General features: G+C 39.3%; 2 protein-coding genes across 2 annotated transcripts; one reads left to right on the forward strand and one right to left on the reverse strand.

Moving 5' to 3' along the window:
* The first annotated feature begins 580 nt into the window (after window positions 1-580).
* LOC139728648 (uncharacterized) lies at window positions 581-30,352 on the forward strand. The gene is made up of 13 exons (XM_071639589.1): window positions 581-675; window positions 2,171-2,272; window positions 3,331-3,607; window positions 10,778-11,238; window positions 13,709-13,833; window positions 14,954-15,238; window positions 15,666-16,915; window positions 18,632-18,687; window positions 19,873-19,966; window positions 20,577-20,801; window positions 21,399-21,604; window positions 28,363-28,641; window positions 30,335-30,352. The coding sequence occupies exons 1-13, from the start codon at window positions 586-588 to the stop codon at window positions 30,350-30,352; spliced, it is 3,468 nt and encodes a 1,155-aa protein (XP_071495690.1). The 5' UTR covers window positions 581-585.
* An 11,138-nt stretch (window positions 30,353-41,490) lies between these two features.
* Window positions 41,491-121,481, reverse strand: LOC139728372 (dual specificity calcium/calmodulin-dependent 3',5'-cyclic nucleotide phosphodiesterase 1A-like). The gene is made up of 14 exons (XM_071639318.1): window positions 121,418-121,481; window positions 120,266-120,542; window positions 106,038-106,220; window positions 103,367-103,433; window positions 69,543-69,659; window positions 60,677-60,817; window positions 57,882-57,982; window positions 53,143-53,268; window positions 48,808-48,909; window positions 47,245-47,365; window positions 45,519-45,600; window positions 44,505-44,713; window positions 42,929-43,061; window positions 41,491-42,034 (listed from the first exon to the last, which is right to left on the reverse strand). Exons 1-14 carry the CDS (start codon window positions 121,428-121,430, stop codon window positions 41,787-41,789), a joined length of 1,920 nt encoding a protein of 639 aa, XP_071495419.1. The 5' UTR covers window positions 121,431-121,481; the 3' UTR covers window positions 41,491-41,786.
* Window positions 121,482-144,179: the final 22,698 nt, after the last annotated feature.

Raw genomic sequence — 144,179 nt, forward strand, 5'->3', positions numbered from 1 at the left:
CTTTTCATATGGGCCTCACTCACAAGCCTTACTTCGTAGGGCCTTAAAACCACTCATATTAATGTTTAGGCCTGACTCACGCCAATTTTTGTATTTTTTATATAAGGCCTAAATCATGACATAATGTAGGGCCTAATATGTTTGGTCTTGAATACTAATAGTGAAGTTGAAGTTGAATAATTGTTATGGGGGCCTAAGTATTTACGCGGTGATCGGCTTTTATTTTGAATTATGGAAAACAATTGCACTGTTATCTATAAACTAATTATGTTTGCTGGAAATGTGACCTGGCCTGAACTTGAAATGAACTGAACCTAGCAGAAAAAAGAGAAGAGGGTCTTGAAAATGACAACTAGTGTCCAGGGTGTGCACTTCGGTGGACTCCGTACATTCCGTATCACTTCCTGCTCAGAACGCGCGCACCTTTCAGATATTTAATACAGAAAACAGTCGACACACTGCCAGTGCCAGCCGGGAATTTCTGATCCTGTCGCTGTACATGATGCATGCATTACGGTGGGTCTACTCGCAGCTCGTTGGACATCACATAGGATCTTTTGAGAACTTGCGAATTCTGTACCCGAAATGGCGGACAGACGACGTCGGAGAAGACTCAGACTGGATGACAGTGAGACTGTTGAGGGAGCAGACAATGAGTCAAATAGTTCTGGTGATGTAAGTATAAACAGCAGTGTATCTCCATGGTCCCTCAAACTATATATTTCGCGTGATTAAGTAGAGCGAAATTAATTAATATCGTCGGTCGAAGGACCAGCCCAACGCAACGTTCGCATTCACGGATTCAGTGTGCAGGGACTAGGGAGTACGCCATGCATACTGTGCGTGGTACGTATATCCACTCAATTGCAGATCGTGGAGCAGTCTTTTTGGTTGTAACGAGCTAGTAACGAGCCTGTAACGAGTATTTAACGATAACGCATTCATAGAGAACGAACATAGCGTCTTCCATGTCCTGGCATGCTTCTTGACTAGTACACCTACATGTAGCTGTAGTTAACAGTCTTCTTCTTCTTGATTTACTGTCCAACACCCCTTCAGACAGAGTTCAGTAGGGGCCAACGGGACAGGGGGTGCTCTGGTGTTTATTGCGCGGAGAGAGACATGTGGGATCTAACGACCACTCGCGATAGTTCCTAGTGTGTAACGTTAGACCATAGAAACCCTAGTTGCTTTGCTCCTGGATGTACTGTAGGATTGCTGCTTTGAAGGAGTCTTTGTTAATGATGTCGGTAACTGTCAATGGGAGTGTGTTCCAGTCTGTGATCGTTCTTGGGATGAACGAGTATTTATAGCAGTTTTTGTTTGTGGCGATTGGGATGAAACTTGTAACGTTAACAGTTAACTGCTAGATGATTATTTCCGGAGAACCCTTCGGACCGGACGCAGGGGTTTTTGAACAGGGATGGATACGCGACCCGCAAGCACTTCACGGAATGTGGTAATGCGACCTACTCTGCGTCGATGTTTCAGCAGTTCGCAGCCCAGCTCACGCTTCATGTTTGCTACACTACTGTGCCTAGAGTAGTTACGTCTAACTAACAAATCGCGCTGCTCTGTTCTGCACAGCTTCCAGCCTGTCTATCATACTCTGACACTGCTGAGTGTGGGGGTCCCAGACTGTTGAACAGTAATATAATAATGGTCTTACTTGGGTCTAATACCGTAATATACGTCAAATTTTTTATTCTGTTGTTACAGTCATGAAGGTTTCGCCTTAGAAATCCTACAATTCTGTTTGCTTTAGCACATGTTCTGTCGACGTGCGCATTCCAAGACAAATCTGATGATATATCAACCCCCAAGTATCTATGACACTTTGTCTCTGTTAATGTGCTGTTGTTTAGTGAATACTGGTATTTGCATGTATGATGTGCAAGACATGACTTTTCTGAGCATTGAAATCCATCTCCGTTGTCAAGACATCCATTCTTAATCCTGCTAGGCTAGGTAGAGTGAAAGACTCGTCAGGTCTAGGGCCTACATGTACATGTGCTGTAGATCTATGACATGTGAATAATGGGTAGATTCTGTTTATGTAATGATAGACTCTCTATCAGAGCAAAACCATCTTTCGTTGTGTACATTCTCATGTAAGATTGTACTATAGGAGTTCACTTTGACAATTATCCGATGTTTTTCCTCCCTGTAGGAGAGTGACACCATCCTAGACAAAGATGAGGAGTCTGACTATGAGAGTGCTGAAGAGGGAGGACAAAATGCTGCTGAAGTCAATACTGCGCAAAATACAGAGGTAATGAGTGCATAGTACAGAGCTGCTAAAATCCCTGATTCTGAAGGAGGGCCCCTGTAAGCTTGAAGGATGTTGTAGTTTAAACTATGATCTCTTTCTCTGTGTCCTGACGTATGCAAGGTGTTGGATTATTTGCTCCATTTGGGATGCATGTAAGACATAATAGTATCGTCTTGATTGCTCCATGGAACCTTTCAGATTTTGATGAAGTGTGTAAACATAGAGTGCTTAACCCCCATCCCCAAAACAATACAACAGCAACAACAACAACAGCAGCAGCAGCAACAACAACATCAAAAACAAAAACAATGAGTAAATAGATGTGCAAAGAGTGTCACAAGTTTACTGTACGTATGTCTTCATAAACATAATTGTGTTCTCCCTACAAATTTCCTGTTCAAATTCTTGTAGACTTTTTTGAAGAGCTCGCTTTTAGCATCACTTGGATATAGTTCATGTAACATGGTCCACCATAGCCTGGCCAGTGTGGACATGGTGTATTAAAACTAAAAGAAGATTCAAGAATGGTTATTACTTTCGCTGTCAATGTCACCAATCTTCTGTTAGGGAGAGAGCTGTAAAAGTTCCATCTCAGGGCTTGAGGAGAGTAGAGGCAAACACATGGTGACGATAATGATGACAACGACAGTCATAATGAGGATGTTCATGATGATGGTGATTGATGATGATAATGTTGATGATACTTGTGATGATGATGATGATGATGATGAAAAGTGTCAAATGAGATGGACCCAACCCAAATTTGTTTGCAAGCTTTCACAACCTTTGCAAAATGTCACATTCGTGACTTTCCGTTTATGAACACAAGAGAAATCGGATGCAGTCATTGGCAGTGCCCCAGATATAATGCTGTGGTCGTTGTTTTGTACAATGTGGTCATCGAAAGAGCAGCATCCACAGATTGATTGTGAAAAAAAATAACTAAAAGCAGTAGTACATTTGCAAGTTTGAATTGTACCCATGCTGATGAGGTTAATGGACGAATGGCGATTGCATCTGTGAGCTCATCTATCTGATGTTCCTTTTGTTGACAGCAGGACTTACCAAGCACTTCTAATGGAGCCAACGATACTGGCCAAGGGGGTGGATCGGCTGAACAAGAATCAACATCTCCACCTGTTTTGTCTTCCACCTTAAATGCGCCTGCCACTGAGGCGTCAGCTGACGCCACTGCGGTAGAGGCAGACTCTTCCCAGCCCATGGCAGAGGAGGAGGTCGATGACCCGAAGAGATCGGAATCAGAAGTCAGAGAGGTCTGTGAGAATGAGGAAGTGCCTGCACCGACACCAGCAAGCACCATTCCTGATTCCCCAGGTAATGTAAAAATGAAGTACTATATACGCTGTTATTTTTGCGAGGGTTCGATTTTCGCGAACCACTGTTGGATTGTGAATTCAACAACATGCAAAAATGTGGCCATGTCCTAAAGTAATAGTGCACTTGTTTTATAGGCACGGTGTCAATTTGCAAAAACAACATCTCGAGAAAGTGTCTGTGACCTCATTCGAGAAAATATCTGTGTGTGAAAATAACAGCTTTAATATACAATAGCAGCCACACTATTACTTAATGTTGTGAATGCTGGACTTCTACTGAATGTTCCATGGATGCGAGTGGTTTTGAAATGGGCCCAGAATGTACATTTTAAAGTTTGGGTCACAGTTGGGAACTGACAAAGTGATTCTTTCTTTTTAAAATCTCCCTCCATTTTATTTCATTCTATTATAACCCTTAATGGCGTCTTCAGGCTGTGTAAAGGGATTAGGGTTAGGGAAGGGGCCCCTTATGTTGGAAAAATGGACTTCTGTGTATTACCAGGCTTGATATTCTGCTATATCACCAACACAATGGTGTGTGGAACTAAAAAGATCCTTTTATCTACACACCTTTAGTGACTATTTTCATTTGATTAACCTTTGGTTTTTCGAGGACAAATCTCCCAGTCAGTCAATATTTGACTGATAAAATTATGAAAAGCATTCAAGTGTCCATTTAAGTGAGTGACCCATGACCATTCCCAAAGCAAAATGGTGACATCAGACCTTTATCTTTCACTCAATTTAAGCATAATTGTATGCTTGTGTGTGATAATTTCAGTTATCTCAGTGTGTCATCTGGTCAGTGATACATCTGTGGAATGTGAAACACAGAGTGTGGAGACTTGAATTCATTCACAGCCCCTGATATCAAAAGAGAGTATACTTAGTGATAATACAGTGTATGTGAACTATTTTGTGAATGTTGATATTGCTTTTATTATTTTGTGAGTAGAGCACAGAGAGACCCCACTTTCAGAAAGGTTGGGAGAGCCAATAGATTTTTTTTTTTTTAAATTATGTTCCGGACATCATTTAACTTTCAGACCATTACAAAGACACACAGACATATTATCCATGAATGCCTCATATCATGTGGAAATGATTGGGTCAAAAGGCAAACTGATACAATGTCCCTCATAAAGCAAATTTAGAATGATATTTCATACTGTAAGTGATGTTGTTAATATTACCAGGAATGTGTGAAGATGGCTAGATTAATTACTAGTATGCCTGAAATATTCAATGAATGATCTCTTATTTATTTCCTAGACCCTTTTGCAGCGGAGCAAGAATTTTACATGTTGATACTAACTTAAATTCTAAATACCCAATGTCATGTGTTGTTGCACTTGAGAAAAATGTAGAAGACATCCAAGAGAGGATTGGTGCTTTGGATTCCCTCCTAATGTTTACTTTAAGTATTTATTGGTTGATATACACTGGCAATTATCAGCCTATTCTGACCACACACACAAAAAAAATTCCTTGTAATCACCTTTATGAATCATAATTGCAATTGTGTTTCAAGTTACCGACTTTTCAGATGATCAAATGTAAAAAACAGCCCCCTCAGACCACAGAAAAATCTTTGGTGTAATCATGTGTAGGAATCACGTTTGTAATCTTGGTTTGAGTTTTAGAGGTAGGAGTTTCCTAACCTGTCAATCAACTTCGCAAAGCGTGCGTTAGCTAGTGCAGTGTAGGCAGATGGCATTATATTTTGCGCTGTCTGTGGGCGAGAGTAAATGTAGGGTTGTATTAGGCTCCACCTCAATCACGATGTTGCCCAAGGTTAAGCCTTTCAGATGGGAAATGTGCTCCATGTATTGAACAAATAAAGATTTAAAAACACCTCCAGACCTCAATTTGCAAAATGGAATTCTAGAATCATGATTGCAATGATTTTCTTTCAGAAGCAAGAAATACTGTATATGGTCAGTTTTACGGTAAAGGGTGTAACTTTCAATTTTTAGCCTTTTGACCCACCCTGAACACATAGATTTACAGATCTCAAAGATTTTTTCCCATGTGAGTCACCTTATGAGTAGCCACCTTGGGTAGCATAATCAGGTCCAGGTATTGATGCGTTTTGTTTTGACAGTCACATATGTACCTAAAAATGACTATTTTGTTGCATTGAAATTTATATAACATTTTTGAAATGTTAATAATTTTCTACAGCAACTGCAGAGATCTGATTTTTTATGTTAAATGCATAGTTGTATGGTCAATTGAAATGACCAAATTAGTTTGGTTTGTATCTGGCCCTTTGTTTTAGAATACTATGACTTCAAATTTGAGGTTTCGGAGGCTTCATTTTCCGTTAACAATTGTTTACAAACTTTGATGGACAGTAATGATCAGTGGATGTGTTTTGGTTACTTTCTTTTATGCTGAAAATAGTAAGGTACAGCTAAACTTTAGACTTACATCAAAGTTTACTTGATTCTAGGGCTATTTGAAATTTTGTGATAATTTTATTCCATCAAGTGAAATTTCCGTTAGCAGTTTTGAAGCCTCCGAAACAAAGTGTTTAGTCAAATAATATGAATATAGATAAGAGAAGCGACCTAATCTATATGTCAAAATGTAGGATATGGGGCCCTAACCTAACAGACCAAAAATAGTTAAGATCCGCCAAACTCTCTGAAAACAGGAGACAATACAAATTTTCCGTTAACACGTGAAGCCTCCGAGACACATTGAAGCCTCCGAAACAGCAAAAACATCTAATTTGACATTTCTGATAAATTCTTTGAGTGTCTGCCCCAAGTTATGCCATGAAATCATCAACAGACATGGACAGACAACAAAAATAATAAAAACATTATGATACTGCAATAATTTTTTGAACTAATACACTTTATAGAGAAAAAGTGGTTTCGGAGGCTTCAAAAGGATGTTAACACTGCATTTTTGTGATTTTCTCTGGACAAAATCAAATTAGATTTGTTGTTCACCCACCCAATGATCGCTTATGACATATATACAGATATTTAATCACATTCAGTTTTCTGGCGGCTTTGTTTAATCACCAATATAGATTTACTATACGATTTACCTATTTTTCTTAAACAGTGCAGACGTGTCACATATAACTCACCTTTTATTCAGCAATAAAATATTGGCTGATGAGGATGTTGCCCCACAAATATGTTTAAACAGTGTATATCAACCAAAAAAGACACAATTTACCCATCACTTTCTACATAACATACATGATTTTCATAAAAACATACGGCATACGAAATTAATTTTCCAGATGTTTCGGAGGCTTCATTTTATGTTAACAGCATGTAAATGGAATGTTTTGATTACAATTTTGTAATTCTAAGTCTATCAAATAACTGTTTGGACTGAATGAGACTTAATGATTCCTCAAGCAAGGTGTAGATAGTTGTTTAAATGTATGAAAAGCATTTATTTTGTAGGTTTCCTTTTGAAACAATGGAACAGGCTAGATATTGTGAGTAATGAAAGTGACTTCCAGCTTGCGTGCATGCCCACATCATGCAACAGTAGTGTAACAAAGCAAGTAGTTGTGGATAAATCAATGTTCTTAAGTTGGATAACTCATTTTTACTCTTGAGAGAAGTTTAAGTGTTGTGACCAATATTTGTATCACTCTTTTGACTGGTTAGACTTTGTTAATGAAGACCAAACAATTACTTGGTTATTTAGTGTTAAATACACTTTTTTTTAAAAGAACTGAACACTATTCCTGTCCTGAAGATTCAAGGACTTTAATAGATGGTTATTCAAGAGGGAAGCATGTCCCACTTAACTAAGAAATATATTACTTTTGAATTTAAGGTTGTATCTTTTATGCATGATCAAGAGCAAATGGCGGAATATACTTTTTGGATTTTTACACTTTAGACTCACTATCATCTGAGTGTAATACATGTACATTGTAGTTTCGAAACACAATCTTTTACATTTATGTCCATTTATAACCCATTGACAAATCCATTCCATTGTTACTCACATGGCATTTGTTTTTGCCATACTAAAATCTTGACTTTTTCAGCTTTCCATTTCTTAACAAGTTCTTTGGCTTTCATTTCCAATACTTATTTGGAGGAAAGTAATTAATCAATAAATTTGTGATTATCATTTCTGTGGTATGACTTGGATCACAGGGTACTGTTTTGGAATTTTGACATTTGATTACTTCATTCAGACAAGTTTTCATGTCAGTCTGTATGTCAGATTTGATGCATGCTAGGTGCAACACAATCTTGATACTATACCCTATTTTCCACACTTTATTATGCTGGCAGTGACCACTTGACCATTTTTGATTAAACAAAATGTAACTTGTGTTACGAAACATCTCTTCGCAAACATGTGTGAGACTCTATGACATGTTTGCGGATGTAGTTCTCAGTGCAGTAAATGGACAGTAATGGCTGGGATAGGATTGTTTATTAATGACATATATATAGACCTCTACTTAGCCTGTTGCCATGGAGTACATGTATATGTAGCTTACATGGGTGGGTGACTGGAGAAGTTATGTTCATGAAGAACAATATTGAAAATGATTGAAATCTTTATAATCTGTTTAGTCCTGGCTTTTCTGGAAAAAGTTACAAGCCCCTAACTATTTTTAAATTCAAAGGGTTAAAACTGTAGTCTGTGGGTTTATATACTATTTAAAACAAACTTGTGGGTTTCTAACAAACTTAGATATTTAAACACATTTGCTGCTTTTTAATTTTTTGCTAAAAAGGTTGTCATTTTTAGAAACAGTAAAAGTTCTGTTAGCAATTCCTCAATGCCTACCTTCAAAAACAGGCCTCCTAGCTGTCACAGGAGTCACACAAACTGGAATTTTATAAAATAACTATAAAAAAGAAGCCTATGAAGAATTGAAAAAAAAAATTAAATGATATGAAACAGGGGTGACTTGTATACCACAGAAAGAAAAGTAAAGTAAGAAAAGAAAGTAAAATTCTAACTATCATTTATAGGGAACTATACATTTGGTGAATTTTTTTTTTTTAATTCAAATTCATACACTGTCATGGGTAGGGTATGTACATTTACATCTTTTCAACAGGCGATTCAAAAAGATGAATGGGATCGTGACCATTTCAATTTCTATTGAGCTCCATGATAATATCACCAATATATTGATTATTCCAACTCCATTTTGATGATGACAGTTTGATGATGACCCTTACATGGAATGGCTGATCAGTGTTTAAGATTGCTGTTCAATGACCATGATCACTGCATTTGATAGCTATAGTAGGGGATATCAGGCATGGTCCATATGCAAAAGAATGTTTATAAGCCTTTTTTCCCCCTTTCTATATTTTACAATGCTATGTTGTAATCTAACCGTCATGCCATCACATAGTCTATTTTCTATCCCTTTCTCATCAACAGTTGAAATTGATTTCACATGTATATAATAAAACAATTATGATGGGTGGTTTATGTCAATATACATCCCACAAACTGCACTTATCAAGCAAGCAAACATAATCTTTGCATTAAGTCTATAGCTACAGTTCTAACTCATTGAAAGTAATTCTTACTGCATTATGATGAAAAGTTTGACAAATGCATACAGCTGTACATGTGTGTAGCCTAATCATGTTCTGCATTGCCAAAGTCATGGATATGCAAATACAGTGTATGTATACAACTGAGCATAAAGATTTAAATATTTTCTTTGTCTCTTAACATATATGTTGGAAAGTCTTTTTTCTGCATACAAATAAATACTATTTTACGTGTTACAACATTGTTAGTTATTTGGAAACAATCAGCTGCATTAACGTACTTCATATCACCTTAAAATGGACCATTTTTGCATGTTAATAGTCATGATGAAGCCTCCGAAACATGCATTGCTGCTAACTTTAAGCCGCAAAAAAAAAAAAGATGTTCCTAATCAGTGTACTTTTATTGCTACTGTTGCAGTTTCCTTTAGAATCATATTGCCTCATGTAATGTCATAAATTCGAACTGAGCATTGCTCAAAGTGTACACAGTTTGTTATTCACTTTTGTGGAGGCCAATTTCCTTATAATAAGTACAATTTGTATGAAGGGTAAACATTATGCACTGCCATAAAATGTTTATCTGTATACTGTTATTCACATTTTATTGATGCCCTGTTGTTATTCTCACATGTAGTGATAGTTGCTTACTGTAGTTTTATTATTTTACGTGAATACAGCACTAGAAGTTTGTGTTAGCAGTTTTGAAGCCTCCGAAACACACTAGTTTGTTAACTGAAGCCTCCGAAACTCACAAGTCTGAAAATTTCAACTTTGTCAAAAATAATCCAATTTCTTTGGGATTTGGGTTGATAAATGTTTGTTACCAAGAGATAATTTATGGCTATGTTTAGAGTGGCTCTTGCTTCTAGAACATTCTTTTAATTTAAAAATAGTTTGTCAAGTACCATTTTTACCTTGGAATTTGAAGTTCACATCCAAATAATTGCAAGAGCGAATATCTGTTGGGGGAAAAGTGTTTTGATATTTCAAATATATGTTCACAGCAAATGAAAAGTTGCATTACATCCACCATTTATCTTCATTTGGTTGCTGTGGGTGACCAAAACATTCTTGTTGTTTTTACCTAAATTTATCTAAAATTCCATAATAGTCACTTCATTTTTCATATTTAGCCTAAGAATTAAGCTCTGGAATGACAAAATATTGAAAATATAGACATTCCTATATAAAATAAAGGCAAAGATAGAAATGGAAACACAACTTTAATTTTTGACCCTTGCCACATGAAAGTTACACCCTTTACTGTGAAACTGACCATATGCCATATATTTTTAGCGAGTCTAAATTTGTGTGAATCAGGACTTCCCAACGATTTTGCCAGTGGTTGAATTTGCGAACGTGCAGTACTGTACTGAACAGAGAAATGTATAGCATGTACGTGTCCATCACATTCATATCATGATCAGAGTCATTATTTTCATGTGTCTTTAATTTTGCGAATAGCACCTGACTCGCGAAATTTGCGGAGATAAAAACCTTGTGAATTATTTGACGTATAGTATCTCGATTACAATGGTGATTCTTCTCATACAGATTATAATCATGATTACAAGAGAGATTGTTCTACCTGTTTAAAGGGAGACACGTGTTATTTACATCAATTTTTTAATATGTACTTTACACAGCAGAAGCGCAGGCTGAGACTGCAGTGTCTTCGACTGCTAATGGAGATGAGGTGGCTGACAAGATTGCGGAGAGTGATGATCGCCCAGAGGTGGATGTGGCAGATCAGAGAGAAGATGCTCAGGCGCCTGCTGCTGAAGAAGACCAAGAGACGGCAGTGCAGGAGGAGGTAGTGGAGGAGGATAGAATGAACAAAGAAGGGGAGGAAGGAGAAGTCTTGGTAGAAAAGGAGGAGCAGGAGGAGCAGGACTATGAAGAAGAGGTGCAGGTGGAGGAGGAGGAGTTGGAGGAAGAGATGGAAGATGAAAATGTTAAGGATGGTGAAGAGGATGTCCCAGAAGATGGCCCAGAGGATGGCCAAGAGGATGGCCGAGAGGATGGCCGAGAGGATGTCAATGGGGAGGAGAAGGAGGAAGAGGAGGATGGAGTACCAGATGAGGAGAGGCGCAGTGGGGATGGAGAGGTAAGTCATGACATGGTGATGGTGGCGAAAAAACAGAGGTGAGAAGCAGTCTTGAAGTAGACCAGGAAAGCTCTTTGTGTGGAGATGTGGAGATGAGATGATCAGTGAATATAATAGCCGCACTCACACTGGCAAAACTTCTTGAAGTTTAAGGTCTTATTTAGTTTAAGTTCTCAAAGTTTGGCCAGTCTGAACACAAACTTCCTGAAAACTTCTTGCGAAACCTTCTGCAAAACTTCATGCTAAAAATAGGGAAATTTTCTGAATCCTGCCATTCTTCACGAAAGTTTGTACAGTTTCAATGCTCGCAACTGAAACTTTGCAAAGTTTGTCATGTGACCAGTCCACTTTCTGTTTGCAGTGCCTCTGCAGAGGTGTATCCAGGATTTTTTCTGGGGGGGTCGTGATCACAATTTTTGGACCTTTACCTTTGCGAGGGAGCGGAGCGACCGAGCGGGGGGAGGATGTGGGAGGGGGGTGTCCCCCTCCCACGGTAGGGAGTTTTTGAATTTTATATCTTAAAATGGGGCCTTTTGGTGCATACAAAAGTGACTTTTTCGGCATACCGTACTTAGAAAAACCCATTTATGTTAAAATTGGTGATAAACCTGTGTTGGTCACTTACAAGTTTGTGTATCGGTAAGTTCAAAACTGTAAAATTTATTTTAAAAAAAGTTGCCGACTAGCTACACCTTCCCAGAGTACAATTTGCTGGAACACCACCTGGTCATTTTTTCCTGTTGTATATACATTGTAGGGTAAAAAGCCCTCAAAAAACAAAAATGTCTTTTACAAAAGGTGGACGTTTTGAAAATTGGGGGGGGGGGGGGGTCGTACGACCCTCCCGACCCCCCCCCCCCCCCCCCCCCCTGCATACACCCATGCTCTGAAGCTGTCAGAAGGTGTGCACTTTCTTCTTTGTTGCACATGCACAATAGTGACCCAAATTTAAGAACTTATCAAGAACTGAAACTTCGAGAAGTTCGGTGGCCAGTGTGTTCCGACAAGCAAACTTCACAATGTGTTCTTAAAGCTTTGCCAATGTTATTTAGAAATCATGAACCAAATTTCACACTAATTTGTTTGACTAGGACAGCAAAATAGTGCGTGACTAAAATTCCCAAAATTGTTGGGGAATTCCAACCAAGAATAGGGACCTTGTGCAGTTGAATAAGAAAAAAAGGTTAACAAATTATATGATTTTTTTTTTGTGTCCTCTCACAGAGCATTTCATTTATTTATTTATTTTTTATTTTTTGGCAGTTACATCTGATACACAACCTTTTTGTAGTTAACAATGCAACAGTCCCACATAGGAGCCAATGTAATATGGTAGTCATTTGGAGCATTTGGATATATTTCAGGCATCTTTGCCAATTGACTGACAAACTGCAATTAGATTCGAGTACAGTGCTGTACAGTCAGTAAACTAATAGTAAACACATCACCCAAACTGCATGAAAAAAATATGCTCATGTCAATATATGAGGTTTGCAGAGTACAATGTTTAAATAGTTCATCTCTACAGTGCCACATTTCATATGTGTGCTGTACCAGCTACAGTTCTTTCAGGATTGCACTCAAATATACTTTGGAGGTGCGTCATGGAAGAATCTAGGTACCTTTCAGTTGTGGTGACAGCGCCTTCACTGTTACAAATGTTATAGGTATTACTAAAAAACAAGAGGTTGATTTGATGTAATCCAGTAGAAGACAGCAGTAGGTTTTGGGGTGCTGCCCTCTTGATCTGTCCTATTTACAGGGTCAAAGGATACCCTGACCAGATTACAATTTGCAATGCAGTGTTAATCTTGGATGTTATTATTCAGTGGATTTTATTCAAATGTTGTTTGACATTGCAAGATTGATCAGCTAGGCTTCCATAATTTTGGTGATGCTGCCCCCTTTGTTCCTGCTGTTATAGTCTGCCAAATCACACTTCTTGTTTGAGTTCTACTGACCACATTCCCTGCTGGATATCATTGATAACTTGCTCTTGAGGTGTACTATGAGAAAATCTAGCTGCCCATCATTTTTGGTGACAGCCCTGCAGTGGTCTAACTCTCGGATCTCTGTTGAGTAATGTCCCAAGTCTTCCACTATGCTGATACAATGTTACCATATTAGGAGAATATTCATGTTGGTGGGGGGGGGGGGGGGTACATTTGTGTGGAACATGTCTTGTTATTATTTATTGTTGTTATCATCGATAAGTTCTGTAGCCTTGCTTGAGGGTGCAGACATATCAGATGTCTACAGGATCTGCTCTTGCTCTGACAGTGACCAGTCTTGTGATGACAAAGGTTGTAGGGTCACATTCAACCATCCTGAAACCAAGAAGGAGATTCTTTAAGCCGTTGAGGACGAATCCCAAGTATACTCGGGCAGGTGTCTATGGGAAATGTGTGTTGTAGCAAAATCAGTCCGTCTACAATGGGTTAAGTTTGATTTTTCATTCTGATGCCTGCAGGAAGCCCCTCAAGACCTGGATGACGATGAAGACAGAAAGAAGCCCCAGTTTGTCCCCAGGAAAGGACCTTTCTACATGCACGACAGCAGGATGTCTGATGATGAGGGAGAAAAAGAAGAGAAAAAGTGAGTATATATTGCGGGATGCTGAAAAATAAATTACTAGAGAAACTGATGTACAGTACTCTAATCACTTCTGTATTGTGTTAGGATAGATGATTTCAGTCAGAGAACAAATAAGAAAAGTCACATGCATTATGTGGTGTGTGCATGTGATCTGTTTTGGGTATTAAATCCAGATTTAATCTCAAGCTTTGGAAAGTGAAATTCTATTCAGAACTGATCTGGCCACTTCATCCATCTGAAATCAAGGATGTTCTCTGCCAAAGGAATATCACTGTTTTAGAAGTTTATCTTGCTTCGATTGTCACAGTGATTTGTGTACATTAAACTCTTTTGTACACTTGTTGGCATAAAGAGAAATCGGGTCTGCTTGTTCAAACCTTGCACAGTTGGCCAGTGAGTCAAAATTAGATAGAGCTCTCTGTGGGAAGTGGTTCTATTCGGGAAGTCGCATGACTGTATTACACTGAATTGTATGATGAATATCAGGCTTAATTGGAGAGTGGCAAAGGTTGGAGCCAAATGTTGTATCAACATTTAGCTAAACACTAGGAACTAAGCAGTTAAAACATTCATGGAATCAGTAGCAATCTTAACATTTTTCCCAGATAACTGAAACATGCATGATTATTAAATGTGTTTTTGTCACATCTGTCATAATAATTATGATAATGCATCAATGTATGATAATTTAGTTCATGGGGAATGGTAAACTTATCAGCATTATAAAGTAACTTTAGGTGTATCTTTGGAAATGAGCAGGCCTTTACCACTACCGAAACTGTGACATTGGTGCATTCATCAAAATATTTGCTCATAGCACCTAAGTCTTAGATATGTGCAAAACATTTCATTTAATTTGGAAGTAAACACTCTTTCAAAATATATTCCAAAGAGAAATATTGGTAAAAGAATTCTCTAGATTGTCATTGATCTACAGGATATGAAGAGTTTGTAAAGCCATAGTCACCCAGTACCCTTTTTGGCACTTTTTGACTTTGCCCTGTTCCACCACGGATTAGTGAGAGAGCAGAATAATGCTGACTTTGCCATGCCTGTGGAAGTGGCATCAATTTTCCTGTACCAAAAACTAATGGCGTCCTTATCCCTGCTTCTTCCGCAGACCTCATGAAAAGAAAAAGCTGTGGAACAATGAGGACAGGTGGCGGCACGATCGCTACGTTGAGGAGGACCAGGCGCCCAAGTCACGGCAGGAGATCCATGACATCTACGGCTTTGACATCAGGAGGGGGCTTGAGGAGGATGTACCATTGCCTAGGAGGGGGCTGGGCAGGGGGCGTGGCAGAGGAAGGGGGAGGGGCAGAGGGCGGGGCCGTGGAAGAGGTTACCGGAGGAGAGAGGAGGAGGAAGTTGAGAGAGAGGGCTTTGAGGAATCAAGACCTAGAAGGTTTGAAAACACTTTTTGATCATTTTTTCGATCTTATCACGCCTGTTTTTGTATTTCACACAGCAAAAGCAATAAGCATTCAAGCTGTTTTTTGTAACTGCCTGAAATCTCTCAAATTCTGTTGATCTGTTCTTAGTATTCAATAGGAAGCTTCATTAAAGGTGGATTCCATGATTCTTTTTATATGAATTCCACCTTGTTGCAAAATTGTAATTCAACAAAAACACCTTTATTGAGATGCCTGTTGGATGCTTAATTATGTAATTGACAAATTATATTAGTAGAACTCTCACAATTTCAATTTGTTAATTTCTGACTGATATCTAGCATCACATCCTGCATGCAAAACGACATCTCTCTGGTAAAATTAATGTTTTCTTTGAAGAGAAAACACTAATGCTAGTATTTGAACATTTTCCTCCCACAGACCAGTCTACAGCAGGAGGCAGGAGGCACCACCAAGGCAAGACTTTCGGGAGGAACAGGAGGAGGAGGAGTGGCCATCATTAGAAGAGACACAGAATCGACATGTGCCCAAGCGTGCAGTTCGGATGCAAGCACCGGCAAATTCCTGGGCAGATCAGCTTGAGCAGCAAGAGAGGAAAGAGAGGCCCATCCAGCAGGGAGGGCAGCAGGCCAGGGACGGCCCACATTTGCAGGAGAGATTCAATGATGCCCGGGAAGACGAGAACCAGAGGCCCAGGAGCAGAGGTAGGGGAGGAAGGCAAGGGTATCAGCAGGGCAGACACAGTCAGCGACGAGAGAACGACCGTTCAGATCCGCAGGAAGATCTGAACGATTACGAAAGGAAGTGGGGCTTCAAGGGCAGGGTTGATCAGCGACGTGGCGAGAGGATCGACGCGGGTGGTGCAAGCAGTGGAAAGACTGCCGAGGAGAGAGCGAACGATGCCTATCTGGAACGGCAGAACCGTAGGAATGAACGCAATCAGGGCAGTGTCCAAAGAACAGCTTTCAATCGGGATGACTATGAGCGTACTGGTCCACGAAACCCAGACGAGGCTAGTACTCGTCAGAGCCAGTCAAGACGCAATCAGCAACATGGTAACCGCGGCGATGGCCAGCGTTACAGGGACAATTACAATGTCTCCCAAGATAGGGATGCGAACAGAGAGCACAAGAGGCAGTGGGTGAATAGAAGTTATAACAAACCAGAAGTGGGTTCAGGAGACTATGCACAACAAGATAGAAGTTGGGTTGACAAACGCGATTCCCAGAAAGGCTATCAGAGAACTACCCCTACCAACCAAGGTAGGCAAGACTCAAACTCACAAAGAACAATGCGGCAGTCTCCTGCGCCCGCCGAGTGGCCGCCATCCCACAGTGATGGGGTCGGTGACGCTCCAGCGCAAAACAGCAGGGAGCCGGCGGGCAACAGAGACCATGACGAGCAGCAGCCCAGGCGCCAGCGGGAGAGCAAGGCGTACTCCCGGGATCGTCGGCAGCGGGCGGGACGGCAGGAGGCGCGGGAGGGCCAAGAGGAAAACACCCACACCCAGGAGGTGGACGAGAAGGAGATGGAGGGTCTGAAGGAGCTGGTGAGGGAGCTCAAGGCTAACATCAAGGAGGGGGAGAACGCCTCCAGTTGGGCTCACTCCGACTACGACGTCCAGTCCAAGATCGAGATGAGGCCTGTCATTGAACCTGTTGGCGTGGAAGGTAGGGAAAACTTTGTTTCTTGTCCTCAAAGTGATTAACATACAACAACAATGCCTTTTCAATCTTTAAGATTGTCTTTGAAATTTGTAATGGCTAATTTAAAAAAAAAATGTGAATTGTGTTGATTTTGTGCTGTTCAATGATGCTGAATAATTTTTGAGACACTCGCAATGCACAAGAGTTTTGAAAATTGTGCTGTCATTTTTCAGAGCTTTGAACAAAGATCACCATGTAATAGTAATCTGTCTCTGAAGTGATTTGGCCCCATTGAGATGGCGGAAAAGTCTCTTTTGTAATCATAATCTATCATCTCTATATCAGGAATCATGATCGTAGTGGAGATAATTCTTGCATTTGAGAGCAAATTGTAATTATCATGATTCTAGAACCTTGAAAGTGCAATTAGCAAATCGAGTTCTGAAGGTTTTATTGCATCTTGATTTGTTTGATTTGTGGAGCCTCCTGTCTGTAAGGCTTTTTAAACCTCCAAAACGTGGTTGAGGAGACCTCTGCTCAAAGACTGCAGAATGTAATGTAACCTGCCTGCCCTGCACTGGCTAGTGCACATTTTGCGAGTTTGATTTTATACAGGTCAGGAAGCTTGTAACTCCAAAACTCAAATCAAGATTCCAATCATGATTAATGAACATGATTACAAGAGATATTTTCTTGTCTGAAAGAGCTTCACTTTTAATATTTAAGGGCTGTAACTCAGAACATGATTGCAGTTATGATTCATAGTGATAATTACAAGAGAGATTTTCTTTCATCTGACAGTTACCTTATTCCAAACACTACAACTGTGTTTTGGAAAAAAGTATGGTAATCTGGCCACTCAAAGATCTTCATGTTTCTCAAAGCGGTCAAACAAGCATTCTCAAATGTGAATTGTCGTGAATTCAAAGGTCTCTTTAGCTAGTGGAGAGGGGGTAGGGGATGGGAACATACAATAACTACCAATACCTGATCAAAGCCTGACCTTTGTGTGTGAACAGCCATGAGGTATAGTTTTGAATTAGCTCTGTGGACAATCTGTAGTCTGATTGGATTTAATCACGTTTGAAGCAGGAACGCATCTTTCAGAGAGTATGCCGGAGCATTCATTAAATTAATGCTGTAAGCACTTCATGGTGCTTTATAAAGGGGAAAACATATTAACCCGTTTGAGACTAGTCCTGAGTATACTCAGGCAGGTATCGATGGGAGATGCGTGTTAAAGCAAAATCAAATCGACCTCAATGGGTTAATGAGCTGTTTGTGACTTCTGACATTTTCTTGTTGTATTGAGTACATTCTCATTTTATCACACATGAAAACACAGTATATAAAAGGAATGGGCATGCAAAGTTATCTTGTTACATCAGGTATCTCGCTATATCTGACCTTGCTGTAACAAAGTTTCATGTACACACAAAGCATCCAAGTGTCTTCTCTCCCTTGTACTGTCACACTTTCCCCGTCATGTTCAATTTTGCATCCCATCATAGAAATCATTGTGGTTTGTGGTTCAAGTATGTTTATATAAATATTGTATGTAGGCAGTTTGAAACATGCTGTAACATTTACACATACAGCATTGTGCTGTATTGTCTAAGCTTCATAGGAAAGCTCTACACTGTGTTTCTGTTTTTGTGTTGACTGTGGTGTATTTCATGATAACCCATGATTTTGAGGGATAAATGTCAATTAACCCTTTGCTTGGGATCTTTCCTTTAGTCCCAGTCCAAGGACCTGAAGGTGATCATAGGCAGGAAAGATATGACAGGAGAGAGGTAAGATATCAAATTTGATGCCGAGGATTCAATGCATTTTGATGTACAATGTATTTCGTGGGATTACATCAGTTGTATTTTTTGTATTGTCCATTTCCATTACCGTGAGAATGGAGTAAATTTTATAAGTGGGAAACTTGTGGGGACGGATACAGTGAATGGCTGACTGTCATTATAATGGATAACATTGTGTGCATCTCAGTGCATATGAATTTAGCACATCTGAATACTTATGTGAATTTGTGTTGAAGATACCTAAAAATAACAAGATATTCCACCCACTTACCCCCAAACAAATATTAGGCTACAGCCCCATATTTAGCAGGCAAGTGCTCATTCACTTTACTTGCCCTGAATCAAGTTCTGGTTATCATGGGAAAGTGGGTCAGAAGCACCCTGTGGAAGTCTCAGGACCATTCGATTTTCTTTTTTTCTCTTTTTAGATACAGTAATCTGTGTTACTGTATCCAAAGAATTTGTGTTGGTTGAATGTTACAGGCCTTAACAAAATGAAGAGAAAATGTTGTCCATTGGGGTACAGTAAAATCTAGACCACCCCCAATAGGAAATATTACATTTTAGGCCTGTGGTAGCCCTTTCCCACCCTCAGGAGAATTGTTTTATATCAACAAACCCAAACTGGAAAGGTTGAGACAACTCCTGATTTTTTACACCTGTACAGCTTTAATACAGTCATCTTGATTGACGTTCTGCGTGCGGCATTACTTTCCTATCCAGTGATATGTGTGAGAAATCTGTGAACATTTGTCTCATTTGCAGAGAAATGGTTAAAGGTCCGGTTTACCTTTGGGAACAGTGATTTAAACAAGTTCAAGATATCACATTTGTTGTATATCTGTAGGTCTGTTGTATCACAAAACATCCTACCATATAGAATATTTGCACTAAAGCCTAAAACATAAAGGAGATATCAGTATTTTGCTCATCAAACCATAACTGTAGACGGTTTAGTCTGGCAACATTTTTATTATAACTATTGTTCGCATTTTGTCTATTTAACAATATTTAACATTGATTGTACGGATTCAAATTTCTACAGTGGTTGTTTCTATCCCAAACTCACATTTTGGAACTATTTTAAAGCACTATTGCTAGGTTTTTGTTTCATCTGCAAATAGTAAATTATGCCTTTAATTGATCGTGGTTCTCCTATTTCTGTGACAGCGGGGAAGGCCAAAGAGGTACTCCTCCCAGAGGCAGAGGGGTGCCCCAGAAGGTCCTCACACCAATCTTCAGAACCAGAGCCAGCCACCGAGAGGTAAGGACAAGGGAGCCTGCCCCTGGCCTCCTCTTGGGACCTTATTGCACTAGGACCTGTGCCTTGATGCCCAAATCTTTTTTATCGTTGATGACAGTCAAACAAGCATTTTCGGGCAAGCACTAGTGGATTAAGAGTGTCTACACCTGTATATCGTGTGCTTGTTTTACTTTGCTTTTAAAAAGAAGAAAGAAAAATCCAGTGGGCCGTTCTCATGATCTGTAGATTGTGTGACAGAGTTTACAATGATAAAGAGGAGTACTGAAGAATTGATGTTTTTGTATATTGACATAATGCATGTATACAACGAAAGTGATATTTGATTGCAAGTGGAATGTTGAATACACGTAGTGCACAGGCCGTAAATCAGCCCTACATTTCTGGTGTGAATTGATTCTAAATGTTTGTTTGTTTATCTTTCATTTGTTGATTTTTTAAGGCAAAATATTTGTTGTTGAGCTCTCACTGCTATGTTTGTGAACTGACCTCTGCTGTGTGAGAAGAAGAGAAGAAGAAGGCATGTATGCAAGCAACTGGATGATGAACAAACTAAAGAAGAGAAATAGATGTGTTGACTATGAGCTCCGTGACCCTTAATGTATGTTTTCAGGACATGGATACCAGCCAAGCCAAGGGCAGGGGGACTACACCTCCCAAACTCCACCCCTCCAACCACCAATGACTTCGCCCCCTCACCACGTGCACCACCCCACGCCAGTGAGGGGAGGGGAGGCCCACGGGATGGCCGGCAGCCCTGAGGCCCAGCAGAGGATGGCACCGCCGCCCCACCCTCCACCGTCACAGGATGTCATCATCCAACATGAAGTACACCCTGGTTAGTGCATCATCATTCATTGGAGTCTTGAGAAAAGACTATGTCCATTTAGTCTATACAATGGCAAAATGGAATTTGCTCGAACTCACTGTCCTATTTCTCTTAGTGTTTTGCTTTATATTCACACAAACTAATTTTCAGGGTGGAATTTCCCTTTTAAGTGTGAGAAATTTCAATATCTTGAAGACATTAGATTAATTTCAGTCCTTGTAAATGTGAATTGGAACTTGTTCAAAGAGCCACCTAAATTGATTCTCTCTCTCGCTCTCTTTCTCTATCTATCTATCTATCCATCTATCTATCTATCTATCCATCTATCTATCTATCTATCTATCTGTCTAGTATCTGTCTGTCTATCTACAATGTATATCTATCTATGTCTATCTATCTATCTACATGTATGTCTATCTATCAAGCTTTCTATCTAAATCTATCTATCTATCTATCTATCTACACTGTATCTATCTATATCTATCTATCTATATATCTATCTATCTATCTCTATCTATCTATCTATCTATCTATCTATCTATCTATTTTTGTATATATAATTGTATTTTATATTCATTTATATATTTTTGTATCCTTCCTTGATAGGTATGCGGCCACCAGCACCAGGACACCTACCAAGTGCTGCATTCTTCCACACCCCCAACCATCCTCCCCCTCAGATGATCCAGCCCCCTCCCCCTAACCAGCTCCCACCCCCTCAGTTCATGGGCGGACCGGTCATGTTTGTAGGGCCCCACTACCCCATGGTGGGCTCCCAGGTACCCATGCAGCACTATGCAGTTCCACCTCCGGTAAGCGACACCAAGTTTCATTTCGTTTCTGGCAAATTTTAGGTTTCACATTCCTTTCCTTTTGTCTTGCACATCCTGACATCTTAACATGTTGATTGACAAGTCTCTAAACTGATGTCATATGAACTTTGTGCTTGGAGGTCATGTCACAATGAAACTATGCACCTCCTAGAGAGGTTATTTTACTTGGTGTCACTCTGACATAACTTACATAATTAGTTTGTTTTTACAGCTATTATAAATTATGTGAGAGCACATGTATGCCACTGGCAGAATTTGTAAAAGGTGTAAATTTCAGTTGCTTGCGTTATTTACACTGTATGTTTGTGAATATGCAATGTATCTTATTTTGGATACCATTTGTTACTTAAGATACAATTTTTATGCATCATATGTTTATTCTCATGGTTGACCATGATTTACTGTATCATTTCCTCTTTAAAAAAAAAAGAAGAAGCTTATAATGTTTAGAGAGCATTTTTGCCCCCCCCCCCCAAAAAAAAAAAAAAAAAACAACAACAACAAAAAAACCCCCAAAAAACAACCCACAAAAAACCCAACAACAACAACTCAAGACAAAACAAAACCAACAACAACAGATAAAATGAAATGATGTTGATGTTAATCTAGAAGTGAAAGTATTTTCTGTTGTAAGATATAGATATAGTAGCAACAGGTATAATAATAAACTTGTTTTGAGATACAGTATATACCAAAAGAAACTTTGCGTTAAATTTACGTGTAACGCAAGCGCCGATCGGTACTGCGTTAATCTTTCTGCGTTACAAAATTAACGATCACCGTGCGTGAATGATCGTTACAGATCGTTACTGTGCGTGAATGATCGTTACTGTGCGTTACAGATCGTTACTGTGCGTTAATTTTTAGATCTTGCGTTAGCGGACTTGTCATGTGGACTGGGAAGAAATCTCGGAAATTGCGAGACTCGGAGATGCCTGTCGTTCTTTATATTTACTACGGACAATTTCCTGCCGGCGGAGGGCATTAAAATAGCGATACAAATACCGAAGAGATTTTGTAGTTGAGCAGAACTCCCCTGGCAATGTCGTATTGTCATGGTTGTCAAATTTGTACTCATGGGGCGCAGTCAATGGAATCGGGCAAGCAAAAATTTCGAAGCCACCTTTTTCCCCAGAGCCAACATTTTCCATCGAACATTGAACCCATGAAATCACGCATACGCAAGCCTAAAACTAACGCCGACTGTCTAACGTTAGCGATGTCACGATTTTTAACTGTCAGACACTTACCGTACTCATTCAGGAAGGTGCAAAAGTCCATTTATATTCCAATACACAACGTGTGTCTCGCTGAATAACTGGTGGTAGTGTGTGGTGACAAAGCCGAGTATTTCGGCCAGTAAAAGTAGCGGGCAGCAGAAGAAAATGTCCGCCACTTTCTGCTCGCATTATTACACTGCCAGCAGGTGAGTCAAGTGGTGACTTGATAGGCACGCTTCACATGAAAGTTTACCCAGAAACATGAAAAATCCCACGATGCCAAGGTGCCAGAGTGGGGAATGGGGAGGGGTGGAGAGAGAGAGAGACCAATCAACAGAAGAAACCGCGCGTACTGGCGCATTCTCGGAGGTCATGAACAGTCTGGGGTCTTGGAGATGAACAGAGAAGGAATGTTTAATTAAAGATAGCTCAAGTCGAAGACCCAGGATTACAAACGTTGATTCTTTTTTTTTCCTCCTTCATTTAACATGCCTTCACGTTTAGAAATGGTTGCACTCCTTAAAAAAACTCTCCTGCGATCTTTGTTAACTTAATGTAGCCGTTTAAAACGTCAAACTTACCATGAAAGTGTTACTAGGGGTAATACAATAGTTAATACTATACCTATTGCTTTATTCATATCTGTAAAAGAAACACAAATTTGACTACCAATGACAATAAAAAATACTTCTATTTGTTTTGTGCGGAGATTTTTTGTCTTTGTCCTGACTAGTTCATATGAAATGTCTTATGTTTTTACGGCAGCATCAACAGCCTAAAATAAATTACTGAGAGATTTACAAATTATGAAATTTTTGGCAACCATCCATTTGAACTTCAGGCATGAAAAGCTCCAGATATTCAGCAAAAACAACTCAACAGATCAGAGACAAAGTTCCTTCAAATTTTGAGAAGTAGCATGCAGATTTGCTGGGCGTGGTAAGGTCCATGCTTTGAGATCGTCACAATCGTGTTGTCACCAGGGAGGTGGAGTGTCTCTCTTCTACCTCCATGTTGTCACGGAGTAGTATCGGGAAGTTGTCACAAACTCCAGGATCACCCCTCCCTGCCAACTCCATGTTGCTCCCAGGGAGGCGGGAAGAGTCTCTTCCCACCTCTCTTCCCACCTCTCTCCCACCTCCCCAACGTGCATCGTGAATGCGTGGCGTTTCTTGTCACCGTCCGTACCCGAGGCTGCTTTGTATTTGTCTTGGAATATTGATTCATTTCTTGTCATGACATGAGTGTAGTAATCGTTTTGCATGGCTATGTAAAAAATTGTGATACAACGTGTACTCAACTCGTCTTTGTGATTTTTTTTCTTTCAGTCCAAAAGGAAGACAAAATAGTATCATGACGTTTGCAATTGTTCGAAAGGTCTGCTTTTGATAACTCACAGACTATCAAATCACCCTTGTTTTTTCCCGCTCCCAGGCCCTCCAATTGAGCAATCCACACGCGCGCGCAAATTCCTTTGCCATGTGGTTTTGCCAGCCAGCTGTCGGAATGTGCTTTGAAGTTACATTTCAGCCTGGCCTGGCTGGCATGAATGGGTGTCGAGTTTCAATCAATACCTACTGTTTTATTCTTGTATTTGAACATGTCGTTTCACCTGACAACACACGGAGATCGGGAAGGTGTAGGGCTGGGAAGAGGTTTTTGTTGTGTGTTGCAACCTAATCCGGGCAATTAACTCCAGAGGGCAATTACCCCCCCCCCCCCCCCTCCCCGCTAAATACTGGTTAATGGTAAGGTTAGAGTAAAGATTAGGGTTAGGTTTAGGGTGAGGAGTATGGGTTATGGTTAGGATTAGGGCCAGGGGAAGGGTCCGGGGTAATTGCCCAGGAAGAAAAGAGGGACACGCTTTTGTTCTTGGTCAAATCGATTTTCCTGGGTGATGCTGTGGAGCTAGAAAGGAACAAAAAAAAAAAAAAAAAAAAGCAATTATGACGTCTGGCGTACTTCCGGGACGTCTTATTTTTCTTCCACTCTGAAATTTCCTATTGTTTGGCGTTATCAATGTCGTTAATTGTTATATAGTTTAAATACCCTCTTTCGCATTATAAACTTAAAGTCCATAGAACATTCATACGCATTAAGATCACACTCGAAAAGCTATACTGGTGTATAGTTTGAACACAGCAAAATGAAATAACGAATATCCCGCAGATTTACCAAAATTATGCGTCATGTGGGTCCATTCATTTTCTTTTCTTTTTTTTTTTTCATTTGTCTTCTTGTCGATGTGGGGGTATAGATTCAGGATATACTTTTCCTTTTCCCCTTTCGGCCCGGTGCGATTATTCCTGGTGCTGACATTCTTTCTGCTCGTCTTCCGATTATACTGTTGTTGTAAATAAATGCGCATGGAGCCCCAGCTGTATCGCAAAAAAAAAAAAATAAATAAAAATAAAAAATAAAGAAGTCTATCTAAAGTTGACCTTCAAGTACATGTACTTAAGTAAAATCTGAATCAATTAGCCATGGTACGGGTTTGCGGTTTCAATCCCCTCGAAGCCCGATATTTGCCTTTCAGCAAGACACTTTATCCACAAAAGGCCAGGGCTCCACACTAACTTTTATTTCGGTGGCCCGATCTAAAATGATTGATTTTTATTTTTTGGTGGCCCGAAAAGAAAAACAAACAAGCAAAACTATCGGTCCTACTAAACATAGAAAAATAAATATCAAGTATTACTGTAGTGATACAGGTAACGACGTCTAAAATAAGGAGAAAATTTAATCATCTTATACCGTTATTCTGAGTTCTAAGATTTCGCAAATAGGCTTATAGATTATTATAAAAGTTGATGCCTATTAAATTGGTCAAAATTTACGTTTGAAATGAGAAAGTGGGAGCATTTGCAGACATTGTAAACATCTGACATTTGTTTTAGCATCGTAAAGAGCCACGTTATTTATTTCTGGTGGAAATTCAAGCAATCATTCAACATTTACAAGTATTTTAACACTTTCCGGAGCCGAATGTTACCGTTAATCATTTTCAAATGTAAAACTAGGCAACCGACATTCATTCTATCATCTTACGGACCTGAATATCATCCTTATTCATTTCCGAACGTGAAAGCAAACATCCGCTCTTTATCTTATCATCTAACTGAGCCGATTGATACTGTTTATAATTTCCAAATGTACAAGCAACAATCTGTTACTTATTTTAGCATCGTACGGAGCAGAATATTACCGTTATTCATCTCCAACTTCAAAAGCAAACACCCGACATTTACTTTATGATCGAAGGAGCCGAATGTTACTGCTGTCCACTTCTGAAAGTGAAATGAATCATCTGACATATTTCAGCATCGTACGGAGCCGAATGTTATACTGTTTTTCACATTCAAACGTCATCCGACATTAAATTTACCATCAAACGCAACTGAATGTTATTGTTATTCATTTCGAAATGTTAAATTTATAGCAAATGTCTGATATTTATTTTAGCATCTTAATTATGGAGCAGAATGTTACTGCTTGTCACTTCCGAACGTTCAAGCAATCATCTGACATTTATTTTGGCATCTTCCGAAGCCGAATGTTATTGAGCACTATTTACTTTCGAACGTAAAAGCGAACATTCGGCATTTCATCGTCGTACGGAGCTGAATATCATTGTTATTCATTTCCGAACGTCAAAGGGATCATTCGACATATATTTTAGTATCTTCCGGAGCTGAATGTTATTGTCATTTACTTTTGAACGTAAAAGCGAACATCCAGCAATTATTTCATCATCATACTGAGTTGAATACTATTGTTATTCATTTCCGAACGCCAAAGCAAACATTCAACATTTATTTTAGCATCTTCCGGAGCTGATTGTTATTGCTATTTACTTTCGAACATAAAAGTAAACATCAGACATTTATTTATCGTCGGACGGAGTTGAATACTATTGTTATTCATTTCCAAACGTCAAAGCAAACATTAACTTCACCATCAAACGCAGTTAAATATTACTGTTATTCATTTCGAAATTTAAAAGCAAACATCCGACAGTTATTTAGCATCGTATGGAGCAAAATATTACTGTTATTCACTTCCGAACGTAAAAACAATCATCTGACATTTATTTCAGCATCTTCTGGAGCCGAATGTTATTGCTATTCACTTTCGAAAGTAAAAGCAAACATCCAACATTTATCTCGTCGTTGTACGAAGTTGATTATTATTGTTATTCATTTCCGAACGACAAAGGGATAATTCGACATTTACTTTAGCATCTTCCAGAGCTAAATATTTTTATTATTTACTTTCGAACGTAAAAGTAAACTTCCGGCATTTATTCTATCATCGTATACGGAGTTGAAATTCATTATCATTTATATCCGACCGTCAAAGCAAACATTCGACATTTATTTCAGCATCTTCCGGAGCCGTATTTTATCCCTATTCATTTCCGAACGCAAAATCAAATATCTGACATTTATTTCAGCACCGTACGGAGCTGAATCTTACCATTATTCATTTCCAAAAGTATGAGCAAACATCCGACATTTATTTTTGTATAATACGGAGTCGAATATTACCGTTATTCATTTCCAAAATTAAGAGCAAACATCTGACATTTATTCTAGCAGCTTACGGAGCCGATAGTTACCGCTGTTCATTTTCAAAACTGAAGGCAAACATCCGGCTTTTTTTGGTGGCCCGGCGTGCGTTTTTGGTGACGCCGGTCGCAAATAAACCATTCGCGAAATCGTGATTCGATTCGCGAAAAGACTCCGCGAAATCGCTACACTCGGCAGGGGCTACGTCGTCCTTTCACCAGGTCTCGTTACAAAACCAAAATCTCGTGTGAGTTCTTGCGTTACCTATCGTTAATTTTAACGAAACATCGTTAATTTGCGTGAGGGATCGTTACTCATCGTTACTCATCGTTACTCATCGTTACTACAATCGTTAATTTTCCCGATCGTTACTTTGCGTTACTAACGATTCAGGTGAAACCGCTTGCGTTAATGAAACGTTAATGTTGATTAACGCAAAGTTTCTTTTGGTATATACTGTACCAATAACCATACACATGTATCTTGATTGGGGCTAATAGCGGACAAAGTTATAACTTGAAAGTGCATCAAGGGGTTTTGTGTCAGCATATCAGAAGTTATCCATTGAATTGATGCTATGACATTTTCAAATTCTCAAATAATTATTGTGAGGTATATGTACGTAGAGTCAGTTATGAAATACAGTCGTGTGAATGAATGAAGGGATTCAATAAAATTAATAGTAGTCTGTAAATAAGATATTTTACTGAAGCTATGCTGCAGAATGTTAAACACTGAAGATTGTATTAGCTGATAAACTGTAGATAACTAGATTGATGGAAGCTTCATATCTATCTACACAGAAGCCAAGTGATAGGAATGTGTGTCACAGATATAATTCTTAGGTGTATGATTATACCACGAACGTGTGGCTGTTATTTTCTGACCTCTGTTATTTCCCTGAAATTATTCCTTCCTAAAATAGCAATCTGTTCCTCCCCCTCGTCAGCACGGTGCGTCACGCCCCCCTCCCCAGCAGGGTCCACCACACCCACAGCCGTCGGGCCAGCCGCCCCCGCAACAACCACCACCATCCCACCAGCCGCCTCCACCCCAACGGCAGCAGGCCCCGCCCGACGACGGCAACATGCAAGGCAATCGGCATCCCGGATCTCAGGAGGTGGGAGGTATCACCTACTACTCGCCAGAGCTGCAACAGAACATCAAACGGCAACTTCCTCTAAAGAGGCAGGCAAACCCTCTACCTATAGAACCGCCTCCTCCAGAGGTAAGCCACAGAGATTAAAACTCTTTCTGTGTCCAGACATTACACCTGGCTCATGTTGTCAAGCCTGTTCATCTCCCCATTAGTGAGCCATCCATGCTTGACCCAGCTGTACAGTTAGCAAGCACAATCAGGTGAAGCAATGTGCCTTAGTTCAACAGGAAGGCCATGGTGACATAGGAGGGATTAAAGGGATTAGTTAATCTCTAATGGTTGGTAATAAGTTTCCAGATGTGTGCTAATCAGCAAATGGAGCACTCTAAGAGTGTGTGCCAATCAGCGAACAAAAGACAGGAGGGGTTGATATAAATACACCTTTGTGATTAACGCTCCCACCCCGACTGATTTGACGGTCAATTATACTGATACGATGGTCAAGAAATTCAATGTATGATGCTAGAAATAACGATTAGAGAGAGGAATATCAAGAATAAGAAACTAAGGATAGTTTCAATGGCTTGTGACTTCAAAGCTTACTAGGAGCAATATGGTAACCAGTACCATGGAAGTGCATCTCCTTGAAATAAAAGCCCCATAATTTTGTACCATTTCTTGTATATCCCTGACTTTCTGCCCATTCTGCTTATACTTCATTTCTCCTGTGTGGCCTATACCTGTTCTGTGCATGTGAGAAAAAAAATACAGTAAACCTTGTGCAAGTCGACATTCAAACGACCAGAGAAAATCTGGCAACTTATGCAAAAGAAAAATTTAGGACTCTGTAACTGGGCCAACTTACACTATTAATGGACTGAATGTGATACTGACTTATGCGAGGTATACTGTGTGTGGTCCTCGAGGATAACTTACACTTCAAACCGACTCCCAACCATCATCTTGTATTCTTCATCTAACAAACACTGCGTGGAGCTTTCTTGTCACTATTGCCTTGCTATGTGACTTTGCATTCTTCTCATCACTGAACAATGAAAATGGTAACATACCTTTAAGGCAAATAATGAGAGATTCTGAGTCTCAGTGATTCAGTGATGTTTATAGGCTAAAGGGAAATTTGGATGTACTGAATGCAAGACGATGTTTGTCACTGAATAAAAGGATGAGGATCTGAGAAGATTTACCAATTATACTGAAATGATTAGTATTGGATTGTGTAAATGTCACCATAAAGAGATATCACTTGTGAATGTGTATTTGCATTGAAGTGTAGGAAGAGATCATCTGGATGGCAAAGGACTCATCATACTAACAATGAAGGCTGCATGAATGTTCTCCATGAAGTTTTGAATACTTACCCTGCTAAAAAAACAAAACCCAACAAAAAACAATAATCTCTTAACATTCTATTTGTAAGTTCACTTAGTTCCTGCATTTCATGTAGTCAGTCCTGTATGATGTAGTTCACAATACGCTGTTTGTATTTCAAATACTCGAGTAAGATCACCAAAAGTTTCACAAGGGGATGGCTACAGTATCATATAAATGTTCATCAGAAACAAAGTGCTCCAAGCAAAAAACAAAACAATGCAAAACAATGCAAAACAGAACAAAACAAAGCAAAACATGCTATTATATAAGTTTTGTGTGTCTGTATTAACCTCTAATTAAATTGTTTTCAGCTTTATTTTAACTGTGACTAATCTCTCTATTCACATTTCATTTTCTCTTTCTTTCCTTCTTGCACTTTATTCCTTTCTATTTTTTCCACTTCCATCTTTTTATCCCCCATTTCTCACAGACATGCAGGAAATCCTGATCATTGTCAGAGAGGAGGTTAAAGTTATTGTTATAAGTTACATCATAGATAAAATAAATATCTTTATTTTAATGATAAAATGTGCTAAATTATTGTTTCATATTAACCACAATGTAAAGAAACGTTACAATAAACCTTAATTGTCCTGACAAGCATCTGAAATGTTCAAGTTCTAAAAACCTTTTCATAGTCAGTTGACATCATTTTTGATATTTCTTGAAAGTTTTATTGTGATAAGTTTTGACAAATTATTATCTAATTCATTGTTTCATGAATAGGTTGAAACAAAACTTATTCAGCTTTCTATGAGTACCATGCTGTCACTAAAGCAATAAATATGTTATGAGTGTACATGAGAAACATGTATGTGAAATTGTAAGTCTTTCTATAACTTAGCATTGAATAGATAATTGAGTGCTGAAAGTATTTGATTAAAAAAAATGCGTGTATCGGTGTCACAAAGCATGAACGTAGGATGCGACGTAATGTGCATGTATTGACTGGGTGATGTGATTCCTTGAAATTTAGTTCTTTGACCTTGTTCTCGGCTTCGAAGAGCGACAGTAATTGATCGTGCCCGGTTTTGTGTCATGTCCTGGTGCTTTGCAAATCTGGAAGTGCAGGGCTGCCCAGTCTCCCATATTCTTTAGGAGGCTGCCAGAAAATCTGAATTTCTTTTTACAGTCTGACCTCTTTTATCTGGCCATGTGGGGACCATCTGGATAGGAGATTTGGCTTGATATGGATGAAACAATGTTTACTTACAATGTACATGTAGCTGCAGGCCCAGTGGTGGCTAGATAGGTAGCGTACACCACAACTGTGTCGTAACCCAAGCTGGCCTACTTAAAATTATAGTCCGTTTTTATTTTTTTAATTCCTAATGTGTTTCTGCTCTGGAAAATTGTTAGGTTAATCGCATGAGTTTAGAAGGAGTTCGAATTGACTTTGAAATCTCTTTTTATGTTGTTGTTTTTTGTCTTCACTGTGTGAACACATTGGAATAATAGAGAAGTCCAGATAAGATATGGCCGGATACTCGAGGTTAGACTGTATGACCTGCTAGAGAAAATGATGGCTTCCCAGCCTCCAAAATTTGTGAATTATTCTCACGTAGTGAGCTGCATGTACCACACAAATATTCTTTGGAACCTCCCTGACTTTTATCTGTGAACAAAGGAAGCCTTTGGGTGTGTTCAAGCGCGCTGCTTATGTGGAATGAACCATACCGAACCTGTGCCAGAGGAGCACTCGAATACTCCTAGAGTGTACCGTACGGAACTGAACTGAGCCAAAAGTGAACCACTTCCCGATGTGCTCCAAAAGTGGACTAAAAGCGTACCAGAAGTTCGCATGTGAAGAATGCGTGTATCATACACATATACATCATAATGCAAAGAGATCATTCCTTTGTTCGGGACATCTGTAAGCAGTTTAAGCGTTGCTAAAAAATGTGTGACCTCCTCTAAAAATAACTCATGAGGAAGGCTTTCTCCACAGAGCACTCAAACTTTCCAAATCTGCCACAGTACGGTTCGGTACTCTTTGAATCGGTTTGCTTTTGTTCGCTTTTAAGCATTTGAACACACCCTTATTTATCTTCGATGCAAACGCATAAATTGATTGAAAATAATTTTATATGTTACCTACAAGGATATTTTCTTAAAAGTTTCTTTTTGTTTTTATGTAGACATCCCTGTTATGGTAAATGAGTACAGTATACCTTTTATATCGAATGGAGGTGAAAAGTTTCTGTCCATGTACCCTCTTGTGTGTTCTTGTAGAAATAGAATTTCATACATACCTATGGACATATGAGCAGAAATGCTAGGCTTAGGAGTGATATGTAGTCCATCAAATTAGATATTATATTTCAAACTAGGTTATTGTGTAGCATCTTGAAAACTTATCTCTCATTTCGAGTTACATTGGTTGCAAACTATTGTCAATTGAAGGAAAGAATGATAGTTAAAATTTACCGAAAATGGCTACTAGTAAGGAATTTCTTTTTTGGGGGGAGGGGGTCAAATATAGTGTTCACAGAGGGCAGTAACTACATGTATGACAAGATGTAGAAAATGCATCATTCGTTTTGTGCTCAAAAAACTTTGTTTCAGTTCCTTACAGTTTGACTTTCTTCTAATTCATTTGTTTTGAGGCTCCACCTCTGTATGTTGTTTTAAGGACATTTTTTCATCCTGGTTTCAGAGAAAATTTCAATCGCATGGAGAGTTGAAAAACAAATTTTGTAAAGAAAACATTTACAATTGTAGAGAAGAGTTGTTGACAAACTGTCAAAAATTGATTGCTGTCCTCTTGCGATCTGTATATTTTGAAAAAAAAAGTAACTTATTCATGGTCTGATTTTGATCAAATTTTCACTGATTCCTTTAGATTTACAGTTTTTACTGTGCATTAAGAGTAACTTGACTTTAAGATCTTGGTTTTCTCTCAGAAAATGAGCAGCATTGCATTACCCTTTGTTTGCACCACATAAGAAAGAACCCTTCTGTATGTCTTCTTTTGCACATGCATGAAAAATTTATACACTACTCTCCCTCCCCCCCCCCCCCTTGTGAAAAAAAAAGTTTCAATTTGTCCCAAATATCAGTGTTCCATCCTGACATTAGTGCAATACATTGCATGCACTATGAACAGGAAACACCAAATACAGTGTACGTACTTTGATAGGCTCGGAATGTACTCATTCAATTTGTATCAACGAGTGTAAAACACTCCCTATAAGTTTTGTTAAATGCACAGTTATTTAAATATGAGTATGTACATTGTATGTACCTAATGGCATAAGCACTCAAATATGGCATGTAAAGAGTTCATGTGGTGTAAAGCTCCTTTACTGGCAAGAGATTAAGCAAGGAAAATGAATTTTAAAAAAAGAACAAGGAAAGAGCTGTTTGCAAATCCCGTCGAGTCTTTTTTGTTTCCAGTTTATTGCCAGAAGGCTACAGTTAGCATCACAATAAAGGATTTGGCAAGAGAAAAAAACTGTGTTGTACTGTTTGTTTGTTTGTTTTTCTTTGTTCTGTCTTTACAAATATGTATTGCTTGGGATCGACAGTGAAGATGTTTGTAGCAGTAATCATTGTTTCACCAACTGTCTGTGTTTGTTTTGAAGGAAACCAAAACTCAAATATACCCAGATGTGGATAGAGTGAAAGCAGTAACATTGGTAGAACACATCAATGAAAGTTTAAGGACAAATGGACAATCAATTCAAAAGTTAGACATTTTTTTTACAGTTTCGATACCGTCATCGCTTGATAAGAAGACCTCTACAGTTCATGATGCCATGATGGAAAACACTATAAAGGAAATATATTAAAAAGGAGAATTCCACAAACTTAATTTTCCATGAAAGGTACACATTCTACCGACTTGTAACTGACGTATTAAGGGTAATATCATTCAACCTGCTTTCTTAAAGAGGTCAGTCAAGAGCTCTTAGTATCTCTAGAAAAGTGAAATATGTTGAATTTTCTTTATATTTATTTGTATTGTTGTCCAAATTGACGTCATGAACTGAAGTAGTCTCCTTATCCAGCAGTGACGGAACCTAATCCTAACTTTTCAATTTTTATCAAATTTTCACTGATGTGTGCAGCTGCTTTCAGTCAGTCTGCATTATATTTGGGTTTTGGTTTCCTTTGAGTAAGGAAGTTGTGTTGCAATGTTACTATTTCCTTGAGATCGTGGAGCCACATTCTTACATTGAACTTGAATGGTGTAATATCATTTAAAGGGGCATTCCGGACGATTTTCATAATTTCACATCATGTAGTACATAAATCAACAGCTCCATGTATAGATTTGTGGAATTTATTGTGGTCCTTGAGCAGAGAAACCGATAAATTGAAAATCTTAAACAAATTACACTGAACAGTGTTGATGACATCAGAGCCTCATCTATTTCATAAATGAAGCAGTGTAATTCCATTACAATCCCGCTTGTTAAACAAGTTCACCTGTGAAAAATCTATGCATGCCTTCTTCTTTTGTTCTGCTTCCTTGAGCCCCAACTCATGCATTCTTATGGTGAGGCTGCTATGTCATCATCCTTCTTCATTGCAATTTGTTATAGATTTTGGAAACATTCTCATTCCTCATCCCAATCACTAAAAAATCTGAAACTCTGTACTCAGTTTAACTAATTTATAGTTGTTCAAATGTAAAAGTCTGAAAATCATCCGGAGGTCCAGTAGTAAGTTATTAAGATGTACATTTCACACACACACACACGCAAACACACAAACACACACACACACACACACACACACACACACACACACACACACACGAATACATAATATCTGTTGTACATACTTGAGAGAAGAAGAAAAAAATCAAGACTTTTGAGTGTGATTTGTTTTTTCAGTCAAGATGGGATTTGACTGTAGGACTTCATACATGTAGCCAGATGTAGCTGGTTTTTCCCTCAGTCAGAAGCAGCCAAATGTGAATACACTGTAATGATGACGACACAAGACTCGCCTTTTCTTCATAACACATTTTATTGGGTTCAATTCAACACCCTCCGCCGTCTCAACGTAGGCGTACATGACACTTTCAAATGGTCTATAATACAGTCGTATGTACACGTAAATATTAGGTAATTATACACAAGTTGGTGGCTATGATATCAAGATTATTTCAAGAACATAATGGTATGCATATGATTTGCATGAATCATGCAAATATTGGTTAACATCACACAACATAAGGAATCGTGTATAGAAGGTCGTGTGGAAGCACAATTACTGTTTACAATACGAAGGAACATGGTTTTTCCCCATGTCCGTATATACTGTATCTACACACAACATAAACATTGAAAAGGTTCAACAACAACAACAACGAGTGAAGAAGTCATTGTCCAATCAGGGACTCAAATTCAAGTTTATCATCATCAAAAGCTTTGACTTGCCTAGAAATCGTAAAGCAGTGTGAATGGCGTGCATTTTGAAGAGGCCTTCCGCCCACAACTTCCCCGTCTTTCGACATGCCTACCCCCCCCCCCCCCCCCCCCCCCCCCAGCCTGGCGCCCACCTCCAATGAAAGTAGCACAGATTTTAGATTGTGATGTGTAAGTTTCGTACATGACGACAGGACCTACTGTTGGGATTTTCATACAACACCATTAACATTCTCTGTAGGAGAAAGAGAAAAAATGTTTGAATTTTCATTTGGTTGAAAAATTTGTTGTAAAGGCAGGTGTTATATTCCCATCATGGTGAGTTGCCAACGTTGCTCTTAGGTGAAAAGTGCTGCAAAAAAATCATCATCTTATCACGAAAATTAACTCCTCTAATTTGACTGCCAATCTTATTCTGGAGAAAGATTAGATGAATCTGGTTAAATTCAATGAATCTTCACAAAATCACACAGGAATTGACAAATAGAAATGCCAATATCTGCGCGAAATGAAATTTCACGTTAGGATTACGCATTTATGTGTCCGTCTCCTTTTTCTAATCTTTTAGTTATTCGCTTCACTAACATTACGACTTCTCAACCGTTTCTGAAGGCCTATACGAAGTTGAAGTGGGTAGGTACACAAGTCATTGTGTACGGAAACCCGATAGGTCAGGTAAAAAGTAAATGGGAACTTGAGAATTACGTAGGCAACGGATTAACTGCAACATACTCGATTTTGCCATCTATCACAATACCCATCGTTTCAATTACACTGTTTTGCTTTTGCAAATAAATGCGCTATTAGCATTCTATGTCTCAGCAAGGCAATTGATGTGTCGGATGAAACATTGGTGTATTTCGCCCTGCAACGCGCAATGCTTATCGACTACGGGGATGAATCCCACTTTTTTTTCCTGATCAATGTCCAATCCCGTTTGTCTATTCAAAGCAATCCCACAACTACAATATGCATTATCATGACCTTCATTTCAGTGGTACCACTTACTTGCAAACGGATAAGAATTCTCTTAAAGCCCCCCCCCCCCCCCCGGCAAAACAAAACAAAAGAAAAAAATCCGCAGCAGCTCTTACTCACAGCATCGGTACTGCACGTGACATAGCACATATGAAAAATACTATGTGTTTTTTCCTTGGAAATGAGTAACTTATCAAATCAGACACCAGGTGGATATACAGAGGGAGATGTAAATAAAAATGACACCATGCGGCACTTTAGTTTTTTGAAATAGGCAGAGTAACAGAACCAAACCAGTCCTTCGGACAACTTCTTACCTTTTTCCCCTTACAAAAATATGGGTGTATAATTATATGGAACGTTCTGTGATGCCGATATTTCATCTTCATCATCTAGCACCAGATTTATCATTTACGAGAACATTTCGTGATCTTTATGGTCACGTTATATAGTGAGTTGAAATAAAGTGTGTATTAGTAAGATATTAATGATCCTGTGTAAATGTTTCTTTTCTTTCACAACGTCACTATATGAAAATATGGATATGCTGTATTTTGGTACAATCGGGCTGTTTCTGAATTTCTGGATAACAAACTCTATTCAGTCACTGAAGCACATCTAATATAGTGTTTCTGTTTTTTAATAAGGACGGAATTTTAGCGATCTCTGAAAGTGCGAAAGGAGTTGTGGTTTCGAATGATCCCAAAATACCAAAATCTACAAGAAATGTGGGTGCACAAATTGTAGACGTTGTTTAGACACAGACATCCCAATTTAAAAGCAAAATGTGTATCAGCTTATAGCTAATTTTTATCTCCTGTCATGTGTGGGAAATGAAATCTCATGTACACAGAGCAGATGCAGCTTGCATTCGACAACTTGTCCGCCGATTATGAACAGATGTTATGCTTCCTCACGAATCGAAGTTTTAAGAAACCGTATAATAGTCCCATATATAGACTACTTAGTAGCTTGTCCACAGACACGAATTGGTACACGACTATGTAGGCCCTAGTAGAAATAAGAGTATGATTACATATCTTGAGCAAGGTTGGATGGGTACAGCTCTTTATAACTGCACCCATTGGAGTGCATTGATTACATGAGAATAAACTGATCAGGTAAATCAATGAATTGCTTAAATGCAGTCAACCCCCATTATGAGATCTGCGAAAACAACCTTGACATAATGATTTTGATATCACAAATCGTAATACGCTGTCATGAAGAAATATTGTCTCACAATTCAAATGTAGAAGTATGCACGTTTTACGGATACTACTTTTAATGGTGGTGGTGGTGGTGGTGTATGTGTATGTGTATGTGTGTGTGTGTGGGGGGGGGGGGGGGGGGGGGGGGGGTATACGATAAATTTCAAATGGGCGACAGAGACATATATTTCGTGTTTGAACGGTGTGTGTAGGGGTGTGAACCTGTGAATAGCCAGGAGCGTTGAATGCCCGGGCCGAGTCCTTTCAACGATCCTTTCAACAGTCCTTTCAAGAGGGGGTGGATCGAAGCACACGTCGAATCGGACACATAAATAGGGGCGTTGAACACTCGTACGCACTACCGTTTAATCTGCTCCTCCCCTCGCCTACCCCCCCCCCTCTCCCCCCCCCCCCCCCCTCTATATGGCATATGATTTATGTGAGAAAACTTTACCTGGGATACTGCGTACACTAGGCTCTGGGAAAGAGAACAAACACGAACTCCGAGGACATTATTGATGATGTATGTCCTGCGTACTGTATCATGACACAGGCGTTCTTTTCTGTGTCTTATGTATGCACATGTATCCATTTCTTTTAGCTCGTGATGTCACTTTTCCCACTTATTTAGTGTCATGAATTTCAAAAGACGCCTGCTTGCCGTATGAAGGGAATTGTTTCCTATCTCGACATGATTTACGCTGAGCACATAATCAGGTGCACAGTGTACACCGTGTAATGCTGCGTAACACAAAATAAAAAATAAAAAAGAACAGTAAAAATGATATCAATAGAACTATTTTGCTTTGCAAATGACTGGAAACAAATTACTTGGATCAGACCAATCCTTTGGTCGATATTCCGTGGTCGAGACGCTTTACACGTCCAGAAACTAGTATAAGTTTCTGTATGCACTAGATAGAGACCGTCGATTACATGGAACAAAAAACTGCACCTCATACAAGTTCGAAACGAAGAAAATCGAAATGACGCAAGCCATACTTCAGCCTGTTAGGGGTTGTAGAAGACGTGATACTTATACAGAGCGAAAACAACTAAAAATCTTAAAGAAAAATAATTATAATATTTTCACGAACGATTAATCAAGACATGACGTAAAGCTTAGAAATATTGATAGTAGTCGGCACTCTCTGTAATCCAAAATGAGTAATCACATTTTAGAGAATCTGTTAGTCCTTTTTGATGAGATGAAATTCGAATCGCGTTCTATTTATCTCTCGGCTAAGATGAGTGCTCGAAAGGACTACGCGTGAATTGCAAGTTGCATTGCATAGAAATGTCAAGATAGAACCAGAAATCTTTTTGAGCCACGGTGTGTATAATGGGTTTACGATTTTTTCGTGATGGTATAACCTGACAAAATGATACGCAGTTTCAAATATGAGTGGAATTATGTGAAAGGTCTGTTTATTACCATCAAATGTTTTTCTTCCAGAAGAACAGGCAGGTTCAATCTGTCAAAAACCCTTTGGTGAAAACACGTTATACATATAATTGTAGAGGACGCATTGTAAGTATCCTGTTGCTGTAACGTGATGGCCCAGTGCACTATCGGTTCATTCCTTGTTTGTTAATCAGTATTATACAATTTGGTTCAAATAAGTTCTTGATTCAGCCTTATCGATCGTGATAACTTACTAGTATTCGTCGTAGAAAGGAATTATGAGCTGCCTTACATCTCATCTTAAATTTTCCCTTTGTAAGCGCAAACTACATCTTAGTGAAATATACAAGATACAGGTAGATGTAGATTGCGCATACGCATATAGCAGCAGCGAAAAAAAAGACAACGCGTCTACTTTCAGCCAATCATAAAGAACCACATTACATCATGAACTGAGGAGATTTTAACATTGACAGGGTTTAAAATGAAAGGACGTAAAAACGAAGTTGAACGCAACGTGGAGACAATTAAAAAAAAAGTACGAAAACGAAGGAAAGTCAAAGACATTAAAAATAGCGACAAGATTCAAGAATTATGATATCATCAAAGAACACGGGCAACCCTATTGATGTGTTACACTGGGGTATTTTTGGTGTATCTCGACGTTACACTCGACAGTACCATTCGACTGGTCTTTTTCTGTTCGTCTGAAATTCAATCATGCAACGTACATACACACATGAATGAGCTATCTTAAACGTCTTAAACGTACATTTTTCTGAATACATCACTTTCTTTTGTTAAAATCTAGAGTAACAGAGTCTGTAGGTGAACCTGGAATGAGACACGAGTAAAAATACATCGAATTTATTCAAACTACTGAATCATAAAATCGGTTCAAAAGTCAGGAAAATTCGAAAGTTTCATCTTGACAAACAACAGGCATGTCGTGAAATGTACACTCCAAATTATAAAAAACAAACAACTAAACCCAAACCCTTCATAATTCCAAGAAACTACAAGATCTATTCAGACGCACTCTATTTGCACCGCGAACTACCGTTGATTTGCGGAGACTAAGTGAAATTCTGCCCCCTATTAAAAATCGCAGGCTAGATAATTATTTTTTTTTGCCCAGTCATTACTATTCAGTCAGGTGGGTACCCACAACACACATGAAAGCCGTGCCCAGCTACTCATTGTACACACACCATTTTCGTAATGTGTTATTTCTGTCCCTAACTACAAGCACTCCTTGTTGTACCAACTCTACCTCATTCTACATATACACCCGCTTTCGTTAGCCACGGGAACCTTTGTGTACAAACCTGATCACACAGTAGACACACATCTGAGAAACATTGTCATATTTTTAGAAAACACCCCGCCCTCAACAAAATATTGCAAATTAAAACCCCAATCTGATCACGCTATCAAAATACTGCAAAATAAATATGATAAAACCATCTAAATAAAATCAAAACTAATCTAATGAGGTACAGCATTGGATTTGCACCTGCTACAAACCGCAGACGGCTACCGTCTTACTAGAGCTGCCTTTCTACTTCTTCACTAAAGTAAAATCTTGTACCATCTTGAAGCTTCCGTGTTGCAACAAGTCATAGAATTCATAAATATATAGCGTGCTCTCTTTTATTATTTAAAGACACATTCTGTCTGTCACATCGCTTCGACCGATCTACGAAATGTAAATGCATAATTCTGTAATTTTCAACATTATACACACCGCTTTGGTATTCTAAGTGTAAAGCCAGTTCGAAAGTGGAGCAAGAAAAAAAAAGTTATGGAGGGATAGAGGAGAGCTCAGAGAGAATCAGTTTTCTAGATGCTATCAGGTGGAAAAACGAAAGGTTTAACAACAAAGCGAATATATACTGCTCCCGGGAAAGTGACACTCCTTTGTGATGTGAAAAAAACACCTAGAAGTATTGTGAAGCGGGAAATAGCTGTTTAAGTCGCAGAATATAACCTGCAGCAATCGAACAGAGAAAAAGAAAGTAGTCGTAAAAAGGGTAAAATGCACACACGGTTAAAAATATGAAGAAAATAATGATTCATTTTCCTCGCACGTCTCTACACTCGAGGAAATGACTGTCTAAATTTTGTACTGCCTGGACTTTTTTTCTCGGTAATCTGAGTACAAAAAATGGAGGTTACGATCGTTGTCTTATTTACACGGTAATTATGTACATTGACTTTGTCTAGTTTGACGGTACACATCACTTCTCGGTAGCGGCGTAGAGGGCGCTCTTATACCTTCGCTTCGGCAGGCCGCTAGGCGTATCTGGACAGTCACGTGGGCCGGTAGACTGTGTTTTTGCTAGCAGAAAAAATGAGTTCTGGCAGTGCATGTAATCTCAAAACCAGTCCTCTTATCATGATGCGTGGTGTGGTGCAGACTTCATCAAACCGGAGCTGAGGTTGCCAATCTTTGTGTTTATGTATAATCAGTTACGACATGACCGATGCACAGTCTTGGCATTTTGAAGACGGCATCCATTGGCCGATAGCTGAATTGCAACAAAAAAGGGGAAAAATATTGCACCGTGCATCTTGAAAGCAGGAACGGATTTCTATGCACGGAGTTCCGACTGGCAGGTGTTGAGAAGTGATGTGTTGTGGGTGGAGAGTCGAGATGAACGGTGCAAGCTCAGTCTGAAGGATACAAAAAGGCATGCAGTGACGTAGGTTTAGAGGCTAACGCTACATCCACGACTCTTATCATTCGTGGAGAACGAGAGGAGATCAGATCGTACGTAATCATTATTCTTGCATCGCTGGATAATACAGAGAAGCGGCCACTCAATTCGTATCATCTACAGACCGTGGTAGACGACGCGTTATCATCTTTATGTTGATATTCATGAGCTTTGCTAACAGCGCCCTCTCTCATCTCTCTCCCGACCCTTGTCGGCCGGGCGTTTGCGCGGGCGTCGGCAACCCGGAAGCATTTGCCTGCCCCTGGGCGCTTGACCCCTGACCTCCCGCCTCGACGCCGTTAGCGTTGGTGGTGTCGCCCCTGCTCTCGGTGGTGGTGGCCGGTGCATCACTGGCGCCACCTGTATGGAAGACCGCTTTGTTTGTCGCCTCGCTGGAGTCCTCCTCCAGATCCAAGACCTTTGCCCCCTCTTTGACCTCTGTATGAACCAAAGGAGAGAAGGTCAAAGGTGACAGAAACTATATACAATGTATGCATTTCTGAAAACGGGACTCACGACATGGTGTTGAGGCACATGTAACTCAGCTGCATTAGTTCATTAATCATCTCTTCTTCTTTTTTTTCCTTTCTTTTTTTGTTGTTGAACAATTTGAACAACTATTACAACCCAACACTCCTTACGAACATTCTGAAAGCTTATTTCATTACAAGTCAGTGCACACAATATAAAGTGTTATGAACATGAAGAGCATTTACTTTTGCGCTGGACAATAGAATGTGAGGCGAAATGATTAATTGGCGAAATTGGACTTACTAGGAAAATTCTTTATAAAGACGAGACGACGAATAAAATCTAGACTTGAATTTTTCTCTTGTTGAAAGCAATGACCGATTAAAACGATATCGTATTACTAGTAAGTTGCTCAAGTCTTGACAACACTAGTTAAGTTGAAAATAATTAATTGATACGCATTTGTATGCATGTATGTAATACTATGTATATCAAGTTATGACGTCTGTTTTTAGTATGTATACTTTGATGAAGCATACATAGCTATGATAGAAAACGTTGGAGTATGGTTTAGCTAGAATTTTGTTTTGTTTTATAATCTGTTTGAATGAACAAGATGCTCGGGTGGTATACAGTTGTGAATATTATGCCTTTAGATTTAGAAACAATCTATCTCAACTTCGCATCTGGCCCAGTGCGTTCGTCCTTGTACAATGGAGCTCACACACAAGCAAAATCCAGCAATGCTTGGGTATTAGAAATACATGACAATGTCAAGTTCTTCTAGTAGAGCATGCAGTGCTCACACAAGATAGGTTACCCTGGTCAAATATTATTACATAATATCGTTGTCATGGTTACCTTGTTGCCCTAGCTCCTTCCACTTTGCCTTATTTTTGTGAAGGTGCTCCTGCCAGCTTCGAAGACAGCGAACAGGGATAGAGTTGCGGCGGCCCAGACTCACTCGGCCCGGGCTGGCCGGTCGGTCACGATCCTGTGGGAAGGGGAATAGAGGAGCGGGTGTCGACATTGATATTCTCATAGAATTTTTGTCTTGAGATCGAGTGGTTTTTTTTTTTCTTGGTTATAAACATTGAGAAAATTCACGCATATTACATGGACCGGTACATGGATCAATCCTTTTCCCTAGAGAACCGACCGTTAAATCCTTAATTCGGAGAGCAAATTGGGAGCGCAGTGGGCCCTGTTTTATGAAGAGTTAAAATTGATTATAAAGTTGATTTCAACTGTAAGTCAATGGCAGCCTGTGTGGTAAGGAGGTTTAAAATCGATTTTACCTTTTGATAAAACAGGGCCCAGGCCTATTACCATCCAACAACATGACGCGAGACTATAATTAACGTACGATGAATTTCCACTGAAAAAAAGGTAATATACCAAAGTAAATCAGTTGTGTCCATACTATATAGCCTCGTTTATAGGAAGGGTTTGCTTCTTAAAGGTCCTGTTTGCCTTTGGGAGAAGTGATTTAAAAACTTTTCTAGATATCACATGTTTGATGCATATGTGTAGGTCTGTTGTATCACAAAAAAATCCTACCATATACAATTTTCGCAATAAAGCCGAAAATATGAGGAGATATCAATATTTTTTCTCAATAAACAATAACTGTAGACGGTTTAGTATGGAAACATTCTTATTATAACTATTGTTCACATTTTGTATATTTAACAATACTTAACATCAATTATACGGATTCATGATTTTTAAAGTGGTTGTCTCTATCCCTAACTCACATTTTAAAACTATTTGGAAGCACTAATGCTTGGTTTTTGTTTCATCTGCAAATGGTAAATATGCCTTTATGAGAGACACCTTCACCACTCTCTATTTGTGAACTGTGATGGGACTCGAACAACCTTAACCATCTCCGCTTGTAGCTTCTCATTTTCTTCTGAAAAGAAGTGATAAATGCCCCCCCCCCCTTTAATCGGAGAAGAATAAAGAAGTCATTTGTCAAGACTCTGAAATCGCATTACAGGAATGTCATCTTCTTTTTAAGACTCGCCCAAGAATTGATGTGTATGCATTAGTTTCACAGAAAATACATCACTCAATTTAAACTGATGTTTCATTGTATTCGTGCAAAACATACCAATGAATCCCAAAACACGTTATCCATTTGCATGGGCAAGTTACACTGAAAACCATATCAAGACCATCAATTTTCATTTTAAATCAGAAATTTTATGTATTGTAGCAATCATTTTGCTTAAATTCTCACTAATATCTGATGCCCTAATTTTTTTTTTAACGTTAACTAGGATACCTGTAGAGTAGATATCAGCTATAATGTCTTCTGTTCAGCGTTCCTTCCATTTAAAAAGTGGAGTATAAACACCTGACATCACTTGTATACAAATTGTGTAGCCCCACCCATTTTTGTCCACCCTGCCAACTTCACACTACTTCTTACATTCATGCTATTATTGTTGGCCGGAGCCGGGACGCTGGCGGATCGCGGCGCGGAGCACGGGCGGGCCATCGGGATGGAGTTCCGCTTGTTCCGCACCACGCTGTCTGCCGAGGGCGAATTAGAGGCGGACTGCAGCTCTTCTCTTAGTATCCGATCTATCATATCTCCGCATACCAGCATACTTGGATCCACAATGAAGTCGATGAATCCTGTTTAAAAAAGATCATGTATTTCATACATATTCATACATTGTCTTCCAAACTTCCTTACTTATTCTTACAGTTTGCTTCTTTTTAATTACTGCAAGCCTAAGTGGAAGATAAGGTAAGAGTTAAGTACTCTAAATTACTGACTTCTTCTGAGAGTTTGTATTGCAAGGTAAAATAATGGTTTTGTCATGATACAATGTTACCCTGAAATGCTACAGAAATAATCATGTGTGTGAAATAATTCATTTGATTATCTAAACTGTAAAGCACAACAATCATTTATTTTTGGTGCCAATTTACTGATTTGGGAATGATGATGATGATGATGATGATGATGATGATAATAATAATAATAATAATAATAATAATAATAATAATAATAATAATAATAATGACAATAATAACAATAATAATAGTATGCATTCATATTGTGCTAAATCCACTCTGTAGAGTGCTTAAAGCGCATTCATACTATTATTACCCCGGTGTCTGGATGCATTATTTCCTGCCAGCACAGACAGTGCTCACTCTCCACTCCCTGGGAAGCATTCCAGCCAGTCGCTGCCATTTTACAGGCGCGCACATGCTGATAAGCTGAACATTCTCATCCTACCGGGTACCCATTTATACTCCTGGGTGGAGAGCAGCAATGTGGACAAAGTGCCTTGCTGAAGGGCAAACGTGTCGGGCTTTCATGGGGCTCGAACCCACGAACCTGAATCACGCTCATGTGATTCAGAGACGTGCGCTCTTATCCACTCGGCCACGACACCTCCACATCTCTTCAAACTGTAACATTCCTTACCAATCTGCGACTCTGCTAGCAGCGTGGAATTTCTGTCGCACAAAGGCGAGATCGGTAAGCCCATTTCTCGTTCTCTGTCGCCCTGAATGTCGGGAACAAAGGACACACGTTCAAAAGGAGGTCAATGGGAATCGATGGAAATCAAAAACCTATTTCTGAGACACACTGCCCTCATCGTGTCGACAGGTATACCTCCGCCAATGAGGTTATATTTTTGTCGACGTTTGTTTGTTTGTTTGTTCTTAATTCTAAAGTTGAACAATTCGCAGTAACCGCTTCTACAAGAGATCAAAACCGTCACTGGCTGTCGGGCGAAATCTCGATAGGCCTGTCTAGCAATCGAGAGGTTGTAGGTTTGAGTCCCACTCGAGTACGTATGCACATGATTTTTTTTTTTTTTTCATGGCTATTACTCAAAATACTGAAAATCGGTGTTTATTCACGTCGATAAAGAGCAAATTGTCAATCAGTTGCCATGAAAAAAAATTTTTTATCAATCTGGGCCCTGTTTCATAAATCTGCTCGTAATGTCACGTATGACTTTACGAACGACTAGAATATGAAGTGCCAATATGTGCGCCCATTTTTTCTCTCCTTACGTTTTAATAAAGTACGACTGTACGTCAATATTTCATCTACATTGGGACAAAAAAAAAATACACTTTCAACTAAAAACGTGTGTTAACATGTAAGAATAATCATTATCATCTGCAGATTTCAACTTTAGCTATTGAAATTAACAATGATTAGGAAACCCACTTGGCTTGCCATAATTAAGTCGTTCGTAAAGTCGTGCGTAACTTTACGAACAGCTTTACGAAACAGGGCCCAGGATATATCACACAGGATCAGTTTGAAGTGAACCTATGGAGTACTTCGATATTTCATCACGTTTCACGGGATGATTAGTCGAAAATAAAAGGGTAACCTCATAGTTAATGTGACGTCACACAAAATTTGAACGAAATCGAGTAATTCACTCGAGCTGGTGGGGCTCTAGATTTGGTTAAGATGTAAATATCACATATCGTCGACAACGAGATCAACAACATTGCATTATTGCAACTGATTGACAAATTACCCTACATCTCGACGTAAATACGCATAGATTATTCGGGCTTATTTACGTCGATGTAGGGCAATTTGTCAATCGCAATAAAAAAAAAAAAAAAAACACTCGACGCAAAAATTCCGTATAATTTCAATATTGCATTAGTTGCATGGCATCTAGGAGAAATGGCATGCTCTGGCGGAGGGCTGTGCTCTCCGAGCGCTTCCTAGTTTTTGTTTCATAAAAAACGAAATATTCATTTTGCACCAAACAACTTACATCAACCATTTTCATGCTAGAAACAAACAAACAAAAACATAATGTCTTATCACCCCCATCCTCCCCCCCCCAAAGGCATCACTAAAATAAAGAAAAAGAAATCTGAATTGTTAGGAAACAAGTTGCTTTATCAGGGTACCACACAAATTCAAGCCATTCTTTTAATTCATCTACATCCATCAATTCTTCTATATATTATCATTATACAGAAATTGTACGCATAAGTAACGCACGATTCTATGGAAAAGTATTTACAGGTCAGGTATGGGTTGGAGCCCAGGTACCTCTTATACCACAAAAAGATTGCGCTCTAGCGATATAATACTCCTTCCTTATACATGCATAATTCATTAATTTATTCATTAATTTATTCATTAGTTATTAATTTATTCTCACCTGTCTAAAGAACTCGCGTATAAGTAGAGTGGTCCACTTATAGTGGAATCGCCATTCTTTGCTTGGGTGACTGATGTCCGCACAGTGTAGGGCTAGTGCCATCACTTTGGGCTTGTCCAGTCTGAGGAGTAAAGATCAGTATTAATGGTATACAGTTTCGGTTGAGATGGGGCTTGAGCTTTCCAACCTCTTTTGATGATGATTTTGGAGATAATGAGAAACTTCTAATGAAATATGAAAGAACAAATAATTCTAAGAGGAATTCAAAAATCATTTGATGAAAATTGGTTTTGAAATGGCTGAGGTAGATATCCAAAACAAAGCAATCCTCTATTTGTTTATTTATGTATTTATTTATTCATTCATTAATGCATTCATTCATTCATTCATTCATTCATTCATTCATTCATTCAATCATTCATTCATTCATTCATTTTTCATTACCCAGATAAAACATGAAAATGCATAAAAATGGAAAACATAAGATATCCAGTACAATAATAACTAGAAATAACAGTTGCCACGCTCCGAAGGTATATCCCCGTTCAACTATGGGTGGTGAAGATTATTATCATGGTTATTATCATGATTATTATCACTGTCGTAACGAGAGTATGAGAACGATAGTAATGACAATAGAATATAACAAAGATAAAAATGATAATTATAATAAAAATGATAATAATACTAACGAACAATATTATAACAAAAATAATGATAATAGGACAAACGACAACAATTATTATTTGTGGAAAATGATCCACGGCTTATTGATTATGAGAAAATGATGGCACTTTTACAACTTGATATCAATCATTATCCTAATTATTATAATAATTATTATAGTAATAACAAAACATTAATGATTCCAAACAACAATTACAAGAACAACATTATATCTATCTCTAAAATAGTAGAGAGGGCAATAGTAGAAATTATGCCCTCTTGTGGGATACAGTGTTTTTGTTGGGTGTTTTCGGTTTCTTGATTTCTGGGATATCATGAGACAACACAAATTTAACTATTATCGTTTTCATAGTCCATGTCTGTCAGAAGGCATCAAAGAAAAACGGCCGTAAGGGAAGGCAACCGGAAATATAGAACAGACTCTTCGGACGCTATTTGTGAAAATTTAGAAGACGGCAAATCGAGTTGACCTGAAGGTTTTATGAACATATCCCTGAATGACAGTGTCACCAGGGCCCTGTTTCATAAAGCTGTTCGTAAAGTTACGCACGACTTTACGAACGACTGGAATATGGCAAGCCAAGTGGGTTTCATAATTATTGTTAATTTCAATACCTAAAGTTTAAGTTTGTAAATGATAATAACTATTCTTATATGTTAACACACGTTTTTAGTTGAAAGTGTATTTTTTGCCCCAATGTTGATGAAATATTGACATACAGTCATACTTTGTTAAAACGTAAGGAAAAATGGCACACATTTTGTCACTTAATATTCCAGTCGTTCGTAAAGTCATGCGTAACTTTACGAACAGCTTTATGAAACAGGGCACAGAAACTGCCATTTTTCTTCCATCCTTCCCTTGGATATACTTACGCTTCCGTGACGGAGATCATGGACTTCATCTGTTTGATTTGTTGGAAATGGAACGACATGTCCGTAGCCAGCACCATGTCTATTACCATGTTCCGCAGGTCCCTGTGGATGAGGAGGGAGAAGACCAAAAGAAAACATTGGTTTGAAATGACTATTGTGGAGAACGTACATCTTTGTAGAAATTGAGTTAAAGAGATTGGTCGCAAAAGGAGTTAACTACATTTTTGCTAATTTCAGATATTTTCAAATAAAGCTGCTAAAAACAAAGAAAATAATAAGAAAACATGGGATATTTCTAATCGTAACATAAGGATTATTTTTCTTTTAATTGTGTAACATGTGTGATGTCATTGGAAAAGTAACTTTTTGCTTTATCTGATGATAGGTTTACTGTTTAGAAGCGACACTAGATCCGTTTCGCGGTCAAACTCTTAATTTACATGCAGGGTCAAGTTTGGGAAATCATCTGGGGAAAAAGAAAGACGTCCTCGCGGTACATCAATAGGGAGCTTTAGATTTTGACGCGCGGACGTTTGAGCCGACGCTTGCGCTGGACGTTCTCCTCTTCCTGCGTCGTGTGGAAAAGTAGCTTTACCCTGCGTTCAGACGATCCCCCGCTGCGAGGGGAATGTCCCGTTTGCCAGGACATCCCCCGGCAATCCCATCGTGTGGACGCTCGGTGGGACATTCCCCTGTCCCCCGGCAAGCTTGTCGAGCCCGGCAACAGACCCGGCGTTCAGACGATCCCCCTCTTCGCGGGGAGCGCGTAGAGAAATTGTATCTTTTTTACGATCGACCGTCCACACGTGTCTTGATATCCCCCGGTGAACGGGGGACAAATCACTGCTAGGCACCGTATGCGCGTACAAAATTGCATTTTGAGCATGCGCACTTAGGAGAAAAACAGCTGCATGAGCTGCGCGCTCTGTCCCCCACCAGATTAACCCTGCGTTCAGACGATCCCCCGCTGCGAGGGGAATGTCCCGTTTGCCAGGACATCCCCCGGCAATCCCATCGTGTGGACGCTCGGTGGGACATTCCCCTGTCCCCCGGCAAGCTTGTCGAGCCCGGCAACAAATTCTGGTGGGGGACAGTGCGCGCAGCTCATGCAGCTGTTTTTCTCCTAAGTGCGCATGCTCAAAATGCCATTTTGTACGCGCATACGGTGCCTAGCAGTGATTTGTCCCCCGTTCACCGGGGGATATCAAGACACGTGTGGACGGTCGATCGTAAAAACGATACAATCTCTCTACGCGCTCCCCGCGAAGAGGGGGATCGTCTGAACGCCGGGTTTGTTGCCGGGCTCGACAAGCTTGCCGGGGGACAGGGGAATGTCCCACCGAGCGTCCACACGATGGGATTGCCGGGGGATGTCCTGGCAAACGGGACATTCCCCTCGCAGCGGGGGATCGTCTGAACGCAGGGAATTATAATCTGGTGGGGGACAGAGCGCGCAGCTCATGCAGCTGTTTTTCTCCTAAGTGCGCATGCTCAAAATGCAATTTTGTACGCGCATACGGTGCCTAGCAGTGATTTGTCCCCCGTTCACCGGGGGATATCAAGACACGTGTGGACGGTCGATCGTAAAAACGATACAATCTCTCTACGCGCTCCCCGCGAAGAGGGGGATCGTCTGAACGCCGGGTTAGATTACGCTGGGACGCAACGTATAAAAAATAAAATCGCGCCCCCATATGATCAGTGCATGAAGAAGCTCTCTGCGTCGCAAACTGTGCGGACGTGAAAATAGCCCAGTACGCGTAGTAAACAACTCAGGCGACGCAAGCTAAAAATAGATTGACTTTACGCGCGCTACTGCGCAAGCTCAGAACATGTTTTTTTCCTTTGAACGTCCGCGCGTCTAAAATCTAAAGCTCCCTAATGTAAATCCACACGCGATCAATAGGCCCTATTATGCACATATATCGTGAGAAAGGGATCTGAAGGTCTTCGTGTATAATGATGACCTACCAAGCAGGTTAAGGAAGCGCTGATTAACAATGATAATCTCTAAAGGGTTTTTTTTTTTTTTTTGCTGTTGTTGTTGTTGATTTTTTGTTAAAGGCAAAACACTTGCCCCAGACAGGACGGTTATGTGTTATAAATGCGAGAAAGGTGCGAAAAATAATTAATTATAACCTACACAAGCCTTCGTGCTTAAAATTTACCCAATATACCAAAAGACATGCGAAGTGGGAAAAAAATCGTCTTTTTTTTTCCCCTCTCATGCAGTCTGAGCATCAATAAACAACGATGCTATCCTAATGCCGTTGGCTATCGTCACAGTGAGATAATGTGTTTGAAATCGAAAGGGATGACTTCTGACTACTAACTGGAAACGAGTTACGTCGACAGACATAGTCAGGTAAAGCGTATTACGCATCACTCAATCCTTTCATAACATCAGCCATCGCATCGACAAGTTTATCTAGCGCACACGAGCGTATAGCTGGACGCCGCGAACTCTGGGGCAACATACCTAGGCTCAGTCTCGTAGTTTACATCGTTCTGCTTTTTATGTCACCACATGTTGCCTCACTGAATCGTGACGAGCCCGACATGCCAGATCGGAGATATGATCGTCGTTCGCACCCCATTACCGCCGTGGCAGCAGGCGAGAAACCGAGGTGCGGAAAGTTGTTTATTCTACGGCTGATTAGTAGGGTAGGCGATGTGCATCGTCTGCTCGGAAGTATGATGCGGGACGAACTTAAGTGCATTTGGCGCGCACGCCGCAACACCAATGAGCGATTCTTACACACATCATACTCCATTTGAGCAGCATGGCGTGAAATTGCGTGTGCAGCGTTATACTTTTGGACAAAAGTTTTCGCTGTGTTTGATCACTGAGATGTCACGTACTTTAGATGACATGGGAATGATGTGCTAGCGGAAATGCGTGAATGCGTGACACATTGAGAAGCTTGAATGTGTGTCTTGTCATGTGTTAATCTGGCAAGAATTAACAGCTCAGCGGAACAAGTATTCGAGATGAATTGGGTAACACCTGAATCGTGGTCGGCGCTTGTCAGAAGCGCCAATTGGTTCGCAGAGTACTTTCCTGGAGTTATCTGAGTTAATCTTGCGAATGGAACAGTGATTAACGCGGGCCATTCCCGCAAGAAAGAATATTTCTCATTAAAAAAAGTGAAGAAAATGAAAAACAACAATAACCACAACAGATTATTAACATTAATCGCCTTTCAGCACACACATGTGCCCCCTTTCGTCTTTCGACGGTGACTCAAAGCTGAACCGTGTCGCCATCGTCAGTTGTGCCTACTTTCACTTGCAACATGGTGACAAGAATGAACGTGTCCTGTCTTGAGTTGACGGTATAAATGAATGAACAGTACAAAAATGAAAGAAGGGACACGTGCAGAACGGGTGACTCTGAATTTGTTTGAGATTGTCACGGCCGCCCGCTAATTTGCCCGCGGAAGGTGTCCGAGCCCGTACCGTCTTGATATAATAAGGTGTGGCAAGAATGAAGGAAATGGGGTATGGGACTCAAAGCATAATGGAACATGGAGTATTTGGCTGCTTTGTGAAATGAAGGGAACTTGGAGAAATTTTGATGCGACAGGTTGAGGAAATACCTTGTGCTTAGATGAAGTAAACCGTGTTGGGGGGGGGGGGGAATAAACTCTGAGGGAAGTAATCTGAAAATAGGTAACTGGGTGAGGCATTAAGTAAAATGATAGGTGGGGGCGCTGTGGCATAGTGGATAAGACTCGACTCCCAATCGGAGGACCCGAGTTCGATTCCCATCCAGTGCTCACGTCCTTGGACAAGACGTTTTTATCCACAATGTCCCTCTCGACACAGGTGTATAAATGGGTACCTGGCAACGCTGATGGGGTAATAATAATGGCAGGACCCTCTGGTAGAGCAGTTGTGTGGCAACACGAAAGAGGCTACCCCGGATGAATAAGACCTTATTATCATTGTTATTATTATCCGCCTGTAAAGATTGACGTCTCGTTGCCGAGGGTTGGGATGGATCTGATTCAGAAAGAGACGAATAGCATGTAAAACAAACTCACTTTTATTTATTTTTGGCGGGCTGGCGAGAATATGCACTGATAACAGAGGCAAATTCGGCCTAAGAACGTGGCAGAGATTCCATCAAAATAGGACCGACAATAAGAAAGTGATGGAATCTTAAATGCTCACGTGTCAGTTTCACAAAGTAGTTATACTCGCCACAACCACACATGCGAGCATGCCATGGAGATGCTCACGACAGTACCGCACAACTGTTAGGAAATATGAAAAAGACAAATAATGCAACTTGAACATGATGTGGGATATTATAAGGGTCAACAGACTTACGTGTACTCCTCTCTTGACAGGTTGGCGAGAATGTTCCGCTCGTCGTCACGCATGAGTCTGAAGGAGCTGCTTATGTGGTGATTCTCCAGCACGGCTCGGTCGTTGTAAAACATCGCCATGTCTGACCTGGGGTGACAAGAGAGGGCGCTGTTATTATCAAACGATCATTACATATTTATATCTATATATATAATATATTATATATGTATTTATTCAGTCATTCATTTTTATTAGAAGTGATGGGAAAAGCTTTTAACACAGCGCATTATTCCATGTACTGCGAAAGCAATAACATTCAAAGACACAGGTAAACGTTCGTGGCGAACCAAACTTGTAGGACCTCTGCCACATAAAATGAGTGGAGCGAAATCGTTATGATTCTAATGCCCAGTTCGCTGACTTTGGTTAAGTTTGCTCTCGCTTTACACTTAGTAAAGTTACATTGCTTCATCAAAGTCCCAATCACAAAATACGTTTCTTCCCCTGCTGTCGTCTTGAGACTTCTTATATCTTTTTTTTTTTCCCGGAGAAGCTGTCGTGGCTCAGTAGACGTGGCAACGAACAAAGTACCGTTATGGAGGGCATTTCGTCATTAATTCCAAGCCCTTCGGAGGAGACCTCACAGCCGTCGATCCATGGTTCCTCGTTCGAATGAATCCTTGCTGCCTTAGCGGCCAACCAAAACAAACAAGTCATGATGCAAGTCATACTCTATGTGTTCAAGTTTCACATTCTTACTTTCCTCAGAATAAAGCAAAATATACGCACCTTTCTACTGTTTTCTTTTTTTTTTCATTCCAACATGAGCAAATAGCATGTTTTCGTGTTTTTTGTGTGTTCTTTCAAGTGTGGTCGGGACATTTGTGTTTGGAATGTCTACAAAAGAACGAGGATGAAAAAGAATCCACGAACAGGACGTAAATTGGCATCTTGCACACTACGGACTGGAGGGGGCGTGCTTTATGCACCGCGAAATCCAATGCCATCCAAATCTCGGTGGATTGTTGTCTGATCTTAGAAAATAAATCCTCGTGGATTGGAATGCGGAACGCTTCCAAGTGCTCGTTAAAACACGGCGTGGCTTTACAAGGCATTTCATGGCTAAATCCCCATTCCGTATGGTGTAGGAATGCATCATTACGCGTCCCTTACAAGGCCAAACCAGGATGAAAACAAGAAATACCTGTAAATTTATTCCATGGAGTTTTGTTTCTATGAAACACTGTCTTAGTTTTCTTGCCAGTAGGCCTAGTAAGTTGGCCATCTCGTTATTTCCTCAATTCGTCCCATTCTCCTTCTTCTTTCACCTTTTTCTCCTCTCCAATTATCATTCCACACGACATTAAATGCTGGATTAGATCTTACAAACATCATAGAGTAGGGCCTATACATGACCATGCAGCAGCTGCAGCATGTGAAATACGAAACAAACCGACAGTAAGATGATACGCGCGAATTGCTACACCCCGACCATGCTTCGACCAGGGAGGGAAGCCCGAAAAGACTGTGAAATTAATTAGAATCCATTCATTACTGATTAGTAAAGCAAGTAATCTCATTTGAGCTAAAGAAGATGAAAGTGCTGGAAAATAAAACTATACCCTTGTTTGTATCAGAATTTCAACTTGTCTCAGAAAGAGAGAGATCGAAGTCGCACTCAACCTTTCATAATAATTTGAAGGAAAAGTTTCAACGCGGCTCCTTCAGTGCTATCGCAATATTTCTAACAGCTAAAACAGCTCACTACACACCAAGTAGTGATATAATGAGTACTACATTAAATCAAACTAGGAGCAAATACTGTTTAATTGCATCGAAATCGACTTGTGTATTTGCATTTAGTTGTGTCGGTCCCGTCCTCTGAATTTTGAACAATATACCGTGACATTTATGTTCAATGACTTGTGTAAAGCAGATTTTGGATTAAGTGACAATGTCATTATTGTACCACGGTACCGATTATGTATTTTCATCAATAAATAGTTACCTTTGACCTTTTGTTGTATTATGTGTCTAGTTAATCAATTCTGTCACGAGGAACCGCAGCGTAATGAGAAATGTAGCTTTACAGTGAATGTTCAGTGCTCTGAGTTGGTATCAAAAGATATTCCTGTGGCTTCATGCGACCTTTTTCTTCCCTTCTCGCTATAATGCAGCGAGTAGTGATCACGTGACCACGCAGACAAGATGGAATGATAACGCGCTAAAACCCACAGCGTCTGGTCGTCTGCTATTCGTGACCGACGAGATAGTGAACTAATCAAGGGGGTGATCGATACCAACTGCGTGCTCTCCCGAACCTGGCAGAACTCTCGATTTCTCCATATCGCACTGATTTCAGAATAAACGGAATCCTTCCGGCTAGCACCATGCAAAGATGCACAAGTTGCACTCGACCACGTAGAATACGCTTCAATATTTACACAGTCAATTAGAAGTGAACAGAGTTCGAGAGGCTGGTTCGGTTAAGTGTGGGTACTACGGCCTTTTCACATCGACTCATTCAGTGTGCACGCAATGTGTACTCTTCTTAAAAATGGCAACATTTCTTTCTTTTTTTTTAAATGTACCATCATGTACGGGAAGAAAAAATAAATGTAAGGAAAGTGCGCGCGCATTGTACGTGCGTCGTTAATAGACTGGATTCCTCGTTCGGTGCCTAATCAGGGTAGGGTTACCGGTCCCCTGCGTCATATCGACCTAAGATATGAAAACAGCGACGCTGCCTGACAGATTGCCGCATATCGGAACGAGAGAAGCGAGGATTAAAGGTCGCTGGTGTTTTGGATTAAAGGCCTACATGGTGTTTCGTATTGGGCAGAGCAGAAGCTTCATTAGAGGGATAAACGATGCTGTAGCTATAGCAGTTTTACTACCAAAAGAAGAAAAGTAAGAGGATGATAATGGAGGATGGGGAACAAGGTTTGGGAAGGCAATGGGGGACTGATACAAGAAAAGAGATTGGAAAGTTAAAGTTGAAGATGATAACGACGATGATAAAAATGAGAACAGAAGAACAGGAAGCAAAGTAGGCTACATACAGAAGAATATAAAGGACGAGCAGAAAAGCCGATGAGGAAAAAAATAGGCTGAGTAGATTTAAAAATTTGAAGGAAGGATGAGAACAGTGAGCAGAAGAAAAAAAATGAGATGGAAAAAGAGAAATGCAGAACGACGGATAAAAAAAGTGGTAAACTTAAAACGGGTCCAATTGTATCACTTTAGACAGAGAGGGTGATTTCACCATAAATGCCCCGCAAAGTGTCATAAAAGGTAAAAAACACTGATCGATCACTACCTGATTATTACATCTATACCATGTGATTTGCATCACTGTTAGAGTTGACATGGTCAGCCAGTCCAAATATGACATGTCTTTTCTTATCTTTATATTATAAACCTACCAGAAATTTTACTTAAGCGAAGCGACGATTAGGTTGGAAGTAAACCATATATATGTACACGACAGCTTTTTGCGCGAATGAAGCAGGCAGCATGATAATCAAGATTGAATCAAATCAAAGTTAAATTAAAGTCCCTTCCCCGCCATTTTGACCTATAGCCACTTCAGCTTCGTGCGTTCGCATCGCTGCGACGCTCGACAGATAACGACCCATTCACTGGAGACACTCCCACCCTTCGCTGTCGAGAGATTTTCTTTTTACATGTCATGTTGTTAATCTTTTTCCCCCCCTCTGACAAGACAATGAAAGAGCAAAGAACGAAGGGAAGGCGGACAGGAATGAAGTGCGCCCCCTTGCGTGTATAGCGTGCAAGGCAATTTAAAGGAGCGCCTCAGTGGCTCGACCACAGAACTCTACTTCTGTGGGCTCGACCGGAGAAAAACACTCGAAGGATAGTATCCCCCATTGACCCAGCGGTCAACCGAAATGACACGTCTCAAGTCCGCTAAAGATGGCAGCCTTCGCTCTTTCGCCGGGCCAACCTTCGAAGGAGTTTCAAAGGAACAAAACTTTGAAAAGATGTGGCATGCAGGGGTAGAAAAGGTTTTGCTGCATCTCTGTTTAAACTGATTTTGTTTTCAAGCAGGGGCGTGAAATATAAATAAATAAATCAATATACATATAATATATGTATATATATATATATATATATATATTACAATATATATGTATATACATATGTATACATTGTGTATATAAACACACACACACTCATATATATGTATAATATATATATATGAAATAACATAAATATACATATATATATATATACATATATATATATATATATATATATATATATTGATTTACTATTTTTCCATTGTGACAAAAAATATATATCATTTTGTGATACTATATTCATTTTCGCAGTCTTTTCAGCTTTGTTGTGCAAAATCACTGCTTCGACGCTCTGCCAATGACATGGAATCTTCCGTCGAGACAAATCTGATGCCGTTTTGCTGAAATCTAAGGCATTCAATCTATTTCATACTTAAAACTATTCAAACATCGCGTCTTTGACTTCAATCAGAAAAAGAATCTGCTCTCCTGGAAAGTGTAACGCTGAGCAAACGGGTTTGGAGTTTGGATTTGAATCATTTTGTGTCGTTTTTGGCTTGTTTCTGGTCAATGACGTTATTCTCGTCTGGCGCGAAAAAAAAAAAAATCACATGACCTGCAAGACGAGACAATCAATAGCGCATTAAATCAAGCGTGCACAATGTGTCCTTATCGCTTACCCGACCTCCAGTCATGCAGGTCACGTGGTTGGCTTACCTTGTATTGACGTGAAACGCGTTCGTTGTACCCGTGTGTTCAAAGTCGTGAATTATTGCTGCGAGTAGTGATGCGAGAATTTCGAGGTCGGTCAGCCAGTGCTGTGATGACGGCAAGTCAGGAGAGAAACAGAGAGAGAGAGAGAGGATTTGAGCAAGTGTGGGAGACAGAAAAAAAATATTTTAACACTGGATGAACTCAAACACACACAATTAGACCGGCATTGGGTAACTTGCCCCCCCCCCCCCCCCCCCCCGCACACACACACACACATACACACAAATTCTGCCGACGACCCGGGCGTCACAAAACGTCACCATACCAAATAAGGCACATGCCAAAAAAAGATGATTGTCATTGTCTTGATTGTCATTTGCGTAAGTGCAAAGTAGAGGTCAAATCAATGAGAATGTTTATGTATTTGCTATTGACCTCAAAACGAAAAGAATCCTTAGGCAATTGAGGTTCTTTAATGTTAAGTTATGTGTTTCACAGAACGTACAGGTGAAATTGATTCATCAGTAATGTTTCACAAAAGCAAACTCAATTACAAGAAATGGAAAGTATCTTAGTAGGAACAAACTTAGTGAAATACTCTTACAGGTTCTCTGAAAGAAAATTAAATACCACATTGTTAAAAAAAAATTACCACGCCCCTGACCACCTTTTAAGCCGACACTGACGTATCTTTCAAAAGGCAAAGAACTACTACGCCCCTTTCTCTTGTCATGCTAAATATCTTTTTATCTTGACTGTAGTATATACGATCAAGACGACATACAGACAGCCTTAAAAAGTGACGTCACGAAATCAGTATTAACCCCACTGTCAGATGCGACAAACATAAATGACTGAAGCAAATGATAAAGCCGTGCACATCCTAGGAGAGACAAATCTGACATTGACGTGCATTTCACACTGTCGACGAAAAAGAGAGGGAAATCAAATCCTACTGCATGGGATAAAGATTGAAATGCACATATTTAGAAGTTATATGCAACACGCTCAATAAAACGTTGCGCGAAAGAAGCGCTGTCATTAATTATTTTCTGTTCTCTGTCTCATCCCTCTCTCTCTATACCTCTCTTTCTCTCTGTCTATTTCTCTCTCTCTCTTCTTTATCTCTCTCTATCTATCTCTTCGTTCTGTTTCGATAACACACGAGGCGCCCGTGGCAAACCGACGGCTCCAGCTCTATCACACAGAGAATCATGCTACTGCCACCTCTATATTCTACCCGACTCCGATTACACGTATTTACGCATGCGTTGCTAGGTAATCCAAGTAGTGGTTGCCATGGAAACTCGCGCCGAAACAATTCTCTCCAAGTGTAATCAATGTAGTAATTGATTGAGGATGAGAATTTTATCGCTCTTCTTTCCGTTTTTCCCCCTCTCCCTAACTCATTTTTTTTTCGTCATTCTTTAGTTCATCTACTTTAATTCACAACGATAGGCAGTAGCTGCATGCCACCGGCAATTCATCAATTCGCTTTAGTCAATATGGACACGTTTCATGGAGGCTATGAACGCCATCACAAACTTACATACTGTTCATCTAATGCGGAGCGGGCGATTCACTGGAACCCACCCATGCAAAAGCTATCTTCTAGCGAGATTCATTCTATTTGTGGCGTTTCATGGGCGTTGAATTTGCTGGTTAACCAGTAGTACCCACAGTCAGTCTGTCTGTTATTAATGCATCGCATGCTTTTCAAAGATTAATGCCACCACTACTGTGTCTGATTAGTGGTTTCGAACGTTAATAAGTTATGGACACTGCAAAGTTGTGGAAATTTGAATGATATCCACCGATTGAAATTATGTTTGCTCCAATAAATCAAAATGATTATAAACATTAATATATATATACATATCTGCATATCTATCTATCTATCTATCTATACATAAAATTCTCTCTCTCTCTCTCTCTCTCTCTCTATATATATATATATATATATATATATATATACACACACACACATATATACAAGTATACAAACAAACAAACAGCAGTAAGACACACTTTATAAGCATGCGGCATACTCAAAGGTAATGCAATCTAGGACTCAGATACCATTGTAGTCTCTAGCTCAGTCTATCTTAGGTTTGAAATCTTTTCGATTATTATATCCCGGGAGAAACTATTTTACCCACAATGTTCCTCTTGTCTTAGAAGTTTAAATGTGTCCCTGCTGGAAGTGCTGGGGCCAGTACTAATGGCAAGGGTCTCTCAGAGAGCCGTGCTCGCACTGCTTAATGTTGCCGCGCGTAAATTAGACTATTACTTTGAGACAATGGTATTGAAAGTTACACTCATTATCATCGGTAATGCTGCACTTGTTGTTGTTGTTGCTGTTCTTTTTCTTCTTCTTTTTCTTCTTCTTATGATAATAAATATTATTATTTTATATCATCATTACTGCTTTATCATAACTATAATCATCATTTATGTTATGTTTCATTGATTATTGTTATATGTTATCCTACTTGCATATATTATCGCTTAATTGTTATCATTATCAATACAGTGTATAACTATAATTATTAGAATCATTCTGTTATAGTAACGAATATATTCATTGTCATTACTATGATTATCATAAGTATTCTCTTAATCAATATCTTTACGATTATTGCTGTTCCTGTTGTTGCCAATAATATTGCTCTGTTATTGTAGTTTCATTGTCATCACTATGATTATCATCAATATTTTTTAATTAATATCATTACGATTATTGTTGTTCCTGTTATTGCTGACAACAATATTGTTCTGTTATCAAAGCTTCAACTTACAACTAATCCCATGCGGGCCAGCATGTGATGGACCGTCTGAGTGACGTCAGCTGCGTGGAGCAGGTTGTGGTAAGGGTTGCCGTACTTGCTGTAGCCGAGCTCCATTGCATCCAGGAAAGCACTGAGAACTGAATTTGGAATCTGGTGAAGATGAGGCAAAGACAGAAAGAGATAGAGAACAAAGTTTTAGTTATTGACATACAAAAAGAATATATAAATATTGATATAAATATTAATATAAATATTGATATAAAAATAAATATAAATGTCAATGTAAATATATACATATATGTATATATATATATATATATATATATACATACATACATATAAATCATTTGTTTTTTATATACATTTAGATAGGAATTAGCTACTTGTTTAGTATGTATCCATGTGTATGAAGGCTTGTAAATTATGCACAAGATAATTAATAAGCGTGTGTTTTTCTAAGCTAAGCAGTTTTACGATATGATTATGTTTTGAGGCTATTTTTGTTATATTCATGCGTGATTTGTACTTGAAAGTTTGTAAATTCATTCATTCATTCATTCATGCATCCATTTATTTATTTATTTATTCATTTATTTATTTATTTATTTATTTATTTATTTATTTATTTATTCATTCATTCATTCATTCATCCATTCATTCATTCATTCATTCATTCATTCATTCGTTCATTCATACATACATTCACTCACTCATTCATTCATCTATTTGAGGCAGAATTATGAAGATTTGTATACGAAGAAAATTGGATGTCAAGAGGCGCCGGATTGCATTGCTTGTCACTGAAGGAGCAAGTACTTAGTCAAAATGGCGGGAAACCAAATACAGCTGCATCTTTGATGTATCACGACATTTCTAGACATTTTCCCTCGTGCAAGCTATTTGGTGTCTATTGAGGAAGTGGGTGAAGCAGAATCAAAAAGACATAATTTGGTTATAATGAGAAATAAACAAAAGTCTAAATTAGTATTGCCAACAATTTAGTCTGAGATGCTTTGAATTTTAAATCTGAAAACTATTATGCTATCGATACACTATTAATATCTGATCGATTTGTGCTGTTGGAGAAATTTTGACTTTTGCTGAAGCGGCAGCCGGTGAGTATAAACTTCGAATTTATGCCAGGCGATATAGCTCAAGCGAGTTAAACGTCACAACATTTAGCGTTGCTCTGTTAAGATGTACTTGACATTCCAAAGCTTGCGTCATTTCTAATCTGATCGGTAGAATACTGTAGACATGGTGTATGAGGGAAAGTATGGCAAACTAACAGCCATTTTCATAATATGGGCTCGCGTCACTTGTTCACGTCATTCATTTTCTACTTTGGCGCGAGAGATGGCGCCGAAGTACATGCCAAGCACGTTCCATGTTACAGTTGTCATACCTAGCACTCCGTCGTAAAGGGTAACGTACATCGCACGTGCTACTTTCGTATAAATCCAGAGCGCAGGAGAGTACTTATGATTTGTCCCATGGGGTATCTAAGTGTCTACGTCTGTGTGGTGTGTATTTGCGTGTGTGACGGTGTGTGTGTTTGCGTGTGTGATTGTGTCCGTGTATATTCGTGTGTATGTGTTAGGTTTAAAGGCGCATTTGCGGCCTTGTTTTGCCACTAAATAGACCGTTATCCCGAAGGTTCGTTTATCCAAAAAAATGAAATAGGGTTCATTATTCCAAAGGTTTGTTTTTCCGAAGGTTCGTTACTTCGACATGTTCGAAGGTTCGTCAATCCGAAAATGAAAGAAAAAGGTTCTTTATACAGAAGGTTCATCAACCCGAAAATGAAATAAAGTTCGTAATTCCGAAGGCTCGATACTACGCATCTTCTCTTCATTTTCTGATCAATGAACCTTCGGAATAACGAACAGCACCCGGTTTGCCGTCGGTAGGACACAAGGAGGGTTCATTAAGGAGCGGGCCCTGAAAGAAGTGTCATGAAGTGTCATGAGTAAACGAACAGGGAAATAAAGAAACAATTGAATACTAGAGAAATAGACGTATATAAATCATCATTTGGAAATCATCATTTTGAAATAAACAAAATAAAAGAAAAATGTAATGAAATCATCGATTACGTTCGCTACAGACAATACTTTTGTTCTGATGGTCTCTCCCTTATTCATCAACATCATAAAATCACCAGTGATCACACTAATCAACAATAACAATAATAGTTCGTAGTTTGATATTGCTTAACGTGATACAGAGAATTGCCAAATGGCTCACAGACCTGTTGGTCGGGACGTTTTTCTGCAATGTCTCATTACACTTTCAGCGAAGAAACGACTTCTTCATCTGACCCTCAAGCTGCGGCTAAACGTAAAAAATTACTCGTGTCAACCCGTATTAGGAGAGGAGGTGCCGTAAGCAGGTGTCGCGTTCTACTGGATTCACTTCCACGAGAAGGTTTCAGATTCGGGTCCCACCGCAGCACTTGCGTCATTCAGCAAGACAAATATTTTCAGCGCTCCTTTTTGCGAAGCTGTCTATAAAGGTTCCCAGTAGGAAGTGATCGCTTATGAGTTACAATACGTTATTCCCTAGTTCCTTTATTCCGAAAACGAACACGGGTTGTTATTCCAAAGGTTCGTTAATCCGAATTTTAGATACGATTCCTTACTCCAAAGATTCGGTCATAACGAAGATTCCTTAGCTCGAAAATGAAAATAAACAAACAAACAAACAAACGTTTGTTAATCGGAAAACGAAATAAGGTTCGTAATTCCGAGAGTTCGTTAGTACGCATGATCGTTTCATTATGGGATCAACGAACCTTTGAAATAACGAACATCATCCCCGCTTATGTGGTTGAATTTGATTGTTCATTATTTTGTTTGTATGAGCTGCATGTGAGTACAGTGAACAGCAGCCAGGCTGTAGGGAAGGGACAGACTAGATCGTGCGGGGCTATCTAGAAACACGTATTTTTTCTACTGTCACCAAGTTATTCGCAATACCTCTGATAACGGCTCCAGAACGCCAACCTGATGGTAATGTTTATAGGTACCTCAGAGGAGTAGCGATCAAGAAGTATTACTTGGACGCACTTCATGTCCAAAATAACTGTCTCTGCGCAGCAGATTTTAGATTCGTTCCCTCAAAGTGGAGGAAGCATTTAATTTGTGCAATTTGTCGTACAATTGGCTTAACTCGAATCCAGTGGACAGCAGTGTGTGGAGTAAAATTACGGTTATTCGTTACTTTATATTGGCAGAGCCTGACTTGGTCCACGATGCCCAGTAATGTTCACAAATGTCTGAAGAAAAAGGACATGCAGCGACTGTATCACACCAGGGCCGAGTAACACGGCATGACAGATACAATATTACCGGAGACTACATTCTCGTCATTGTAAGTTCGATGTATTGAGTGACCCACATTTCTACAAGCTTGTCTTTTGCATGGGTCTCTCTTTTCCAATAACGCAATTATTTTGAACAATTAGTTCCGTAAGTTTATGCACATTTTATTATACATTGTTGTAATACATTGCATGTTTTGTTTCTTTGAATATGTCTCATTAAATAAAATTGTGTTATTGAAAATAAACTATCATTTGAATTGCGTTTGAATTGACTTGAATTTACTCAGTACGCTTTCTCGCGTTTATCTTATCAGGGAGGTGTATGAAGAGAAGGAGTGGAATCTCTTCGCAATTTGCACAAATTTACGCGTAGGTTCTATGGAATGACAATTGAATGCTTAGCATTCCACTGGCTTTGATGATCCATGCTCCAAGTCGCTCTTTCGTAGATTTTGACATGGACAAGATGATGGAGACCAAAGAAGCGGTTCTTGATTTTAACAATTTTAAGCTGTATATCAGAGGAATTGTTGAAATCCTGTATGGAACTTTCTGGTAATATGTTCCGGAATGAATCCTATCTTTTTTTTTTATTAGAGATCCTCTTATTATCTTTACCCTATAGGACTGACAAAAGGAATGCCAATATGTTATAACAAGTTAACATTTAACCATCTTGCGCACATTTGTGCAGAATTTTGTTCGCCAAGTTAAGTACCTGAATGTGAAATCTCTCTGAGTATGTGATTGGCTAATGCGTGTTTCTGCGTTCACTTTCTCGGTTAGATCATTACTATTTTTCAACGATTTTTGTTCAAGTGTCACGTTCTCTGCACACTAAACGATTGCTGCCGATAATGTTGAAAGGTACAGCGAACTGCTGCTCGCTCGGTTTTTTTTTTTTGTGATTGAGGAATGATGCATACTTAAACGGAAATGCTGTCTTTTGTCAAATCAATTTATAGAGCGCGTAACTTCTCGGCCGCACGGAGCATGGGTACAAAGAAGGGACTCTTGTTTTTTTGTCCTTCTCTAACACTTCCCTGATATCATACACGTATAATACACACAAGAGCTATTTTAGCAGACAACAAACGGGATATGCGTCCAAATAAGACAAAAAAAGTTACATTTGGACTGTTTGTCAGACTGTATCAGCAAAGTCATACCATCAGCCTGGCTATAAAGAAACATCGCAAATACAGTCTACCACAGTAATGTCGTAAATGTTTCGTGATCTAAAGTAGATAGCAAACGCTCTGAAGCCGCATAGCCTTACGTCGAGGCTTCGCTATCATTTTGTCAGAATCTTGCAACATGGCGACTACAATGCTTGCAAAATACCTCGTCGAAAAAAGAATTCGTGACCTCTTTGACTCCGGTCCTACTTTTTTAACCAGGAAACCCATAGCATCCCACGAAATTGGTTCTATGGTACCACACGAACTATTCACTGTAATGTCAGCAACGTAAAGAGGTTGACACGTATGAGACCAAGGGTCCGTTTCATGAGGTCATCACATAAATGTCCTTACATAAATCTCATAATATTCAAAGTCGCTCGTAGCTATGAGAGATTTTCAAATCCATTTCATGATGTCTCTCATAAGTGTGTCTTAGGAACGAAAAGTCTCTCCTAAGGTTTTCATGAAACGGATCCCGAGTAGTCTACTGAAGACGTAGCGACGGATCCCAGCCTCAGAATTCAAACCCCCGACGGCTCAAATCTTTAGAAGTAGGACAAACACGAGGATGGAAAACCACGTGTAGAGTTGCGCGGGGCAGGCAAGATTCAAGCCGGGAGAAGATGAAATCCGAGCCGGTACTTAACGGCCAAGTAGTCGCTATCGCACCTGGTGGACTGTTGGGGGGAAATATCAAATCAAAGCCGACGATCTTCCACTCGATCTCTCGGTGTGGGTCGAGGGAAAATTTGTGTCTATTGGATTTGGATTCGCTTACATTCAGGGAGAGAGCAAGGAGAAAGGAAGAGAAAAAAAAACTGTTTGAGAGGAAAGTCAGTTAACTAACAAGACAGAGAGCTGGCAAATACTAGACCATAGGTGGTGGCGGTGATGGCAGTGGGAGGGGTGGAAGAAACTCAAAGGAAGGAAGCAAACAACAGCTAGTCCTCTTTCATAAACCTCTTCTCGCAATGGCTTATTGAGCAATCCCTTGAACCCTACCCCCTCCCCCCCCCCCCCCCCCTCCTCCGGTTGCAAATCCTCCAGATCTTCCTCTGCCCTTTCTAGCGAAGATTATTCGTGACGGAAAGAAAAGGTTTGGTTCTCATCGAATCACCTTAATCACGGACTTTTTTTGCCGTTATGATTAAAACCTAATCACATTAAATTTTCCCTCGTTAAAAAAGAGAAGAAAAATTGCAACATTGCAGTACTTTCCTTAACGAAAACCACAACCATGATTTAACAATGAAACAGACTGTAATAACAGCATCAGAGAAGAATACAACAGTTCATGCATCTACGGCGCAATCTGCACGCCTCACGACTGTACATATTCCATTGTACAATTAGAGCGGGAATTCATATTCTAATCATGTATTTCCAGTCTTGCCGCATGCAAAACCCACTTTGGCCTTTTCAAGAATGTGAGTCGTTTTACAAATGATGAATGACGCTGCTCTACGCCCCAGTTGTAATAATCTTCTCTCACGCTGACTTTCGAGACCTGCTCGACTGAAACTGTGGCGAACAGCAAGAATCGGAACTTGAACTTAAAATCACGTCAAAAACCATAGTTGACATAACAAATTTCTGCAAAGCGTAAGACGGGTGTATCAATGAACGAGCAAGGAGAAATCAACAGGAAATGAATCGATCGAACGGGCCGAACTTCAAGCGATACTCGCTCGACAACAAGATGCGATGTCTGTCAGAGTCGCGGCATAGCTTTGTGTAGCCACAAGGGTAATGCTTTCAAACCTAATTACCGATCGATTCGTGATACAAAAAGCTGTCATCTACATCTGGCATCGATCTAAAAGGCACTGCATAAACAAGACCACTCTCATGTTTCTCCCACAAACAGACCGTGCCCGGTCAAGATTTCAACATGTCCCCGGATCTCTCATATGGGCTTTCTGCCGGTAGGGACCGCTGGATGACGGAATAAGAAAGAAAAAAAGATAGAGAGTGGGGTCTATATTTTACGACATCTCATATTTGGACGGTTTGCGGGGCCATATTTGATCAGCCGTCTGTTACTGAAGATGGGATTGACAACTTGAGCGCTCAAAAGGGCATGGCCGAATGAGCGGGAAGCGGAAAGGAGGATGGGGGGGGGGGTGATGTAAGGCTTGTGGATGTGATATCACATCTCGAGATGAGATGTTCTGTAATTCGGAGGAGCTGGTGTGAGTGATGTGGGATTGGAGCAAGACAGGTGACAGGGTGATGGGGATCGGTAGAAGGAAACTAAGTGATTACAGAAAGTTCCTGATGGAAGAAACATAGATGGAAAATAGAATCAAAGCAAACGGATTTGATAACATAAAATAAAAATGACCGCGAGTAGATCGCCAGCAATTCGACTCTTTCAAATGTCATAAAATTTGGAATCTCCACAATGTTTGGGTATAATAATCACGCAGGTCATAGCGTTATAAAATCGTGTATTTTACAATAATTTCATTCTACATGTGGGATTGCAGTTGACGAAACAACACAAAGGGAAGTGCAGTCCTATCCTACAGATAAGGAGTGCATGATGCCATTGACAGACAAGTCACAGATAAACGGGAAGAAAAATAAATCTCAGTCTCTCTTTAAAAACGCGAGATTTGGTAAGGAAGAGAGTGAGACAGCACTCATAGCAGACGACAGTGAAAAGAATACAAAAAGTGGCACAGATTAACAGCGAAGTTTCAACAATGATGATTGCTACGCCCTCTTGCGAGCATGTCACATAAATGCCAGACTCTTTGGAATAAATTTCCGCATTTACGCAGTGACAGAAGCGGGGTATAAATAATGGAAGGGGTAAACAGACGGGCTTGTTATTTCCTTCCTACCAAAATTGTTGACGCCATTCGAGTTTGAGAAGCTCGTATATCTTCAACGTACCTCATGCACCCCCTCCCAATCTTTCCATGACTCTTAGACATATCCACAATTAGGGGCCCGCCATCGTAGAGGCGTGTGATGAAGTCGATGTCAGTGCGCACACATTAAAGGAGACGTACAGACGGATTTGTTCGGCGGACCACCGAAGGAGGGCGGTAATTTTATCAATATTTGTACATATGGGCAAAGTACATTGTCGCGAGCAAATCAAATACCGGGCTGCCAAACCCAAAGCCGCAGATGACCAACTTGTGATGACCAATCGAGTAGCCACATCATCCTTTTCGTCGTCCTATTTCTACCGAGCTGTTAGATGTCCAGATTAGGGATGTTTTTTGTTTTTTTTTAATGGAAAGGTCATCCTTCAACAATTGTTCAACATCGCTTTTGCCTTGTATCAACTTAGGGAGCAATATAACTTAGAGTCTCTAGATGTCTGCTAAATAGCGGGCTTTTCTAAAAGACAACGTATCTCATTTTTGGCTTTGTAAGTTTCTATTTGATATTGGTGTTGGTTTTCAGTGCTTGTAAGGAAGTTATGAAGTCTTGGGAGTCGAAACGTCAGTAAGAGCATGAAACTAGCGCGCCAATGACGAACCAAACCTTAACTCATAACACTTGGAATTAAACCTACAACTCCTCGTACCAAATAAAATGGCATTCATTCATTGCTTTTCTAATTCATCTTTTTCATCACTACGAATCATCTTGGACTACTAAAGAAGCCAGATCAAAGCAAGCTGTATAAGAACCTTCCAGAAATAACATTGCAGGTGTTTCACCGGCAGCAAGTCGATGTAACCGTTCTGTATCATGTTTGGAGCGTTCTGTGTGCCTTCAGGAATACCTATAGTCAACCTCCTTAATCCGGAAGTCTCTCCTAAAACCGGGTTGATCAACACAGATGCGTTTTAAGCCACACCGCGCTCGAATCAGAGATCTCGGTCTCGGAGAATCAATTCAACGATTTGTATCTACTTTCGTGGATGCCTTTGGCCTGACTACCGGGCGGTGAATCGACCATTGTACACCTGATTCTTCTCTTCCTCTTCCAGGTGAGATTCATTACAAAAGTTATCATAGCTACTCCTGAATGAGCCAAACCTCTGTTATGCGAAAAAGAACTTAAAAAGAAGAAGAACATTCGGAATCTTTCATGAATGTGAAGCAACATGAGTAATGTTTTCACTTTTTCTCATACCTTTGTGCCACTGACACTGAGACATAAGGAGACACAGTCGCAAACAAGTATTACAAACTGTACGAGCTTCCAAGCGTTACTATAAAAAAGATGTCCGAGCTAAGTATATTCCTTCAAACCGTAACACCACTGTTTTGACAGTGACTTTTTCCTCCATAAGAATTACTATGAAAGTGATGCCTCCACATGTTAGAAGAAGCCGTTGAATCTTCCTCTCCCGTCATAAAGCAATTTTGCCTGCACTTTGATGTAATAAACACTTACCTTGAATTTAGTGGGGAGGTCGTACCGCGATAACACCTCGGTTGCTAGGCATTTTAGGGCGTGGCCGTCACTCTCAGTATCCAAGGAGAAGATGTCGAATGACCAATCATCAATATGCTGTAGGAGCGAGAGAGAGAGAGAGAGAGAGAGAGAGAGAGGGTAAACTTTAAGATCAGTGGTAGCAAAATTGTCAGACACTACCCAGATTATGTGCAAACATTTTTAACAAATCAAAGAGACAGAAACATGACACTGAAATGTTACTTGATTACATTTATACAAGTGGCCATGGCCGTGTTGCATACAAATAAGCAATCATTGATTATGCAATCAGATATTATGTCAGAAAATCAAACAACAGTCATGTATCAGTCAACTTGTATGTATCTTGGCCCAGTATTGATTCCTGAACTAGCATACAATAAGTAGAAAGCAGAATGGCATGTATCATCGTCGCATCTGCATTTCAGGTTGAAAAAAAAAAGACAGGAGAATCCTGAGGGGACCTATTAGTGAAGATGTTAGGACACAGGTGGTCATCGAGGCAGACCTTTTAAACAATTCACAGGTATCTTTTAAGAATTGATGTTGATGGAAACCTTTACTGCTGGGTTTAGCTTCTCATATCTACCAGCCCCGCACTCGCACGCAACAAGGTGTCGCTGGACAGTAAGGTTGCTGACCACTGCTTTATACGCGACGTCAAGGCACCGTCACACTTAATTTGCGTTTTTCCTTTTACCCTTGGTTCCAAGATGTTGGCCCTCTCCCCCCCCCCCCCCCCCCATCGCGCCAGCGGCCCCCAGCATCCACCGGCTCTTTTACTATATTCCAAAATGTTGATATGAGTATTTTTCTGTGTAGAGCTGATCAATACTGAAGTGCAAAAAAAAAAAAAGATACTTCATGCTCAAATCGACTTTGATGTCAATAAGGAGTAAAAAAAATTAAAAAGGTCGAAGTTTCTTAAACATCCGACACAAATCAGAGTTCTGTTTGTCCAGACCAAAAACGAAATGTATTATGAAATGAAGATCACGCGCTTAACATTGCTTATAGTTCGGTAAATTAGCAACTACAACCCCTTCCCCCATCATTGCTGGGTTATGGAAAACCGACATTTACTGGATTTAAACTATGCAACTAAGTCTTTTCATGTCATGAAAATAATCAAGGTTTGTGCCCATATCCAGGTTAATGGGAGAAGTGCGAATTAATGACGTCATCAGCTCATCTAATTTGCATATTTGATTGCCACCAATGTCAGTATTTTCATACAAAAATGTGGTATTTTTGTTTAGGTTCAATTTTTAGATGAAACTCCCGTCATATTTACTTTGATTCTGTTTATTAATGTCAAATTGAATATGAAGCGGGATGTACTTTAAACAAAATTTATCCTACCAGCTGGTTCCACAGTGTAGGATCTACTTATTTTACTTTTCGTATCTGTACTAGATCCATCCAGTATACGATTTCTCACGGAGGCTTCTCGAAAGATCTGGATGATAAGTCTCCTCCATCTCACAGCTGATCGATGGTTCTATTGCGCTGTCTAGACGAGTCATTATTATCTTTCTGAAACCACAAAGATCAACGTCTTCTCGAGATCTTAAGTAGGACATGAAACGATGGGTAAAGGGGAACGCGGCTATACCGCACCACGTCTAACACGAAGTTTGGCTTTGCTCATATCGTGTGAACTGTACTCGCCTTACGTTTTGATATGAGTGTACAGTATGAATCTTCTTATCTATCTCGCTCTGTGCATTGTTCTTCAGTGGACATAATTGCACCTCTTCTCATGTAATACTCATAAACTAATGGATTTCATAATCTCTATCAGTCTATCGCTATCCATAGTTCTTTTATATAGCATGCAGGTTTGTGTTCGTGTGTTCAACATTATGCAGTTACATACATGTATATATATATATATATATATATATATATATATATATATATATATATATATATTATATACTTATATATTAAAGTGCACGTCCATACTACGTTCGAATAATACTATGATTCCTTAAATCTACAGCAAAGTAAGATCAATGCAGTAGTAGAGATCTCACCAAATAAGCCACTCCCAAAAGGAGAAAGTTATGTGTTTTTAAGTTTTCCCATCATGCTCTCTCAAAATCAGTGAAATTAGTTTTCAACGACAAATTCACAGTGGTAGAGATCTTGATAGTATCACTTCACAAGTCTAATTGAATTATGTACAAAAATCATCGCCGAGGGTCCTTTGGCAGAAAGTCTATAAGAATTAGACATCGGAATATTCTTTGCATTTTTTCTTTTCTTGGTAGTCTTACAATAACCTAGCAACACCGACTTTTCGCGAAAAAAAAGGTTGCAAATCATCGACGAAAAGCAACAACACGATTTTATTGATATTTTGTGCACAAACTCTCCACTTTTATATCTGATAACACATTTAACATTGTTTTCGTCTAATTTTACTCTATGTACTAAAGTTAACTTGAACTTGGTACAGAATTTGCCTTTAATGCTTCGTTAAAGGCACACAACTACCTGTGACCCGGGAGTTCCCACCTTAAACATGTCATAGCTTGCTGAGATGACCCGTCTCTCTATCTGTTCTGTAATAGCCCGTAAAATATTCAGAACGTGGTCTATGCAAGAATTATGAAGTCTTGCTCGCGCGAGGCGTGGCGGGATAATGTTGGCTCATGCATTTATTATCGCTGTCAAGCGGCCGAAATTTCGCCAAGCCCACTCGACCATTGCGAGTTCGGACAGCAGCGTACTGCCGCAGACCTGTTTTAACTCTTGTCTTCTGTTCGTAGCTTGCGGCTAAGCATGCTCTGTGGATTTGGTACTGGTTTTCCATTGCAGGGTGTTCCTTTTTTAGATTTTATTTTCATCTTATGATAAATGTAATTCCTGACAAGAAGAAAACTCTCTTGAGGCTTGCCCGACATAGCGATCGCTAATGCATGAAAAACCAAGATTTCCGCTATCAAATATCGAAAATATGTCGTTACGGTAAAAGCACGCGTTTAAATCTTAACATCACTAGTAAATTGGACTTTTTGCCACGGTTCCCAACTACAATAGTACAAAGCCCGTGCTATGTTGTGAAAGATGTATGTGTGATATCACACGGAGAATTCAAACGTAGCTCCGAAATGCCGGAATTCTAAATCCAGTCAATTTACTGCATCTGCTCTACTCTTTGTTTTCTACATAACTATTGTATATCTTGATTTGAAAGTATAACATTTGCAAGCATAACTCATGCAGGCTCATTTCAGATTACTCGCATTCGCCATGTTAGCTGGCGTTGGATACGTAAACACTGACAGAGCGCAAATCGCCGTTGAATTGGAAAACGGGGAAAGAAGTCTCTAAGCAAAGACTATCATTCCTCTCCGGCCGAAGATGCGCTCAACGCACCAGGTGCAATAGAAGATGGAGCGTTGAATATTACATTTATCTACGGAAAGCCATTTGTGTCGCAGCGGCTCACAAATTCGCCCTGCCGAGGTATATAGCGGCGCGACCTGGTACGAGTGATGAAGTACCTGTCGTGGCGTTTGTAGCCATCCGGTGCCGTAGGTCGCGGCGGCTCATTTAGCAAGCGATGCTTGCAGGGCTGACACCGCATGATACATGAGAGGCTGTGGTAGCTCTACAGACAGCGGCGGTCGTAATACCCTCAGCACGCCATACTTGATCCTAACGTCTACTGCGTCTTCCCAGCACATACTACCCTATCTGCGTGGGCGAACGCCAGAACTGATCAGATAACATATATCTACCTGATGTTGATATTCTTACCCCCTTTTTCACCCGCCGAAAGACCCATTTACTTACATACATAAATTGTGTGCACACCTTTCCAACTACAAGGTTGTTTGCGACAGATTGTCTATGGCATGGTAAACGTAGCAAAAATTCATAACATCTGAATTCTGAGTATTGACATTTATCTGAAAGCAACAGCTTGACTGAAAAACTCTTTGTCATACAGATCCATGGAAATAACATATCCATAAACTTGAACACATTGGTAAACCGGCACACAGGCAGTTTTGACAGTCACTGTGAAAACGATTAAAAACTGTATAAGCAACGTCTAAATTTTGAGAAGTGGCACCGTTTACTGACAATGAAAATGATGACAATAGGTACACGGTACTTAATATCATTTACATCTTATTGTGATGAAACAAGCACCATCCTCATTTTGTGTGTTCTTACTCAGTGGATTACAATGTATTTGAAACCAAAGTACAATTTAACGTTAAAGGGAAATTCCATGCTGATATTAGTATTTGTATGAAAGCAGAAAAGTCGTAAAAATACATTAAAAAGTTATGAAATGCTAAAGTTTAGAGAAGAAGACAAACTGGCAAATCTGTGATGTAGGTGTCTATCATCTCTCCACTTAGTTTGTACACAGAAATTCACCAAGTTTAAGTTTTTTTCCTGTAAAAATGTTTTCTCAGAAGTGTTCTTCGTATGTAGTAAGAGTCATGACGTGTACTTGCTTGTTCTCTTCAGCGGATAAAAACGTTCTTTCTTTACTAAAATATTTGAGAAAAAAAAAAGAAAATTAATGGAAAAAATGTAGAAAAAAATACGGGTGCTCCAAACCTGCATTGCGGAGATCTGCCAATTCGTCGTACTCTCTGACATAATTATATACAATATTCTTAATTTTTCATGAGATTGTGTCCAATTTTCCCCAAATTTTTATGAATTTACTCGTCTGATTTTTCCTTGTTCATACAAAGCTACATTAAATCAGAATAGAATTTCCCTTCCGGCAACATTGAAAATACATAGACACGATCAAATTGACATTATCAGCTGGAAAAACGACCAAAGTGCCTTACGCCCCCTTCGCACTCACATTCCCCAGAGCCGCTTTCATGAATATTCATGACCATGCATCAAATGCCGCGCGACTTTCACTTGACCATTCGTCATTTACGTCACAATGGTCTCCGCCACCAAAGGTGCCCTCCATAATAACATGTAAATGAGGGTCCTCTGCATGACAGCTGCAAAGGTGCTATCCCTCATTTGCATATCTCACTTGAAAGTTTAAAACAAGAAATCAATAAATTCTGTAGCTAGCACATTTTAAAGACTGCTTGAAAGCATGGTACTACATTCGAGCCATCGTCTTAATGTGACATTTTCGCCAGAATCAGACGTTTCGGCAGGACTGAGGAAAAGATAGGTATCAAGTGGACACAAACTTGTCATCATTTTTGTTGCCCTTATTCATGTTATTACTGCACTGTTGGATCGAAGATCATAGCTTTCGCTCTCCTTTTTTCCATTCTTTCCTGCATTCCCCACATATACTGTTGTTTGGGATTCAATTAAGGTATGTTTTGTGTGTATTTTAGTGTTAGATTTCACCACTGAATAACATTCATAGTATCCAAGCAACCAAGAAAACTTTGTATCATGTGACAACGTGACAGTTACAACGAAAAAATTGGACACAAAAAACAACAGACACAAGCACAATGCCTTTAGGTTTGCAGCCATCCTTTGAGCAGGTATCTGACTTAGTCCACTTTACTTTATGTATTAATAGATATTTTAAATCATGAAATCTATATTACATTAAACATCATATACTATATCGATATCAATCTGCAAGCATTGTTTTGTTGTTGCTTTGGCCTGCTAGCTTTCGGGCAGCGTTTCTAGCACTTAGGAACAAATTTTGATGTTGGGTGTACATCAAAATGCATTTTAGATTAAAAGTACCTCTTTTTGTTTTCTCTCAAATTCAGAACTTCTCTATTATGAGACCAATACAACAATGATTATTGATAACACCATTTTACTTGAATTCACTCCGTGCATTGAGTGAGAACATATTTGAGAAGATTGACATTCCTGTTTCGCTCTCAAATTGGCATTTTTTAAAGACTTATTTCTTAATCAGCGCAGATATTGTTATGTATTTTGTCAGTTTCTATAATTTTTCTTGGACAGAAGCTAAGCAGTGAAATTCATTTTCAACACTAATCAGGTACCAAGTTAATAACATGCAAGCAATTTCTGCAACAAAAATTCCTCATGGACTAAAATTGTCGAGTTAACGCAGCTAAAAGTACAACGCTTTAAGGGCAAAATACCAGCAATACAGAGAAGCAATAGACCTTCTCTGTAATGCGTTATATTATGGATGTCTCTTTTGTTACAGCCTAGTAACGAAGCATTTCATTTACCTGCCCTCTTCCATTAAGTTCCACAGGCAGGAATTCACTTAGTTGCTGCTAGGTAGGGCAAATCCATGGTAAGCTTTGTGGTTGTTAAGCATGTTAAGGGCAACGTTTGTGAACAAAGCATACATAAATTCTGAATACGATACAATACCGGTCTATTCAGAATATTCTATGAAATTTTGATTTACTATTATACAGTTCTGAAGGTGAAGTGATGCAATGGTTGGTATGAGCCATAGAGATAGACATGAGTAGATTTGACCTTTCGTTTTACGTCCTATTGCACGTTGGCGCCGTGTAGAGAGGAATCAAAATGAATTACAAGTCCACGGATTGAGCTCATAATGCGGTTGAGCATCTGTTATCAGGAAAAGGCGCCAAAATATTGATCTTTTGGAGTTATGCAATGGGCATTTAAGTTATAGCCGTTTTTGTTGTTGTTGTTGTTGTTGGTTTTTTAGGGGGAGGCGTGAGGGTGGGGAGTGCGGTGTGGAGGAAACACCGTACACAGTATCTTCCGTCATTGACCCCCAAGCGACGGACATAGCGACCAATATTCTCCGCTATAGTGACGTTACTCATTGACTTACGGTTTATCAGATAAATGGTTGTAGAAAGGTAGTGAGGTCAAGTTTGGAGCTGGATATGATTAAAGATGTCGTTAGTTTGAGTTGTCTATACATTATGTACACTGTATAACACAAATGGTGTAGATTAATATCTGCATTCTTTGATTTTTTTCTTGACAAAAGTCTAAAGCTGCATACCTATTAAGATCAGGTTTATAAGAATTCATTTCTCCTTCAGTGCAGTTTTCTGCCATACTGCCATACAATGTATTTGACTTATTCTTCCACTACCCCTTTCTTCTCTCCTCTCTCTGTCTTCAAGGCGCGCGCGTGCGCGCGCACACACACACACACACACACACACACACACACACACACACACACACTCACACACATACAGCATCATCAACACTACCATCACCACCATCACCATCACCATCACCATCATCATCACCATCACCATCATCATCACCATCACCATCACCATCACCATCACCATCACCATCACCATCACCATCACCATCACCATCACCATCACCACCACCATCACCATCACCATCACCATCATCATCATCATTACCATCATCATTATCATCACCATCACCATCACCATCACCATCACCATCACCATCACCATCACCATCACCATCACCATCACCATCACCATCACCATCACCATCACCATTACCATCATCATCATCATCATCATGACCACTACCATCACCACCAAAAATCCTGGAAAGAGATCATCATGAAATTTCACCTGTTATACTGTCCAAAGCAAATTCAAGATCGATCGAGAAAAATATAATGTTTTCTAGATGCGAACAATCCTCATGGAAAATACAACATGAAATTTGGACGCGTCCTAGAGCGGAACTGTTTTATTTTTGTAAGATTATAAAAGTAGCAAGTCATGTTCTTCTCTTTGGTATATAGTTCAAAGGTCGCGTTGTCTAGCAGAGTTCGTACGTAACATTTGCCAAATTGTTTACGACGGTTGACTTTAACAATCATATAGGTGATGAAAGGAAGGAATGATGTATATGCATTCTGATTTGGACGTGATAGAGAACGAGTTCATTGGACCTGGCATCGCGCTAAGAATTCACGGCCCTGGAAGCGAGCAAAGAATGCACACAAACAAACATCATACTCTTGTACCTCATTCCCGGAAAAATGATCGATTCCCAGCATGCAGGGTCCTAAAAGTCTTTTGGACCCTGGCGTCAAACTTTAATGTCGATTTATATTTCCTATAGTGCTACTCCGAAATTTTTGTCAGATTACAAAGAGAACAGGGATACTTCTTTGAATTACAATGTACATGTTACGTGAAGATTTCGATATTATCCCTTAAATCCACACCAAACGAAAAACAAAAATCAATATCAGCATTGTTGTTGGAGACAAGATATTATTAGTTTATCATCGATTGAAGGCTAAAATATTTCCTTTCACGATCGGTAAGTATTCACATCGTGTTACTGACTTTGACGATCAATAGGAATGACGCGAAAAAAAGAGGCATAGATATAAAGTAAAAAAAGGGAGATAGAGGCAACATGAGACAGACAATTAGAGGGTATAGACTGTAATACAAGATAATTGTTTTGTAGACTTAATGTGAATGAGAATGTTTTCGAAGAGTTTAAAGGGATAAAATAGTATTGGTTTAGTGAAGATGAGGATTGGGCTTTTAGCTTTTTGCGAGATACCAAGAAACCACTTATGAAATAATACAGAGCATACCATTCTCAGAGGAATTCAAAGTTTACTAGATGAAAATCGGTTTTGGAATGGCTGAGACATCCAAGAACAAAGTAAAACAAAGCGATCTAATAAAAGGTGGGTCCCATCTTTTATAAGGATTGCTCTGTTTTGGATATCTCAGCCATTTCAAAACCAATTTTCATCAGTGACAAATAAACATTGAATTCCTCTTGGAATTACATGCTCTTTCCTATGCCATAAGAGGTATCTTATTATCTCACCAAAAATGTTAGAAACCTGAAGATAGGTCTGAACCAAAACTATACGATCCCTTCAGGTGCACCATTCAATTTAGCCTCTACTTGTCAGACTAAATAAGGGGTAGTTGATGTGTTCTCTTACAATGTGTTTTCACACGCACGCATTTTCTTAAGTGTTGCATTATGATTAACATTATATATATATATATATATATATATATATATACACATGTATGTATATATATATATACACATGTATATATATATATATATATGTATATATGTATATATATATATATATATATATATATATACACACACACAAACACACACACATATCTGTGTGTGTGCGCGCACATTATTATGCCCTTTAGAAGGCTACTAAAGTTCGTCACGTCACTCATGGACAAGGATATTAAGAATATACTATGAAAAAGAATTCAACTTACTTATTTTTTTTTTCTGTATCAATATGAAAAAGCGGTATTATCAAGAGCGTCGTACTTACTAAATCAGAACTTACTCTTAAAAATTGGCAAAACATTTTGGAAGACCAAAGTGCTTGTTTAACTCTCAGAATGACGATTTTCGAAAACTTTTCTCCTTATTGTTTTTCCCAGAAGTATAGGATCTAACCAGTTCCATCCAATCTCTCTGCAGTATAAGATATGCGGTGAAATTCTCAGAGTTGCTAATTTAATGATTACGAGGTGTTATTCGTCATCTTTTCTTTTTTTTTGGAATGTCCCCGAAGGATTCGATGGGTTAAATCCCTAGAAGATGAGCAAAGCCAGTGCAGTTCCCATGGGTCTTTCTCAAGCATCATTAGACCATCGTCAAGACAACTACGCTCGTGGTGCTGCGTATCGACTGGCTTCGGTACTATTGATCGGCAGACGGCTTAGAGACGTGCGCGCCACAGTACGACGGATTTGTTTTCACTCGCACTATCGAGCCGTGGTACATTACCGACATAGAAGCCATCGGGATACTATCAATTTTATGCAAATCGGGACAAGTCTGCGCTCTCTTCGTTTCATTTGTTATTTCTCAATTCGCGTTTCTGTTTTTCCCCTCTCGCCATCTATCTCCGTTTCTATTCACCCCCAGTGGAGAGAAAGATAAGTTTGTCTATCTCTGTGGAAAGACAATACATGTGTTTGTTGCCGGAGCAAGACATATGGGACACTGGTGGTTGCCGACTGCTTCCCTCACAAGCTGTTGCAGAAAAAGAAAATGGCAACTATATTGGCTGATTTTTTTTCTTCAATTATTTGACTGCAAATTGAAACCTCACAGCAATGATTGCCATATGTTGATTGTTTGTTTCAAAGTGTAAATGAATTTTCTAGCAGGAAATAAAATTTTAAGAGATTCAGGTATCCCTAATATCAATACAATTAAGAGTGCTACTACATCTATCATTCCATCTGTCTATCTATCTATCTACCTATCTTTCTTTCTTTCTTTCTTTCTTTCTTTCTTTCTATATATTTATAATTATTATGTACTAAACATTATAGGTATATACACCTATGTAATGACCAAACTAAGAGAGAACATGCACCATTGTATAAAGTAACCACTGTTGTTGTTTTTGTTTGTACATTGTATAACTGATTTTTTTTTCAGTGAAGTAGGAATTTAAGTTTTGATAATGATGGTTGTAATTTTATGAATGAAATGCACGTGTGTATAATTATAGTATGTACGTTTGTATGGTAGTATTTGAGGATTTTTTTTGTTTATATGTTACGAGTATCAGTGCATTGATGTCTTTATGAGAAAAAAATGTGTATAGTATATTGTACTATGTAAACTGTAAGTTTTTATGATTGCATTTGAGTTATATATTTTTCATTGTTTACGTGTCACCAGTGAAAATTAAATTTCTGTCTCAATGAATAAACAAATACTCATATCATATCACATCACATCACATCACATCATATATCATATCATATCATATATCATATCATATCATATCATATATATTATCACATCGTACCTTATCATATCATATCATATATCATATCATATATCATATCATATCATATCATATCATATTATATATCATATCACATCGTATCTTATCATATCATATCATATATCATATCATATCATATCATATCATATCATATCATATCATATCATAATTTATCACATCACATCTATCATATCATATTATGATCATCATCATATGAATATAGAGTTAGTACATGGACCTCAATATTAACAAAGAGTGTTCAGTTACAGGTGACATTCAACTAGTGATCGCTCACCAAAAAAAAAAAATATAGCCGATGTTTTCGATCACTTTTTCCAGCTATCAGCGATAACCACTGGGATGTAACAATGTGGTGCAGACATGGAAATCAATCATGTCAATGGCTGTTACATTTACAGGAGAGCATAACGCGGGTATAGCATCAATGATTAATGGTGACCTCAATAGTGGGTCTGACTCATTCTTCCGGAAAGAGGGAAAAAACAACATCAAATAATTAAAGTTATAGAGGAAAAAAATGTTTCAAATAAGAGAGAATCTGATAGAAAAGAAAGCGACGAGCGGTAATCCTGGTGATATCAAACGCACACACGGTCTTCCTGTAATACAATGGATTAATGGTTTTCCCAAAGAATGATCTGACTATGGGGAGATACAGACTTCTTTCTCATTCTGCCAATAATTTCCTGCCACGCAATTGAGCGTCTTCGACATTTTGTTTCCTCCCGTGGTCTGTTTTTTTTTCTAGCCCAGTCTAATATCTGGCCACCCTAACGTCATTTTGTATGATGCGATTATACCGCCGTCTTTTGACGAGCCTAAATTAACCTTATATCGTGGCATGTGGTGGCGGGATTCAACAATTTCCTGCGAGAGAGGCTAATTTCCTGGGGATCTTGCAGCTTCCATTGAGCTGCGTTACCGCGACACAGGTGTTTTGGCGGTTTGAAATGTACGAGCATAACTAGTTACTATGCCAACAGCACGCCGCCAGACGACACCGAACTATCCTTTGAAGCAGACAACGCACGGGGTGTGGTATGAATGTACCGTTGGCGCGCTATACTTGCCTTTCTCGACAATGAATTATCGATGGTCTAAGGGCTTGCAAACAGTTCTTTGATGCGCCGCAAACGACACAACCCGGTTCTACACAAAGTTACACATTTATGAACACATAAAGCAGGAGTGATGATCGTTTAGGGGGGTTGCAATCCAAAGTCACTTTTATATTATTGGTGTACTTTTTTCCCCCGCGAGTTGTATGCTGCAAAAGAGACATCGCAGTACAGCATCAGCGCAAACCTACAGGATTTTCTCGGTCCAGAATGATTATTATGTCGCGTCAATAAAGTGTAATTCTATATAGATCAGCCCTAGCCTTATTGGAGCATTAGGTGAGGCGTCGTTTCAATTTCAAAAACTGTACCGCCATGCGCGAAGGCCATCAAGGACAATATCTGTTTATGAAAGACATGATTGAACTTCCGTGGTTTCCTTTCAGAAATCGTTCAGACAGAACCCTTGGTGTTGACCAAAAGAGCAGATTCGTTATTGGGTTGACTGTCCTGCTTGTTTTAAATTCGATAACTTCCGTCAAAACAAGATAGATGACATTCCCTGACGGTAGTATACACATAAAAGAAACACGAGTAGCTTATTGAAACCCAGTTATATTTGAACCATATTTTTATAGTCAAGACAAAAAGAAAAGAAAAGAAAAAAAGTATGGAAAGCAAAATGCACAACAAAGCTCTTTCTGTAAATGTAATTCATCATTTCAAGTGAAGTTAAGACAGAGTGACGAGCTATAAAATCTCCTCGCCCTCTGTGTCTTGTTCTGTTTATTGCTCTCCTCTGTAGGCATGCAGGAGTTACTACCCTCCCCCCAACAACAGCAGCAGCAACAACAAACAAACAAACAAACAAACAAAGAAACAAACAAGTTGCAACACGAAAAAAAAAACCAACAACAAACAAACCCTACGCGGTCCACCCAAACGACACAATAGCTTGCGAAAAGCTGAGATAAGGACAGTTTAGTCCACTTAGGCACTCTCTTGAAAGAGGTTACAGGAACAATTGCTGGGGTTATGATAAGTAGATAGAGAGATAGAAATAGGCAGGTAGAGATAGATATATCGATTAAGTAGATATATTGACCGATATATTGATAGGTAGATAGATAGAGATAGAAGAGAGAGAGAGAGAGAGAGAGAGAGAAGGAGGGGGAGGGGGCGTGGGGATAGAGGGAGATAGGTCATTCATATTGTACGACGGGTTCATCCCGGCCGGGAGACCGACACCTACGAGTCATACAGCCCATGAGTCACGCAGGCCATGAGTTCGACACTAGGCAAATAAGGCCCATGAGTTCAACACTAGGTAAAAACAGCCCCTGAGTTCGACATTACAACACGGGGCTTAATGTGTCGGTCTCGTGCGACTTATTTGCTTAGTGTCGAACTCATGAGCTGAATGACTCATATGGGCTGTATGACTCGTGGATTGTATAATTCGTGGGATGTATGACTCGTGAGCTGTGTGACTCGTGGGTGTTGATCTCGTGACGTGCACCACGTGCCTGGCTTAAACTGTTTGTTGACTATTGTTAGTCACATTGGACAAACCATCCTTTGCCCATTTATCCAGTGTGTACAGAGATGGAATAGAAAGATAGAAAGAAAGACAGAAAGACAGACAGATAGACAGAAAGAGACAGAGACTGAGAGGTAGAAGGGAGGGGGGGGGGGGGGAGAGTTACAGATTTCAATAAGAATCTGTAATCGCCTCAATGAGAACCGATCAGCTGAATCTCAAGGATTTTCCAGGCGACTGCAAGTTCAATCTGCGAGGGGAAAACACACACACACACACACACACACACAAACAAAAACAACAACATCAACAACAATAACAAAAACAAAACAACTTTTGGAAAAAATAGCAACACATTAACTATTACCACGTATTTTTCTTTTCTTTTTTCTTTCTTGGCCTCCAACCGCCACTTTGATTCTCCAATTTGGGAGAACTATCGATGGGTTCATTGAAAGTGTCAAACTAATCTACCAGTCCTCAGGGGAATAGGGGAGACTGCCTATCTCAGATATGGGGCCGTGATTGAAATAATAACGGAAGTCACGCGAGATGAAATTTCAGATTTCGCAGGTCCTTACGACGACCTAGCTTCTCAGTGGCTTCCGAGCCGAAAAATAAAAGAAGAGGAACGGAGCGGTGCTTTGAGAGTAAAGCGTTACGGTGAAAGGGAGAGAGAGACTGTATGAGATGTATAACACTAGATAGATGTTGATAGAGATGCACAAAATGTGTAGATAGAGTGAGAGAAACATAAACAAGGAGAGAGGCTGTGTTGTAATCAGTGAAAGTTTAGATGTTAAGATATAAACAAAGTCAGTAATCGATAAAGAATTATATATATATATATATATATATATATATATATAATTATACAGAGTGATTTTATGTATAGTGAGCGACTGATGGGCAAATACATATCTTATAATAGTTATGTATATATGTGTTTGTGAGAGAGAGAGAGAGAGAGAGAGAGAGAGAGAGAGAGAGGGAAAGAATAGGAAGGGTATTTATATCACTTTGCATGTTGGATAATGTAGGGAAACAAGATTTAAAGCTGTGAGAGACCCCTTCCCCTCTTCAAGATTAACGTCTGCCTCTAGTCTTTTATACACATGTCATGTATATATCTCTTTGATCTATACATGTTTTGACTTTACACTTTAAAGTTCCCTTCCATGTCATGTTCATGTTAGTTTAAATGCGTAGAATATAAACAAAAACATACATAATTCATAGATTTAATGAGGTTGCTACCACTTTGTTTGTCTGATTTGACTTCTTTAATTTTAGTCAACTAGAATCTGGTATGAAATTTCAGTCAACTAGAATCGGTATGAAATTTCACTCGTCGTTTCGCAAGGAATGTGAAAGAAAACGGAGCGTGAGGCAATTTTAAGGTTTTGGGGCTGACTGTCCTTTAGAGCTTATCAACGTTGGATGAAGACGGTTAAATACAGCTCCTCCTCTTTTCCTTGATTTTTTTTGTGTCTGTGTGTTTGGTCCATAGCTGTGTTTGTCGTCTTTATAATCATTTCCTATATCTGTCAACTGCCGGTTTCCTATATCTGTCAACTGCCGGTCTCAAACATCTTCACGGTGAAATACAAGGTGAGTTTTTGTTTTGTTTTTTTTTTTCTTTCTTCTGCTAGCAGGTTACGACGGTGTCCAGAGTTTCAGGTATTAGGGCACTCACGTCTGTAATGAACGTCATTAAACCCACCCCTTCGGGCGCTGGAATAACCCATGAATACCGTCCCCCATGCAAGACCCGGGTATATACCCACGGGGGCGCCCTTTCAATCAACCCCGACCCGTCCTCCCCGAGCTAGCCCTGGAAGACTGAACGTCGACTTGATGAGTTTATTGAGGCAGTTATCAGTAACCTTCTGGAACTGAGGACTCAACGAGAGAGGGGGAAAATAGCTGTATCCGGGCCAAGGAGGGCGTGCGTGTTGGGCAGTGCCAAAGACGTTAAACGAAGCTGTGCACAGTATTTCCAAGTAGCTCTTCAACTGTATCAGGGACGGGTTAAATTGGCGACTAGGGAAACTATACATGCATATAGGGTCGTTGCTTAACATCTTCCTGTGATGTTATCGGCATTCCTCGTTCGAATTGGACAAAGACTGTGGCATTTAGAAAGGATAAACCCAATGTAATAGTTTATATACTAAACTAATTAGATAAGGATTCATGCGACTATTCAGTTCACATTACTCCATTTACACTTGAGTACTAGAACGTCACGCAGCTGCTGCTAGCTCTTACCTGCGTGTTTGCTTGTGTCTGTTCATATCTAGGGTGTGATTATGCGAAAATACGTGTGTTTCTTTGTTTGTTTCATTCCTGTGATACCCAGATTTGCAATCGTTTCATTCTCAACACCATATATGACAGAGTTATCGAAATCGAAGCTTGAATCGAAGCCAGATTGTGTTGATTTACCAACACCTTCACCAAGTGACATGATGAAATCGCAAGAAAACTTCATCCTTATTGCATATTCATGTGCTCTGCTCTCTGTACCGATTGACACAGAAAACTCAACAGTGTACACACTGTTAAGTCCCTGGCCCGGAGAGGGTTGAGACATGTAAAGCCTGTTCATGTCAGACTCAAAGTAAGACACACCATACACGCTGTCATACTACACAAAATAGACAAAACATAACGCAAAAAATTATCAGACGAACTGGCAACCTATCTTCGAAGATAAATCACTACACCGGTCCCCTCCCCCTCCATCCTTCCCCTCCCCCTGCAGACGGTATGACTTACTAGATCGCTCACTATCTTCAAGTAATGGTCAAACACCGAGCGTCCGTTCCTTCAGTGTGGTCGGTCAATCACCAGTAATTGGGGGAAGTTTTTTGGCCATTACGTAGATAAGATAGAGAAGACACACACACACACACACACACACACACACACACACATACACATGCACACACCAGTGGTGACACTACGGAACAATTGAATTGGCAATCCCCAATCTCATGAAATAAAGGGTGCACGTCACGAGACCGACACCCACGACATACAGCCTACGAGTAACAGCCCACGAATCATATACAGCCCATGAGTTCGACACTAAGCAACAAGCCCACGAGACCGACACATGAAACCCCGTGTTCTGTCGAACTCGTGGGCTGTTTACCTAGTGTCGGTCCATGGGCTTTACTTGCCTAGTGTCGTACTCGTGGGTTGTACGACTCGTGGGCTGTATGACTCATGGGTGTCGGTCTTGTGGATGACCCCAAGAAAGTACAGCATCTCCAAATGAATTGGCACTCACCGATCTCTGAATAATACCTCTTATTTGTGCGGGGGACCAAAAAAAAGAGATGGTATTGAAGAAGAGCTAAGTGCAGAGGCACGGACCTCTCCCCTCCCTGGTAGAGACACTAAAGAAGCTATACCTTGAATCATCATCATCATCATCACCCCCCCTCTCCTCCCCCATCCTCACCCAAACTCCTGGCGCACAAAAGCGAACACCTCTGTTTTGACGCTTACTTCATTTGGAAAGAGTCACAATTGAACGAAACACATCCCCACAAGAGTCAAGGCCTATGCTCTTACACAAGAAACCCGGGGTCAAATCTTGGACAAGTCGGTAATAAAAACTTGGTGAGGGGGGGGGGGGGGTATGTGGTTGTAATTATGCGATTGAAACGTTCTCAAACGCAACGCCAGAAATACGTGACTTTATATTGCTGTATCATGTCAATGAAAAGGACTGTTCTTTTTTAGAGAATAGAGAAGTAAGAAAGGAAAATACAGACGTATCAACGACAAAGTTTGATTTTCATTTTGTTTCATCGTCACTATCACCATAGGGTCAACAGTATAGAGAAAGCAGGGGCCTCGATGGGCCCTTGTCTGTACAGCTGTCAACGAGTCGCGCTGACAAGCCTAAGCAACGTGCAGTGGTAGCCCATTTCGGACGTGCCTCTTGCGCAGAAACACAAAACACACTCTTTGCTTTTTTATTGCCTTAGTAAAAGCTGATCTTCTTTCCGTTTTAACAGAGAGGGGAGAACATTTCTACAATACTGAGACACAGTGTATCCGATATCTAGATTTAAAGGCAGAATCATACATTGGTAAATGTTAGTAAGGATGACCAATTATAAAATCAGTGAGATTAGTGCAATGGTTTAGAGCTGCTACGTGAGGAATACCTTTCTGGATACACACAGGACCATCTACGTTAGATGTGAAACACGTACGCAGACGATGTCGTTTGCAACCCTTCCCGCTTAATTACAAATTAACACAGTCTGTGGTATGCAGGAACAGCTGTTGCACTTTGTGTTGGTAACTAACCACCTCAATTAGCAAACCATGCCAAGTTTGTTTGCGGATTTCAAAGCCGCGTCATCCTAATTATAGGGAGTTTTCGCTACGCGACGGAAAGACCGAGAATACGCGGAAGCAATCAGCTGTGTCAGTCCCCGTACCAGGACTCCCTCCCCATAACTAAGCAGTTTCGCTTTCTTTTACAGGACGGAGGCGTGGGGACAAGATCGCTGATTAGCTGGCTGGCTGGCTGGTTCGCTCCTGCCCAGCATCGGGACCGAATGCTATTTTGGCTGAATACCGTACTCGTTTTCCCCGGGACGGGACGTTTCTCGGATTTGATCATGCGCAGAAGCAAATTTTGCACGCTCAAATCCCGGTCGAGTCGTGCTTGCGAAAACTCCCTAGTTTCACTGTCTGCGCAGTAAGCGAACTTGCAAGCCGATAATTATTTTTATACCCACGTGAAGCAGAAAACACATAATATTCAAGCAAATCGATCGTACTTCAAAAGTTTGCGTTTCCTTTTTACAACCCTAAAAATTGTATTCCTCTCATAAGCTGGTATATTGTACAAGTTGGTAATTGGGACCTTTCCTCAAAATAACAGAACTGGAAACTTCTTTACGATGGCGAAACAATACTAAAAATCTCTAGTGATTTTTTTTTTTTTTTGACCATGGGAAAAAAATCAGCCGTGGACGTATTCACGAGAGAGCGTATTCTCGAATCACAAGGGGTAAGTTTTCCATTCTGTTTTTAATTGAGGTGCATTACTGTACGATTTCATGCACGGTGCTGGGAGATATTATCCTTTAACCATCAAAAATTTCGTGAGTTTGCAAACGTGATATAAGACCTTTAATGCCTCAATCAGCAATCATCAAACTGTTAGCATATAAATTCGCACGATTGTAAAACGTAATGGTACGCGGCATTCCAGCCAATTAGCCTGTCGCGCATCATACCCTGTTCAAAATGAAGAAATAAATATAAATCGGTTTGATTTGCGGAAGTCTCAATACGTTAGGCACAGGTAATTTGACTCATTACATTTCCAATCGCTATTTCCGATGCAATACTCCGAGGCATCTTGTTGTGATAGGAATGCAGAAAATTTACAAATTCAGAATTGTATCTGTTTGTGTGTTTACGTGAAACAAATTTCATTTCGTATTTCAGTTTTCATAATTCTTGCTTAACGGCGTCAGTAAGTTTTTGTGATTGTACTTTTTCTTTTTGCAGGACACAGTAAAAAAAAAAAATAACACCCAACAACATAAGTATAAATGTTTGAGTCGGATACTGCGCTCATACAGAAAAATGTTAATCAGAAGTCGGTCATTTTCATTATTATTATTTGATTTGTTACTATTCTTGTTACCACTAACTGCTGTTAGTCGTTAGTACTATACTCTTATATACTCGTCCTTGTAGTGGTAACGGGTGCACGTCACGAGACCGATACCCACGAGTCATACAGCCCACTAGTTCGACACTACGCTAACAAGGCCCACGAGACCGACACATTAAGACCCGTGTTGTATCTGTCGAACTCGTGAGCTGTTTTTACCAAGTGCCAAACTCATGGGCTGTATTTGCCTAGTGTCGAACTCATGGGCTTTATGACTTGTGGGCTGTATGACCCATGGACCTGTTTTCAATGTCGAACTCGTGGGCTGTATGACTCGTGGGTGTCGGTCTAGTGGAATGACCCCGTGGTAACACTCCAGACCTTCAAGAAGGCCCTGCCATATTATTCCCTCATCATCATTTCAGAGTCATAAACTGGGGCAAATAAGACACTGAATTTTAAACATCTCCTCTAAAAAAAAAGACGCACGGATCGGGCAAAATCTGAATTCAGAAGTAGATGTTTATTAGTCCGGAAAATCTATTTTCTCTCCCATGATATTCCCCGCAACCAACCTGCTTCTTGGGGTTTGCTCCGTAGTACTTACTGGAATGGTAGATCCTATATACGGCAGTGTTTTAAACACTAACATGACTGTATGCCACATAGGTTGTTCTTTGTGTTTGTGTTCAGTATGTAGCCTTTATATCATATATGTACACACACACACACACACACACACACACACACACACACACACACACACACACACACACACACATATATATATATATATATATATATATATATATATATATATATATATATTCACTCCTGTGTAGGTTAAGAATAATAAGTGGGCACGTTTAAACGATTTAGGGTAGTGTTCAAACAAGCTTGCCTTTCAAAGTGATTTTGTACCAGAGGTATTTGCACGCTGCACGAGAACACGAAATGATGTTTGAAGATAGCAGTAAATGGTGACCGGGGATATCTTAGGGCTATACACTTTTCCTATGAAGACACTATAAGCTCCAAATCGAGTATGCTATTATCTAACGTATTGACTGACGATGCCAGCAATACTGCGCGCATAGCGGACCGTTTGCAATGGCTTTACTTAGCAAACAAAGACACAAAAAGAATGCATAATGTAGCTGTTTACACAATGACGGATGAGGGACATGAAATTGCCAATTTTGATATTAGACTCTATTGACACCAGGATGCATTGCACAGCTAATCTCGACACACGCGTTCCCTTTTAGCGAATTAACGTCATACCAGCACTGTTCCCCTCCCAGGAACCCGGGGAATGATTAAATGTATCAGGAGTGGAGTGTGTGTGTGTGTGTGTGTGTGTGTGTGTGTGTGTGTGTGTGTGTGTGTGTGTGTGTGTGTGTGTGTGTGTGTGTGTGAGTGTGTGTTGGGGGAAGGAAGGGGGTGGGGGGCTTGATAGATGCATGGTGCTCTATTTAAAGGTATCGTGTAACTAATTCCACCATGCCTGGTATTTTCACAGACGCAGGGTTGACATACCCATGCAGGAATCGGGGCCCGCAATATTTCATGCTGCCAATGTATAAGCCCCATAAATTGGTGAGATCAGTCGCCCCGGCCGTGCCAGAGACCCACTCCGAATTGACTTCCATGCAGTTGCCATGGTAACGCTCCGTATTATTCATACGACAGCACGCAGACAATGCGTTTTCGTGACTGGTTGAATAGTCAACTTTTTTGAGTCCTGGATTTGGCTAGGGCGCGGAAAGGGAAAGCGCGCAGTTTTGTACAGGAGCGATATAAGATATTTGCATAATTCACTTGGATGGCGTGCTGAATTAATCCCATTACACAAGTGGGACAAATAGTGAAGGGGAGCGGTGGTAGAAACAAGTGAAAGAGTGAATAAAAAAGTCAAAGTTGTTTGATGCAGACGATTATTCTACCTAGGCATCGACCTCTCCGTTTTCTTCATGAAATTATAATTGACGGAAGAAGCTATTCTTGTTAGAGTAGGCTTCAAAGTGCAATGGTACGTCATATCTAAGTTGATTCTTCTTTTTTTTTCATTATAGCACAGTGAAACAAACAAAATGACAAAAGTTTTTACTAAAGTAAATCATGAAAAGAAGATGAAATAAGAAATGTAGTTTTCAAGTTTCATGTGAATTAACCATTGTCCGCAAACACATGAAGTTAGGACGAATTGACAGACACAAAATAATACGAAGCAGGCCTACATGATTTTAGTCGATAAATCAGTAACTCCACCCCCTATCATTTCTCCTTATTACAGCACATCAAAGTTAAATGCTACACTTCTTATTCATGGAAACAGGAAATTTAAAGCTGAGGAGTGTTCAGATTAATTGGAGGCATGTGACATCATTAAGTTATAATTTATTCCTTTTTGGGGGGGGGGGAGGGGGGTGAGATTTTCAAATGCTGCAAATGTATTTTCCTACACTGTTTTTAAATGTTCGCTTTTGATGAAACTGTAGAATCATGTTTGTCTTATTACACACCGCTTATGAAAACCGTTACTAAGTGTATTTCCACTCCATATACTCTGAATTTGTTCTTCTGACTATGAAAAAAAGAATAAAAGAAGTGTGTGCGCGTACGTGTGCGTTTACGTGTGCGTGCTGCGTTGTGAGTGTTTGTCTGTTGGTCGTATAGGTATGCGTGGGCATGTGTGCGTGTGAATTGCGTGTGCGTGTGTGTGTGGGGGGGGGGGTTGAGTACAGCGGGAAATGGGAAATTGCTACTACATGTACAACGCAAGTTCATGACTGCGTCAGACCATTGATATGTGTATATATATATATATATATATATATATATATATATCTCGAGTGCGCCACAGTATCACTTCAGTATCAGCAGGTACAACGATGCAAAAAAAAAAAAATAGAGACAAAGAAAGGGAGAGAGAGAGAAGGACAGAGAGGGAGATCTCGGTCAAACCGACTTTTTTTTCTCTCATTGCATGGTATTCACAATCTCGATCTCCCTGCCTCTCTTTTTTTTTTCTTCAAGTTGTTCCTTTTCGGCGACACTTCTTTTCTCCCCTTGGTTTCCAGGTGCGCCATTAATGGCATTCCTTAGACGTTGCGACCTGACACTCCGCTCAAACGTGTGTTGCATTCGAAATAATAATTAAAGCTCGGTCAAGGGGGTGCGCGCGTTTGTGCTGCGAGACGCATAGCTCGGGATTTCCTCTGTCAACGAGCCGACAGAGGGGTGACCCCCCGAGTGAGTGAGGTACTGCGACGACAGAGATAAAAACAAATACAGATGCATTCATTTCCATCACCAACAAACAGCCAACAAATAATTCGTGGCTTCAATATGTACTCTGTAAACCGTGGCTTGATGGCTCGTACGTTATTCATGCAGACATCTGACCTGCTTTTGTTTTGATTTTTTTTTTATACACCAGATGAAGGAAGGTTGGACGGTCACAGAAAGTAGGAACTTATTGTCTTTAGACTCTCCTCAACTCCCACAAGGAATGTGTTTGACTATGTCTATTCGCCGATCAAAATTTAGTTTTTGTGCTGGTCCCTTACATTATTTACTAATTGGAGGATGCGGCAGGGTCTAAAGATATAGACGTGACTCTTGAAACAATGAATTTAAAACTGCTTTTAAATACGTGTGCAAAACTCTGCACTTCTGGAAGACTGTTTCACTTGTCAATATTATGATCCAAAGAGAATCGTCGTAACATCCAGTCTGGCAAACCGTCTCCATCCCTTTCTTAATTGATGGTATGTTCATCTTTCCTTTTAATAATAATGATAATAATAATACAGGGTACTTATAATGCGCCAATTCTACATAACTAACGTGCTCAAGGCGCAGATATGATATTTTATGATAAAATATTAAAAAAGAGACTTGAATGCTTAATCGCGGCCACGCAAAAATATATTCAAACAGGTACATTTTTCCGTCTCTGACATCTAAACATTTTAGATGAGCCATGCTATTGCAATATCGAAACAATTCAGTATAGTTTGTCTATGAAAACTTTTTATTTCTTTTTTTTTGTGCATCCATCATACAGAAATCTAGCAGACTGATCATGATTTCACCTATATCATAATGATGTTCAATCACTCTTATTAATAAAAGCTTAACCATGTTGACAGTATCGTAAGTCTAGTTTGCAAATATCTTCGTCTGTTAACTCCTGATAACATCCATTATTGTCTGATTTAAAAAATTTTCCCCAGCATGCCAACAAATGTGATTCTTAAAAAAATAGTAAAGTGGCGCTAATTAAAGACTTTGCATCACACAAAAAGGCCTTGACCATTACCACTTTACGGAGGTATAGAGCTGGTAGAAAAAAAAACGCCCCGCTGTGTCTGACACAGTGTCCATCAAAGTGGTTACATTGACCTATAAGAGTATCCCGTGGTCAATGGTCACCTTTTTCAATTTCAATTTCAATTTATTTTCGTATTTCTCGATAGAAAATACATGGTATATAACAAAATATAATACAGAATGTCCAGCTTGGATATATACATGAAGAAATAGGAATACAAAAGTAATACATAACGGTCGATGTGTCATTTTCAATCAAAGTAAAGCACCTTGAAAGGTGCACATGGGAAAGATGGGCAAGAAATCACACATGGAGTGCAAAGTTCCAACCAACAAATACGTTCTCGAGGAAGATGGGTGCCCATCTAGAAAAAAAGTGCCATGTCAAAAGAATGACTATATATCAGGGAGTACAGTACTTGTGAACATTCTTGCTATGTCTTTTTCGTTTCACGTCCGCCAGAAACATTGTCTCCAAGTTTGTACTGTTGGTTAACCAACAGCCTTGTAATTTAGATTGAAACACAAGGCACCGGCCAAGATCATGAATATTTTTTGCCGTTGCTTTTAAGAGTTGCATTCAAATCGCCCCAACCTAGATCGTATTCGGACCGAAACTGTGCAATTTGTCTTGGATAAAGAGCAGACATTGCAAACTGAACAAAATCAAGCAATCTACGCTACTCAGGTAACAGGCCTCGTGTTGGTAGCATCATAGTGTATTGGGTAAGGCTCTGTAAACAGAAGGTGTGAGGTTCGAATCCCGCCCGGCGCGTCCGTCCTTGGGCAAGATGATTTTGTCCCTCTTGAGCTACAAAATTGAAGATTTTACACCTGGCATTGCTGGCAATGCTTGGGTTAATAATAATAGCACTCTGGAAGAGCACTGTTAACACTAAAGAGGTTGCCCACCTGGAAAAGTAAGACCGCACAGTTATTGTTGTTGTCATGTCTGTGCTCAGTCACTGTCAGTATAACACTTTGGTAGTAGTAGCAGAAGTTGATTAATACTCTTTGCATATTTCTGTTGGGGTCACCCCACGAGTTCGACACTTGGCGAACAAGATCCGCGAGTCCGACACTAGACAAAAAAGGGCCCACAAGACCGACAGTGCGTACATAAAGTCAAGGGATGTAATGAGTGTCCGTGTCCGATGTAATGTGTTTACCTAGTGTTGGACTCATGTTTTTTGTTGTTGTTTTTTTTTGCGTTGGGTCGGTATAGTGGGCTGTGTGACTGGTAGATGTCGGACTCGTGAAGTGCATCCGATCTATTCTACCACTTTCTAGTACGAGGGACATAGAAGTTTTAATTAAAGTTTTATAAGAAAGAATTACAGTGATGAGGATAATGCCTAGCCTTGGGGTCTAGGGCAATCACCCCCTGGGCAAGAATGTTACCCCCGGACCTTTCCCTGACACTAACCCTAATCCTAATCCTGAACCTAATCCCAACCCTAACCCAAATTCTAACCACAACCCTAATCTTTACTCTAACCTTATCATTAATCAGTAGTTAGCCCTGGGGGTAATTGCCCTCGGGGTATAATTGCCCTGATACGACCCTTGGGGAACTGCGGCAATACATCTTTATAGCCAAGAGACTCGAACCGCGACCCTCAGGATTGTGAGCCCCTGACCTTATCCACGCACCCAATCTCCATGTAATAGCTTTTCATATACTGAATATGGGATATTGGGAAAATATTACCAACGCTGCACTGACGCAACTAGTTTCTCACACCACAAGCGATATGGGACTGAGCAGAGAAGGGAGAAGGGTAGTTTAAAAAATTCAAACAACTGTTGGAATCTTTATGCAGACTACGATTGCTGCAAATTTTTCGCAAAACCTATTTGCAACAACAATGACAGTGGTGCATGACGGAACTGGAAAAAAGAAATGCCCTTTTTTTTTCATCAATCGAGAAAGCTTTTAGTTAAATGAAGGAACGTGACAACATGGGGATAAAGTTAAGCATGAACGAGAAACTAACGACAGTAAAAAACATGATTGCTCTACAAATTATCTCAATCGTTTAACTTGTAACGTGAGGTTTTTTTCAAGCCCGTTATGATTCGGACATCCGCTTTTCGCGTGACATGACAGCGGGCACTCATGGCGGGCTGATGTAACGGCTGACTGGCTGGCAGTTTCACCGTCAAGGTTCGGAAAAATGGCGTTCATGGCTGGGTAAGAAAGCAGACTATGACGAAAAAGAGTATCAGACGAGAAGTGAAGTCAACCGATCCGTGCTTGGCGGGAAAATAAAGAGCCAGGTAATCAACATGCCCAAGAGTTCATCCCATTAACCTGTCAAATATGAATAGCTCTTTGAACAGAGACTATGATTTCAGATCATTGTTCATGACCAAACAGTGTTCCAGAAAGTTTAATGTGCCCCTTTGTAAAATCACATTAGTACGGTATTTAGAACGTTTACGTCTTTATACGTAATCGAAGTATTCTACTTCATTAAACAATATGTGAAAGTAAACGCAAGATACACTTTAAAGACAGGGCATCGTTTTCTGTTGTTGTTAAAGTGACTGTATCTGGCAGTGCTGGCAATTATGTGCTAAATATTCCCTTGAAAACGAAAATGACTGAAAGAAATACAGTCAAACCTGTCTATAGAGGCCACCCAAGGGAGACGAAAAGAGTGGTCGTTATAGACAGGTGACCGCTATAGACAGGTTATCCAACTTTTGTGTGCATTGTCTACATGTACATGTATCATCGTAATAGGTATTTACATGTGCATGTATCCGTATACGTATGTACACGTGTGTTTCATGCATTGAACAATGCCGGTGTTTATCAAATTGTTGCACAGTAGTTTATGTACAGTCGTGAAGAAAGCTTAACACTAGTACATTAGTATGACTGAATGAGTGATGAATGCAGCGGTGGCAATCACTGTCATTCCCATGAATGACTGTAGCATGGCTACAAGCAGAAAAACTCGCTGAATTATCGGCTCGGCTACGGCTCCATCAGGTTTTTGGCCGCTATAGACAGGTTAAAATCTACCGCGGGAAACAACAAAAATTGTGGCCGCTGGCCGCGTTAGACAGGTGGTCGCTATCCACAGGGTCTTTAACAGAGCTTTTCTTTCGAGGGGATTTTTCAGTGGCCGCTATAGGCAGGTGGCCGCTAAGGCAGGTTTGACTGTATAACACCTCCTTTGTTGTACAGTCGTCGAAAACCATTGGTACCATATTTCTACGAATAGGCAAAGGTACAGTATCGTCCCCGAAAGGTGACGTTTTTCTGTCCTGTCTGTCCTGATTTGAATTACTTCGCGTTAGTAGTTACTTTCGTAATTAAGGAGGGCTAGGTGTTTTGCGTCAATTGCATGAGTTGTCGTCAGTATAATAGCACTGCTTTATAGAGGACCTGTCATTTTCCTCCGCAGTGCATAGATAATAGCACTGCTTTATAGAGGACCTGTCATTTTCCTCCGCAGTGCATAGATAATATAACACGTTTTTTTTAAACTTAACAGTAAAGATACTTTCAGTTTGAAAATAATCTCTACTTTTCATCTTACAATAATTAATCTTGGTGTACCCAAGATCATCTATAATTTCCTTATGTCATATTATGGTCTGTGGGGAAAAAATGAAAATTGAATTGAATTGTATAAAAAATATATTTTTTTAACATTACGTTCTGTGGATAAAAAATGCAAATAAATTCAGTTGAATCAAACTGAAAATGAATGACCTCAAAGAACTGCAGTTCAGTTGCAGTTTGAAGTTTATTTTGACGAAGTGTGACATCAGGTTCCGATAGATGCATTTATTGTAACATCGGCTTTTGGTTATCTCTGCATTGGCCTAGTTCTGTTCCGTGCTAGCTTCCCCATAGTCACCCATGGTCTTGTTTTGCCTAGAGTCACCTCTGAGAGTGGGAAAAGGGCTTTTTCTTTCTCTGGAGCTATGCTTTGGAATGCACTTCCTGCAATTATACGCAGTTCTCCTTCAAAAGCTACCTTTTGCTGTAATTATTTGAAACATTTCGCCTCATAACCTGGGTTATTTGTTATCTGATATTTATGTTGATCTTGTTAGATCCATTTTCTGTAATCTCTGTTGTATATTTCTGTAGTGTTATTTGTCTGTTTCGTTTGACTTTTATGAATGAGTTTGTGACACAGGGCCTCTAGGGAGAACAGTGCGTTGACTACTGATAGGGCCACCCTGTATAAATATGACTAAATAAATAAATAAATAAATAAATAAATAAATAAATAAATAAATAAATAAATAAACTTATTAAACGTGGGCTTCCTCCTAAAATGACGATAATAATTCGTTGCTTTTTTTCCTCATTAGGTGATACGCTATCAGCGTATCACCTATTGTGATTGTCAAAATCTCTCTTTATTTTTTTTTATTCTTCTTTCTTTCTGGACAATTTTGTGTCGTCAATATCTCAACAATGACATTACGGAATGACATGAAATTTTCAGTCAACATGTCTCATAACAATATCTAGCCACAATAAGGTTTTCATGACAGTAACATATCTATGACGTCATCTAGGCGCCATTTTGTGATTTTCGGACCTTGTCACATGATCGATCATAACTTCATAACTAGATGTCATTTCTGCATCATTTTCGGTGGACATAAAGTTCAGGTCACGCTCTATCTTACTTTTTAACGCTAGTTACCCAGGTCTTCATTACGCGCGCCTACGCGCGCGTCAAAATTTTAAAAGGCTCAAAACGACTTCCCAATGGGAAATCTCGAAGTTTCAGACAATTTTAAGCGTTTCAAACATTTTCTCGCGTGCGCGTCCGTCCGCGCAATTTCACGCGCAGAGGGCGTAACCAACATGAAAATGCAATTTTTTTGACTGATTTGGATTCCTGATACTTTGAGTAACAATATCCACTGATTTCCGATCGATGTTGACCTATAACAAAGGAATGCACTGGCGTCAAAGTTGAAATTCCGCGCGCGCGTCTTTCTGCAAATATAGTGAAAAAACATGTCTTTGTTTATTTCGCCATAGCTCTTTAAATCGTCCGTTGACCCGATATTTCTATTGCATATTACAAAAGCATATGAATTGTAAATAACATTCCTAGTATCAATATTGCCAGGAAAACGCGATGAAGTGATCATATCGTCATTTTGAATAAAAAAAGTGGAATTGATTTTTTTGAGGTACTGTTTCTGACATTCATTTGCTCGTATCTCTGTTGTTTAAGCTCAATATTATCCCAAATTCACATATGTTGTCCTTTAAACATTTGCCTTTCAAGTCCATGTCATGGTTTTGAAATTTGATGACGTCATCATACTTTAAATTGTGATTAAAAGTAAAGATGCAAAATCGGACAAGTTTACGTGTTATGTCTATGGGAGGTGATTTTTTTTAAAAGCATGCATTGACTTAACAACGTTTAAGCACCTTTATCTCAGCTGATTTTGCTTCATTTCCTCTGAAACTTTAGTATGTTGTAGCTGAGACAATAAGCTGCAGTAATCATGCATTTTATTCTTTGAAATCTCCTCATCAGATTGACAATTTTGCAGTTTAAAACTGAAAATGAAAATGGAATGTGGACAAAACGATTCCTCATGTATCTTTCATATACATAAGTTTACGTTCCCCATATTTTCTCGTCGAGACGTATGGCCGAGTGGTTAAAGGCGCCGTCTCAGAGACGTGAGGTTGCGGGTTCGAACCCCACAAGATCACGAAACAATTTTTTTTTATTTTACTTTTTTTTCTTCAATTTGTATTATATATTCGTCCATGTAGAAATCACGTTCGTATATAAACGCACCTATACACACACACAGACACACACACACGCCATATCCCTCTTTTTTGTGTGTTGGAGACCACATTGCTTCGACTGCAGCAACATTTTGCAGGTTGACTTTGTCAAACCGATCATAGTATGTAATGACGACGACTGAGGTGTTGTACTTTGAACAATTGTCTTTCAAGACGATGTCATTGTTTTGTAATTTGATGACGTCATTACACTGAAAATTGTGATTAAAGGCAAGGTATCAAAACCAGCCGATTATAGGTTTTATGTCTGCGGGACGTATTTTTCCCAAGTTGCCAGAAATGGCATAGCGACCTCAGTCGTTACAAGGCCGCTTTTCCGTCTAGCAATGCAATAGATGTTCACACGGCCACGTTAGTTGAGTGGGCATTGACTTTCCCCCTGTTATATCTATACATTGTTTTTTTTTTTTTGTCTTACCATTTCCGTGGATGACCCGTGGCCGAGTGGTTACAGAAACGGTTTCGCATGCACGCTCAATATAACTTCAAGGTGCCTATATCACATTCTTTTCTTTGTCGATCACAGATGACTGTCATCTGATGACCACAAGCGTATCACCTAACTCGTCCTCAATGTGACGAGTTTTCATGTCTCGTTTTCTCTTGTTTTTGTTGTTGTTTTGCAGGGTCGTGTGATCTAGAAATACCGCTTGGCTGTTCATGTCCAGAGTGGTCAATTCACGTTATATTATATGGCCACCGCAGACGGTAACCTGAGGTCTTAAAATCACTATTAAAGTGCACTTCTGACGACCACGTTACACGAAGTACGTGAAACTGAAGGAATTGCAAAGGAGTTGCAAAGGTTACTTCTGGGCCAATACTTCGCCAACACATCAACTCTGCCGAAACATGTCGAACCTCTGCCAGACATCAACTCACCCCTGATAAAAAACCATTCGAGATTTCACAAATTCATTTAGGGGAAAGAGATGAAGAAACCAGCGTGTTTTGCAGGGGCAATTTTCAGATATGATGCGCGTATAACGAGCAAGATAACAAGATGGATATTGAATTATTCAGAAGTTGGGTAGCTGGAAGTGTTTGTTCAATATCTTCACTTCGTAGGGATCATATACGTGGTGATTTCATTACGGGTTACTAGCGCCAAATGTAAGGCATGAACACAAGCAGTTATGCGCTCGGTAATGGCATAAATGCATATCAGAGGAGTGTTGCGCGGTGGTAACCAATTAGTCTTCAATTCCAAACCCATCATATGCTTGCTCTTACCACTCGTTTTTACCTTCACATGACGTGGTAGAAACGATCTATAGAGGAAACCTACGAGCAATCCCTTTTCAAGCGTAGACCAAGGGGTGATCGCGTCACGGAAATTACACGTCCTTGCTCGCACGGCAGTATCTAATGACGGCAACACAGGGTCTCGATTTCTTAGACTAGGAGCTAATTTCGGTAACGATTGCTACAGGGGTGTTGTTTTTGCAATGGGAATGCATTATGCACGCACTTACGGAATGGATAGGAATACCGTAATGCGGACTTGCATACGAGGCGGAGATGAGACGAGCAAGATACCCCTGACGAAGCGAAAGTCTTTGGACGTTACCGTGAGCCGAGATGTTCATCTTACTGAGATGATGGGGAAAGGGGGAGGGAGGGGGGGGGGGGGGGGGCTTTAGGATGGGGAAGGAAAAATGATGAATGTAGCTGCTGCACTGAAGATGAATGCAACAGCTTGGTATGAAGTAAAGTTGTATAGGTGCAGTATTGTTTACGATTATTCAGAGTTTAGCTAATATAAAGTTGTACGACCGACATTACGTCAATGTATGTCCGTAAAATTAAACAAACGAAAAACGCAGAACTAGTATGTGGAGTTTGTGTGCTTTGTTTGTCTGTTTGTTTGTGTGTGTGTGTGTGTGTGTGTGTGTGTGTGTGTGTGTCTGTGTGTCGGGGTGGGGGATGAGGCGGTGAATTCAAAATCATGCATGGTCGTATAGAATTAAAAAGTTTGACTGCAATAAGGGTTATGCGCCATTTTAAACCTTAATAAGTGAGTCCACCATCAGATAGAGCAAAATAAATAATAAATGATACTTCACTTGTTGCGTAACAAGGAATACTCTTGAAGTTATGACGAAAAATGTGCCATATTTTCTCATTATCTTTCTTGATTTTTGTAAAAAGTTTTTATCGCAAATATCTCAAATTGACAAGAATGGAGTTAATTCGTTTTGCATTGTAATTAATTACAGAAGATCGTTGGCGATGAAAGTTACCCGTCAGATCGACGAACACTGCATTCAGATCACTTTTATTTCAGAATACTACTCCAACTGGGGCTCTAGATGAATATTTCAAAGGTCAACCGTTTTACCAACATAAAGTCTTTTTACCAAGGTTAAAACACAGCATTCGAATTTGAAATTACCGGATACTCTGTAAAATGCATTACAGTATAGGCCTACATGGTGCTGACCGTGTGAGTAGGGGGGGGGGGGAATTTCTGCATGTGCAGGACTATACTGGGGAAGTGGGTGAGAGTGATGTTATCCCATCAAGACCTTGCTCCCTATCATGTTAGACTCAAAGTGGTTGATGTTCTTCATGCAAAAACACTCTAGAGTAACATGATATATGTTCTGCCTATCGCGAGAGAGGGAGAGATGGATAGATAGATAGATAGAGATAGATGGAGAGAGAGAGAGAGAGAGAGAGAGAGAGAGAGAGAGAGAGAGAGAGGTTTTAAACGTGTCACAGGTCTTTCCAACACACTGGAGATCTTATTGATTGTGTTTTCGAGTGTGAAGGTACCTATCCTGCTCATCTAATATCATTGTAAGGGAAAACAATTGACTTTTTGCTCCAAAACCAGATGGATTTAGAATTCTCTTCGCGCACGCGTACTATGATTTAACGTCTCTCTGTTTAGTTTGTTTTGTTTACTTGTTTATTGCCAAGGCGGTTTTTACATATTACCGGTCTGATTTATATGGGCAAGAAGTCACACGTGTCCAAAAACATTAAAAACACTCCAGCATTTGAAGATTATTATTAACATCACATCATTATCATTTCCATGATCATCATCAATATCATTGCCATTATTACTATCATCATTATTAGTATGAGTACGAGTACGAGTACGAGTATTAGTATTAGTATGAGTATGATTATGAGTATTAGCATTAGTTTTAGTATTAGTATTAGTATAAGTATTAGTATAAGTATGATTATGAGTATTAGTATTAGTATTAGTATAAGTATTAGTATCAGTATTAGTATGAGTATATATTAGTATTAGTAAAAGTATTAGTATTAGTATGAGTATGATTAGTATTAGTATAAGTATTGGTATTAGTATTAGTATTAGTATTAGTATGATTATGATTATGAGTATGAGTATGAGTATGAGTATGAGTGTAAGTATTAGTGTGAGTATTAGTATTAGTATTAGTATTAGTATTAGTATTAGTATTAGTATTAGTATTAGTATTAGTATTAGTATTAGTACATATATCAGTATAAGTGTTAGTATTGGAAATAGTATCATTATACTTCCGGTTATTATTATCATTTTTGCTATCGTTTTTCATTATCATAATTATCATTTTTGCTATCGTTTTTCATTATCATAATTATCATTATAATTATCACTATTATTATTAGTAGTAGTAGTAGTGGTTATACACTAGTAGTAGCAATAGCAGTAGTAGTAGCATTAGTTGTATTTATAAGTATTAATATTAGTACTAGCATTAGTGTGAGTATCATATCTATTGTTATCATTGTTTACAGATGACAGAGCGCATTCTAGGTGAAGAGTAGCAAGACATTTGTGCCATGTTGCAGGCCGAATAGTCAGATAACACCAAGGAAAAGAAAAATATATTGACACATCCTTACGATCATTCTAACCATCTCCTTATAAGCTTCAAAGCTTTATCATTTAAAGCGAAGCGACGTGGCTCTGTTTAAAAAACAAAACAAACTATGGCAGAATAACGCGACGTCACATAATTGGCGAATATCCCATACCTAGGCCCACTTCAACTAATCCTCAATAATAATTGTCCTACACAGGACAATCGGAAACTCGTGTCTGGGAAAAGTATGGTTTGTCAGTATACGAGCGCGCATGTGCGTTCGTCTATACTTTACAAAGCGCCCGAATATGCCTTATTCCACATCGGTTCCAGTGAAATGTACTACTCATAATGGAGTGACGTTTTGACTTCAGATGGCATGGATGATGGGCGCACATTTTTTTTTTTTTTACTTTCTGACCTTCAGATATAAAATTTCATTTGAAAATAAAGCTGTAAGCATAGATCGTCACACACACATACACACACACACACACACACACACACATGCACATACATAATCATACAGAGAAAGAGGAAAAAAAAACCCTCAAAGCGCAAACAATAGTTTGACATCACTCGACGGGCTAACATTAGACGTGACGCTATAAACGCTTTTCCGTTTACGGCGTCTGGTGTCGACGAATTTGCTTCTTAAATACGCAAGTTCCATCTGACAAACAATGCGCACACGCCGACAAACAGAGAAACTGAATAAACCTATTAATGAATAAGTAAATAGACATATGAATAAATAAAAAGATGAAGACGAACAAACAAACAAACAACAAAACTAACCTTGAATAATTGGATGACCCTTGCCGGTAAAACAGTACCTGCCGTGGCAGACGTCCTCCGAAACATTCTGAAAAAAACAAGGCAAGATAGAAAAATGAGGGAGAAATACGACCCAGGAAAACATCCGCCATGGCACCAATACACAAGACAATCACCAAATATAAAACACCTGTTTAGCTGTATTTCCAGTTAAACGAATATGAGCTGCAACAGTATACTATAATATGCAGCCGGTATCTCAAATATTGCGTAACATATTAAGCTTTGAGAAATAAAATGTTGCTGCTGAACACGTTCGATAAATGCTAAAAAAAAAGGATAAAATCTATGAGCAACTGGATTTTCTACACTCATTTTATTATTTTCTTTTCGGAGAAAGTATTGTTTTTGAATTAAACAGTTTGATGAGTGGTTTATTGATGGTGCGGTGATATTTATTCGTAGATATTTTGATAGTGAAAACAGTACTTTCAAAGCCGTTTTACGCTTGAAGTTTTCCAATCCATAAAAACATCATTATACAGATATTTAACAAGCTACGGCAATATCTAAACATCTCGTTTAGATGACACACAATGAACATTTCTCACTGAGCAATTACTCGAGAGTAATCTTACTATAAACTTTTAGGTGTCACCTTTTTCATAATGATAATAGGTCTGATAAAATTTATCAGACATTCAATGTCCCTTACCACTGCTAACAATTTCTGTGAAGATTTCATTACAGAATTATACTAAGCACCACAATATTGACAAAAATGAACGAAAAGAAAAATAATAGATACTTACACGAAGTGACCATCGCAACTAAATATATGATTAAAGAATGAAGCGTTTATATTACTCAAACAAGAAATGTTGGACAAGCATTATGTAAATGCCTTTTGATATTTCTGCAGGACTTGCATTCTATTACAAAGTGAACATTTACTGTGACCATGGTGACTGAGCTCACCATTTTTATCGAAAGCTTTTTATTAATATTTTCAGCTATAAAAATGCACTTTTCATTACGGATAAACTTTCATTAAGAAACAAATACCTCGGAACAACGTTTTAACTTTTCCAAATACCCTATACATGCCATATTGCGTGCGCATGCGCAATGGATGTGCTACGCCTGCAATCAAGCGTAACGATAATTGATGAGCCAGTGTGCAGTGAATGTTGGCTGACGGACAAACGAACAATTTATTTTCGTCGGATTTATTAAATCCGCGGATCGCAAATGTCACGCGCACGTATTCTTTGAGCGTGTAACAACATTGCACTAATAACAGAAATGGCCATGACTGAGATATTTTTAGATATCGCAGATCGCTGGCAATATTGCAAGTGTGTTTTGACAGAGTAAAAAACATTTGTGCGGGACCGTCGGGTTTTTTTTTTTTTTATGCAAGGTGGATTGACGAATGGCGCACGTGACAAAAAGAAGAGGGGGAAATCGGCTTTCAAGGAAAGTATCGGCTTTCAAAGCTCACTTAGTGCTCGAAGAACGCCGTTGCGGGAAATACCGCATGTCGTGTGGTATGATCCTTCGCTTCCTACATACTAGAAATAGATCTACACGCGTGCGCCTCTACAGATCACATTCTGGTTATTGACCGCTGTTATGTATACTCTGAAGGGCAGTCGGCACGCGGTCGGGAAAATGTTTCTTTTATCTGCCCCCCCCCCCCCCCCCCCCCATCCGTTGAAATGGCAAGTTTGAATCTACATGAGCAATGATGAGCACATATCGTAACATTACCAAGCAGGAACAAGTGTATGTTATCTCACCAGCGTGATTTACACGGTAAGTTCTTATTTGCAATGGTCTCCAAAAGGACTGCAATACATGTATCTTATTGCGAAATTAAGACACTATTTAGATCGTCGATCTATCACCCAAAACAGAAACAGCCAAAATTCAATCCGTCGTTCTGGTACAACATTGATGTTAATTTAAGGTCTTTCCCCAATCTGAATACCTTGCTACAGGACGGATCAATAGCAAAAAAAAAAAATAAAATAAAATAAAAATAGAAACTACTTATTCATTTTTGATTATTCATTCATTTTTTCATCTGTATTTTTGGATGATTTTTTTTTTTTTGGGGGGGGGGGGGAGGAGGAGGAAAATGACCAAAAAATGGTTATCTCTAAAGCTGACAGAAATATAAAAGGATTGTCAGATAAAAGTTGATGCTTTCCACGTTTCTATATCATATGGTTGCCAATGGATAACGAAAGGTGACTAACATTGTATCTTACCAAACAGTAAATTGGGGAAACTTGTCGCCTGCAAATTTGCAGGTGTGTTTCCGTTGAAACTGCAAGTCACATGAAAGACACGTGTACAGTGAGAGCAGCTTGGTAGATTGCATGTGATGGCGTGCACGCTGTCAACGGATCTTTGTATACACTTCATTGGAAAAAGAAAAATTCTGTGAACTAATTGTCACGGACTGAATTCATGCTGTCGTCCAAGGACTGACATCTTGTAAGTTGTAAATCTTGGCAGGTTTGTTTTAACAGGTAAGTTACGAGACAAGGACGAATGAGACGTTAACCCTTTGACGGCCAGCCGGTGCGTGCGGCGGCAATTAGAATAGGGGGACCATGACTCTTGGGCAGACAGGATTATGTACAGACACGCAGAGGGTTGATGATGTAACATGAGTCCTTACCGATCTATGAATAGGCCTGTCCTCAGAGCCTGTACGATGCTACGGAATCTCGGTTTCTCGTCGCCCAGCCGTGACTTTGTCGACTGCCGGCTGAACGTCGAAGTCAACCAGTGCCGCACCTGCTCGGGCACCTCGTCGGACGTCACCTCCGAGAGGTCGTCGTCGTCTTCGTGGAGATGATACCTGTCGCAGTCAAAATGAAAATGACAACAGAAAGAGAACACTGATTAAAGTCTGTGGATGCAACTGCTTTGCTGCTTCAACCAAATACGGCATCAGTTTCAGTACTTCTCTAGTATCGCTGCTGATACTAGACTACTACTACTACTACTACTGCTACTGCTACTACTACTACACTGCTACCATACACGTTAAGAAAGATAGGTTTAACTTTGCGCCTTTACCGTTGTCACACTGGGAGCGCTTTTACGGGTGCATCTTTGCACCTTCAGACCAAAAAGGTGCAACGCTGCACCTTTTAAGGTGCCCATTGTAAGACTGGTCTGAAAGGTGCAAAGTTGCGCCCGTAAAGGTGTTCCCAGTGTGGCAGTGTTTAATTAAGGTGCAGAGTTCAACCTATCTACCTTAGGAGTGTATTATTGCTGCTGCTGCTATTACTACTTCTGCTACTACTACTATGAATATCATGGGGATTTACTAAGCACTAATACAGTGTAGGCCTATGCGGTCGTATTTTGTTTTACGTAGTTTAATTCCTATACGTCAACCTGTTTTAAATTGACTTAGAAAAAAAAGACTCATTTGCCTTTTACACGTGAATGTCTTGGTTAGAGCTGTTGATCAAATTGGTGTCAAAAATACACACTGCCGAAAGGTACAATTTCTTCGTTTAGGACATTTATACCTTTTCTTTGCGTGCAGTGAGTCGGTGTTCGCTTAAAGGGGCAAAACAAGTATAGAGTTCGCAGCGATATCCTGCCAGAGAAAAACAACATGATTATCATAAAAATATCTCAGCACTTTGCAACAAATAGAAAACGCCGAGTTCGAGCAGGGGATAGCACGACCCTGGTGATATTATTTCTGGGTTCCCACGATCATTAGATTCTTTCTGAAATCATGACAGTGAGCGTGTGTGTCTTCATATGTGTCTATGCATTGTGCCACGTGCATTCACTATGTATTTGTACGAATTGTGACTTTCAGCACGTTGAGTATGTGTGTGAGTGATTACATGTGCATGCCTTTTTTCGGCAACAAGTTTCATATATTTCTGTATCATAACACCCCCCCCCCATTACTCGTCTCAGTCCAATGTATTTACTCGTGCCACAATAAGTTTGAGTGATTCGCTAAAGTCACGATAGTTGATGGATTAAACACACTTATTTTCGTCATAACTCCAAACATACAATCAACCACAAAGCTAAAAAAAAGATAAGAGAAGAAAAGAAATCATGAAAATTTGCTGCTTTGAAAATTACGGACAGTTTCAAAAGCAGTGAAGATGGCGGAGAATTAGCTAACAGCAGATAACAGTATGTTCGTGTATGCAAATGAAAGCAACAAACAAGGAAATCTAACACATTCTTCTCGAGCTATGAGCTCAAGTGTTGATTTCGTTCCTATTTACAAACATTCCGTCTTTGTCTCCGTCGTAACTGAAGCTGGAGGGCACGTGCTTCATTTCGAGCAGACAATCGCGAGCGATCCAAAAATCAATAACGGTCGCGCGCATGAATTGAATTACGCCTGCTTTAAAGCGCGGGACTCTCGCAGTCCGTTTCTCGCGGACACCGCGAGATTTTCACAACCGGGACGGGGAAACGAATACTCCATTGGGGGTTTTCAAAACTTTTCAATGGCTCGCTCGAATTTCAACTATCTGTCATTTTTATTGTTTAAGGGTGCCACACATCGGTGACCACTTTTGCATCAGGCAAAAGACGACAGGAATTCTGCCACGCGAAACCTAAGACATTTCTTCTGTTTGCTTGTTTGCTTGTATATCCCATTCCTATTATCTTATTCACTTTCCAATGTTAGGCTTAACAGTTATCCCCATAAAAAAAAAACCGGAACCTACCTTAAGGATATTGAAAAAAAAATAAGATCAGAGCTATTTACAAAGTCTCCCTTCTCTATCATAATTCAATCTCTTTAAGGTATTTTGTGGTACTTAAATCAAATCAAATCTTCATACAAGCGGATGACTCACAAATCGGAAAACGAAAGCTTGCTCCTACTCTCCCAAAAACGTACGTCATATATTTATTTTCTTGTGTTTTATGTGTGTGTGTGTTTGTGCACGCTTTCCTGTCAAAGTATGGCACAACATACGATGGGACAATTTGAGAAGAAAATTGTCAAGTATTTTTTTTTCAACAAAATTGGCACCCTTTTTTCGCCTGATTATACGGATTTATTATGTAAACGATGAAAAAAGTGTGTAAAACTAGAAATATAGTGAAGAAATCACCCATTACTACGCAACGATGCATGCGTCATATTTATACATCAACAAGAAATGCAGTGCTTTATGAGCAAGAAGTCTGCTACAATATTGCATTGTCATACGTCATATGAATCAATAAAGTTGCATTCTGAATTACACTGAATTGCATTGACTAGTGTACATTGACACTACAATTGTGGCCAGCAAATTCCTAAAAAGAGCTTCAACTTGTGATTATTTTGCTTTGGCATGTTTTTTTTTTTCTTTTGCTTTTGACACAGTTGCAGGATGGTGCTTAGGATTAATGCCGTGTGATGGTAATAGCCCAGACATGGGAGATTCATCGTTTTAAGAATTTAATAGCCCAGCTTTCTGAGCACGCCTTTTGGCTCGCCCACTCTTTCTTCATTCAGTCCCATGTGCGCAAATCGCCGTAAGCGTTTCCTGCTGGCGGCGCGAAGTGAAAAAGGGCGTCATTTACGAATCTCCTGCATAATTTATTTCCTTTAGGTGCGGAAAAGGACAGACTCCCGGCTAATATGGCGAGAAATCAAAGGAGTCTCCGTACAAAACTCTAGAAAAGTGACTGTCTCTACGTTCTCTGAGGATATGAGGTTATGTAGCGTGTTTTGGCAGCTTCTGTCTCGCGAGGAATAATTTAGAGTAAAAAGGTTCTCTCTCGCAACACACACTGCATTCTTGCCATTACAAACTATTTGCCATCGCAAATACCCTACCGAGGATGCATGTACGTACTTGATTAGCGTGCGCGTGTATGCGTGTGTATGTGTGTGTGTGTGTGTGTGTGTGCGTGTGTGTGCGTGTGTGTATATTTGTAGGCGTAACTATCCTTTCGTGCGAATCCAAAGATAAACAAATTTTGTGACTTTGTTGATTGGAACAGTGACTTTTACAACTGGCATGCGCATGGTTCGTACTCAAGAATAGTATTTTCTATGCATTCTCTTGTGGTGTGGTAAATTTGCTACACGCTGTCGTTTTCTGATGAACAGAAAAGAAAAAGAGGCGAATTATCAAGTTGTACGGATAGACTTCAAGACTACAAGCATAAATGATGCACGCATGCTATCATCTATGCAATGTGTCGTATTATGGGCAATATTGTGTACATTATATATGTTAGAGATGAATCCTTTGTGTGATTTTAGTGTCAATTGACAAAGAAAATCCCATAGCATTATACACACTGTCCAATGTCCCTGGCATGGAAGAAGAAAAATGGACAGTGAAAAATGTACATGCTTCTGGGAGTTGAAACCCTAGTTTTCTATCCATCTAGGCACCAAAAACGACGTTTACGAGTTTGATGAGCTTAAGGCACTGATTCTCAATTGTAGATTTGTAGATACTAACAAGTCTGATGTACAGGTGCAGCTGTGAATTGTGTAAGTTTGTTCCGCAAGGTGGTGTTAGACATTAACCTATTTCTAGGTTGTTAATTCATCAGAGAGTAATCAGTTTTATTGCTTCGCCCTCCGGTTCGAACTTATGATGGCTGCGAGCAAATTTGTTTAGTTGGATAATGATGTCAATTTGTGAGATTAATTTCATTTCATTCTTGTTATTTCGTTTACTTGCCCACGTCCAGACAATACAATATTATTCTTGAAGAATTCGACCAACATCAAGATATTTTGTTACGCGTTTAGGGAATTTCCTGAAACAGGAGTTTAAACGCGAGTTAAATCTGAAATGGTTGGAAGCCAGAGACAAATTAGAGCGCATGTCTTTTTTTGTATCTTCATGTTATTAGACTGATTGTTTTCTTTTAATTTCAACGTTGCACACGGACGATTTATCCTATCACGATTTTAGAAAAAAAAAAGGAAGTAGGACGTCATAGTGGCTTGATTTGAATTATGACTTTGAATGTCACGTAAAACTTCGTGTTTTTTTATCATGTATCTAAGCAAATCTATTTCCTCTTATTCCGTGTTCAATTTTTTTCATAAGTAAAGTTTTATCTCAAGAAGTTAGAAACACTGTAGGCGAGTCCTTCATTGTAGCCAGGAACTCTACCAAGAGTATCTTTAAATAAAAAAGAGAGCAGCGAGAAGATAGGGAATAAAAAAAAAAGACAACGCTGAGAACGAATGAAGTGCATGATGTTATTTAATCGATGAACAGTAGTCGTACGAAGTCTAAAAGGGGTAGAAGGTTTTGAGGATGACTTTCCACAGGGAGAAATAAAATATCAACAGGCAAGCAAGCAAGCAAGCAACAAATAAACAAACAAAATGGGGTCAATGGCTTTTTCATTTGATGAAACAATGGGTGTAGCTCTAACCAACTTAAGGTACCCGCATGTTCGACCTACATTCTGAAGATTGAGCGGCCTTTTTCTGTCAACACGAAACCGGCGGAGAATATTGATCAGGCTAGTCCGATAATCAATAGCGGATCCCGTGTGTTGAGCACTCGTCATCACTACAAGTACACTGTAAAAAATGCGACATGCGACATGTTTATGAACTAAACACAGTATTAAAAATATAAACACTTTGTTTAACATCTAAACACCCGGTGTGTATAGCACGTTTAAAGTATTGAGAGTTAAAGTGTTTAGCTTGGAGTGTTTAGTTGGAGTGTTTAGTCTGGTCACGCTATGTTAATCTCAATATGTCCATATATATGTAAAAGTGTTGGAAATGGTGTGTAAATTGCAATTTCTAGTTTCCTTTTATCACGAGAAAGTGGAAACTGTTACGACTTCAAGATGCACTATGAAATAATTCATGTTTTAGGCCTTTCATGGAAATGCCTAATCAATAAGGAAAAAGGATAACCTAAAAATATGTAACACAACTGTAATAAATTTATATTTTGGTTTCGCATGTACAGTCCTATATTTTAACTGCTAGAAAAAAAAAAAGGGAATTGCCTTTGATTTCGTTCATGGTTTAGGGCATTACCCAAATGTTTGTTGGTTAGGCCTAAACACTTCTACTGTCAGGGTAAACAGACGCGTTTACATTTAGAACGCCTCGTAAACACGTTCTAAACACCGCACATGTTTAACATAAACACTGTGATACTCGTACTCTACAAGTCAGCAGCGCATGGGACATGACGGCCGCGGCCACAACGCACGCAGTGGTGCTCTGTGCGTGCGCTTCTAGCACACACTCGTGCTATGCATATTATGACCATAATCAATGCACAATTGGCGGGAAAGAAGATGTGCGCGTACGTACCTGTACGGATGGATCTGTCTGATTGGCTGGCTGGTGCTGCCCTAGCACAGCGTGATGTACGTAGGCTTACAGTACGTGCGCATTCGTTGCTTGGCACACTACACTTGTACACTGTACTTACTTACGACTCGATCGACTGCACTGACTGTTACTGCATAAAGCTAAAGGCCAAGGAGCGGATCTAGCTAAGATGGCGTCGAAGCAATAAAGTTCTAGCCTGGCCGGCCTGCATGAAAGCGGTAAGTCTGCTAAGTCTGCTAAGTCGGTGAATAACAAGATTTATTGCAAAATTGCCCTCGTTTAATGTAAAACTGTAGTAGGCGTAGAAATAGGCTACGCCCTTAAAGATTTTGCTCGTTTGTTTTAGTTTTCTATTTCTAAATCTAACGGTTAACGTTTATAGAACGGGGAACGCTCTAACTGTAACGTGTTAGTGTTGTTAACGTTACAATAGGCCTACACTCTACAGATTACCAGTACCGTAGTTATGGGTAAACTAGGCCTAGCGGGTAAACTCACTGTATCTTTTACGAAGTTATGAAGTATCTATCATGTGAATGACGATGGTTTAGTGACTATTATTATTATGAGTGAAATTCAGTTGTATTCCCTGTAAATTCTTCATAACTCAACAGGTGGTGAAAATTGAATGTAAAGCCCGCAAGAATAGGATGTCTTGGAAAGGGATGCCGATGACACCAAAGTGGGTGACGATGATGTCCTGACGACTGTATAAATTCTGCAAGACATTACCTCTGCTGGCAGAGAACGAGGCATGCTGCAGTCAGCAGAGTAAATCAACTGGGGAGGTCTAGTACATCACTGTATACTACCCATGTGGAAAGTGGAAATCAAGTAAGTACTCAGAATTGTAGAGCCAAATCAATGAATATTATGTACTTGAAGGGCATGTGAATGATTTTCTATAAAATGCAGATTTTAGATGCTTTAAGTTCTTCTGTTTGTTTGTCTGTTTGTTTTGTTTTGTTTTGTTTTGTTTTGCTTTGTTTTTTTTTTTGTTTTTTTTTTGGGGGGGGGGGACCTACTCCCGACTCCCGAATCCATTCCATTACCTAAAATAAATATGGAAAATTGATTTATTGCAAATATTGTTGAAAGTGTAAATTACAGGTGTGAAAATCTTCACCCAAGAGACAAAGGATACAGTAATGGTCGTAACTCTGCTTGATAATGATGATGAATAAGAAAGAAGCAACAACAACAAAAAAGACTTGAACTATGTCCAGAAAATTCAGCAAAGTAAGTAAAAACTGACGCAAGACACTAAGTGCTAATGTGACGAAGGGATTCTGTCATTCCTTTAAATTTGAACTTGCTTATGGATTCAGTCAACTTCTTTGCTACCCATTCATTTTCAGAATCTATGGGAGCAGTTAAGTCCATTGTATTGCAAAGCCAACTGATTTGTTTTCCTTGTGTAATCATTTCTTTTTACCAGCACCAGTACGTCATGGAAGAATTGATCAGGTATCACGCCAAACCTGTCTGGATTAGAATGAAAGATGAATGCGCTTTACTATACACCCCGTCTAAAAGTGCAAACATCTGAGGATTACAAGGACATCGCAAGATATACTGATACATGTATACAGTATATCTATAGGCCTACATGCCATATGAAGGAAATGAACCATGGATAACAATTTTGAATATTAATAATCTTTTTCCCGCTAGCCATGTGATGTCTCACATCGTCATGATGGACTACAGACCTATCAGGAGGCATCCCACCTGTTAGAGCAACCTTTCTATTGTTTTTTTTTTCTTCACTGACAGTGTGCATGTAAACCTGTATACTAGCATAAAGTAAATCATATGGGGGATGATAGGGTTTTGTATGCGATAGGGCTTCAGTTCTCCGTGTGTGTGTATGCGTGTGTGTATTACATAATGACGAACCTCTAAAGAAATGTGAAGGTAGGGGGCCTATATAATTCGAAGAGGAATTCAATGCTTATTTGATGAAAATTGGTTTTGAAATGGCAGGGATATCCAAAACAAAGCATTTCTATTGTCCTCTGTGCTTACGATAATGGTCACCTGCATTCTCATTGCTCATAGATATGTGTAATTGTCTTTTTTTAACAGCTGGTACGTAAAATTGTAATTTTATCTAATATGTAAAGACACTTGCTCGAAATCGTTTTGCACTATATTAAGAAAAACAGTTTTATTCACTTTATTTTATTCATCAACCAATGTCCTTGTAATTCACTGTTAAGATATTACTCAAGAACTTTGTTCGATTGGCTTTCTGTTATATTCTTGTGCAAAAAGGAATATAGAAATCAAAACAAATCAAATCAAAATATCTGCCATTTCATTTTTTTCCCCTCAGGTGCTTCCTAATACAATCAGCAGATATTGGACGCAAATAAGAGGCCAGTAGTTGTATTTGTTCGGAATTCTTTGCAATTTTCTTGTAGACCTGATAGGAAATGCAGTATTCGGTAGTTAATATTTTCTTTCTAAGATATTCTTGAAATCGGTCACATGGAGAGAGGTATTAGAAATGTAGTACAACATGTATGGAGAATAGGGAGGAGTCTTGCAACTGACTGACAAATTGACAAGGGAGGAGTCTTGCTGATCACATTGCGTGTTCATGACAGCCTTGCATACCCTCCCGCCTCCAGTTGCAATGCATTATTTTTTTCTTTGTTCATATCCTCCTGTATTTACCAAAAATTCTGCTGTGTCGAGATTGAAAGTAGCCCTCCATACCATGATTATGTGGAGTATGATGAGACTGATTAGACTCTAATAGACTATTCATGTATACCCATTGAGTTTGACTTCTTTCTCCAAGGTTCTAGCAAGGTACAGTTGTAGAATTTTTTTTCTCACTCACCCTTTGAAATCCACTATAAACATTCTAATATTTCTCTCAAAATAGCAAAAGTGAAAAATCCATACAGTACTGTTAGCCTACATGTACTTTCAGTGATCGTCGCAGTGAAAAGAACAATATCATGTATGTATTTAAGTTCCATTATTGGTACTGATCAGGGAGTGCAGATGTTCACCACAGGCTAAATACAGTGAAAACATTGTTTTTTTGTTGTTGTTGTTGTTTTTTTTTTTTTGTTTTTTTTTTGTTTTTTTTTTTTTTTGGGGGGGGGGGTCTCTTTATGATGGAGTGCATCATCTATACTCCCTGATCAGTACCAATACGACCGTAGTGTTGTGCATGGTATAATTTGCCGTGAGCCTAATCTGGTTCGGGTACCCAAAGTACTTTGCCAATAATTGATGCAATCTTGAATTTGTTCACAGACTGCAGTTATGTTCCTAGAGGTGTTACATATATGTCAAGCTTCCGAAGCGTTGAGTTGCAATTCACAATCAACAAGTTTATTAGTTTGTTTTACAATACTAAGAATTAGTGCTGAATACAGTAGAAAGACGGCAATTCTTGAAAGTAGGCCAAGAATTACATGTAACTGAAAAGTAATTGTTAAATGCAATATTGTTTTTTCTCCAAAATGAGTTGTGTGCCATTTCCTGCATATACAAACTTTACTGTCTGTATAGGAGAGAATTTCATTTACGTCTTCCTGTACAGGCCAGTGACTCCCAGGTATCTTGCATTGAACTCAGTATGGTGTCGTATAGCAAAACATGGCAATATCTAAAGGGGATATCCAGTGAAAATACAAGTTAGTCTGATAAGAAAGAGTAAAATATTAAGAGTTCATTGGTAAAATTTTGATCGAAATCGGATGTAAAATAAGGAAGTTATGACATTTTGAAGTTTCGCTAATTTTTGAGGAAACAGTTCTTGAATGGTTAATTATGAATATGCAAATGGCAACGGGGGCATGTCATTCCCCACTTACTTAATTTAAAGTTTTTCATCCAAACGCAATTATTCCCGAGGCTCAAGTCCTGATATATCTAACTGATCACTTTCTGAAGTTATTCAACCAGCAATACCATAATCTTTCACATTTCATTAACATAAACATTGAATTTCATCATTTTTTTTGTGCACGATCAATGGAAAATTGTGAGGTTATGACATGGTCAACTCACTCATTTGCATATTCATATCCACTTTTAACTGCTTTGCAGAAATTAGCAAAACTTCAAAATTGTATAACTTCCTTATTTTTCATCCGATTTCATTCAAATTTTTACTGTTAAACTTATAGATTTTACTCTTTTTTATCAGACTATCTTATTTATTGGACTGGATTTCCCCTTTAAAGGATTTTAACTTATTATTCATCAGATATTGCCCAAGCTTTGACTGATGTTTTGATAACTTACATTCAGAGAAGTGCCTTTGACTCTTGTAGCCAAAATGTTTGTGAAAGCTAACCCAGGTCTTCCCTGGTATTATGCGTTGTAAGTGTGCTGATGATTTGGTACATCACTGGGTAAATTCTATATAATGTTATGCGTTTATCTCATTCCATGCAAAAGTGGAAACAATCCACTTTACATTAATAATTACATGGGAATTAACATGCATGATGAGTAATGTCTCATTTAAACACGTAGAAATTAGCATGTATGAAAGTATGATGTGTAATCATGTCTCATATAAACACGTGGAAATTACCATGTATGATGTGTAAACATGTCTCATATAAACACTCAGCATGTATAAGGTGTAAACATGTCTCATATAAACACTGAGAAATTGCGATGTTTAATATGTAAACATGTCACATGTTTAGTGTATGCAATTTTGTGATCGATCTAAAAATCAGACATGTGTTCTGAGAATAAACACTCAAATGGCAAATAAACATGTCGCAGTGTTTTTAATCTGTCACAGCGAATAAACATGTCGCAGTGTTTACATCGTAAACAGTGCGTCATGTTTATTTTTTGGTTCAGTGTTTAGATCTTAAACATTGTGGGTGATTATGTGACTGTGCGGTGTTTAGTATTTAAACACTGTGAGTGATTATGGTGTAAACGTTTGGTGTTTAGGCTATAAACAGAGCAGGTGTTTAGTTTTTAAACATCAGAACCGTTTAAAACATAAACATGTGTGTGTGATAAACACCTAGGGTGTGCAGAAAATAAACACAGCATGTGTTTAGTTCCTAAACATGTTTAATATATAAACGCGTCGCAGTGTTTTTAAACTGTCACAGAAAAGTGTTTAGTTAGGTGTTTAGAAACTAAACAAATTTTTTACAGTGTACGCCTGTAACTCCGGATCTGAGTTGTTCTCAACCCCTAACCACCTCACCCCCCCCCCCTCCATCCCCCTCCACCCCCCCCCCCCCCACACACACACCTAAAGGAAGGGGCTCCAAAAGTGTGAAATTGAAGCTTTGTTACAGTAGAGTACAGTAGAGTTTCAGAAAGAACATTTGAGAGATGTACGATGTAAGGAAAAGTTTCATGATGGTAATTATGTCGAGGAAGGAAAAAAAAAACACGTAAGCTTTGACAATGTGTTACATTTTATTGGAAAAAAAGAAGAATGAAAAATACATGAATTGAATTGAATTGAATTGAATTGAATTGTAATCTCTGTTCATCTTTTTTTTTTAAATATACAAATAAAGCTAACATGTTCTTATCACCTTTCAAATCATCACTGCCTTGAGTTTATATTTCCTTTGGATTTAACCAAAAGTATCTGAGAAGATTTGAATTCATTGGAATTTTTCCTTTTTTTTTAATGCATAGAAATCATTTTTTGGACGACACGCTTGTCGACATAGACTGGACAGTTGCATCAGAGCGAAGGGACGCATACTCCACACACATCAAGTGCACTTCAATTCCAGTATTTGATTGGTCGCTCATAGAAATAAATCACGCTGCATGATCAAAAGAAATCGCTACACGCCATATCGCCCGATTGTCAGTTTTGATCAGAGTTAACGACCATCATTCCATGTTGCTTGTGTATACACCTATGTTTCATGTATTCAATAGCTTGTCCGCCGCTCTGTTTGGATTTGCCTCCGAGAAGTAAAGGTAATGAGTAAACACTGAAAGCTGCTCAAGACTGTGACGAGGAATTTACGCAGTGTTTATGAAAAAGACCTTTATCATTGCGATCAAATGGTCCGTAGTCATATCTAACAACCGCGGAACAGATGTATATATCTGTTCGCCCGGGCATCTTGTCTGCTATTTTTTTTTCCAGTATGATTACATGGCTGATGATTGATGATTTGTATATGTTATCGTCCCCACCGACACGGCTTCTGTTATTACAATTCTTTATCGATGCTGGGAGCTGTTCGATTAAGAGTCGTCTTCGAGCTGTCACGACGTTCTGGGTTTACAGCTTGCTGGGTGGTTGGGTGGGTGGGGGGGGGGGTGGGGTAGTTAAGTACAGGTTGCAAACTTGTGGTGGCTGCTCTCACAAAGTGATGACTTCTGTTTAATAACAATAATTCAAGGCTTATTCTATCCCTTACCCAACGTTCAAAAAAAACGAAAAAAAAAACTTCGCTTTGGTTACTATACTAGTTAAGTTCAAAGTGTTTTTCTCTCATATTTTTTTCCAATCACAGATTCCATTATTTACTTTTTTTCTAGGCTCCTCTCATTGTCTTGTTTCCATGACTACCTACGTGACGTTTTGACGAGGAAAAAAAAAGAAAAAGAAAAAGAAAGCACTATCTATGCTTCTATACTGGTTTACTTTGACAAAATGATGCAAGTGTCAAATTTCAATAGTTCAACATGTTACTCAATATGTTGGCACTGTTACCAATATCACACTCGTTGTGCTTTCCCCGCAGTTAGCAGAAATCACACCTTTCGGAAAAAATCTTTTATGGTAATTTCCCAAAACTGAATCATTACTGACGAATACATTTTCCTTTAAAAAAAAAGTTGAGCATATTTTGGATGTTACTTGCTTTCTTTTGCCACAGTAGAACAGAATACAGAAGCTCCATAGAAGCTTTACGCAAAGGTATTATTTTTGATGACACTTAATTAGAACGTGTACCTCACATAAAATTCCTCTGAATTACAGTGGACGATAAACTTTCATGGAGGCCACATATTATTAACATTAGTACAATACTTTCACGTAATATTGGCATCATTAATAGACTCAAGTTTCATATTCCATGGTCTTCTTTGTTGACGTTGTATTTTTCTGTAATTTTACCTTATCTTAATTACGGACTTTTAGCATGGGGTAGCGCCCATCAAACTTTATCAGATAGACTACTGTTATCACAAAAAAGGGGCACTTTGTGTTATTTGTGGCGTCCCGCCACGTTCCCATACAGATCCATTATTCACTAAGTATAAGATTTAAAAAATTAAAGATTTGTATTTTTTTCAGCTTGGTCAGTTTATGTTCAATTTCAACGCAAATGCACTTCCCTGTATATTCAATTCAATGTTTACACGGAACCAGTTTTTTCATAATTATCCCACCAGGCAATCTAATGAGTTTCATTTACCCCATATGAGACCTTTATTGGCTCAGAATACATTTGTATACACAGGCCCTAGATTCTGGAATTCATTAAGCTGTGAAATAAAAAATGCTCCATCTTTGTATTCTTTTAAGCGGAAGTTGAAATCCTTTCTGTTAAACCCACTCTGATGTTTCGTTTTCATTAGCTAAGTCCCATCAACCACAGGGTTCATCATCCAACCATCAATCAATCATTACTCTCTGAATTCATTATAATGAAATAGCCATCATAATCTTTGCACGGCTGTGTGCAGCCACCAGCTGTTTGAAGCACCTCTTCAATTCCCTCTTCCGTTTCCTTAATCAGCGTTTAGGCATTCTCTTTTTTTTCCATCTTTCCTTCCATTTTTTCATCCATTCTGTCAAGTCGTGTCATGTTATTGATGTGTGTCTCCTGTTTTGTTCCGTCTTGTCTTAGATTATATTTGTGCTAAGTATATGTAAATAAGTATTTCATTAGATTTTCCTTTGAGTGGTGCACAATCTACAAGCTTGCTTTTTAGTGGACCTCTCAATTCTTTTTTTTTTCTCAACTGAAACATAACCTTGTATTTTTTTTTGTAAGTAATCATGCATATATATAGCTTTGTTTGCATCATTCGATATCCTTTGCAAAGTTGAATGTATACGTCTGTGTATTCCTGATTTATTCTGTGTTGTGTTCTGTTGGAAAAAAAAAGAGAAGAATGAAAATAAATGAATTGAATTGAATTGAATACACTTCTATCGCGAAAGCGTATGATAAATTTAAACCTTTTAATAGAGGACTTGGTATGTGACTTGTAACGTCAACCTTGAGTACGGGACGTTTCTACAAAACATATCAATATTATAAAAGAGTATGTGACACGACTATAGTATATGACTCGGAATGTAGTTTCACATTGTGTGCTAGTTGGTTTATGTGGATGGGGTGAAATCAGTGAAACAAAATGGTGACAATTTTGCTGTGGAGAGGTCGCGTTTTCCTCCTAATTCTCATGTTATTGTCGCTTTTTTACGATTGATAAAACACAAACACACAGACACACACACATATAATAGAGAGGGAGAGACAGATAGATAAACAGACAGACATAGAGACAGATAAAGAGGCAGAGAGAGAGAGGGGGGGGGGGGCGGAAGAGATGGATTACGTAATCTCATCGGTGCTTACCTCAGTTCATCTTGTCGTAGCGCGTCCAGGACTGACGCCGCATACTCGAGGTTGTCCTTCAGGTATTTCTTGGACACGTCATCCTTCTCTAGCCTGAGAACCAGACTGCGCAGGCGCAGGGCTGCGATAACAGCGCCCTCTGGTGACGTAGCCGAGGGCATGGATTCGCCCATTTCGAGATCGATGCTGGCTAGGGACTCCTCGTCGAGGGATTGGGATTCCTGTCGCTTGAGCTTTCGCTTTGCATCTGTTTTCTTGATTATTCTGTACTCTGTTTCTGAGAAGAAGAGCAAGGAGACAGAGACAACGAGCAAAATTCTCGTGAGTGGCAGTGGCAGTAAGAAAGTGTGGGGAGCGCTGCACCAATACAGCATACCAATTTTAAGGTCTTGAGACATTGACTTAAAACATTTGGAAGTAAAGATAACATCGTGACGAATTTATTACGTGCACCGATGTTGTTTTCTCCTTGAGTAGTTGCAAAGTGTGTCTGCAAGATTTACGTCTATATACGCATTCACATACAATATTTATACTTAGATCCCGATTTTCCGACTCAGACAATTTTGCATGAGTTAATACACAAAACATTTCATCTGACTGCTGAGTGATGCATGAAAAAGCAAATGATTATCCAGTTCCTCGGGATTGAATCACGCTATATATACAAAACGGAGCTGTTCACTGCAGTTGAAGTTGCTTGCTGGATAACTGATCTGAGATAATCAATCTGTCACAATCTTAGAAAAAACAAACAAACATACCTATGAACCACAGTATCAATTTTAGAAAAGTCGTTGATTTATTCTTTTATATATTTTTACATTACTTTTATAATGTCGACGGAACCAAACATCTTATCATTATTATTAATCAATTCATGCACGGAAGACATTCTGGCTTACAGTCAGAGTCATTTCGCAGAATAAATTTTGTGTGTTGTGCAAGGCTTCTATACATCACGTGACTTAATAAAGCTCGTGTTTTGTGCAAGGCTTTTTCATATCACGTGACTTAATATCTGTGTGTTGTGGAAAGCTTCTTCGTATCACGTGACTTAATAAATTCTGTGTGCTGTGCAAGGCGCCTTCATATCACGTGACTTAATAAATCCTGTGTGCTGTGCAAGGCGTCTTCAATCACGTGACTTACTTTTGCCATCCATCTTGCCTCTTGGACTCCCAGGACTTTCTCTGTTTGCATTGTTCGGTGGATTGGCAACTGAAAGATACAAATATAAAAGGAAAAAGGAAAACAAGGTCAATACCCAATGTAATGAGAGGACAAACTTGTTATAAAGTTGTAACATAGTTGGAAATACACACAAATAAAAGAAGACAGAACAAAATAGTTCACTGATGTATGAAAGGTCGATTATTACTTTTTCTTATTATTGTAACTTCATATCATTGTCACCGTCTAAGTTTGTATTCCATACCACACGAGATCTCCACCATACGAGTGACACAGCATCTTTTATTGTGTTAGTCTCGCAGTCATAAAATGCGTTCCCTCTTTAATAGTAATCACTGCGGCTCAGTTGATAAGACCACAGGCTATCAATCCTAGATTCCACGGTTCGAATCCCTGGCAGCAGCGGTTATGCAGCAGGCACTTGCGCCCGTCCTTAGTCAAGACGGGTGCGCGTCATGAGTTCGACACCCACGAATTCATACAGCCCATGAGCCATACAGCCCACGAGTTATACAACCCATGAGTCATACAGCCCACGAGTTCAACACTAAAAAAGTAAACAAGGCCCACGAGACCGATACATTGATCCTCGTGTTGTAATATCGAACTCGTGGGCTGTATGACTCATGGACCTTTTTTTTTTCAATGTCGAACTCGTGGGCAGTGTGACTCGTGGGTGTCGATCTCGTGGGATGACCCCGTCATGGCACCTTATCCTTATTGCCTATCATAGCCCTTCGGAGGAGACTCAGCGCTGTAGGTAGCGAGGTAGTATTCAGTTCTGCCTTAGCTGTTACGTAAAACATTTCATAATTCATGTGTTTTCGACCCAAGTTAAAATCTCAGGCAGATTTCGTCTTGATATCGCAAGCATCGACGACCGTTAATTTTGATTGAAAGTTTATGTAAGCAACAAGGATTTTGAGAAAGAAAAGCGAGTACAGATGATTGCAGGACTGCATGAAGGGAAGTCATGAGTATCAGTTTACGTCGTATTTTCAAAGTTTACTGCGACGCGTGCCTATTCAAAAAGTTGATATCTGCTATACGTGAAACAAAAAATATTATCACAAGGGATATCACACGAACTCTATCTTATAGTCAGGTGGTAGTTGTCAATGACAGGCTAAATATTTCCCTCATAAAACACAACGCATGCCGCAGAACGCATGGACCTGTGCGCGCCCACTTCTGATGCACGCGTAAACTAATAAGAACGACACCGCTTTATTCCACAGCTACGACACGCGAGAAGAACGGCCATCTCCCATCCCGAGCCATTTTCGAAGCTCTCCTAACATTGAACGACCAGGGGTATTGATTTCGGGCGAGCGCTGATTCGGCGAGACGCGAACAACACCTGTTCTCTAATATCTCACATCAAGAATGAGATCGCATGAAATATCGAATGCTCGCTGCATGATCGGAGGCGCAATCGACACAAACAGGAGAAAAGATATAGATCGACTGAGTTCGTTATTTGAGTGTAAAAATAGGACTTTTGTCCCCAAGAAAAGCAGCAAATAGTCTATTAGTGGATTACAGACTTATTGAATTAATCAATATCTGATTTTAGAACAGCCAATTAATTTCATCAAAATGTCTACCGTTCAACAAAAGGCACTGCATGTGTCATTATTATTATGTAGTCTCAAACTTGATATTGAAAGATATATACCCACAAAAACACATTTCGATTCCATGTTTGTTTCATAACTACTGTTAATAAATATCACTCGTCAGCAGCAATAAACAGAAACTAATCATCTCACATGTAACGAACTGGAATTGGATAAATTCAGACTTACGATATTAATATATACAATGTATATACGATTGTTTCGAATTCTTCGAACCTCAAAGCTTTAGCTGTGGCTTGCAGCTTCATTCTTCACATGTAATGTGAAGAAACTGAATTAAGAATAAAAAGAAAAACACTCACGATTGTTTTCAAAACGTGTTTGTGCAGCTAGGTATAGTGCAACATGTACATTGCACAGTTTTCGAATAAACGCCACAATTGTTTAATATTTCAAAGTGACTCTCCTTTACAGTTTGTAGATCGGTTTAAAGGAGCCATAGTATAAATCTTGTCATTTCCCATAACTGTGTAATTCTTTTGACGGATCAAAAATAAAAAGGTATTAAGATAATGTCTCTATAGAAACACTAAAAAAACCAAACCCTCTCAGCTTGATGCATCAACAGAATTGTCTCTTCAGATGGAATGAAAATAATTTAAACGTGAGAGTTTATGATTTCGGACATTTCGAGGCGAGTCCCCTCACAAACCCCGAACTAAAAATAAATTCCAGCACCTATACATTATTTTAATCTCGGAGATACGCAGTGCGAACATCGGCCTCAGCGTGCCCCTCGCAAAATAGCCCAGGGGTCCTGTGCGTATGCTCCGCTGACGTCAGCAGACCACGTGACGAGATGATCTCCGCAGCGCAGGTATTATGATTATCTATGGCGGAGCATCCTCCGCTCACAACATCAGGCGGGAAAGAGGGTAAAACACATCGTCTGCACGCACTCCTACGAAAGCTTAATGGGGAAGGCAATCTCATTGCAAATTCTGTTTCTTTTTCCCCTCTTCCTCCAATAAGAAAATGATTTCTCCAAAAACGACAGAATTCTTCTTCTTACTAGATCTGATTTACGAGAAGTAGGGATATCATAGAAAAAAAATGAAACCAGACAAACCGCGATAGTTCTCTTGATATCTGTTCATTAGTCCGCAGTGGAAGGAAAATGGAGCTGAGATATTGATTTCTGTGTGTGAGCGACGCATAATTATAGCATGATTTGCGCTCTTCTGTTGGACAATTATGCGTCCCCGCAGCCATGTCGCCAATAAATTAAAATCAAACTATACTACCCCTCTCACAAGCATACATCTTTTTCAATGTGAATAGTGCAGCCAGAAACAGAGAGCAGACCTATAACACCTTTAACGTGGCGTATGCAAATTGTGAGAGTATCACACAATTTCTGATAGAACGTTATTAATTTCTTCCCTAAATTCCTCAGAAAGAAAGGAGACGTGTATAATGTCAGCTTGAAATATGAAAAGACCATTAAGTTACCATTAGAAAGCTGAACACTTTCTCCTCATTTTGTTACTTCAGATGAGTTACTTTGGTGAGTGACATACTGGAGACAGCGAATAGACATCTGGAATGATTGTTGCTTGATTGTTTGGTAAAGAGTGCTAACATGAATTATATTATACCAGTCATAACAAAATACTGGACATTACACGTTAGAGCCTTGGATGTTGGAAAGAATCATACACCATGAAGAGAAAGGCAACATTGGTTCAGTATCATCATGATCATCATTCTGTATCAAAGGCTACAACCTACCAATGGAGAAGCTAGTATTCAAGAACATAGACAACATTTTTTTTTTAATAAAAACAATATACTCACATTATCCTGAATAAAAAACGGATCACTGAAAGCAAGTACTATAAATATTAGATGAAACGTTTATACCTTTTAGCTACCACGATAAGGAGCAGTTTTTGAATAAAGACGAAATCAAGTTTCATCACACATAATAAAGTCAATGTGCGTTTGATTTTTTTTTTGACATATCCACGAAGATGGTTGACATATCTACAGAGAGGGTTTTTCACCTTTAAGATGGCTTCCGAAACAAGGGTATAAAGTGGATAGGGCAATTATGTGATAATGAGAGATGATTTAATGCCAGAACGCTCCCGTGATCATCAGGCTAGCCCACGCTGAAGAGTCGGGGTGACAACCGTAAACGAAGGGGAGTTCAAGTGGTCAAATTGACGAGTGGTTCGCGCTTCGCTCGAAATGGCGGGAAATGCATATCGCGGAGTTTGCGAAACTATAAACACTTTTTTATTTTTGTTTTTGTGTTTTCATGATGCATAACTACCCAGCGGTTAATGGAAGAGCTATGGAATTACCGTTAATGTTTTAGTGCATCTTTTCCAAAGGAATTAATGCATAAAAATGAAATATGCCTTGAAATATCAGAGAACTGCGTGTGAATGAGTGTCAATGCTCACACAACGCAGAAGGAAATGCGGGTAATGCGGGCAACTTATCATCTGAAAATGAAAGACTGTCTCCCGATATTGTAAACTCAAGATTATGTCATCTTTTGCTATAAATACTTTTTGAAACAAATAGTCATCAGTGATCAGAAACAATATGTAACATAATATTTTCAGCACTTGGACATAAGTTGATAATGGTATGCGTTTCCGTTTTTAAGAGCAAACAACAGCAAGACATAATGGTATCGTGTTAATCATGTTTAAGAAAAGATACATCATATTATGTTTATCGTGAAAAATAATGTATATATATATATATATATATATATATATATATATATATGCATTTCCAGCTGTAATCCGTCGCTGAAATTATGCATACGCACGTCTTGAGTGACATACAGTGTGCTACAGTTCACTATACACACACGCGTGCTCTCTGTGATACACGCAAACGCCGCCATGTATGCAGCAAACCTCACGGCGCCAGCCCTGTCTTATGGTCAGGATATACCGCGCATCAAACGAGTGAGTGGCGAAGTTAATCTGAAGAAAGGCCTGGGGTAGATTAGTCTCGTGGTGTCATGAGCTCTGCAATAGATATGCCAGTATTGAACCGTAGGTCCCAGAAGAATTGCCAAATCACCTCATCTCTCTCCCCCCCCCCCCAAAAAAAAAAGAGAGAGAGAGAGAGAGAGAGAGAAAAAAAAAGTTGGCTCCACACGATTCTCCTCACATAATATGGCGTGTTCTAATACACCCGCTTGAAGCCACGCAGTGCAAATCACTCCTAATATGATTTTAACGCAGGCCCTTTACGGCAGGCTACATCGACAATGGAAATCAGCCGTCCGACTTATCCGTTATCATTTCGTTTTAACCGAAAACCCTGGATACATTTCTGACTTTCCGTTTTTCCGATTCGTTAAAAAAAAAAAACAATGTGCAAAAGCTGCAAAGGATGCAGAATGAATATGCGCGATTAGTGTTTGGATGTTGATTGGTATACACCCCAGTGCTCTTTGCTTACCACATTAAACTAGCTCTCTATTAAAGAAAGAATCAAGTTACAGTATTGTGTAATCACCTTCAAAATCTTTACTAAGCTGATATCTTCATATTTAAAGGTATTAGCCCACATTTGCAAACCCACGAAAATCAAAACTGCATAAAACAGGTCCAATATGACTTCAAGTACAAGTTATAACAGTAACATACCTCACCTGTTGCTATTTGTCTATACCATTCGATAAAAGAGAGAAAATCATCGTTTTAAAATCAATTTTCAAACCGGGTCAACCCGACCCAAAATCGAATTACGAGCGCGGGCTAGCTACGTACATGTAACTTACACATGTATCGCATGCAAGTAGTACGTATGTGGACGGGAGCTAGCGAGCGTTATACGCATGCATACGGTGCATTTTCATTTATTTTTATGAAAGTAATGGACTAATTGGAACGAAATTTTGCACAGGTGTTACTGCAATCATACCCAAACTCCATGCTAACTATGAGACCAATTGCTGCAGGTTTACAAATGTGGGCTAGTACCTTTAAGCCCTTTAATTACTTCTTAATCGGCCAATTAGGCCTACTACAAAGCACGATATTCTCAGAATAGCACTGGGAGGCAATCGACCTCGAGTCCTCCGATTGGGAGTCGGGAGTCTTATCCACTATGCCACAGCGATCATTATAATCGTCATTATCATTATCATCATTATCATTGCCATCTTTGTTACAGACATGATTTATCATTTCTTTAGTACCACTTTTACTCATATCAGCACGAGAGGTATCTGTTTTACTTTTAATTTATCTGTAGCCATGAACTTGTATTCTTCTCTTAAAGTCTTTGCTTCATCACAGTGAAAACAGTGCTTGTGAGCTCATATTTATCAAAGTACTTCTTTTTTACTCTGCTGTTCGTAAGCCAAGCTAAAATTGATGACAAAACACTTGGTCGAGATTCTAGCGTATTGCAGATGTCAGAGTTACCAATTCTCGCTCCTATATATATATATATATTTTTTTTTTTTTTTCGCGCCAATCTTCCGGTGTTTACTTTGCCATGTGGCCTCTTGTGCGATCAGACATGCGCGGGCACGAAGAGTGTGGGATTATTAACCAGCCATTGGTACTTGGGGGGTAATCCACGAAAGCAGCGCGGCGTGCTTCGATCAACGGTTTCGGAAGCGCCATTCTGTTAGCAGATCCAAACGTGTGAGAGTATGCGTTTTGTTGTATGTGTAGGTGTGTGTGTGTGTGCGTGCGTTGCATCTGTGCGTAAAATGCGTGTGTAAAAGTCGGTGTATGTTTGTGTGCGTTTGTGTACCTTGTGAGTTCTTCAGATTATATTTGTTGTTTGTGTACCTTGTGAGTTCTTCAGATTATATATGTATACCTTTGGTGTAACTGTCAGTGTAACGAAAAGTGTAAGTGTATAATAATGTGTGTATTCTGTGCGTTCGCGTGTGTTTACATTTATTGTGTATGTGTATGGTAATGTTTGTGTCATGTAGATGCTCTTTCTATGCATCCCTTCTATATGGTATGCAGTTATGTATACGTGCACATGGAAAATGTTGGCAAAGAAAAGAGTAATTATTTTGCATGAAAAGTATAAGTGCAAGGTGCATCCGTGTGTTCTGAGATTTTAAAACAAAATAGCAAGGTGCAAAATTAATGTCGACGCAGTAATCTCCCCCATTTTTGTGTGTAACTAGATAATTTTAGGTCTGCTAACACCAAGAAATTTGTGTGTGTGTGTGCGTGTGTGTGTGTGTGTGTGTGTGTGTGTGTGTGTAATTTAAGTAATCGATACACTCCTTGAATATCCGAGATGATGTTGCCAACAAAGTTTCTGGCAGATACTATTATGAACATTCTGGTATATTAGCATGGCAAGAGTATTTACAAGGAAGGCTACTTATGTTACATTTAAAAAAGTGCTAACAAATCCAAGAAGGCGAAAAATCATCCTGTATCTCACAGCCTGTCGAAGTAGGGCCTATGTTTAACTTTAGAAGGGTTTGTTTGCAAAAACCGATAAGTCCATTTTTGAAGATTTTAAAGTACGATCTCTGTCATAAAGAACAAAATAATACCTTTTAAATGATATATTGTTCACTACATATACAGGTATATTTTTAAAATAAATGGTAAAAAGAAGCAAAAATTTTCTTATTATTCTCTTTATTTTTCTTGACCTTTAATCGCAAATATCTCCATTTGACAAATATGGACTTATCGGTTTTTGCAAACAAATTCTTCTTTTCTTCAATGTATCGGAAAATCACCATGGGATGAACACAAATATATAGATCATTCTATCAACACGCGTCCCGTTTGCCAAGATATGATATCTGTGTCAATCGATTAGCAAGTCCTAAAGACAAGTCAAATTTGGTGAACACTTTTTAGAATGGAAATTGGATATTTTGGTTTTTTTTTGAACGCAACGTATTTCTCGTCATGGTCTCTTTTGGTGAAACCCCCCTCCACCTTAAAGAAAAAGAAAAAGAAAAGTGGTTTCCTCAATACATAGTGGAAATCTGCACTCAAGTTTTCCGTGTACAGTGCTCAGAAGTAGCTTCACGTTGATTCCTCTTCAGAATTCAATAATTGTACCGATTCTGAGGTTAAACATTGCTCACCGATATATGCGATGTAGAAACATATGATGACAACACAAACAAAAACAACTCGTCTAACACACACACACACACACACATACAGACACCAAAAATATATGTCTTGCGGAATAAAAATGTGTGATTCCACTGTATACGTGGCATCTTTGGCCACACATGCATTCACAGCGCATAACCCTGGCTGCGCTGCGTTATCCGCCGATATATAAACATTGCCTCGGTATTCAATTTTGAAATCCAATTTTCCGTGTATTAAGTGGGATTACCGCGTATGGGTATTCGATCCTCGCGAAAGCCCGGGAAATGACTACGCAGACGACAGAAAAAAGATGGCGGGTTCGGGAGATGTGATCGAATAAACAAATAGGTGAAGTCAGCAAGTGGGGGATGCTCCCACGAAGAATGCGATTTCTTCCCACATGCAACAATTCAGTCGAGTGGTATATGCGAAATTGGCTCGAAGAAGACATCTACAATAATTGTTGCGCGGACTTGTTTGATGTGGTTAACGTGAGAATGTTGTTCTACCTGACACGGCACCCAATATTGGGCTCTAAATGTCCTCTAAGTTTGATAAGTGATAAATGGATGTCGAAAAGCGTTCAAATGTCAGGTTTGGGGAAAGGACCATAGAAGGAAATAAAACTATACGGTGATACAGAAAATTCTCATCGCTGGGGAAAGATATATCACCACAAAATTAAACTGCAGCCATCTTTTATATTAATTTTGACTGGCTAGCTCTTGTCCACTATGGATTTTCTCAATCCAGATGATTCTTCCCACACCATCGCCGCCTGTCTGGCAATGTTTGGGATCACTGTAGCATAGATATATGACAATCTATATCCAGAATCCTCATTCAAAGCAGGATTAGTCTGTCCGGGGGCATTTCATGAAGCGTTTTGGCAGATTTTTTTTTTTACTGACAAAGAACTGTTATAAGCTACTGAAATCCTCACGTCTAATCGTTTGAGAGCAAATTTGTCTGACAAATATGTCTGACAAAACGTGGCATGAAATGCTCCCAGAACACCATATTAGGCAGCGACGATGATGTTATTGTGAAGGAATCATATGGTTTGACGCTACCGTTCTGTTTATCTCATAGTGATATTCACGATACCTTTTTTATTTTTAAATCTCATAGGATCAATCCTGTATTTCTGGGGTCTTTGCAATATTCCTGAAAAAGGTATTGCAATGGTAAGCAACATACTCGTGTACAAGATTTGTCCAACATTTGTGGTGTGGAATTAACATTACATTATAAATGCATATCTGAACTTTATTTAGATATTGATTTCTTCTACACACACACACACACACACACACACATACACACACACACATATATATATATATATATATATATATATATATATATATATTCTTATATGCTCCTTAAAACAATAAACAAATAAAAGTATGAAATATTTCCGCCATTTTGACGAATAGGGGTCTTGTTTGAAGTTTGCTCTGCTTTACATACAGTTCATCCTTTAAAGAGATAAACGAACCCGCTGGCTATTCTTGTCGTAATTTTGAAGATATTTTATTAATGCTGTAAGCAATAGGTTACATATCAACAAAATCAAGTGTTGTTATGTTATTGACTTGCTAAACTTATTTTTAACGTCAAACAAAGAGATTGAGACAAAGTTGAGGAAACGGGGTCTCTCTCTCTTTAACACACACACAAACACAAACAAACAAAGAATATCCAAGGGCTGTCAACATTATCCAGATGAAAAAAACAACAAAACAAACAGGATGTAGGCCCTAGGGTAAAAATAAAAAATCAACAACATATTTTGAAACCAAAGATAATATCTCGCTTCATTAAAAAAGCACAATTCTTATAAATAAACACCACTTTTTCATCTAAACACACATTTCCTTGTCGTTGTTGTTGTTGTTTTTTTCAAAAAAAAGCTAAATAACACAAAACCATAAAACCTAGTCGGCAACTCTTGATATCGGAAGGTGTCAAGTCGTCTGCTTGTGTAGAAATAAGGTTTATTAGCTCTCCAGAGTACCACGCATTGCCTGCTTTGCTTTATAGAAGAAGTGGACTTAATTTTCGTTTCTACGCACACGCCTGTTCTCGGTCACTGAAGTCAACAAGAAAGAGACACAGTTCCCGTAACATCGTCTAGTCAAGTCATTTTTTTTTTTTTGCAGCATTACTTGCAGTCCCATGCGGTTACTTCGAGTGACCAATCCAAATCTTAAAAGCAGGTAGGCTAGGAAATTCCCTGAAGAAATGAGCCCCTCAGGATCTCTCAAGTCGAATACTCGTCATCGCCATGTTATGCTGCTCCTCCGAGATCAAACAACATCGTCTCGTACGAGAACATAAACCCTCGTTGTTCAGCAAGTAATCATTATGTTGATGACCCTTGAGATAGAACCCGGAAGAGGTTCATCAGCAGCGGGCAACGAAGAGCTCGAAAGTGATTATTGATTTGAATAATATGATTTCTATTTGTTTTTTCCTCCTTTTCTCTTTTTTTTTGTGCTCAGTTCTACCAGTGACGACTACTGCGCTAACTGCTGCGCACCGGTTGCATCGCTATTGGGAGTGCACGCCAGGGCAAGGTTGAATAAGGCATCATGCAGACACTTTGAGGTCGCTTGAAAAAAAAAATCCCTTCTACTAGCTTGAAAGAAAATGCCGTGTAAAGTTTACAGGCACTTATGCAAGCTCCAGCAAATTTGTGATGAACGCTACTACTACCAAACCTGTCAAATGCTCATTGATGTCTAGAAACATGTGATTCACCTGCACTGCAAAAAGTCCGGTGTTAAATAGTGAACACCGAGCTGGTGTTAAATTTTCGGTGCTCATTTATGGTGTTAAATTAACACCTCCGGGTGTCATTTCCAAATATAAAACTTTTTTTTTGAAGAGTTTCTTAGTAACTGCACTTCTTGTTGATTTTTGATTTAAACAAGACAATCAAGAATTTTACATTAAAACACTAGATTTTTGAAAAAATGTGAAAATAAATTTACACCATAGTAACACCAGCTGGTGTGGTCTCTTATTGAAGCTGGACGGGTGTTAAACCATTTATATTAACACCAACAAATATCAAATCAACACCATGTGGTGTCACTTTTGAATTAACACCAGCACAGTGTCAAAATATCACCAGGTACAGTGTCAAATTAACACCACGAAGTGTCAGGTGAACACTTTTCAACACCATCACAGTGCATTTTCTACACCTGTGGGTGTGGTCCTCTATTAACACTTGATCGGTGTTAAATTTAACACCCATGGTGTTAAATCTAACACCAATGTTTTTACAGTGTGCAATACTTAGTCAAACCTTATCATATTCTTTGAATATATCATGAACACTAAAATGAATGTTTGTTTTACTACGGTGACGAAGTTCAAGGAACGTAAAATATACCGCGTGGTAAAGTTGTTGTTTTCCTGTTTTATGAGAAAAAAAAAATGCCAACTTAAATAGCATTATTGTCAATGGATGCTGGACTCTATGATTATATGCTATACATTTGTCGTATGTCCGCAGAGAGCTGCAAATAGCGACAGTATCTAACAGATGGTGGCATTTTCAACTTTAACTCGACGAAATACCACATCATTCATTCCCCAATGACGTTACGAGCATGTCATGTAAATATGTAGCGAGATGAGAGAGTAGAACAGAGAGAGAGAGAGAGAGAGAGGGGGGGGGGAGGGGAGGGGTGGAGTTGTCAATTTGTGCGGAGTGCATTTTTATACGAGAGCAGAGGAGAAAAGCCCATATCATAGTCGGTTAATGATCGGAGACGTTGCTTTATGGCAGATAAAAAAGACGTCAGGAGTTCTGGTGCACAAAAGTAGTGGATATTGATTGAGGGGAGAACGTATCTGATATGATATCGCATTATGAATCTATTTCGGAGAACGAACGACTCCCCTGTAGCTTTCTTCATGGCCAGTATGTTGGAGAGAGCACTACAGGGGTAATGGGGGAGCGTGTGCGTGATATGGAAGCACAAAAATCCTTTCCCACGCCCCCATATACCGTCTGGATTATACGATGACAATGAATGCATGTTTGGATGCGTTAGGTGAAAACTGGTTTATAATCCCTTCAATATTCGTCATTGTATCAGCAGCTATGCAACTACTATACAGAATATATATATATATATATATATATATATATATACACACACACACATATATATATATATACATATATATATATATATATATATATATATATATATATATATACATATGTATATATTATATATATATATTTATATATATATATATATATATATATATATATATATATATATATTATATATATATATATATTATATATATATATATATATATATATATATATATATATATATATGTATATATATGTATATATTATATCATTCTGCGAGTGATAACCTCCCCATACTATTCCTCCGCATGATCACTGATTACAGTCAAGGTATTTCTAGGAGTGGATGTCTGCGGGCAACAAAGATACATAGTACACAGACAATATACTAGTAGTGATCTGATGAAACGTTAAAGCTCCAGCCACATGAAATGAAAACTACCACGACTACACACAAATACTATACTGTACGCTAGGTGAGTCATTGGGGACAGACATACCATACATATGTATATAAATGGAAAAGTTAAAATGCAAAAAGTGGTATATCCAGTTTTATCAACTGGACATATTATTTGAGATTGAAAGTGCGGAAAAAACAAAGAAAATGATCAGAAGACATGTGATAAATTCGATAATCTTTAAAGATGTATATCTTGATATGTAACGAGTGCAGTATCATTGAAAAGATAAGATTTTCTCTATTTGATGATGACGTCACTTAAAAAACTTTAAAAATGGGGTTTATCTGTTCTTGCTTTCAAACTCTTCATTACACACACATGCACACATACACACACACATGTCTGTATATACTGTATATGAAAGGAAATGTTAGAGAAAAGGGACTTACCTCACTGTGAAGAGCAATTGCTGTTCAAAGACAATTCTTCTCTATCATTTTTATTCTAGTGAGTATACATTGTACCGTTGCCTCCGAGAGCAGTGGACAACTCCGTTTGACAACAAACAGAAAACCTCAAGTGCGTATCAACTCGGGTTTCTTCTTCTTCGATGGGCGGGCAAGTTCTGAAGGAACTCACCTTAGCATCTGAACGATTGCTCGCCAATCGCTTGACGATATCGTAGCGACACGTAGTCGGAAGCGAAACTGGGCCAACTAATTCACCAAAAGGTGGCATTTCCACGAGGTATCGTGTACATCAAAGAGGCGACCAAAAATGCCCGGGAAGACACGACGGACCATTCATGATCTATTACAGGTTTTGGGGGTTACCATGGTGACGCATCTAATGTGCCTCTTATCAATCACCTTCTTCCTCATGTCGTCATTGCCCGAGTAACACGCCTTCCCTTTCTCCTTGAAATGTTCTAGAATGTGTCCCCACCTTTCAAGAACAGCCAAAGAAGATGGACCGTCACGAATTGTCATAATGGGACATGTCCATACATGGCTATACCTTTTTGTCGCGACAAGCGGGAAAACTGAGAAATTCTCAAAGGTTGGGGTGTGAACACTACTCTATGTGGCCTCCAACCACGTACGCAAATAGTAAATCGTGAAATGTAAGTAGACGTTGCAATACGAAAGAAAGGTCAGTGTGGAGAAACGTTGAGAACACTCATATGCTAAGACTGCATTTGAGATGAGCCGTTTTGAATTGCCGTGGTCTAACATAAGATCAATGACTTCGGAACCTAGTAGGTTGGAGGTTCAAATCCCCGCATGATTACTCGCAACGAAACTCCCAAATACCAGCAGGGAGCTTACCGATGTAAGTTCGTTCACCCTGTCTTGGTGTCCACGTGTGCCTGCCAGTGAGGTGAGCTCCATGACATGGTATTTTTCATTCAAAACATATTCATTTTACTCAAAACATATGAAGAAGTGAAAGGTAGAGGATACTGAATTGAATCAAATGATCGTTTGTACGTGAAACGTATTTAAACAACAAGTATAACATCATCAACAGCTGTTATTATGAGGTACAGTTCGACCTCGATTATCCGGCCTCCTTTTATCCGGAAATCTCTATTATCCGCACGCGTTCACGCAGTGAAGGACTTTTTTTTTTCATCCAAAAATTGAGAAAAAAAAAACAGTGACTCTAAACTCAATCAAAATTTCTACAAATCTCACACGATTTACCTGCAATATTTCCGACAGAACTATCATAAATTCACACCACATTATCATCGTAAAAGTAAGCAGTCATGATCTATCGGGACTACAATTTTGCGCAGGCTAGCATCGACTACACCACCATCGCGGGGTACGCTACCTGCCTAGCTGCCAGTGCACTGGGACGGCCGCTTGGACGGCAGCTATATACATTAACATTGTGTCTCCCATATCCGGCCAATTCGCTTATCCGGATGAGCGCCGGTCCCGACATGGCCGGATAATCGACGTCGAACTGTACTGGAAAAGTTCACAGCAGAAAATTGTTTCTTTTAGAATCAAAGAGTGAGAACGCCTGTTCTAAGTCTTTTAAAACAGATCCAAGGTACTTGTACTATGCGTGTATAATGGAGAACATACCAGTTCATTGTAGACAAAATATAGAAGCAGACACTTCTGATGTGTGAAGATCAAAAGAAAATTGAATATGCCAGACGTGCAAAGTCCGGTTCTATCAAGTTTTGTCTCCGAAAAATTGGCTGATGATTACGTCAATCTAAACTTTACGTTGGATTACGTCACCAGAATGCTACAAGCTTAGGAGAGATATTAAACTAATTTAGAACCTTTGTAGTTGCAAAGGATTTCTCAAAGATGCAGGAGAATACTTATCGAGCGGGCTAGATTTTTTGTTTGTTATTTTACTCCCGGCAAATCTGATGGATAAGAATAATATTATGGTCGTTCCTAACACTTTTCACGAACTATCACGGACGGGAAATACGACATTTTATTATTATCATCATGTGCAGTCGAATTCGCTGGAGACTCCCCCTGTGCAGTTGATCCACTACGTACGGAGAGCTGTCGGGCAGTACACGCTGATGATACATTTTCACTTGATATAATTTACTCACATTATAGAGTACTTTGTGGATCATATTTCATGATTTTTTGTTGCGAGCTTACTTTAAAATGTACTTTGCATAAAACCAGAAAAACCAGAATCAACTTGTCGAGGTATATTCGAAACGCAGAATTTAAGCTACATTTAGCATCTTCTAATCTCATCTGCCGTTCGAGTGCAATGTCCCAATTAATATGAAAAGAATCCAACCTTACTTGTATGGAAAACACAGATAATGGCATATTATCCTTTTTTTTTCGTAAGTACAGTGTTATTTCGAAAATTCAGAATTGAGGAAGTTTGTTTGTTGTAACATAACCCAGAATTTGTTGATCTACCTTCCGGATATCTTGTACTTTTTATTTGCTTCAAATCGGGTTCTGTTGGAGATAAGTTACACCTCACAGCTATACATCAAGACGATGAACAAGAATCTTTCTGGTTTTTTTCCTTGAGTAAAAACGAGCTTGATCAAAACTGGAAAAAAAAGTTTGTATCAGTTTGTATTTCAATGGTCTGAAGCAAAGAAATGAACTCTTCCCGCATGTCGGATTTAAATGACGTTACTTGAGACGTAAACATAGTGCAGGATGGATTGGAATTAGGCAATGCATTTCTGTTTTGAGTTTTTATTTTTAGGCTTTGCTTCTTCGAAGACTGAAGCCAGTTAGCTGCATCTGAATTAAGTGAACGGGAAAGACATGTTATGTCAGCGAGAGGGAGCAACATTCCCATGTTGCGCCAAGTTGAGAGAAAAGGAGGGAGCTTAACATCGCCGGGGTAATCAGCAGTGTTGTCATATGCTGAGCTTCTACACAAGCTCACATTCACGGAATCTGTCAAGCACACGACAAGTAGGAAGCCTCTACGATCTCGACGATGTAGCAGTGCCTTGAGGGCGCTCGCCGCAACTACGCTCTTGTATTTGTTCAGGAGTGCGCAAGGACTTATGGGAGAAACTTTGATGGTCGTACATATTCCATGGGCCTCTGCCTGTGTCAATTGGGCTGGTACATAGCAGCTAATGTGATAAGTCAGCTGCACTTTTTGATCACAACAAACATCATAGAAAGTTTTGTTCCTTTGTTGTAACAACGACTTCTCCCAAGCTCTCTCTATCCGTCTCTCCTTTTTCCCTTCGTCAGTTTCCCCGGGACACTGGCATTTTGAGCTGATCAGTAATTAATTTGTTCCAGCTAAACAGACGTATTTGTACAATTGGTGTGATTTGAAAAGGCGTTCAAGTACGGGGCCTCTATACAGTTCGTGGCACAGAATTACGGTGCGGGAATAATAATAACTAAAATTGATTAACCTCAGCGGAGTGCAATGACAACGCGACAGAAGCGTGAGCTCCTGCATAGCTGCTTACGATGATAGCCCTATAGCTGCACTGTTTAGCTATACCTTTGTCGGGAGTAGGCGTGAATTAATTGCCTTTTTTTCTTCTTCTTTTTCTCCGAAATGTCAAATGCAGTTTTACTGAGTGCAGTTGTCAGGGAAACTAAACAACAGCAAAAAAAAAAAAAAGGTATTCACTCAAAGAAGTACGCACAAGAAGTCGACTGTGGCACTAAGCCATAAAGCTCCTCTTGTCACTATGCCGTCAGTCTGTACACTTGTTTGGGGGAAATCCCACATTCGGAAGCTATTCCCATTGATACCAAAAGACGCTCTGAGAGAAATAGCATTAGCATAATATTAATGATATCAGATTCACGCCCAGTTTAATACGGAGACACAGAAATAGTCCCGTTGATTCCTCTTATTCTTTCGGTACGTCTGAATTCATAACGTCTTCGTGTGCCGAACATCGTGTCGGAATTTCGCCTATTAATAAAACTATGATCTGTTCATTGCGGTTAGCGCTTTAACTGACTCAAACACGTGAAATGGTAGACGTCTGCAAACATTGAATGACTAATAATATTTCAAGGGTGCCTATCAAAATGTCGCCCTTTGTCTTATAGCACCTGAAAATATCCTGTGCCCCCAGTTTATCAATAAAACAAAGCAGAAATGAATTACATGAACAGAGGATCCTGAAACTATAACGAAGAGTACGCCCACTCGTCCACATGCTTCAGAAGCTGAATTGTATATTTCTCGTGAAAACAGAAGTCCAGAGCCAATGAAAACCACATCACGGGGATTTTTATAACTAATCTATATGTGGAATGAAGTGATTGATTTGTGGAATTTGTTTTTGTTTTAATCTCCTGATATTGTGTACAAACTTCCAAAGAGCATTGTTGCATTCAAAGTAATTTGGCACTGTCATTCAGCAAACAATGTAGCTTAATAACTGACACTTTGTCTTTCACGTAGCATAATGTCATTCATCCTATACGGCTCCTTCTCGTTAAGGCTTTGTTTTGTTGTGAATACAAGGTGGTATTGAATCTGCAGAACCCGCACTTGTGACGAAACACACGAAATCTTCGTCAGTCTTCCAATCTCCAAAGTAACATACCCCCGTCGTATAGTTTACAACTATGACAAATGGATTTAATAGTGGAAAAATGGATTCAATATCTGAACACAAGCTTCTAACCCAAGCGATGGGACTTTGATAAGAAGTCGAAGGAACGTATTACAATGTAGTCTCTTTCAACCCATTACCCCTTCCCCTTCCCTTCCCTTCCTATACCCTTTCTTTCCCTTACCCCCTCCCGATCCCTCTTCATGGAGTATCCATCCCTCGCCTCCGTATTCCTTCAGTTCACTCCTTTCAGGCGGTACACCTGTCCTATCTATTCCCATCTCCACCCAGTAGTCGTCAGTGATTAGCAGGTGTTACAGCCATCCATGGCTCACGGGAGTTTTTCTCGCGTGACATTCCCATGTAGGATCGCAGGGCTATACCAACGTGACATGTCGTGATGCATTACCTCGAAAAGCCTCGAATATGCCATCTATGGGGTTATGGTGACATTTCTTCCCGCTCATCAATGGAAAACAAACCGCGGCACAGCTCATCTACACTGCACCCCCGCCCCCCGTTATAGGATGGTCCTCTCAAGTCTTCCTCTTTACATCTGTATTTTAACCTGAAAGGAGGGGGCAGCAAATTCTCATACTTTCACTCCAAAAGGCGCCTACTGCGAGTGGCATCTCACTAGTTTACCTTCGTTAAGGTAATTACGCCTAACTCATGGCGACCTGTGAGACTAAGATTTAAAACAGGTTGGTTACATAATACACAATACAACGGGTTGACATCGAAAGATCTTGCTTTACACTACAATCATTTGCAATCAACTTTATCATGTTGATATTGGTAAAATTGTGTATTTCTATATGTTGTTCTTGAAAACTGTCGCCCCACACTTATTACGTATCAGGTTTCATACGGAGTAGAGGAGGTGAGAGATAGATAGATAGATAGATAGATAGATAGATAGATAGATAGATAGATAGACAGATAGAGAGAGAGAGAGAGAGGGAGAGAAGGGGATGGGGATGGGGGAGCTGCGTAAACTAGCGTCCAGTCCTACTTGCGTTGTTGGGAAGACTGTGAACTCCGGAAAAAGTTCATCGAGACACTTGCCGCCGAAGACCCCTAATTGGCTCTCGGCGTCCTATATAGGACAAGGTGCATATTAAGGATTCTGCGCAAGGCTCCTAATGAACTGCACTTGACTTTAAGCACTGGTCACGACCGAGTGTGGCCATGAGGTGAGATGTTGATCGAGGCTACTTGCTTCATCCTTCCAGGTGTGGACAAAATGGAGTTCTCGCCAGGGTGTGAGAGTCATTAAGGACTGTGCTCACAATAAAAAGTTGCGACGGGGAATGGTCCCAAGGAGCGGATAGAGTGCACGTAACTGAAGAGGTAACAGGTGACCGAAGGGCCAAGCGTGAATTATTGAGAGCTGTCCTGTAATGGTGCCTGGCTCTGCTTCCTAGTGAAGCATTTTATTCCTTGTTTCAAACTAGCTATCGTAAACGATTTGGGAGGTAACATACCATAGTGTCCTGCGATGTAGGTAATAAAGTATTTGCTTTGTAGAATGTTACTCGACGCGCATGAAGCGTCTAAAGTGTGATTTGTATTTCCTACAAATTGTTTACAATAATATTATGATATTTATCAAATGTATATTTTGCTTTTGCATTACCTTTTCTTGCATGGAGAATAAAGCACAATTGAATCGAATTGATTCGAACGGAATTAAACTGAATTGAAAGATCGACGAAAATAAACGCACTGAGTTAAATGATTTGCCCGCACGTGTTTGTAAAGCAGTTAAGGGGTATCTCTTCGAACAGTAAGATGGAAGCATGATAGGCGCTTGTCTTAACCAAGGTGAAACCTTCATGTTGTGGTCATTGTAATTGCAACATCGAGAAAGATTTAAAAAAAAACACTGTGGAAAAAGAGGGGCGAGATTCTTGTTTGGCTGGAATTGAGTATCTGAATATAAGAACGACCCAAGTCCATGGAAGACCATTTCGAGTAAACTTTAAAAAACTTCATATCTTTTTTATTTGTCCAATAATATTCTATTTAACTGTGATGGGAAGGCAACATTGTATTTACAAAGTAGAACATATATTACAATGACAATTAACATTTACATTAATTGTGGAGAGGCCATTTTGTGTGATGGACTTGGGTCGTTCTTTGAATCATCTGCTATGGAGATGAGAGAAGGATGAGAGAGGGCGCTGTAATATGAATGTAAAAATGACCCAAGTCCTTCATTCTTACATTCATATAAGATTTAACTCATTCATTTCAGGCACTTCCGGGGGTAATTAGGATTTATCATTTATACACAAGATGAGTCCATGCATATCAAAAGCTACAATTTCCCATGTCAAACTGAATTTGGCCAAAACTTGGACTTGGGTCCTTCTTATATTCAGGTCTTCAATTATTTGGTATATTACACTTCGACTCGACTACACTGACAAAGATGTAAGGTGATTGGGTAAATCCTACCATCATACCGTGACACGGCTCATCCGTCGGATGAATATGGCGGAGTTTTTATCGGCGACGCGCATTCGTGAAAGCTAACGTCTATCCGCGCATGTGCAATACGTAACTTGGATAGGTAGGTTTCGACGATTGTGCGTGAAAGCTTTTACAGGTATGTAGGTCGGCGAGTTAAGGTGGTCTCAGCGGAACTGAGAAGATGAATTTCTTCCGGAATCAGTCATCAATTTCGAGATTTTTACCCTTCCCGCGACGAACAATTTGTCATCTTTTTGGCATGGTCTTTCAACCTCTCATATTTACAGTTTAGAGTTTGTATCAGCATGGTTCAGGAATCTAGCAATTGTTGCACTCTACATAAAAGCGGATATCGGTCTACTTGAGAACGCGACGGAAGAGCAGGTGTTTTCATTAGACGTACCATTACTTTAGGGAGGGCTAGGAGGACCCTAGGAGGACCATATCAGTTTTGGGTTGACAAGAATTGAAGGGTAATTCCACATGCTATTCACCTTGTCTTTAAAGGTACTGTTTACAATAGGAGCAGTGATTTTTTAAAAAAAAAAATCAAGTAATCACATTTGATGCGTATGTGTAGGTCAGTTGTATTACAAAACATCCCACCATATTTTTTTCTTTTTGCGATAAAGCCTAAGATATAAAGAGATATCACTATTTTTCTCAATAAACCATAACTGTAGACGGTTTATTCTAGAAACAATTTTATTAGAATTATTGTTCACATTTTGTATATTTAACAATACTTAACATTGAGTTTACTGATTAAAATTTTTTTAAATGGGTTGTTTCTTTCGCTAACTCACATCTTAGAAGTATTTTGAAGCGCTAAGAGCTGAGTTTTTGTTTCATATACAAATGGTAAATAGTGCCGTAAATAGAGTAAATGTAGGCGAACGGTGGTTTCACATAAATCGGACCTGAAATGAAAAAAAAAATAAAATAAAAGCTGGAGAATCTTCAACTTTCACATGTTTTCACGGAAAAGTAATATGACGGTGTACGAGGAGCAATCACATACGCCAACTGGAGGGAAAGATGATGCCATAATTCTTTCAAATTGGTTTAGACAAAAATATGATAAAATACACCCCCCAAAAAAAAAGGTTTTGGGTGGATAGTCAAGCAATCTATACCCCCTTTGAACCGATAGGTATCCTTGCTGTGTTATTCTAGTATAAGACAACAGTGCGGGGACGCTGCGGCACAGTGGATTAGACTTCCGACTCCCAAATCGGAGGACCCGAATTCGATTCCGCCCAGAGCTTACGTCCTTTGGCAAGATGATTTTACCCATCACGTCTCCCTCGACCCAGGTGTATAAATGGGTACCTGGCAATGCTAGAGTAATGATAATGGCAGGGCCCTCTAGTAGAGCAGTGGCAACACTGAAGAAGCTACCCTGGATAAAGCAGATCTTCTTCTTCTTCTTTTCCTTCTTTTTCTTCTTCTTATTGTTAATATTTTTATTATTATCATTATTATTATTATCATCATCATAACAATAATAATCTTTATGATCATTATTATTATTATTGTCATCATTATTGTTATCATTATTATTATTATTATTATTATTATTATCATTATTATTATTATTATTATTATTATCATTATTATTATCATTATTATTATTATCATTATCATTATTATTATTATTATCATTATTATTATTATTATTATTATTATCATTATCATTATTATTACTATTATCATTATTATTATCATTATCATCATCATTATCTAATACAAAGATGCAACGTATTCTCACCAATATTACCTTGTAAAATGAAAAAGAAAACCTAGTAAAGCTTTGTGAACAAGTAAATGAGAGTCTTTGGAGTGCAAGTGACTGAGTGCACACCGGATGCTTCGCTGTTGCTGATGCCATTCGACTTTCTATCTCATGAAAGAGGTGCTAAATGTTGTTGGAATAAGAGAATCTGCATGTACAATGTTCAAAACGGAGGTTGACACACGTCTTCTTTGAGCATTTACCAACGAGAAGAACTAGAGAGAGAGAGAGAGAAAAAGAGACACGACTTATTTTCTTGCGGAAAAAAAAACAACTTGTTTTGTTGCGGATCTCAAACGCTCAGAGGGTGTTGGGAACCCCCATCAAGTACCAATTCTATCACTTTTCAACCTCATTACTATTCCTCGGGGAAATGTTTGCGAGCTCTCATTCGAGAATTACGGCTGCCTGCTGGCTTCCCAACTTGAGTTTTCTTCTCTTGTCTTATCCTTCTTCTGTATTCTTGTACTTGGAAGTCAGGGGATTAATTTCACCGGCCGTATTGACACAACGTGTCTCACCGCACCGCTTTTAATCCAGAAAGCACGGGGGTATTCAGCACCCCCCAAGTTTTCTTTCAATTGTGCTCTACCGTTCGCGGGTGCGTATCGAGTATCGACCGGTCGGGACTCGCGCAGGAAATTAATCACAATTTGAAAACACGAACCTCTCAAGCCGAGTACGAGCGTATACGTTGGTAGTAGCTCCACACTCACCTCCACAATCCGATGGCGGAATTATTGGAGTCGTAATTAAGAGGCTGTTACAAGCTACCCCACCAAGTCGGGGTCGTTGGGCAACCAGATAAAGAAAACTTTTTTCGATAGTGTCCATCTACACCTTGTCGTAGGCAAATCCAATCATAACAAACCATGGGTAATTTTAACCTTATTTTTTTTTGCTACATAATGACATTTTGACGACATAGATAAATGCGGATATGTGGGAGCCAAGAAAGGGTAGAGCGCTGTTGGCTTTGGATGTTGGAGAGGGATAGAGCCGCACAGAAAGAGCAAATGAAACTCGTCGGTCGGAAAACGAAACGAGCCAAAACATTGAGAGAAAAATAGAAAGGCAGACACAAACTATTCATGAATTGTTTTCAAAGAAACTTGCGGTCAACATTTTG

This window comes from Diadema antillarum, unplaced genomic scaffold, assembly GCF_040938485.1.
Source record: "Diadema antillarum isolate AM-2024a unplaced genomic scaffold, OU_Dant_1.0 scf00000019, whole genome shotgun sequence".
Taxonomy (NCBI): Eukaryota; Metazoa; Echinodermata; class Echinoidea; order Diadematoida; family Diadematidae; genus Diadema; species Diadema antillarum.

Bases quoted from the DNA above. Each gene is read 5' to 3' on its own strand.
- LOC139728372 (XM_071639318.1), bottom strand. The intron at 60,818-69,542 runs GTAAGTGTTTAT...CATCTTCACCAG, and splicing joins ACCTCCCCACTAAATTCAAG to ATTCCAAATTCAGTTCTCAG. The intron at 48,910-53,142 runs GTAAGTCTGTTG...CCTCATCCACAG, and splicing joins CTGTCAAGAGAGGAGTACAC to GGACCTGCGGAACATGGTAA.
- LOC139728648 (XM_071639589.1), top strand. From the start codon at position 586: ATGGCGGACAGACGACGTCGGAGAAGACTCAGACTGGATGACAGTGAG. The intron at 2,273-3,330 runs GTAATGAGTGCA...TGTTGACAGCAG, and splicing joins ATACTGCGCAAAATACAGAG to GACTTACCAAGCACTTCTAA. The intron at 13,834-14,953 runs GTGAGTATATAT...CTTCTTCCGCAG, and splicing joins GGAGAAAAAGAAGAGAAAAA to ACCTCATGAAAAGAAAAAGC.